Below are 139,376 nucleotides of genomic sequence, written 5' to 3' on the forward strand. Positions count from 1 at the left end.
CGTCCTCCTTCGACTACTCCTGGGCCAAGAGAACTAGAGAGGGGGAGGAAGGCTGGCCGAAGGCCCGAAGCCCACCAAGGCCCAGCATGAAGGCCTGCGGCCCAGTCATACCCCTCATGGAAGCTCTGGGGCAGCCCGGGTCCCTAGGGGAGGGAAGGGATGGAGAGATGGGAGAGTGAAGGCCTGGGGGCCCGACTGTCTCAAGGGGATGGATGAGCCCTCATCTGCTTAGCCTTAGAGGGTGAGGGGCAGGACGGGAGCTGACCCAGAGGAGGGGGTATCTGTCTCTGACGTTCTACGAGGCGTTGGAAGGCGTCCTAGTGTGGGATCTGGGGGAGTGCTCCAGGACACCCCACAAGGAGGCAATGGTGGGGGGGAGGGCTGGAGCCCCGAGAGGCCCCTCCAGCAGTCAGGGGAGTGAGGCCAGGAGAGCACGCAGCCACAACATGCAGTGCAGACACCTCCCTGTTCATGGGCTTTATTGCTGGTGCCTTAATTAACTGCATTACAGCTTCCTCCATCTTGCTGAGTTTTAATTAAATTAAATGAGAGGATTTCTTCCCTGCGGCCCAGACAGTGGCTGGTACGTGGTCCCAGCTGGTCTCCTCCCTCCTCCTGCGGCCCTGGGGGCCTAGCCTGCTGTGGGGGGGGAGCACGTACCCCACCTGCTCCTGCTCCTTCCATCCTGGTCAACAGCTGCCCACCCGGAACCGCTGGAAGGCTGGACGACAGCTGCCACTCCCTGAGCCCTCCCAGGATGAGGAGGACGTCCTCAGGGACAGGCAGGCCTGCCCCGAGGGCCTGGGGCTCAGAGACACAGGGCAAGCCCCTGCCCCGTGGCCACACTCCACACACTGGGAACAAGGGAAGAGGCCGGGCCCTTCTGCTGAAGCTAATCAGCAGGGATGCTGGGGCCTCCTCGCCGCTAGGCAGGGACCAAGATCCACTGACCATCATCCCTCCTGGAGATAAGAGTGGAGGCTGTGAAGGGCCGGAGGATGCGGGAGAATCCTGGATGCTGCTGACCACTCGAGGGTGATGCTACTGCTGCCATGGTCTGGTCAGGTCATTCAGACTGCAGGAGGGACACACATCTGGGGAAAGCTGGGGATGCCAACGCTTCTCTGGCCCGGGCCGGGGCATCCGACGCTTCTCTGGCCCAGGCCGGGGCATCCGACGCTTCTCTGGCCCGGGCCGGGGCATCCGACGCTTCTCTGGCCCGGGCCGGGGCATCCGACGCTTCTCTGGCCCGGGCCGGGGCATCCGACGCTTCTCTGGCCCGGGCCGGGGCATCCGACGCTTCTCTGGCCCGGGCCGGGGGTCCGACGCTTCTCTGGCCCGGGCCGGGGCATCCGACGCTTCTCTGGCCCGGGCCGGGGCATCCGACGCTTCTCTGGCCCGGGCCGGGGCATCCGACGCTTCTCTGGCCCGGGCCGGGGCATCCGACGCTTCTCTGGCCCGGGCCGGGGCATCCGACGCTTCTCTGGCCCGGGCCGGGGGTCCGACGCTTCTCTGGCCCGGGCCGGGGGTCCGACGCTTCTCTGGCCCGGGCCGGGGCATCCGACGCTTCTCTGGCCCGGGCCGGGGGTCCGACGCTTCTCTGGCCCGGGCCGGGGGTCCGACGCTTCTCTGGCCCGGGCCGGGGCATCCGACGCTTCTCTGGCCCGGGCCGGGGCATCCGACGCTTCTCTGGCCCGGGCCGGGGCATCCGACGCTTCTCTGGCCCGGGCCGGGGGTCCGACGCTTCTCTGGCCCGGGCCGGGGCATCCGACGCTTCTCTGGCCCGGGCCGGGGCATCCGACGCTTCTCTGGCCCGGGCCGGGGGTCCGACGCTTCTCTGGCCCAGCCATCCAGAGTGCAGGGGACAGGGCTCCATTGCACTGCCCGCTGAGTGAAGGTCCTGCTGCTGCTCCGTGCTTCCTATGGCCCAACAGACCCTGCGGGCCTGTGGGTCAGGGATGTGGCAGGCCACCCCCTTCCTCACTTCTAGCACGGAGACCATGGTTAAAACAAGGGAGCTGACGCTGACTCCTCCCAGGAACAGCAGCTCTGGTGCTCCCAGCAGCAGAGTCAGCAAAGGAGAAAGGGGTCAGGATGGCGGGGGGAGGGGGAGCACCCAACAAGTGCTCTAATGAACAAGGAAGAAGGTGAAGAGCAGCCCCGGCCATTCCCACAGAGAGCCAACGGCGCCCAGGCCCCAGCACTTCTCGCCCAGCCCGGGGCAGAGCCACCGCCCGGCCCCCCCGGCCCGGCACCGTGGAGGAACATACGCGACCTAAGGGAGTTTATGGTAGAGGCTGCCCAGTGCGGCCCCCCCAGAGCTGGCCCTGGGGACTCACGTACCTGAGCGGAGCTGCTTGATGCGGCCATTGCTCGCCGCTGGATCCACGGGCAAGAAGTCCTTGAACCAAGAGATCTCGGGGTCAGGGTTGCCCCCTGCAGCACAGAGCATGGTGGCTGTCCTGGCCTTCTCCACCACCTTCAGCTGGGGTCCCATGTCAATGGTGGGGAAGCCATGAGGCAGCTGATCCTCTGTGGGGACAAAGAGGAGAGAGGTTCATGAGCCTCCAGCCCTGTCTGCAGAGACTGCAAGGTGCCTCCTGCATGCAGACACTTAAGTGCCTGCTGTGTGCAGACCAGCATCTGGGAGCCTGGTCCCTGACCTAATGGAGCTCCATCCAGAGATGGGGGCGGGGAGATGATGCCGATGTGGCACAGGACCGGGTTCCACAGGACTTCTGAGAAAGCTCTTGTGGGGCCAGGCTGGCAAGGATGGCTCCTCAGAAAGGCAGAGAAGCTTGAAGTCTGACTGAAGAGGACCCAGCACCTCTGCCTCCGGCCCCCGACTCTTTCATCCAAAACCCCACTTGGAACCCCCAGAGCTTCAGAGGGGGAGGCAGAGAGCTTCCCTCCAACCTCTGCGTGGGCTCTAGACTAGGTGGGGCCAGTCTTCCATTTGGACCCTGGAAGGCCCGGCCTCTCTCTGTGGGCCCAGGCGGAGGCTATCACTGGCTTTACTAAGGCAGGTGTTCATGGGCTAGCCAGGCTGGCAGCCTCCAATCCCCAGCCTCGCCTCAGAGCCCTGGGGCTCCTCTCTCTCCCCTTCATGCCCCCACAGAATACAGAGCGGCTCCTTAGTTGGCCGCCCAGAGCTTCCAATCTGGCTCCGATCCAAGACAACACTCGTATTCCTGCCGCCTCAATAACTGGCACAAAAAAGTCCATCCTCAGCCTCACCCTGACAGAGCCCGAGGCGCCCCCACCCCTGATCCTTCCAGATTAACTACCTGTTCCAGTTGACCAGAATGTGCCCACCACAGCTCAAGCTGGACCCCCATCCCAGCCCTTCACCACTCAGCTCCTTCCTAAGCTTTAAAGACAATTTAACGTCCTGGCCTCCGTGCCATCGGACCCCGGACCCCGCACCCCGGCCCTCCACAGCGAGCACTGCCCATGGCCTCCCATCACACCCCAAGCACCCCGAGGTCAGCTCTCTAAACTGCAGCCCGTCTCCCAATGCCTGGCACAGGACCCTGCACTCGTGGGCAATCAGCAGGCAAACGGTCAGCCTCCGGGCTCCCCAGAGGGTTCCGGGAGTCCCTGAGACGCCGCGCTCCCACACATGGAAAGTTCCCTGGGAGCCGCACACCCCGAGAACGGAAGACGTGCAGACGGCCGGCATCAGCACTTCTTGGAGCCGAGAGCAGAGAGTCAGCGGGTCGATACCGCGATGGTGGCTGAATGCCGGCATTGATGAAGGAGTTAGCAAAACAGCCGCCAAGAGCCCCGGCCGCCTCGTCAGGAATTAACTGGCAGCAGCTCGGCCGGCCCGTCCTCATGGGGGCTTGGCCCGGATTCTTCTAGGGAGCCGGGTGCCGGGGGGGGGGGGGGGGTCTTCAGCTTCCTCATCTACGAACAGGAGACAACCTTCCTGCTGTCCCTGAGCTGCAGACACTGTCCCCGCTCACAGGCCGGGCCCACAGAGGCACCAGGAGAAGACAGAGGGCCCTGGCGTTGGGGGAGGGTGGGCCCCTGGCACTCGTGGCCTGCCTCTGTGTCTGGGAAGAGGCTTAGAGACTTCTGGGAAGCTCCTAAGGAGCAGCAAAAGGCCGAAAGGCAGGAGCAGGGCCAGGATGCCTCAGACTCTTCCACCTGGTCCTGTGACTTAGGTCCCGCCTGAAATGGGGCTCACAGCCCCCAGAACTCCCTGGTCTTCAGCTCCAACGTGGAAAGGGGGAGAAGGAGGGGGCTCCATGCTGGGGAGGGCCCTTCCCCCCACACTCTCCTCATGGGCTGTCAGGGAGAGGTGGCAGACCCACTGGCCGGGGATGTTGTGGGGAGTGGGGGGCAGGGGGCACTCTCAGCTGGAGACTGACTTTGGGATCATGGCGGCCTCAGCAGCTTGCACAGCACTGGGGGCTGCCAGCTAGCCCTGCACACAGCCTATGGGCCTGGCTCCCCACCAAGTTGGCGCCATTCCGGCCCCTCCCAACTGCTCCCTGCCAAGATCCTGCCCGGCTTGGCTGAGTCACAGCCCCCCGCCCAGGATGAGTGGGGAGCTCTGGGGGGGGGCAGAAGGCCCGAGGTTGCCACGCCATCTCGTCTGCCACCCTGGCACACAGAGAAAGACACTGAGAGGAGAGCGGCCTGAGATCATACACGGAGGATCTGAATGCAGAGCTCGATGACAGACCCAGAGTTCTGTCTGCCGCACTCGTGGACCTTGGGCTGGAGCCTCTCGGTTCCACTCTGCCAGGCTGGGCCTTCCTGGAGCGGGGGTGGCAGGGCCAGGGCCACAGACATCTCGACCTTCATTAACACCCCTAATGCTAACCGGGCAAAACCCGAACCCAGTGCCAAGGCTCGAGGCCCACGGGGAAGGACGTGCCTGAGGTCACACGCTGGCCCAAGAGACAGGATGTGGGCGCACACCAGGGCAAGCCCAGCCACAGGCACCGACTGGCCTCAGCCCCAGGCTGGGCGTGCGCTGATGTAACACTGACACCAAGGGAAAAACACGACCTCCACAAAGGGGGCGCCAGCCAGTGACCTCCAGGGGCTCGGAGGTTCTCGAGCGCGGCCCTCCTTGGGACAGCCTGCCTGGGGGCTCTCCCTCCTCAGGACCCCCTGGCGGCAGGGCACCCCCCGGGAGGTGTGCTCTGAGCCAGAACCAGAGGGGGCTGTTTCATCCCCACCGAGGCCGAGGCCAGCCCAGCTGCCTTCAAGTTCTTGCCAAAAGGCTGCCTCCTACAGGAAGCCCTCCTCACCCCCTCTGACTCCCAGTGTAAACCCCTGCCAGCCATTCTCCATTTATCCTGCACAGAGCTTAGAGCGGAAGACTTGGGAGCTCTGGGATTTAGCACAATGGCTGGCACGTAGTAGGTGCTTAATAAATGCTTACTGATGGGTCTGGCTTGCCAAGACTTGGACGCTTCCAGAGATGTCTTTAACTCTCTCCCAAGCAGGGAGGAGGGGATGAGGGGCCGGAGCCTGGTCTGGGCCACAGCACCTGAGCCCGAGGGAGGAGCGGGTCTGGGGACTCGATGTGGCACTACGCCGCTGCCCCCGTCTGCAGGGAGACACCAAGGCTCTTTCCAGCCTCAGTTTCCCCTCTGACTGCTCTGAATACGGCGTGTGATCCCGGACAGGGCCCTTCTCCCCACGAGGGCTGGGACCAATGACATCCCTCTGACTCCATGGGTGCCCTAGCCTGGAAGCACAGAGAGGGGCAGCCCGGCCCCCAGAAGCAGCTGGAGCCAAGGAGGCCCCAGGGGATGCCGGCCCGGAGGGAGCACAGCTTCTTCTCTGCTCAGCCCCCACTCAGTATTGCTAAATGGGGGGCATCCCTGAGACCCCGGGCTGGGTGGGGGACAGAGGGTGATGGGAGTCTCTCCAATCCATCTGGGGCAATCTGCCCCGGGCTGAGAGCCTGCGGCATCTCTGAGCTACATTCCCTGGTGCGTGCGCAGGGACCACGTCACCCAGGCAGGATGGCGTGTCCGGCTCCCAGCCCCAGGTCCCGGGTCACCTCTCCTTGTCTCAGACCCCTGGCCGGGACATCCCAGATGCCCGAGGGCACCGTCTGCGTCCCTTCTGTCTCCACCGGCCCAGGAGGGAGGGCCCGTGCACAGCAAGCCTAGGGCGAGCTTAGGGCTGGCTCAGCCACTTCCTTGTGAGAAGAACTGGGCCCAAGTCTCCTCCTCTGCTGACGAGGGCGGCTGCTACAGAACGTCTCTATCTAATTCTCCGGTCATTGTCCCTGGAGGAGCAGCTGTGGGGAGGGGGGCAGAAGGGAGAAGGAGCCCCGCCTTGGCCATCTACCCCAGAGCTCAGGCGGGCAGCCCTGCCGTGCAGCAAAGAGCTCATCTGCCCACCCGCTGCCCACCCGCTCTCCCTCGCAAAGCAGGCGCTGAGACCAGCCTAATTAAGCTGCTGGAGTGTGGGCACCATGGCGACGGGCATCACACACAGCGCAGGTCCCCTCCCCCTCCTTCAGGAGATGCCGAGTGAGCCACTAGGCTCAGGCAGCCCCAGTCTGCTCCCGAGGGAGGGTAGGGGCACAGGACCCTCGGCCCTGCCCGAGCAGGAATCCCAGCTGTATGCATCCCCCATACCTGGGCCACGTCATGCCACGGAGACCAGGAAAGGCAGAGGCCAGTGGCCACGTGGCTTGTGCAGAGCCTTCTGGGGGGAGGGGTGCTGAACCCTGGCAGGCGGAAGTACAAATGAGGAAACTGAGGACCAAGCGCTCGGAAACAGGCCAGAGGCTTGTCCCAGGACGGTAAAGCAGCGAGCAGCTCGGCGCTGGTAAGCAGGCCAAAAGCCAGCTGAGCTACTGACCAAGCCAGAGCCCTGTGGCCTCCTGCAGGGAGCACCGCAGGGCAACCCTGAGAGCAAGCCAGAGACTGTGGGACTGAGCCCCAAGACTCCCCTGCACCGTGGGGCCTCCTGGGCCGAGGAAAGCCCCAGGACACCCAAGGTTGGTGGGGGGAAAACAAGAGACAGACACAGAAACATTCTGGGCAGAGAAGAGTCAGCGACAGACAGAAACAGAGACAGAAATTGAGGCAGTTAAGAGACTAAGACAGCTGGATGGAGCAGCAGATAGTTTGGGAATCAAGAAGAGCTTAACACTTATTAGTCTCTGCCTCAGTGTCCACACTTGTTAAATGGGTATAATAATATCGCCTACCCCCCAGGCTAGTTGTAAAGACAACGGGAGACACTCCTCCGGCTCTCCGCAAGCTCAGGGCTCTTACCCGCTCTCACCCGCCACCTGTCCAGGTCACATGGTTACGAGGCGGCCGGGGAGATTCTCCCCCAGATTTCTGACTCCACGCTCAGCTCTGGCCAGTGAATCCTGAATCCTGGAGCCTGGGAGCCAGGCCAGCCCCGAGTTAAACCAGCCTCTCCCCAAGATCCCCGGCAGCTGCCAGCCCCTGCCTGGAGACCTTTGAGGACAGGAACCTCACTGCCTCCTGGGTACCTATCTCGCTGAACAACATTCAGGCTGAGAAAGTTTTGTTTTTGGCTGACATCCAGCTTTAAGAGGATTGTGTACTCCTGCCCTCCAGTGCCCAGCAAAGGAAAGCTGAGCCCTTCGGCCGCCTGCAGAAAGCCCCCCCTCCGCGTGTCCTCCTGTGCCGTGACCACGATCTTCTGCACTCTTCAGTCGGTCCCAACTCCCCAAACGGAGCACGCAGCTCCACATGGCATGAGCAGGCCGGTGGGCCGCCCCGGAGGCAGGTCCCAGGCCCGAGTCAGCCCCCGATGGCCGTGGGGCCAGCGCCCTCTGAGCCTGGGAGAGGAGGAGGGCTGCAGGAGAGCCCCGTGCCCGGGGCTTCGGAAGGGCCTCCCTCGGGGGTATTCCTAGCACATGGTGAGGAGGAGGAAGCAGCCCAACCCTGCCATCTGCTCTTGTAATTCAATCCTCTGGCAATTAGCTGCTGCTCTCAATCTCATTAAGACGCTGAGCCTCATAAACAGAACTCCCCAGCCGGCCAGGCCCTGCCTGTCCCACAGTCACATGGCCCCTGTTCATGCAAAATTCAGAATGAGGAGCTAGGATGGCAGCGGCCCAGGGCCCGGCCCAGCCACACCCAGCCCCTCATCTGTCCCGTAACCTCACAAACGGGAAACCGAGGCACAGAGCAAGAAGGGGAGGGGCCCACGGTCACACAGGGAGCTGGAAGAGCTGGGCCGGGACACCAGGGGTCGGGGAGTCGGGGCAGCCGTCTGCTCTGAGCTCAGGCCCATTCACAAGTTCTCAGAGGTCTCCTAGTTCTGCCGTTTACCTCGGTTTCCTCAACTGAAAAATGGGGATAACGGCAGCCCCGGCCCCTGTGGGCTGTGAGGATCAGAAGAGGCATCCGTGAACCCCGTGGCACAGGCTGCCTGGCACAGGGGGGCAGATGTAGATGCCAGCCACTGTCACCACCGGGGTTCCTGGCCACTCTCCTCACAAGCAGCAGACGGATGGAAGGTCACACAGAGCTGGGATTTGAACTCGGCTCCCTCTGGAGCAGGGGGTGGCGGAGACGGGGGCGGGTCCAGGGGATGAGATGGACACCGGGCAGCCGGGAAACGGTCCCATAGGGCATGAGGCCGAGCATCAGGCCGGCTGAGGGGCCAAAGCCTGGCCCGGAGGCTCACCCCCAGCCATCTGGCCTTTGGTTCAGACAGGGCCAGTCTAGACCACCCAGGTGCCCAGGAAGGCGGGTCTGGCCTCTGCCACGGCTGTCTTCCCATTCTTCTGCAGGCTCTCCAATGCCCAGCTCAGGCCCATGTGGTTACCATGGTGATGGGGGGAGGGGAGTAAGGAAAGAAAAGAGCAGGAGCTGTGTGAGGGGGAGGGGGCAGGCCTGCAGCCCTGGCTGGGGGCTGCCGCCTTGGGGGCTCGCCAGCCGGGCAGCCTCCTTTCTCCCTTGTCATCTCCACCGAGCAGCCCTCCCTGATTGCCCAAATGCATTGAACAAACCGTGGGCAGTGCACGGAGGCAGCTCCCTCCCCAGACACCTCAGGCAGGGGAGGCACAGTCAGGGCACAGGGAGCGGGGGCTGATGTGTGTAATCTCCAGCCCCAGAGGCCTGGCTTCCCCCAGGCAAGCAGATCTGGGGAAGATGGGAGCAGCGCGACCCCTTCCCGGCCCCCCCTTCCCAGGTCCGCCTGTGCCTGGCACCGGGAGCGGCCGTGGCCTCTCGCCCAGGCCCTGCCCGCCTCTGGAATCTCGGCGCTGCCCCCCACTTGGTCCAGCTGAGCCCCTCCTGCACTGGGGGAGGGGCCCCAGAGCTCTGCTGGCCGGCAGGAAGCAGTGGCAGGGGCCGGGGGACCCTCGGCACCTCCAGTCCGGCTCCTCCCTGGATGGAATCCCTGCCGAGGGGGCCGGGGCTCCCCAGTTGGAGCTCTCCGCCCCTCCCCCGGGGCCCTGGCAGATGGGGCACAGGGAGGAGGCTGAGCTCACACAAGCAAGCAGATGGAGCGTCTCCCAGCCAGACACCCCGGCAGAGCGGAGGCCGCCGCGGCGTCTGTCGGGGTGACCTCCTCACCCGCCTGTTTACCAGCCGCCAGAGCCGTGTGTGCGCACCCGCACCCACGCGCGCAGCCCCTGCGGGCTGGGCCCCCTCCCCCTCCCCGCCGGCACTCAGGCGGGCGGCGGCCCCTTCCTCACAGCATCAAACCTGGCATCTTAAAAGCCTATTTTGTTTTTTAATCTGGGAGCTGCCGGGATCAGTTGAAGATGAATGGGGGGGCTCTGCCGCAGCCCCCCCTCGCCTGCCTGCCGTTCAAGGCCTCCCGGCTGCCGCTGGCCGTGCCGGGGTGGGGGGTGTGAAGACAATCCTCTTTATGCTCTTCCCTGAGGTCTCCTGAGCTCTGGCCCCAGCCCCCATGAGTGACGCTGAGGCAAAGCCCCTGCCTGGTGGGAGGCCAACCTCCAGCCTGCCCCTCCCCGCCCGCTGTAAGATGTGACTTCTGAATTTGACCTCATTAGCATCCAGCCCACAGATTCTCTTTGGTCAGGTGAGCCTGGTCAGCGACCCACCATTACTGTGTAAGCACCTACTGTGCGCAAGAGCCTGGGCCCCAAAAGCTGCAACTACTCCAGAGACACCGAGGAGGGGGGAGGAGGGAGGCTGGGCCTCGGGCAAAGCCAGGGACACGGCCACCAAACGCCTCTGGAGGCCCGGGGCAGACTTCCGAACACTGGCCCCTTTCAGCCTTTTTGCTCAGACCTGGCTCCTCGCCTCCCCTTCTAGGGACGGCCCTGGGGACACCAACAAGGGCCTCCCCGGGATCCCGGGGCCACGCCAGGCCCTGGTCTGCTCGGCCACATCCGCTCCCTCCTCTGCGCTCTCGGCCCCTCCTTCTATCTCCCCCCGGCCCCTCTATTCCCTCCTGCCCCCACCCTAGCCCTCACAGCTCAGGATCGGAGATCCCGGCTCCAGGAGCCCCATGTGGAAGAGGCAGTCGGGGCCCCGGGGCCGTGAGGGGGGACGGCCGGCTGCCTGCCCCAGGGAGCCGAAGGCGCTCTCTGTCCCCGCCTTGTTTCAAGGGGCTGCCTGCTCAGGCCCAGACCAAATGAGACGCCCCCCCCCCCAGGACTGATGGGATGTGATCTCTCTGGTGGCTCAAGACAGGCCTGGGCAATGAGGAGATAAAGTCAGCTGGGGGGGAGGGAAAGGAGGAGGAGAGAGGGAAGAGGAGGGCGGAGAGGAGAAAGGGGGGAGAAGACAGGAAGAGAGAGGGAGAGAAAGGAGGGGGAGAGAGAGGGAAGGAGAAAGGGAGAGAGAAGAGAGGGGAAGAGCCCAGGCTGGCTCCGGGGGCTTGGGGAGCAGGCCGCCAGCATGGGAGGCTCCCCCACTGCCACCTGCCTAGTCCTTTCCTGGGGCTCGGTCAGTCCCCACGCGCCTCCAGCACCCAGTGAGAGGCAGGCTCTGAGCTAGCGCCCGAGGGGGGCATCCAAGGCCTGCTCTCAGGGACCTCGCCGTGGGCAAACCCACCAGAGGCACAGACTGACCGTTCTGCGGGAGAGCCCACCAGGCCCTTCGCAGGGAGTGAAGAAGCAAAGGCCGTGGGCACAGCTGGACCAGAACGGGCTGTGCTGGAGGAGAGCGACACAATCAGCGCCAGAGACCACGGGGGAGCCTGAGTTGTAGCTCAAGGGCGGATGGGAGCCACAGAGGTTTCTCGAGGGGGGTGGGAGCCCGGACGCGCCTGTTTTCGTTCTGCACTGGGGGAGGGGAAGAGCAGAGACGGGGCCCACCAGCAGGGGTCTGAGCTGAGGGCAGGAAGGGGCAGGAGCCATCCTCAGCTCTCTCTGCCAAGCCCGGGATCTTCCTCAGCTCCGAACTCCCCCCCATGCCCATGTCCAAGCCTCTGCCCAATCTTGCCATTTCCCCTCTCTGACGTCTCACATGTCAGCGCTGGAAGTCCGCGGGTCCTGGCTCAAACCCCACAACCTCGCCCTCTGGGGGACTCTGGATGAGTCCCTTCCCTTCTGCCTAACCTCAGTTTCCTCATCTGTATAATGGTCACGGCTGCCAAGAGGGGCAGGGCTGGCGCTGCTGGATGTCCCCTTCTTCCCATCTGGCAGCAGTCGGGTCCACCCCAGGCTCTCTCCTCTCTGCACCATCACCCTGGGAGAGCTGGGTCCAAAAGGATCTCCAGAGAGACCCGAGTGCGAATCCTGCCAGACGCTGACTAGCTGGCTGTGTGTAGGCTGTGCCTCTCGAGGCCTCAGCTTCCTCAGGGCCTACAGTTGGCAAGCAGCACAAAGGGGCGCTCAAAGCCTTCCTCACACCGCTCTCTCCCCCCGTCGGGGCGGCCTTCCTCCCGGCATCGGTCTCCCCCGATCCCCCGCTGAGCCCCACGTCCCACACGGCCCCCCCAATGCCCAGCACTGACTCTGGTTGGGGCTCCCCACGTCCACACCAATGAGCAGCTTGGACCCAAACCCAACCCCAAGCAGCCCAGTGTGTCACCGGGTGGAGGGGAGAGACTGACCCTCTGGCGGAGCCCCCCCCCCCCCCGGGGCAAAGCCATGCTGGGCACACCAGCCCCCAGACTTGTGCTGGGCTCAGAACCCTCGATGCCAAAGCAGAACGGCCCCCGGGACTCCACCTGAGGGCAGGCAAGGTCACGGCCGCCCTTTGTGCGATACCCAGACCCAGCAGCTGCTCAGGGCTGCCCGCTCTCTGCACGGAGCCTGCTGGGGGCAGGATCCCAGCAGCTCCGGGCCCTCCCTCTGAGACCGAGGGCCAGGGGGCGCCAGTCACAGAGAGGAGGCAGATGACCCCGGAGGGCAGCTCCCGAGGTCACCCCTGAGCTTTCTGTGGCTCTGGCTCCACCTACTCCTGCCCTGGCCAAAGTTTCCATAGCAACCTTGGGTGGCCGATGGGGATGGGGAAGAGGCGGGGCCAGGGCCAAGGCCTGCCAGCCTGTCAGATTGAACCAAGCCAAGCAGAGGAGGAGGCCTGGGCAGGTGGGCGGGAGGGAGCCAGAGGCACAAACAGAAGACAAGAGAGGAGAGGGGAGGAGGAGGAGGAGGAAGGAGAGGAGAGGGGAAAAAATGGAGGAGGAGGAGAAGAGGGACAAAAAGGGAGGGGCAAGGGGAGGGGGAAGAGGGGAAGGAAAGAAAGGAAAAAAGGGAGCGGGAGGGGCGTCCCTAACAGCTCCAGGAAGATCCCAGTTAGCAGGAGGCTGGAGGCCACAGAAGCAGCAGGCCCAAAGCCTGGGGGGGAGGGGGAGGGAACAGACGCTAACAGTCACTACAGGGCCCAGCACTTGGAACTTCAGAGCCCTCTATAAACCCCTCTCCTCATTAGACCCTCCCAGGAACTCCAGGAGTTGGTGCTGTTACTGCCCCCATTTCACACACGGGGAAACTAAGGCCCAGAAAGAAAGGAAATGAGCTGCCCAGCTGTACAGAGCATCTGAGACTGGATCTGAACTCAGTTCTTCCGGCTCTAGGTCAGGGCACAGCCACACAAGGGCAGAGGCTCAGCGAGGGAGGCTCAGCAGGTGGCAGTGGAGCCCTTTGGAGTAAGCTGTGCTGGACAGCTCCCAGGGGAGGCGGGGCTCCGGGGAGGAGGGGCTCCACCTGCTATCTGTCACCCAGATGCTTTCTTCCCTCCCAGTCTTTGCTTGGGCTGTTCCCTCTGCCTGGAATGCCCTCCCTCTGCCTCTGGGGAGTCCTCCAGGACGCCCCCCCCCCCCAGGCTGCAGACTGGCTCTGAGACACGGGCCTGGGCGGGGCAGATGACCCAGGGGGCACTAAGAAGCCCGGGGGCCTCAGGCCCTCCACTGCTCACAGTTTGTCCTGGCACTCAAGCCTTCCACGGTCTGGGGCCAAGGAGAGGGACGGGACTGCTCAGTCAGCAACGCGGACAGCCCCGGCCCCGGGAATTCAGTGGCTGAATCACAGATTAAAGGCCAGGGGAGCTCCAAGGCCGTCCAGACTCGCCCAGCCTTTTATGAGGCCACGGGACCTGTCCAAGGGCCCCGGCCAGCGAGCCCGGAGGCGGGACTTGACTCGTCCTGCTCTGTTTCCGAAGCCGTCTACACTGGCGGCCCCACTCCCGGGAAGCCGCTGCCCTCCTGTCGCGTTCAGTCTCCCCCGGCCCAGGACCAAACACAGACAAAGGCAGGCACAAGGTGGAGCCCGCTGCTCCCTCCTCCTCACGGAGAGCCCGCGAGGAGACAGCTGACCTCTGACCACTGTCCGGAGACCCCAGCCCCCTGACCGCCACACAGACACGGGCCCGGACGTAAGCCGCACGTACCGTCGAGCACGGTGAGCTTGGCGCTGATGTTGATCTCGCCCAGGCTGTTCGTGGCCGTGCACTCGTAGATGGCCTCGTCGCGGTGCACCCGCAGCGGCTGGATGCGGAGCACAGACCCAGCGCCGTCATCGAACTCGATCACCTGGAGGAGGGGGAACAGCGGGGGAGGGGCCGTCAGGGAGCCATGTCTGCAGGGCGGGGCCGGGCCCTGGCTGCAGGACCAGAGAAGGCCGGGAGACCTCACCCCTGCACGGAGGCAGTGGGGGGGGCACCTTCTTCCACCCTCTCGCCGATTCCCACAAACTCACGGCAAAGCCCAGCCCCGGACTCTGGCTGTGATCCACATTCCCTGCCCCCGACAGCCCCATCTGAGCTCCCTGCTGGACTTCCAGCTCCAAGTTCTGTGAGGGAGACCCTTTCTGGGTGCCCCCATCCCGGCCTTCTCTGACACTCACTGAGTCCCTGGACTAAGCCTGGCTTCAGGACCCTGCCCCTCCACCTATCCTCCCCCCCGCCCCCAGGCCCGTCCCCACTCTTTCTCCGGAGCTCTCGGGCCCCCAGCCCCGTATTCCACCACAGCCTGCAGCAGCCTCACCTCGAAGCGCTGGGAGCTGACCTTCTTGCCCTTTTTCATCCAGGTGATCCGGGGCTTGGGCTCGCCGGTGGCCTGGCACACGAAGGAGGCCACGCCCCCCGACAGCCCCGTCTGGTCCTCAGGGGCCTTCACGAACGTGGGCTTACCTGGAGCAGAGGGGGAGACGGGCGGTCACAGAGCGGAGCGGCCCCCGCCCCGCAGAGCTTCCCTCGCAGAGGGGGCGACAGGGCACGGGGAGGTTGGCGCGCGCCAAACCCAGCATGAGCAGCAACCGAGGCAAAGCTACTGCCCGAGCTGAGCCACGAAGGAAAGGAGGGCGCTTGGGGCCTGGGGGAGCACCCGGGCAGTTGCGGAGGGGGAGATCTCCAGGGTGCTTCCCCAAGGCCACCAGGCCGGAGCCTGGTCCGGAGCCCCGTGGCCCCCTGCGGGAGGGCACTCCCATCATGGATCCTTGACTGAGGAACCCCAGAATTCTCCCAGGCTCCCAGGCAGGCCTGGCTCAAGGAGAGAGGCCCAGCCCCCAGAAGTCAGCCCCTCAGCAATGGGGTCTGGGGGGGAGGGGAGGTGGGCACGTGATGCAGGTGCCAGGGAAAGAGGTGGAGCCCCACAGCAGGGCTTGGTCAGGGCCTCCCCTGGCTCCAGGCCCGCCCGGCCCCAGGAGCAGGCTCCTCCCCATCCTCAGGAGCACCTGTGTGCCCTTCAGGAGGGGGCAGGGCTGGGCAGGCTGCAGGACCAGAGAGTTGCTGGAGAGGCCCCACCCCCACTCCTTTCCCAGCCAGCCTCAGCCCACAAACCCGTCAGACCAGCAGCCAGGCCCCACCCCCACAGGCCAGACTGGGGGGAGGAGGGGAGAGAACAGCCTGCTGCTCTTCCCATGAGCACCTAGGGCTGGGTTCTGGGATCCGGAGCCAGAGGCAAGGAGCCAGCCCTCCCAACTCTGGGCTGCCTCAGTTTCCTCCAGCCTCCTCTGGGAGCCCAAGGCCTCAGCTCCCCAGTTCTGACATCAGAGCCCGGAGCTCGGGCCCTCCTCCCACCTAGACCCACGGGCCAAAGTCCTGCCGCCTCCTCAGCCCTGCCCACCCAACCGGAGGCCGCCGAGGCCAGAAGAGGAGCTCTGGGCCGCCCGGCCCCCCCAGGCCTCTCCGCTCCCTGTCCCGGTGCGCAGGCGGCCTCCCAGGGACCCCTCTGCTGCTGTCCCCCGCCCGGCCGCAGAGCCGAGCCCGGCACTCCGGGACCTCCGGGCCCTCCCTGATCGGCTCCACCGGCCTTCTTTCCCCAACCTGACGTACCCTTTCGGGGCCGCCCCCGGGGGCCCCTTCCTCGCTGCACACAAGCAGCTGCTTGTTGGGGATCCCGAGGGGAGAAGGGGACTTACTGTCTGCCTGGGTGCCGACCACAGCTGCGAGGAAGACGAGAGCCGGCAGCAGGGGGACCTTCGCTCCCCGAGGGGCGGCCTCCAGGGCCATGGCCGGGGCAAGCAGCAGACCTAGGGCAGAGAGAGGCACATGCAGTGAGACGGGGTGTCCTCGCCTCCTCAGACCCCTTGCAGAGACTGCCCGGGAGCTCTGGGCCCCAGGAAAGTCCTGGAGCCCGTGACACAGGAAGCAAGGGGAGGAGGGAAGGGAGCCTCCTCAGAGAGACTGGGGAGCCATCTTCAAGGGGCTGCTTCCCGTGAGGGGAGAATCAGCGCGGCTCCAGGAAAGAACCAGGAGCCCGAGGCCACTGAGAGCTGTCCTGGGGTATCTGGGGCTCACGCGGCGGCAGTGAGCTCCCTGTCGGGAGAGGTTCCTAGAAGGGGGAGATGGCCCCCTGGTCAAAGGGTCCTCCTGCAGCTGGGGTTAGGCGTTTGGAGGCCCCGCCTGTCATTGCCATCCAGGGGTCACCGGGAGGGGGCTCTGAGCTCCTGGCCCGCAGCACCGGCCCCTCCTGCAGCCCGGCTGTCCCCGGGTGAGCCCCCCTGCACAGGGCGTGCTCGACGCAGCTTGAATCCGGGCTCGGTGCCAGACGGAGGCTAGCCCAGGCTCCCCAGGACTTGTTCCCAACAAGTTGGTGGCAGAGAGCCCCAGCCCAGACACCCTCATCCCACCCAATTCCCATGACGGCACCCTCCGCCCCAGTGAAACCACCGGAGGCCACGTCTGCCAGGCTGAGGCAGCCGGCCCCCATCCCGGGGCCCGTCTGCCCCGTCCCTCTCTCCACACAGGCGCCACCTGGTCCTGCTGTCCTGCACAGGCCAGCTAGACGGTCCCACGAGAATCTCCATGCCTCAGTGCCCTCGTCTGTAAAATGGGGCTGATAACAGCCAGTACCTCCTGGGGGGCCCTTGTGAAGATGAAGCTCTTAAAGGGCCACCCAGATGTCAGCCATTCTCACTCCCCTCCTTGGCCCGGGTCAGAAGGAGGGAGCTCTGGCCGTCCCCAGAGCCTCTCCAGCCGGCCGCCTCTGCCTCAACTACCCACCCTCCCAAGGCCGGCTCCCGCCCCAGGTTCTCCTCTGCCCCACCCCCCCATACCCTGGGTGTATGTTCTGCCTGTATGGATCTGTCTCTTGTCCCTCTTCCCCTCATCCCAGGAAAATGCTAACTTTCTGAGGGAAGGGACCCCCAGTGCCCAGGATCCCAAGACTCCCCAAGGATCCCCTGGGCCCTGTGGGCAGCGAGCGGGGGCCCAGCCCAGGAGGGATGGGGAAATGCCAAAACCCCCTTTTGCAAGGAAGCCGTGCTGAGCTCCCTCGAGTCGAGGTCGGGCCACATCCCCCGGTCTTCTCCCCTGCATCCTGGAAGGTCGGGTCCAAGCGCCTGAGGCCGGCACTCCAGGACCCTCCGGTCCGGGCCCAGCCACACTTGTACGCAGCTCGCCCCCACGTCGTGGGTAAAGAGAACGGTGGGTCAGTGGGGGAAGGACCGGGCTGTTGCCCCTCGGCCCCCCCAGATGGAGAGCCAGCTGAGGGCAGGCTGGGGGCGCTCAGCAAAGATCCCAGGCCCTCGCCCCTCCACCTGCGCGCTGAACACGCTCGGGGACTCCCTGCCACACTTCCAGCTGGGGCTCGCAGCGGATGAATGAGCTCCAGACGCCCCGGCCTGTGGCCAATTGGAGCCTTAATTACTTCCTGAGGATGCTGGGCCAGCAGCCCGGCTTCTGCTTGGCGGCTGAAATGCACTTCCCGGCTCCCACTGCTCGGCCTCTTCCCTCTCATTAGGTCAGGCTGTTAATGCTCCCAGCTCTCCTCCCCCTCCCCTCCCCGCCCTCCCCGGCTCCATCCCAGCTCCTGGGCACAGGAGGCTCCTGCTCCTCAGAGTGAACCTCAGGGGACGTCTGCCCTCACCAGCCCACTCACCCCGGTGACAAACGGCACGCTCAGAGGCCGGGCCGGGCGCTTGCCAGCAATGGATCGATCTTTCTGCAGCCAGGCCGGGCGCCTGGAGAACATGATAATCCCAGAAACAGAGGCACCGAGGCAGAGGTAAACCGAGTCAGCCACCGAGAGGGTCAGGACCTCAGGTCAGAGATCCCGACAGGAACAGTCAGAGAGACAAGACAGAGCGACGGTGCCCAAGTTGGAAGGTCTAACCCGGACCTGAAGGACTCTCCGCCACAACAGAGCCGACCGGTGGCTGTCCAGCCTCTGCCGGGAGCCCTTCTCCAAGGAAAGGGGGCCCTCCCTGCTTCCCCTGCAGCCCCCTCACCCTGGAACCAGTCTAGAGCTCCTCTGCGTCGGCCCCCACACTCATTCCTCCCCCGTGGGACGACCTCAAGGAGACAGAAGCCTGCTTGTGTGCCCTCGGCCTTCTCTTCTCTGGGCCTTCTCCCCCGACCTCCCTGCCTCCTCTGGACAGTCTCCAAGTGAGTGATGTCCTCCCACCAAGGATGGTGGGGCTCCCGAGCAGACCCACCTCATCCCGTTAGCCCTTTGGGGCAGCTGCCCTGCCCTGCTAACTCATTCCGAGCTGACTGGCAGGCCACAAAGACCCTGGAGTCTTTTTCGGTTTGAGGTCCTGCCAGCACCTTTTGTCCCCCAGGGCTGGGGAGCTCCCATCGTGGTCTCAGCCCTCTGGGCCTCCACCTCCCCTCTGCAGAGAGAGAGGAGGCTCCAAGGTCCCTCCCAGCTCTAGATCAGGGTCCTGTGAACCCGGAGGGAGGAGGGCCTGGAGGGCTCAGCATGAGCCGCTGCCCAGGAGCCACGGCCACCCCCATCTCCCCGTCCCTGGCGGCTTCCACGGTCCCAAGTCAGCCAGGGAGCCCCCAGTGAGCGCGGCCCTTGGTCCTGGGTACAGGGGTAACGGGGAGAATGGAGGCCGAGGGAAGAAAAAGGACGGAAGGCAGGCCCAGGGGGCCTGGGGGGGGGGAGGGAGGAGGGACAGAAAGGGGAGGGGAGAGGGAAAAGGAGAAGTAGGAGGGGAAGGGGGAAAGGAGCAAAGGGAGGGGAAGGAGGGAGGGGGAAGGGGAAGGCTTCCTGAAGGAGACAGAAAAGGAGACTTCCAGGCAAGGGAGTCAATAGCAACGCACAACCTCCCTGGGCGCGCTGGCCCAGACGAGAGGCCAGTCTGGCTGGAGCTGGGAGCGTGTGAAGGGCAGCAGGCGAGGTCAGCCTGCAAGAGGAGGGCAGCAGCGGGGGAGGGGCCCCGAGGCCAGGTCTGAAGGGGAGGAAGGTCCGCACGTGTGATGGGGGCTGGACCCCATGGAGGGGGGGAGGTTGCTGTGGTGAAAGCGCTGGGATGGGGGGGCCTGAATCCTGGGCTGCTCCCCCCCCCCGCCTCGTGGAGCTGACAAAGCACTCCTCAGATCACTGGAGGAGAGGGGCCAGCCCCGGGCGCCTCTGGGTCCCCAAAGGCCGCTGCCCCCGGGTCCCCACGTGCCCCGTCACAGAACTGTGGCTTTAGGATTCGTGGGCACACACAGGCTTCCTGGGCACTTCAGAGAAGTCGTTCTCAAGGGCAGCCTCTAAGCCCCTTCACCGCCTCCATTCAAAATTTAATTTAATTTTGACCCCTTGTGTGATTTACATTCATCTCTGTTGAATTTAGTTTGATCAATTTCGACTCCAAAGAAGCAATCAATTGACACGCATTTATTAAGTGCCTGCTGTGTGCCAGCAGCTGTATTAGGAGCCCCTGCCTTTAATGGAGGAGACCACATGGACTTAAATGAGCATCTCCAAGCAAGACACCAAGGAGATGGAGGAGGGAGATAGGGAGGAGCTAAGTGCTAAGGAAATCCAAGCTGCAGGGATCCCCTCGAGGTAAGGAAGAAGAGCCAGGAGGCACCCCAGGCAGAGGAGGCCCAGAGGGAGGTCAGGAGAAGTCAGCCTCCGAGGGAGGCCGCAGCCAGCCTGGCAAATGCTTCAGAGGCCAAAGAAAGGATCCGGTTTTATCCCGGAGGCACTTGGAAGCCACTGGAGTGAATGTGGTCAGACTGGCAACTGGGGAGCAAAGTGAGGACCGACTGGAGAGAGGAGAGGCCAGAGGCGGGGAGGCCAGAGGCGGGGAGACCGAGCGGGAGGCCGGACCAAGAACCCAGGAGAGAATGGGACAAATGGAAGGAAGGGAAGGGATTGGAGAGATGCTGCATGGGTAAAGTCAAAGAGATCTAGAAATAGACCGGATGGGGAGTAACTGGGGAGTCAGAGCCCGGGGGGCCAGTGAGACCCCCGATGGAATGAGGAAGTTAGAAAGAGGGAAAGCTCAGAGGGGGGGATGGAGCCCAGCAGTGGCCATGCAGAGTTTAGGATGCCTGCCTGTGCCCGGGCTGAGATGGCAGGGGCGGCTGGTGGTGAGGGACTGGAGGGGGGAGGGAGGGTAGGGCTGGGCGAAGAGACCCGAGAACCGTTCCCCTGAGACACGGATCCCGCAGAGCTGGGAAGATCCTTGCGCACAGAACAAGGACCCCTAACCTTGCCCGTGCTTGGCCCACCCGGCAGGTGCTCTGGCGAAGCCTGGAGAGCCTTTCCCAGAACCGCACTTCTGAATAACTGAAGGAAATGCTGAATTTCAGTCAGAGATGAGAAAAAAATGTGTCCTATGTATTTTAAAAAAATCAACAGTGTCAAAGGCTGCCAGGAAGCAAAAAGAAATGAGGAGCGAGAAAAGGCCATTAGAGCTGACAACTGAAGAGAGTACTGATACTAAAGACGATGTAGATAATTCTGATGATGGAACAAAATTAACCCATCCTGGGAAGCCTCTGGATAGAGAAAAAAGTTGGTTTTTTTTTTTTTTTTTTTTAAACATAAAACTCTTGTCAGAAACTGACATCCAAAATATACAGAATCCCTAATCATTCTTCAATGGACAGTGGGCAAAGGATAAACACAGAGATTCTCTAAAGAACCACAAAAAAGAATGCTCCAAATCACTAATGATCATAGAAATCCAAATCAAGACAACCTGCAGCCTCGCATCCAAGCCTGCCAGTGACAGAAACGACAAACATGGCTGAAGTCAGCGTCAGACGGGCTGTGCAAAGGTAAGCACGCTCGTGCATTGTTGGTGGAGCTGCAAATTACTCCCACTGTCCTGGAGAATTGTTCGGAATCCGGCAAAGCAAGTTACTGAAACGTCTATTCCCTTTGAGTCAGAGATTCCACTTCCGTGCACAGACTCTGAAGCGATCCCTGACAAAAACAAAGGTCCCACAAGCACCACGAACACTCGGCGCCTCTCCCAGGAGCCAGGAACCGGCAAAGAACCGTGCCGGAGGCTGGGAGACGCACAAAGAACCAGGCCCGAGGCTGGGAGACGCAGGACGGGCCGAGGGCCCCGGACGAAAGGGAGTCTCGCTCTGCAGCAGGAACGATGGGCTGGATGGACAAGAGAAGCACCCACCAGAAGAATCACTTGAACCTGTGCAGAGCGAAGCAAGCAGAAGCCAGAAAGCAAAGAGCTCTGATGACATGAAAGGGAAACCTCCGCCGGGAAGGGCAGAAATGGCTGAATGATAACGACCAAGGCTCCGGAGGCAGGCCCCAGACGCGGGACAGAACGCGCTGTCTGCGTCCAAGAACCACCGAGGAGATGGAACCCAAAGCACACTCATGTCTTTTTTTTTTTACCTCCCTTGCTTTTCCCTTTTGCTCTGATGTTTCTCTCCCAACATGATTCATAAAAGGATGTGTATTAAAAGTAAATAAAAAAGGGGCCAAGCCCGGCCCAGAGGAGAGGGTGGAGACAATGCCTGAGGGAGGGGGCAGAGGGGGCGGGCGCAGGGAAGCTACTTCTGAAGAAGCCGGATTATTGGTCATGTCAGAGAAGGCGGCGAGCTCAGAGCAAGGGAGCGTCCCCTTCCCTAGGAGTTAGCAGGGAGAGACAGTCCAGGCCACCACCACACCAGGAGGGATGGAGAAGAGAGCAGGGATGGAGGTGGCAATGGGGGAGATGGCCAAGGGCAGCGGGTGTGGGGAGGGAGTGGGGCTGGGAAGGGTGAAGAGGGAGAGGAACCATGAGAAGGTCTGATTCAGTGCAGCTCACCCTGCACCTGGTACCTACTTAGTGCCCTAGAGGCAGAGCTTGGCCCTTGGGCCTGTGACACCCTGGCTGCCCTCCTCAGCAGCCCAACACTCTAAGAGCCACGTGGCACAGCCCCAGGACCAACGAGGGCAGAGCTGGAGCGCCGGTGGGCCCCGCCAGTCTCTCCCTCTTCAGCTCCTGCCTGGCCTCCCTGGCTCTCACAGCCAGCACATAGTAGGACTTTTACAAATGCTCGCTAAGTTGAAGCTTTCTCTTTGGCCCAGTCTGCGCCCTGACGGGGCCGCCTCCAGGCTTTCGGAGGGCACGAGAGGGGGCTCGGAAAAGGCAGGTAGGGGGTTAAGGAAGGCCCGAGTGCCCCAAGAAAGAGCCAAGAGCTCACCAGCTAAGGACAGGAGGTAGGATGAAGGCGAGGACTTAAGACCTGCTCTGGCGAGTCTGAGGAGCTGGGGGTGAAGGGAGGCCGGGGAAAGCGACTCTCCGGGGGTCCCACGGCTAGCCAGGAACCATCAGGCCATTCCCCCATTTGCAGAGGGAAAGGCAGACACAGCCAGGAAAGAGACTCGCCTGCCACCTCACGGGTTTCAGAGCCAGGAGCTTTTCCCCCCCACCCAGGTTGGCAGCAGGGAGTGGGAAGGGAGAAGGGGTGGGCGTCGGGGCCCCGCCCTCGGCCTTTGCCAGGGTTCCATGCTGTGCCCGCTGCTCTCTGCCCGGGCTCCATGCCCAGGGCCGATGGCACACTCCTGCAGCCACCCTAGTCAGGGCCCGTGAGCTGCTCGCTTCCGGCCTCACCTGGACCGCCGGGCCTGGGCATGCGGCTGCGCTCATGCCCCTCCATTACCAGGATTACGGCGCTGGGCCCAGAGAGGACTCGCACTGACGGACGTGCCCTTTCTCTCCCCTGGCATTTTAATAAAGTCCTTTCTCCGGCTGGAGCGGGAAGCCAGGGGGGCTCAGAGAACACGTGCGGGGCTCACGGCTCGCCTGGGGGAGGAACCAGCATGTTTTCTGCTCTCCACAAGGCCACCGTGTCATTATCCGGGAACACGGAGCTGTCAGTCCCTGGATGGGCCTGGGGAAGCAGCTGTACTGGCAGCAAGTGGGGGGGGGACGCTGCTCCCTCTCCCTCGATAACCCCACCTTCCATTCGCTGCAGGGACGCTTGTTGTCAGCCCCTGGGGGCCCCAAACTGCAGCAGCCAGACCCCCGGGCCACCCCCAAAACAAAGTCCAGGGATGGCGGCTCAGGGCCACAAACTCCGAGGAGCCCCTGCCTAGAGAGGAGCCCTCTGTAGCCGACGGTCACGGCCCCCCTTCTGGTGGGGAGGTCACCACCTGCCAAGGAGCCTGGCTGCACCCCAGGGCCCAGCCCCCACCTCGGCCACGAACCAAGACAACCTTCCTTCCTGCCACACCCAGCTCTACTCCCTTTTAAAGATCGGCCCTTCGGCCACCACTGCGCGCCAGGCCCCGGACCGGGCACGGAGGCGACAGCGGCACGAGCAGAACAGCCCGTCCTGGCGACGGGCACAAGAGGGACCCAGGCCAGCTACAAGAGGGCACGGGGAGCCAGCTCCGAAAGGGGGGAGAAGCCCAGGGGCAGAGGACGGCTCATTTCCCCCTCGCGGCCAGGCTTCTCTGCCCCGCGTCCCTCACACCCGGACACCCCATGGACATGTCCAAAGCACAACTTCTCTTCCCCCAGGCCCTCCCACCTGGCTGCTGAAGGTGGGGGGAAACAGGGGACTCTGCCCGCCTCAGTCTCTCCCCCCTCCGCTCAGCCATCAGAGAGACTTTCCTAAGCCTGGGTCTGACCGTGTCCCCGCCCTTCTCAGTCCTCTCCAGGATCAAACCCAGCTTTTCTGGCCTTCAAAGCCCTTCCTGACCGGCCCCTCCTCCACCCTGGCTGTTCCATCTCTTGGCTGCGCCCTCTGTCTCTTCTGCTGACTAGGGAGGTTTCTGGCTCCCTCACGTCCCTGCCCCTCCTCCCAGGGCCTTCCCTGCTAACTCTGCCCCGCGAGTCCTGACACAGCTGGCCGTGCCTTTGTTGGCTTGTGTTCTCCCCGCTGCACCGTAAGCTCTCTGAGGGGAACAGCTGCCTTTTGCCTCGCTGGGCATCCCCAGAACTCAGCACGGTGCCTGGCAAGGGGGTGCCATGTCTGGGAAGCAGCCACGGAGCTTCTGAGAGAGAACTGGGACCTCGGTCCGGGAGGGGAGGCTGGCACCCAGCTGGGACATGCCCAGTCGCAGAGTTTTATCTGCAACAAGAGGGAGCCAGTGCAGCTTCTTGAGCAAGGCAGGGAGGCTGGTGCTCTAGGACTCTCGGGCCTAGCAAGGGCCAAGCGAGGGATAAATCCCGGGCATGGAAGCAGCAGGGAGCGGCGGCGAGACTGCAGAGGCGGCTTTGGAACCCAGGGGGATGGTGGGAGGATGGTGAGTCCCCCAAGGGACCTGAAATCAGGAAACAGACGGCCTGGGGACAGGAAGCTGACTTTGGACACATTAAGATGTAGATGTTTATGAGACATCCAAAGGCAGCTGCGATGTGGGACTGGAGGTCGAGAGGTTAGGGCTGGATAAAGAGATCTGAGAATCTTCTGCTTGGACGTGACAGTTATACCAGCGAGGGCTGGGGAGGTGGAGGCGGCGGAGGGGAGGGGCCCGGACACCCAGGGAGCCTTCCGTCCTTCCTCCCAAAGCCCCTATGGCCCCTCTCTTCCCTCCCTCCCGAGCAGGGTAATCCCTGCCCCACAGCCCGCAGGCCCCGGACACTTGTGTCCCTGCTCAGGGGTTCACCCCTCATTCGTGCCCCCCGACTCTCCCTGGAGCACGAGCCCCCCTGCCCAGGCCATTCCCACAGTCCTCGGTCTCCCTCAGCCTCCTCCTTCCCCCCGTGACTTCTTCAGGCAGCAGCTGGATGGCGCCTGAGTTCCTGCTCACCAAGACCCAGCCGGGACATTGCGCCCTTGGGCTCCAGCGGGGAAGCCTGTGTGGCCCTTAGCCCGACTGCTCGCTCTCCGGCCCCAGGCCCTGGACAACAGGCCGGGCTCCTCTGCTGGCCTTCTCCAGCGCCCCGCCCCAACGCAGCCCCACGCCACGGCTTCCTACGTCCCCTCGTTTGTTTGGTTCTCTGGCCTGACTGGGCCAAGCACGAGTTCCGGCCGGCCCAGGCCTGCTGCCCGCCCCATTCACACGTGCTCCCTCCCACTCACCCCTTTATCCAAGGTGGACGCTTCGTTTCTGATATCGGGGTGGCAGAGCTCGACCGAGGGCATGGACAAGGCTGGCAGCGCCACCAGTATGAGCCTGGAGCGCCGAGGGCAATGTAAGGCCGCCCAGCCAGCGGGCACAAGAGAGGGAGAAGCAGGTGCTCCCTGACTTTTCCAGCAGCCAGGGCTTCCTCTGAGAGCCTGATCAAAGCCCATTCATTCCCCATTTGCCCCCAGATATGCAGAATCGATCTCCCCGGGTGCGACCCTGAGAATTCAAGCTTGCTCCCTGGGCCCCAAAAAATCTGGCTAATGGGGTACGTGGCCGGACTTCAGTTGGGGATCTCCGAGCCCAGGGCCGATGAGGGTAAAAGCTGACCTGAATCTGAAAATCATCAGGCAGTGTTCTCAACTCTGGCTCCTGGGAAAGTTCTAGAAGAGGAGGCAGTGACCAAGAGCTGCCGTGCAAGACCCCCATCTCCTTTTAAGACTGAGGGCCCGACCCTCTCCAACAATGAGATGAACCAAATCAGCTCCAGTAGAGCAGTAATGAACTGAAGCAGCTACACCCAGCGAAAGAACTCTGGGACATGACTATGAACCACTGCATGGAATTTCCAGTCCCTCTGTTTTTGTCCACCTGCATTTTGGATTTCCTTCACAGGCTAATTGTCCACTACTTCAAAGTTGGATTCTTTTTGTACAGCAAAATAACTGTTTGGTCATGCATACGTATATTTAATTTATACTCTATCATACTTAACATGTATTGGTCGACCTGCCATGGGGGGGGAGGGGAACAATTGGAACGAATGGTTTGGCAATTGTCAATGCTGAAAAATTACCCATGCATATGTCTGGTAAATAAAAACTATTAGATATGAAAAAAAAAGTAGTGAAGAAAAAAATAAAATAAATGTTATATGTATTCTGAAAAAGAAAAAGAAAAAAAAAGACTGAGGGCCCGAGTCAGGAGGGGAGGAAGGCTTGGTAAGACTCCTACAATTCCCAGGAACAACATGGAGACGTGCAGCCCCCAAAACAAGAGCAGGTGGATCTGGGCCATCGTTCTAAAGAACATCAGTCTGGGGAGAGTCCCCCAGCGGGGACCCCAAGGACTGGGCTTGGCCAGAGCTGGTTCCCATTTTTCTCAGTGACTCAGTGCCCCAGCGCGCGGGTGGCAGAATGTGCCAGCAAGGCAGAGTGCCGGCTGGGCTCCAGGAGGTTAGATGTAAAGTCAGAGGTCCAGCCCAAGGAATTAATGTCACAAGTACGGGGAGGGCGGGAGGCCTGGCCGGGCAGCCAAGTGCCCGAACGCAGGCTCAGGGAGTCACTGGGGGCAGGGAAGCGGGGTCTCGAGGAGAAGGGGCATCTCTGTCCTCTGTCCTGCAGGGTCGCGTCTGGCAGCCAGCGCTTGGGCCTGGGTGCCACCATTAAGGAGCTGGCATCCGGGTGGCCTGGCCAGGGCAGAGACTCCACAGGTGCCATGTGCATCCCTGGAAGGAGCGGGAGGGCTCAGCCTCCAAGTAAATGAGAGGCTGTATCAGGGGGAGGGATCGGCTGTTCTGCTTGTGCCCCTCCCCCGGCAGAACCGGGAGCAATGTGGGCCAGTCCCAACTCCCAGCAAGGCCCCTTCAGACTGGGTGCCATAGACCCGGAGCTTGGGTCACCCTGGGAGGTGATAGCTCTGGAGGCCCCCAAGCAGAGGAGGCTGGTAAGGGGCTATGGCGCCTGGGGCCTGGCAAAGGGCCTTCTGACCTACAAGGTCCCAGGCTCGAACATGGAGGCCCCGGGACTCTTCTCGGCAGAGGAATGATGGGAGCCCTGGGAAGTGACGAGGGGGAGAGCACGGAGGACGAAGAGAAGGCCCGAACTGCCTTGGGGACGCCCGGAGGAGCAGTGAAGGTGACTGAGGAGGAGGAAGCCCAGGAGAGCAGGGAAGGGAGGGAGGGAGGGCCAGGGAGGCTCAGACACTGTGGAGGGAGGAGACAAAGGCCCCACTTAAGAGATGACTGGGGCGGGTAATTAGAAGGGACAAGCTCCTTACACAGGGCATGGGCAGACCGGGCCGGGTCGGGTGGCAGAGTAAGGGCCCCGGCCCAGCTTTGCCAAGCCTGGTGGCCGGGATGGCCCGGGATGACAGCCTGGGAACAGCAGGTCGAGGAAGGTTTGCCCGGCCCGGGGTAGGAGAGCTGAGCGGGCCAAAGGCAGCAGGAAAAGAGGGGCTCAAGCCTGGAGAAGGTGGGGGCGGGCAGGGTCCAGAGCTCGGGGGGCACTTTGACTCAGAGCCTCCCCAAGATGAGAGCAAAGTGATTCTGGCAGGGGGTGGGTGTTAAGTGGAGAAAAAAGGGGCTCAAGCTGAACAGCCTCCCCAGCAGAGGCGGCAGCAGAGAGGAGGGGAAACGGTTCTGCGGATGGCCCCTGAGGTGGGAGACGGAGGCTGACGCCAGAAAAGGGCAGTGGGCCGCTCGGGGAGGGGCTGCGTTCCCCAGGCCCGCGGGCCTTCGAGCAGAGGCAGGTGGGGCTCCGGACGCAGGGTCCCTTCCACAAACCTGCCTTTCACCGGAGGTCTCCGGCCCGCTGCTGCCCAACCCCCTGCAGCAAACCTGCCTGACGGGCCCCCAGGGGATGGGAGAGCGCCCCCCCCCCCCCGGCGCCCCCTCATTACAGAACACCCTCTACTGCTTTCTGCCATCGGAATGGAAGCTCTTTGAGAGGAAGACCGCCTTTCTGCTTATTTGTTTCCCTAGCACTCAGCACAAAACCTGGCACACAGCAAGCGCTTCATAAACGCTCGCTGCCTGACAACGGCTCTCCACTCTACAGCCGCCACGCAGCCACAGATCCCCCTCGCCTCCGCCGGACCCAGGCTCCGCCAGCCTCCGGGGCTCCCCCCACAGCGGCTGCCGGGGCCGGCCGCACTCACCTGAGTCCCGAATCTGTCGCCTCTACTGCACTGACGCCTGCAAGGCCTGAGCTGGAGCCGGGGGTCCGTGGTTCATTCCTGCAGAGAGAGGAAAAGGCAGGGAAATTAGTGAAGGGAGACGGGTCCCCATCCCAGAGGAGGAGCCGGGGTCCCTGCAGTCCATCCCCCTTCCATGCCTGGCAGTGGGCACTTCCCCCTCCCGGGGCACCGGGAGGGCTCACACAGCAGGGGCTGCGGTGGGGGTCCAAGCTCCCGGGGCGTGGCTGCTGACTCTGAGGCCGGCCCCCTTAGGATGGCCGGCCGGACAGACTGGACAAACTGGCCGCCTCGGGGTCTCTCCCACTTAGCACCAGACGCCCCCCGCCCCGCGTCCGTTCTAAGAGGGCATGTCTCCCTGTGCCGGCCGTCAGTACAGAGCACCCCCCCAGACACCATCCCTCTCAGCCCGGGCCCGCTGCCCGCCAGCTACCAACAAGCCGGGCCGAGGCAGGTCTGGAGATGGGCGGCCCCCCGCTGACTGGGGACAGAGTTTCCACAGCTCAAGGACCACCCCCTGGCCCCAGAAAGGCCCAGTTACTCTTCCCCGACGTCACTGCCCAGAGCCCCGCTGCCCCTCGGTCACACTGACGGGCACTCAGCTTCCCTCCCAGCACCCCCGGGGGCCGCCATGCGTCCGTCTCTAGCCCACAGAGGGCGCCCTCCTGCCTTCAAGACTCACCCCCCCCCCCCCAGATCTCCAGACCCAGAAGCTGGTCCAGCCCCGGCCCCAGGCCGTCACACTGAAGGGCCCGGCTGGCAGGCAGCCCCCCTCCTCAGACCCCAGGTGCAGCATGTGGGCACCACCCCCTCCCCCCCAAACCTGGCCCTGGGTGCGGGTGTCCACACTGGCACAGAGGCCAAATCCAAGGAGGCTGAGGAGCCCGGCGGGGGGTCAAAGGTGAAAGGTTCGCATAAAGGTGAGGAGAGCAGCATTGAGCCTGTGAGATCTGCTGAGCCTCCAGGGAGGGGGCTCCAGGGACTTTATTCTCATTCTGGGAGGCCAAGGTCCAGCAGCTAGTAAAGGTCAGAGGTCAAGGCCAATGCAGCCTCCTTCTGTCTGCCACAGTGGGAGAGGAGGAGGGAGGTGGGAGCACCCGGCTGGAGGGCAGGAGTCACTGGGAGTCATTTGGGAGAGCGAGGTGGGAGCTGCAGCTTGGAGCGCCGAGCCTGGAGGCTGCACCAGGGAGCCCAGCATGGGTCAGACATGCTCCTCAGGAGAAGGAACCCCACCGAAATGCTGCCATTTTTTAAACTTTTAGTATATAGTAGGTGCTTAATAAATGCTTAAAGATGCATTGATTAAGGGAGGAAGGCTCAAGGCCAGCAGATCCCCAGCAACTACTGCATCAGTCCAGAGGGAGGTGATGAGGGGGAGGCCTTGGCCAAGCTTGGAAGCGGGGAGGGGGAAAACAGGGCGTAAGATGCCAGATCCCTTCCCCAGGCCCGAAGATGCAGGGTGCGGGGCAGAGACCGAGACCCAGCTTCCTGGACCCCCCCCCCCAGCCAGCACCGCCCCCCAGCCGCTCCACTCGCTTTTCCGAGATCAGGGTCCCAGAGCTCTGGCTGAGGAGCGTGTGAGACCCCCGGGGCAGAGCAGGGTGGGCTCCCCCAATGCCGACGTGGGGGCCACAGCAGCAGCAAGCGGGGAGCCTGAGAGCAAAAAGCGGGTTCCCAGAGGGATGGGGGGGATGCATGAGCGGGGCCTGGGAGGGACCCAGCGGGCTTGGAGGGGAGGGACAGGCCCCTGCAGCCGGAGAGGAGGCCCTAGGGAAGGGCAGGGGCACGGGGCAGCCTGGGTGGCTTCTGCCCCCACTGAGACCCTGCACTGGCACTGAAAGGGAAAAAAACCTGAAAAGCTTAAGGCAGAGAAGGCACTGGCTCATTCGGAAAAAGATCTGGGGGTTTCAGTGGACCCTGAGCCAAACCCAGAAGTGAGGGAGGGCCCTTCCCTCGCACCTGGGGGGCCAGGCTGGCTCCCCCCCAAGCTCCCTGAGCCCTAGAGCACCTCTGGGAGGGGCCTGAGGAGAGTAGCTCTCCAGCTCTAAGTCTCCACGGGAAGAGGGTCGCCTGCCTGCCGGGCTCGGAGAACAGGCCCTGGCGGGGGCCTGGGGGGGAGACAGCCCTGGACAGTGGGCTCCGGGGCCAGCCCAGCCCCACCGGGAGGCGCCCTCGGCTTCCTGAGCGCCGCCCGCCCGGTTCCAGCCCCCTCAGGCCCAGCCCCCCTGGCTGCAGCCCCAGCGCAGGTGCCGGTCCGGCCCCCTCCTCCCGAGGGTCAGGGTCGGGTCCGGCCCCCTCCCTTCCCGCAGCAGGGCCCACCCGGCTCCCCACCCGCCAGGAGCGCTGCTCCCGAGGGGGGGAAGAGGGGGCGGCAGGCTGGCCCTGGGCGGGAGGGGCCGCCCCTGCCCCTCCTCCCGCGACGCTCGCCCCAGCCCCCCACATTACCCGGGCCCTCCCCCCAGGTAGCCCGAGCCGGCGGGGCGGGGCAGGGGGCGGGGCCGGCCGGGCTGGAAAAGCCGGAGGGGCGGCATTCCTGCGCGAGGGCGCCGGGGGGGAGGGGGAGCCGAGGCACGGACTCCGAGAGACGCCCCCCCCCACCCGAGAGCGGGGGGCTCCTGCCCCCCCCACCCCGCACGTGCCCCGACCAGGGGGGAGGGCCTCGAGGATTTTGCCTCTCGCGGGCCCCGCCCGGGTCCCGGCCACGGGTACGGACACAGGGCCGGCGCGGACACGCGGAGGGGGGGGGATGTGGGGGGGGGGAGCTGGGCCGGAGCCCGGGGACGAGCTCGCGAGATGGGGCGCACAAGGAGGCGGGGGCCGGGTGACCGGTGCGGACCCCCCGTTTAGCTCCTCTCCTTCCTCCCCTCCCTCCTCCCCCCCTCCCCCCCACTCCCGTCAGCGGCCACGGCCACGGCCCCCACGGGGGGACACGGACGCGGGGTGCCGTACTCACCCGCGCTGCTGCTCCTGCTGCCGCGAGCCCCCGGGCCCCCGCTCTGCATGGCCGCCCCGCTCGGGCTCCTCGCGCCCCGGGCCCCGTGCCCGTCCACCCGCCGGTCCGGCCTCCGGAGCGCCAGCCCAGCCCAGCCCAGCCCGCGAGCCGAGCTGCCGCCACCGCCGCCGCCGCCGCCGCCTCCTCCTCGCCCGCGTGCCCGGCGGCCGTGCGCGCACCCGAGCGCCGTGCGCGCCCCCTCCCTGGCGCGCGCGCCCCCCTCGCCGGCGGAGGCCCGGGGAGCGGGGTCGGTACGCGCGGGGCTCCCCGCATGTGCGCACTGGGCGCGGGCAGCAAACTCTCCCGGCTCGCCTGACCCGCAGGGGGCGGGGGCCGGGTAGCCTTGGTTCGCAGCCCCCACCAGCCTCGCCCCAGGCTGCCGGCGGAGGAAAGGGAGGGGATCGGGCCGAGGAGCCCCCACCTGCCTCCCCGCGGCCGCCGAGCCCGCCGGGTCCGAGCGAGCCCCGGCCGCGGGCTTGCCCCGGGCGACCCCCCCTCGGCCTCGAGGGGTGCCCCCCCCGCAGCGCTCCCCGCCTTCCCCAGATGGGATCCGCCCCCGCTCTCCGGGCTCCCCGAAACCTCGCCAGGCCGGAGAAGCGGGGCTCGGCCTCCCCCGCCCCTCGCTCCCGCACTCGTGGAGGGGCGGGGTCCTCACCTGGGCCAGGTGTTCACCCTCCCCCCGGCGCGCCTCCGGCCCGAGCCCGGGCATCCTCCTGTGGTCCAAGGCTGAGGCTCCAGACAAAGAAAGCGGCGGCGGCGGCGCGGCCGGAGCTCGGCCCTGCCCTTAGTTACCCTCCGATCCGCGGCGGGCCAGACTTCTTCCCGGGAGAGCGCAGCAAAGATGCCCAGCCCTTTTGTCTCCCCAGCTCGGCCCCCTCCCCCCGCGCCTCTTCTGGTGGGGCGGTGCCCGCCCCCTCCCTCCAGTCGCTTGTTTGGGGAGCTCCCTGTGTGTCCACATGGGTCCCCGGAGGCAAGTCCCCGTTTCTCTTCCCCGGTGCCCGTCCCCTCCTGGGCCCTGGAACTCGAGGAAACAGAGTCCTCTTTGTCCTTCCGCCCCCCTTGCAATCGGTGCTCCCCAAAGCTGCAGACACCTAGATTTCCTCTCCACAGGTCCCCCGCGGATGCCCCTCCCCAGCAGAGAATCCGGAGAAAGATAGGATTTCCTCTGGTTGATTCCTCCAGCTTTGGAAGGATTAAAATAAATGATTAGCCAAGCAAAGAACATTTATTAAACACCTACTCTGCGCTGAGCACTGGGGGTGCAAAGACAAAAAAAGAAACCCTCCCCTTCCTCCCCCCCTCCCCCAGCTTGTTCTATCCCAGTCAGAATCGCCTGGGACCAAAAATCAACTCAAGGGAACTGATGGTGCGCTGGGGGGGCAGGGGGGGAAACACTAGCAGCTTGGGGTGAGGATGGGAGTGGAAAACCCTCCATCGGGACCGGACCGAACATGTTTGGGTGCTTGCTTCGTGCCGGGCCCTGTGCCAAGTAAGAGGCCACCAGGAAAGCAGGACCTGGCTTCAAGGAGCTTCCGTTCTCTTCCGAGAACTAAAAGGAAGCTGGAACCGCGGGGAGAGGGAGGAGGCTGAAAGGGAAAGTGGAGGCGAGGCCGGCCCTTGGAGTTTGTGGAATAGGAGTCTCCTTCTTCTAGAAAATCACTGTCGAGCAAAGCGGCGCTGAGGGTGGGGGGGGGGGGCCAGAGGAGAGGAGAGCCCGGGGACAAACTCTAGTGAGCTGCCACCGTGCCGCGGGGGATGAGCCAGAGGAGGCCCGGACCATTCTAGCTCCCTCCCAGAACCCCTCGCCTGGGCCGGGATGGAAGCCGGGACTGGGCCCAGAACTGAGACGTCCGGGGTAGAGAGAACTCCCGGGAGAGGAAAGCCCTTCTCTGCCCCTTCAAGAGACTTAGAGCTGCCTGGGGCATGGAATGGTGCGGGGGAGAGGAAGGGCGCCCTGGCCCTGAGCCCGGGCCTGGCTCTCCGGGTCCTTGGTCACGCCGCCCTTGGGGACTCAGAAATGAGCAGGTCCTTGCTTTTCAGGGAAGGCACAGGAGCACGTATGGGAGCCGCAAGGAACTTCCGGGTGTGTCTGGGGGGCACACTCCCCCCCCACTTGCCTGTTATCTCGTCCTCACATCCCGGCTGGGGGGGAGGGAGCCTTTTCCGGCCCCTCCAGGGCAGCTGCTTCCCCCATAGGCAGAATGCTCTCCCTTCTCCCCTTTGCTTTCTGGCTTCCTCCGAAACTCAGCTCCCGCCCATGGGAAGGGGACCCAGCCGCCCACTTTGTGCTTGGCTGTTCCGATGTTGCCTTCCATGGACTGGGAGCCACTGGCACTTTGCACCGCTCCTGGCACACAGTAGGTGCCTAATAAATGTTTATTGCCGACTGACTTAAGCCTAAGGTCACGAATAATTTCCCAGGGACGAAGCTGTTCCAGAGGAGGGACTGGCTGCAGCCGCAGAGCTCCAGTCCTCGAGGCATCCCCCAGCAGAGGCCTGGGGGAGGGGGGCGTGCTGGGTCGGCTCTGGCCGGCAGTCCGCATTCTCTTCCCGACAAGGGAGCCCCCGGGGGTTGGGAGCCCGGACGGGCCAGAGCTCGCAGCGGGGGTGGGTCCATTTGGGAACGATGGTTCTCTGGGTGAAGGGGACAGGATGGGGGTCTAGGCCCGAAGCCGCAGGGGAGAAGGGCCGAGCTCAGGGAGGGGCGCCGAGGGAGAAGGGGGCGGGGGGGGGGGGGATCCCCATGGGGTTTATTTCCGGTTAGGCTGAATCCTAAATTCGCAGGTGGAGCGCGGGCGCCCTCTCGTGTCCGCGGAGAGACCCCGACAGGGCCGGCCCAGGAGCAGGGGCTGGAGAGGCTGCAGCCGGGAGGAAGCCCCTCGGAGGCGCCGCCGGCTCGGGCACTGTAGGCGCCGCGTCGGATGGGGGGGGGGTCTCCACACATCCTTCCGCGCGCTTAGGGTGCAGGCGCAGCAGCTGCGGCGTGGGCAGCGTGGACTCTGCGCCCGGGAGGGAGGCTCTGGGCCGCCTCTCGGAGCTGGCGGGGGTAACGGGGAGAGGGGCTGCCCCCGGACCCCGGGAGAGCGCTCGCTGTGCGGCAGGACGTCGGCCTGGAGGCCCAGCCCCTCACCCCCCAGATGTGGGGCCGCGGGTGGAGGTCCGGCTCCCTGAGCTGGCTGGGGGGCTTAGTCAACTTCCTTACAACCCCCATCCCCAGCCTGCCCACGTCACCGCCGCGGGCTCCCAGTGGGGCTTCCAAGCGCTTCGCAAATTTCTTACCCTTAGAGGAATCCTGGGAAGTTCATGCTATTATTGTCCCCACTTGACCGAAAACGAAACTGAGGCAGAGCTCAAGCTCCGTGCTTGCGGCCCCAGACCCCCAGTCCCTCCCCGCTGCCTCCAGGCTGGGCTAGAACCCTAGCGCCAGCGCGTTCTTACCCAAAGTCCCCAGGCCCCTGGGGCAAGGCAGGAGCTGAACGGGGCCTAGGCCACGAAAGCCACTTCCACGCTGGGTGTTTCCAGCCGCAGACTGTACGAGTCTGGCTCCGATCGGGGAGCTCCTCGATATGGAACCCTGCCCAAAGGGCCATCAAAGCGTGCGCCCCTCAGGCAGCAGCGCCTCTCCTGGGCCTGGGTCCAAACCGATCACAAAGGAGGGAAGGGGCCCACGTGGGCTAACCGTGGCCAGGAGCTGGAAGCTCAGCGGAGGCCCCTCAGCTGGGGAATGGCTGAGAAAACTGTGGTCTATGAATATTAGGAATATTATTGCTCTGTAAGAAGTGACCAGCAGGATGGTTTCAGAGAGGTCGGGAGAGACTGACAGGAACTGATGCTGAGGGAAGTGAGCAGGACCAGGAGATCGTTGTTCACAACAACAAGATTATGGGACAATCATTTCTGCCGGTGAGGGTCTTTTCAACAATGAGGTGATTCAGGCCAGTTCAAAGGTCTAGTAGTGGACAGAGCCCAGAGGGAGGCTGGGAACTGAGTGCGGATCACAACATAGCATTTCCACCTTTTTGTTGTTTGCTTTTTGTTTTCTCACTTTTTTTCCCCTCTTTGATCTGATTATTCTCGGGCAGCATAATTGTGGAAAATATGTATAGAAGAATTGCACATTTAACATTAATCTATCTATCTATCTATCTATCTATCTATCTATCTATCTATCTATAATCTTATGGAGCTCCTGAGCCTCCTCTGTGAACTGGGGCAAAGGGTGGCTCCTCCTTTCCATATCCCCAGTGGCCCCTTTGCTGTGCCTGACGAAGGTCCCCAGGACTCTAATGAGAGGGATACAGTGCCTCCCCTCCCTGGGGGCTGAGAGAGCGGAGCTCCCAAGTTTAGAGATGTCATTTTCCTTTTCTCTACCTCCGGCTCTGGATCTCTCAGATCTTCTTCTTGGGTCCCCCCATACCCCAGCAGTGGCTTTGCTGCCTGGATGGCTCGTGACTTGGGGAGTGATTAGCCCCTGTGAAGTGTTTTAAGCTCTCCTTGTTTAGAGACCTCTCGCCAAGGATGTGCTCCTGGGAAGACAGAAATAGACAGGAACAAGGGGTGGTGGAGGAATGGAGGAGTCCTCCTCCATCACTCATAAACTCCATCCAGCCTATCTAGCCCCCAGGCTGAGACAGTCCCGTGGTAAGACCTCCCAGGGAACTGGCCAATTAGCTTTGATTTCTATTCATTTATTTATTTATTTTGCAAGGCAATCGGGGTTCAGTGACTTGGTCGTCACTTGCTAAGTCACACAGCCAGCAAGTGTTAAGTTTGAACTCAGGCCCTCCTGACTCCAAGGCTGGTGCTCTGCCCCTGTGCCATCGCTGCCCCTGAATTAGCTTATTTCTGTCCAGCCTTTTCCTTCCTGGTCCCCAGACCCGGGACTGGGCAGTCTCATGGTGTCCCTGGAGCCCATCTTTGTTGTCCCGGAGACAGAGTATGGAATGAGGGTGCAAGGGTGAGGTACGGGCAGCTCAGATGTCAAGGTTTGGGGAATTCTGGGATCTGAAAAACTGCAAGTTCTGGGGCCAAGGACGCAGAGCAGAAGAGTAGGAGAGAAGGGACGGCACCGCTGGGAAGACAAACTGGGCGCCTGAGCTCCTTTGGACTGCTACAAGAACCGGGTCGGCGGCAGCTTAGAAGAGCCGGTTTCGAGGCGACAATTGAACGTGCCCCCTCTTCCCTCCAAGCTTTGGCCCTTTAGGAGGCAGGATCCACGGGCTCATCCTGTGTCCGCCCAGAGTTGTGGAATAGCAGCTCTCAAGAACAAAGTTCTGAGGAAATAAGAGAAGTGATCCGGACCCAGCAGGGAACTCCAAGTCACCTTAGGTTATTAGCAGGTCTTCCAGGAGAAAAAGCCAGCGCAGAAAACAGAGTGACTAAGAAGGAGGCTGGCCCTCTCTGTAAGAGCTGAGGCATCTGGAGGGTCAAAAGCCACAGGGGACTGTAGCAACCCCGGGGGAAGCAGAGGTCGAAGCTGGGAACCAATCAACAGGCTCAAGCCGCCCTGGCCTCACTCTGCTCTTTGGACGATGAAGGACAAAAGCAAACATGACAGGAGTTAATGCCTAACGCGAGGAAGGAGATAGTGGCTGACCCGGCCCAGCCCGGCTGCACTCCGGCCTCTGTCCCAAGTGTCAGCAGTCAGGGCTCCCGGAAACATCAGGGAGACGGGCCAGAAAGGGCAAAAGTCCTCGTGTTCCCGAAAGAAAGAGGCGAGACTGGGAAGTCTGGGCCAAGGTACCGGATTCCTGGGAACTGGGGAGACGTTGCCAGAGACTGGGGAAAGGAGCGGTGATCATAAACTCGTCTTATTTCCTTTTTTGGAGGGGCTCATTAAACTGAAGACGAGAATGCTGTGGATGTAGCTTATTTAGATCTTAATAATAATAAACAATATTAATAATAATAGTTTTAAGAGCGTGAACATAGCATTTTAGGGTTTGCAAAACCCTTTACAAATGTTATCTCACTTGATTCTCACTACCACAATAGTGGCCGGCACTATTATTGACCCCATTTTACAGATGAGGAAACTGAGGCACAGGGAGGAGGCCCAGACTCAAACAGCTAGGGACCATTTTGAACTCAGGTTTTCCTGACTGCAGGCCCAGTGTTCTGTGTCCTCTGGCGCCACCTAGCTGCTCCTGGATAAAATCTCAGGAGAGATGGAGAGATGGAGAGAGATAATCCTTGTTCCTGAGGCCCAGATTCCTGGCTGCTTACAGAGGGAGACTCTTCCCCAGCTCGGCGCTTTCCGGGGCCTCTGCTTGGCCCGGGGCCGGACAGCCCTGCCCGTGACTGACTGAGGCGCAGCATCCTCTCCCCGTGGGGGGAAACGCTGAGCCGCGGCTTCCAAAAGTCTCTGGTCCAGAGCGGATGGCATCCGGGAGCGCCCGGGGAAAGTCCAGCGCCAGTTCCCAAGATCATCTTTACCAACCAAGCCGGGAGAGAAGTGGGGGAGGGCAGCTCCGCTGAGACCTGGACCCCGGCAGGAGAGTTAGCTCATGGGCACGCCTGGACTAGGCTGGAAGCTTCACAAGGGGAGGGGTTGTCCAAGAACAAGCGGCCTTCCTGTGGGTCAGACCACAACCCTCAGGGTATCGGCAGGTGGGGAACACCCACGGGCAGGGATTCGGAGCCTGCTTTAGCTCCCACCCACAATGTCTGGGGAGGGCTCGGTGGGAAAGGCGGGAGCTCACAATATAATCCAGCCCAAGTCTTAGGGCAGAGCCAGGCTCCCAGGGGCAAGGAAGCAGTGCATGGCCTTGGAGAAAACCGCCCAGGCTTTGCCTGAACTCCAGCTTCTCTTGGAGACAAAGGCCCACGTTGGTTTTTCCTGAGGCAATCGGGTTGAAGTGACCTGCCCAGGGTTACACAGATGGTAGTGTCTGAGATTTGAACTCGGGTCCTCCTGACTTCAGGGCCAGTGCTCTAGCCACTGTGCCACCCAGCTGCCCTCAGGCCCATGTTTCCACTGCAGTGCTCTCCCAGATTCATCTCCTCCATCACCTGTAGGTGCCAAGGGCTTGCACAAGGGACCCCTTTCCAACCCATCTCATCCTCACTCCCCATCTTTCCTTGTCTGGCGGCTGCTTCCCTGCTGCCTACAAACAGGTCTCATTTTTCCCCTCCTCAAACAGCCCCTGATCGATGCCCACCAGCGTGCGTCTCCACTCCTCCCCCTTGTGTGGCCAAGTGCCACAGGTAGCTTCCCTTCCTTTGACAACTTGGTTTCCAACCTTGTCATTTAAGCGCAGCTGCTCTCGCTGCTGACCGGCTCAATGGCCGTCACCAGTGCTTTTTCTCCACCTCCCCTTGCTGAGCCCTCGGCCTTCCGTGGCTCTGAGGACCCTCCAACACTCCCACCTCTCAGGGTCTTCATGACATGGCTCCCCTGTGACCTAGCTGCTGCTCAGTTACTGGGCCACACCACTGAGGGTGTCCCTCAAGGCTCCTTCAGCTTCCCCCTCCTCTTTTCTATTTGATCTCATTGGCTCCCATGCTTTCAGCGATCCTCTTCGTACAGATGACTCACATCAACATGTCCTGCCCTTTTCTCCCTCCTGAGCTCCAGATTCCAATCTCCCATTGGGGTCCGAATGGATCTAGAACTATGTCCTGTAGAATCCTAAACTCACCATGGCTAAGGCCTTCCTCTCTCCCAAACTCCCCTTCGCTGCTAAGGGCACCATCATTCCCCCAGTCACCCAGGCCTGCCCTACGTCCATCTTTCTCCTTGCAGCCAATCTATTGCCCGGGCCTGCCAATTCCCACATCCCTCGCGGAGGCTCCCTTCTCTCCTCCGCCGTCACTACCATGCTGGTTCTTCAGTGGCCAAAATGGTCTTTGGGAAGTGCAGGTCTGATCCTGTCCCTTCCGGGGTCCAGTCTGAGAGCCTGCGTGGCCTTCAAAGCCACTGCTTACACTCCCAGTGGGATCCCACACACCCTGGGATCCGATGACACGGGACTCTCTCTCACCTTTCTAGATTTGAGGGATTTCTCCTGCCTGGAACTCTCGCTCGTTTGCTTCCCAGCCTCCTCCAATCCCAGCTGAAATCCCAGTCTCTACAGTTGGGGGGTCCCTCCAAGCCAGTGGCCCCCCCCTCTCTTAGTGCCTCTATTACTCTTGAGGCAGCTTGTCTGCCTTGCTAGACTGTGAGCTTCCCGAGAGCACTCGATGCCTCTTTTGTGCGTCCTCAGCATTTAACAAGGGAGAAAGACCTTTGCCATGGGATAAGATCCTCTGCAGAGACTGTCCCCAGTAATCAAGCAAGATGACGGGCTGCTCCTGGGCTCAGAGGAGGCTGTCCTTGCCCTGTCTGGAGCTCCCTCCCTGTGGCAAAAAGGAGGGCCCCTAAGCCAGTCACCTGCAGCAGTGGCAGAAGGGCCCCAGGCCTGGGTGAGACCAGAGGTCTATGTGAGTCCCAGCAAGTGCGGCTCACTCCCTGGGGGAGGCTCCCTCCGAGGAGCTTCCCCAGAATGACTGACTGGACAGGGAGGTGTTGGCCACCGGCCCAGGACCAGAGAGGAAGGTGTACAGAATGCGGCCCTACTGGGTTGGGGGGAGCCCTGCCAGCCCTTCTGGGGCTGATGGGAAGGTAGCTAGTCAGCAATTCCATCTCAGAGGCAGAAGAGATCTACAAACAAGGTCCTGGGGGTTTAGACCTGCAAGCCAGGGAAGGAGAACCAGCCTGGAGGGCAATTAAGCATCCCCAAGGTCAGGGAGGCGGCTCTTCAGGGAGCCGAACCCTGGGAGACAACTGAGGCCCATGGGAGCCGACTTCTTCTCGGTCACAGCATTTTATTGGGAGTGTCCAAAACGAAACTTATCAAGGCAGAACATGAGACAAAGGTGGCAGGGTGAGGGTGGGGTGGGGGGTGAGGGAGATGTGACCATGTCTGGGATCATGCCAGGGCCTCCAGTAGAAGCTGCTGTCATGAGCAGGCCGGTCTCCCCCACCCTGGGACAGCCTCAGTGCCGTTGGGTGGCATCTGGGCCATCTTTCTCTGCCCACAAGGCCTGGCCCTCGGAGTCCCCGTTTGGGGAGCACCAGAGGAGTCCCCCACAGGAGTGCCAAGAGGTGGATCCCCATCTCATTTCTGGGGAAACAGCTTCAGAGGCCGAGGCCTGGCCAGGGCAGCCACAGTCACCACTGGGCCTGCCCCCCGCTCACAAGTGCTTTTCTCCCCAGCCACTGCTGCCGTTGGCAACAAACTCAGGAAAACTCTCCTGAAGGCCTGAAGGGCCAGCGCCTGCTGGGAGTACGGCAGGCCGGGCCGGGCCCAAGACCTCACCTGGGGCGAGCTAAAGACTGGTCTGGGGCCCTACGAGGACAGCAGCAGGGCTTGGGTCAATCTGTTTCCATTCCTTCTCTTCTCCCTCCCATGGTGCCCGGCCAAGAGTCAGGGAGGGCCCTCAGAGGCTGGCCTGGTCGCCTTCTGCCCCTGTGGGCTTGGCTGGGGGCTGACTAAGTCCAACCCCCCCGATTAGTGGGAGCCTGAAGGTCAGCAGAGGGTTCACCCAGCGCAGGAGCCCAGGGGTCACCAGGTGCAGGGGCCCCCTGGAGGGTGGCCCAGGGTGGTCAGCTCCAGGGAGGACTCCCCTCCTAGTGGTCAGTAGTCTGGGGAGCACAGCCCTTTTCTCAGAGGAGGCGAGTCCACAGTGTGAAGCAGGCGGTGTTAATGACAGACTCCAGGTGGTGGTAGGTGGAGACCAGCTGGGCGGGGGGGCTCTCGCTGTTCTGGGGCTGAACAGGGAACGGCTCTCGGAAAACCACGGTGAGTGACTGGGGAGACCAGAGTGCGGGTGAAACACAGCAGTGCCTGGGAGCCCGCCCCTCCCTCCGGGCCCCAACTACTCACTGTCTTTCCTGAGTGAGAATCCAGGAACACCAACACAAAACAGTCGGTGAATTTCTGGTTTAGCACCACCTGGGTGGAGGGAGGGCAAAGGTCACACTGGGCACCCCTCCCACCCCAGCCAAGCAGGGCTCCGCTCTCTGGCAGGAGAGCGTGGCCAGGAGCAGGCTCTACTATTCCCTGCGACCTTTCCTTGGATCCCCAGCTCCCCAGCCCTTCTCCTCTGGCCTCAGAACCCCTGTGTTCTTCCACTTTCTCCAGCTCCATTCCCTCTCCCCCAACTGCCAGTGTTCCCCAGGGCTCCTCCCTTGGTCCTCAGGGACCACTGTGTGGACATCCCCAGACTAGCTCCCTGACAGGTGTCCTGGGGATGGCTACAACCCTCCTTGGCAGGACCCTGGGCACCCACTGCCCTCCTTCAAATATGGAACAAGACCCGTGGGCACATTCCTCGCTCTGATCCCCGTGTCTCATCAGCTGTTATGCTGGTGACTCAGCCCCTGAGCTTGTGTTCCACTAGGACCGCTAAATCATTTCCTTCCAGCCCCATCTTCCTCATCTGGCAAGTTTGGGTCCCCACTGAGCACCGTGTGACCGGATCTGATCGCTTCTTGCCTTCTCTCTTAAAGCAGCACAGCAGCCTAGGGGCTGGGGTCTCTCCTCGAAGGCCCAGCAGGCCCTGCCCAGCCTCCCACTCCCTCGCCCACTCTCACTGCTCCTCTTCCTCTTGGTTGTGGTGATGACCTCCTCCAGGGTCCTAGTGGCCTTTTCTCTGTAATCCACTCCCCACTTCGCTCTGCCCATGTCTCTCCTTCAAGCATCTGCACTGGCTCCCTATTGCCCCAGGAGTAAGCTTCGCACTTCAAGCCCTCCCCATCTGTCTCCATGTCCATGTCACTTCCCCCCCCAGTCTCTGCCTGACCTCCCAGCTGTTCCCGGGAGTAAGATCTGCCCCCGAGGCTCCTCCTCGCCCCCTCTCAGAAGCCCTAGCTTCAGGAACCTCTCCCTGGGCCGAGCGCCATGCTCTATCTCCCCAGAGGAACCGGACCTGCCGCCAGGGCCAGGTCTGGGTCCAGGCTGCTGTGCCCAGAAGTCCAACTCTGCCTCTCGCCTGTGCTGGGCCCATGATGTCCCGGCTGAGGCCGATGAGATGCTGAGCCTGCCTTGGGTGGAGGTGCCAGGAGAGCCGCTTCCCCTGGGGGTCCCCGGCCACTCCCACCAGCCCCAGCCCAGACTGCACAGAACATGGCAGCTTATCGGCCCCGGGGACTGTGAGGGATCCCAAGGAGGGGCTCGGCCTTCGGGGGCTCCTCACCAAGTACTGCGTCCCCGAGTCTGGGCTCTGGAAGTGGCGGCAGCTCTGGGGGAAGCGGCTCAGAAGGACCTTGACGAGGCTCTGATACCAGGAGACCGTCATGGACAAGAAGCAGTCCTAGGAAAGGCCACCAGCTCAGGCCATGTTGGGTCGGCCGCCGCCCCAGGCCCCCCCGCGCCCACCCCGCCCGGGCCTCACCAGCTGGGGGTCGATGTCGCCAATGGACTTGGCGTGCACGGCGCCCAGCAGCTCCTCCAGCTCCGCCAGGGCCAGCCGGCCACCCAGCCGCAGCCGGTCAGCCCCCGGGGGCTCTAGCAGGAAGAGGCGCTTCCAGAGCGTGTCTCGGCGGCAGTGACTGCCGGCCTGCTGCACCAGCTGGGCCAGCAGCGTCCGGGCCACGGCCACCTCCGCAGCCAGAGGTGGGAACAAGGGGGCTGCTGACCCAGGCTCCAGGGTGACATTAGACCCCCGGGGTCCTCCCCCCACCTCGCTGGGGCCACCCCTTGACCCGCTGGGACCTTCTGGCTCGGGTGTGAGACGAGGCGACTTCCGGAAGCGGCGCATGTCGGCCGTGAGCCGGGGAAAGAGCTCCCGCTGGCTGGTGAGCACCACAAAGAACTGAAGGCTGGAGGCACGGACACAAAGGGCAGTGAGGTCCGGCCCAGGCCCCTGCCCCATAGGCCGGCCCCCTGGCCTCTGGCCCCAAGCCCCGGCTTACCGGAGCACGTGCCTCTCGGCCTCCCCCTGTTCCTCGAAAGGGGCAGCGCAGTGACAGACCAGCAGGGACACATCGAAGTCGTCCTGGTGGCGGAGGCCCTCCGAGTCCTGGTACACACCTGGGCTACAAAGATGGCTCCACGCTAGGCTCTCGCCTTCCCTGGTCAGGGGGAGGGAGGGGGGCCCAGCGTGACATCTCCAGGGGGCCCGGGCACTGCCCTCATGGGGGCAAGCCTCAGGGAGCGACCCGGGGCTTCAGGGGCCGGGCAGCCTCACCTGTTCCACACAGACACCAGGGCGTACTCGTTGTGCTCAGGGCCCCCCCCGGGGCGGGCCATGCGCAGCGGCTTCAAGTGGTAGGTGCTGGCGTGGTCGGCCACGTAGTTGTAGAGCTGGTGGGCGGCGATGAGCTGCGTGGGGAGCTCCATGGTCCCTGCGGAGCAGAGGGACCCAGGGGAGTGGGTGGCCATGGTCTGGGCCCCCACAGGGCGTGGCTCGAGCCCGGCCCCCCCTTACCCTGGTAGATGTGATTGCGGCCAAAGTTGGGGCCGTCGGGGTGGTGCGTGAGGAAGCAGCGCAGGAAGCTGGTGAGGTGGTAGCCCTGGCGCAGGGCCAGGTGGGAGCCCAGCACGTGCTGGTGCGCCAGCCGCAGGTGGAAGTCGTAACTGAAGGAGTGCACGTGCATCAGATCCCGGACCTTGTCACACTCCTCAGTGAAAAGCATGGAGAGCTGCAGGGAGACGGGGCGACGGTGAGCCTGCTGCCCTAGCTGTAAAGGGAGGGGCAGGGACGGCTCCCGGCTGGGCTTCTGTGGGAGGAGGGGGAAGAGTGCAGGCAAGGACGGGTAGGGGAGGCAGGAGAAGCTCATGGCAAGGGGTGGGAGAAGGAAACACAAAGGTGAGGGGGAGGTCTGACACACTGAGTGCTGCCCCTGCCCCAGACAATGACCGTATCCCCTGTCTGGGCCAGAAAACCTTGTCCCCCTCCGGGGTCTGGGGGGGGGCGGGAAGGAGGATGATGAGAGGGAACCCACCCTTGGACAGGGATTTGGAGAGTCGGAGGTTATCAGGCTGGGGAGGGAGAGGAGTCAGGGGCTGAGGAGCCAGCAGCCGCTCACACCCACAACTGACCCCAGGAGAGGCCCCTGGGAAAGGTCAGAGGGAGAAGAGCAGGTGCTCAGGGACACGGGGCCTCCAGGCCTGGGCAGCTCCGAGGCACGTCTCCCTCCCGACAGTCAGAAGAGACAGTAGCCACCCTGGGATGTGACCGGCCGGCTAAGAAAGTGGTCTGAGAATGGCCGCTGGCCTCCGGTCCCGAGTGCAGGGATAGCTGGGGCCAGCCGGGGCCGGAACAAAGGCCGGGCTCCCGCCTGGCTTCTTGCCTCAGGATCTAAGGCATGTTCTCCGCAGGGCAGCACCCAGGAAGGGCTTTTCTAGCTGTGGGAGCGTCTCCCTCATCCCTGGCCCTCATTCCGCCTTTGGAGGGTTACGGCTGAGCCAGGGAAGGGGGTCCGCTTGCTCTCCTCGGCCACGCCCTGGTTCCAGGACCTGGCAGGAATCAGAACTTCTCCCTCAGCCCGCCCACGCCTTCCATTGTACCTGGGAATTGACGGCCTGGCCCATGGGGATCCGCGAACACTCCAACGCGTACTGCTTCACACAGAAGTAGCAGCCCTGGGGGAGCCGAGGAGACAGGGGTGGAGGACTAGGATTACCACCCCTCCATGTCCTTCCCCAGTTTTCCAGTCTCGCTGCTTTCCAGGGCATATAACTCCTCTCATCTTCACCCTTCCCCTCCCCCCTCCAATCAGTCCAACTCTGAGGGGCTGTTTCTCCCCATCTGTCCCCTCCCCCCACTCACACAGCCGCGACCTTACTTCGGACCCCATCACCTCCTGTCTGACTTATCCCAGCCACACCCCCTATTTGTAGCTGTCAGTAATTTTCCAAGGCCCGGGTGGTGTGCCCAGGGGGTTCCCCTGTGGCACAAACTCTGGCCCAGCCAAAGGGGCTACTTCTGCTCCTGCAAACCAGTGGGGGGGGGGAGGGGTCCCACAAGGCTGGCCCCTGGGCACTCTCTCTGGTGTGCCCCTGACACAATGACTGGGACTCTGCACGGCCACGGCCACATACAGCCTCCACCCCGCTCCTGCCATCACCCACACTGCTGCCTCCTGAACACAGTGTCTGTCACTTAGTACAGAACATGGAGGCCACGAAGCTTTTGGGGCCCAGCTCCCTGCCATGCTAGCGACCTGGTGGTAGAGAAGAGGGCCGGGACTGTGCTTGCCTTATCCCTAATGCCAGCCTGTCCTGCACTGACAAAGGTGCCTATGGTGGAACAATTCTTTCTGTTCCCCTTTGGCTGAGGCACTTGGGGTGAGGTGACTTGCCCAGGGTCACACCGCTATAAGTATTAGGTGTCTGAGGCCGGGCTTGAACTCTGGTTCTCATCCACCATGCCATCGAGCTGCCCCTGAATACTTCTTCAGAGCAGAACTCTGGGCCCAGAGACACACGAGAAGTCATCCTGCTCTGAGCATCAGTAACGGCCACGCTCTTGGTCGGTGGAAGCTCTTTGGCTTTCCCGGGACCTCCAAGGCCTTGGCCCTTCAGCTCTTTCCCAGCCATCACTCCTGCTCCAGATAGTGAGAGTGAGTGATCACGGGGGACCTCAAGGTTTGCAAAGTGCTTTGCACAGGTGACCTCAATCAATCCTCAACCAGTTTGGGGAGATTGGGACTATTATCTCTATTTTACAGGTGAGGAAACAGAGGCAGAGTCTGAAGGGACTTGTCCAGGGTCACGCAGCTAGGAAGAATTTGAGGCAGGATCTAAAGTCAAGTCTTCCTGCTTCTAAGTCAGAGGCTCTATCCACCATGCCCTCTGGCTGCCCCAAGTGTGTTTCCACACAGAGAAAGGGTTATTTTTACCTCATTCTCTCCCCTGGCCTGTAGAAGGACCTTACAAACAGGCGTCTTGTCCCATGCAGCTGACTGTGGGCACCTCCTCCTCTCAGAAGCCTGCCCTGACTGCTGCCTGCCTCTCGATCCGTGGCCCCCTCTCAGACCCTGCGTCACTGCTCACTACCATCCGTAATTCCCTCCTCTTTCCTAGGCCTGTGCTAAGTGCTTGGGGCACAAGGACGGAGGGAAGAGAGCCTGGTGCCCATTTTCTTATATATAGCTGGGGGCTCACCTTAGAGGAAAGCCTCAGTCTTCTGTTTGAAGACCGGGACAAAGTCTGGCCCCCTGCTTGGTCCTAAGTAGACTGGGCCCAACACTCACCTGGAAAGCCAGTTCCATGAGCACAATGCCCCCGGGCAGAGCCCGCTGCAGGTGGTAGGTGGTAAGAGGTGAGCTGGCACTCTGAGGGAGGAAGAGCAAAAAGTGACACTCCAGGCTGGACCGCCCAAGTTATGTGGGGGTGGGGCAGGATGGGGGACACACTCACCTTTGGACTCCCATCCGTCTTGGTCTTGGGACAGGAGAAAGAGCCTCGCCCCTCGGTGCCCAGGACGGCCATGGCCCGGAGCCGGCTGGTGCTGGAAAGGAGCAGGGGGTAAGAGTGGCAGAGGTCGGGGAGGTACGTTAGACACCTGCTAATCTCATCGATGGACGGTGGGAATTTCAGAGCAGAGGGACAAGAGGCGAAGGAAGGTAGTACATAGGAGTCAGGCCATGTGCCTGGGAAGGGGCCTGCCCTCTTAATAGGGACTGCAGCTTTCAGGTCTGGGGGAAGGGTGGCTGCCTCTGGGCCTCTGAAACAGCAGGGCTGGTGAGGAGACTCTCGAGCAACTGAGTCCTCTCTACTCACTTTTTTTTTTTTTTAATTTATTTTTAAATTCATTTTTCCAAATTATCCCCTCCCTCCCTCCACTCCCTCCCCCCAATGGCAGGTAATCCCATACATTTTACATGTGTTACAATATAACCTAGATACAATATATGTGTGTAAATACCATTTTCTTGTTGCAAATTAATTATTAGCTTCCGAAGGTATAAGTAACCTGGGTAGATAGACAGTAGTGCTAACAATTTCCATTCACTTCCCAGTGTTCCTTCTCTGGGTGTAGTTGTTTCTGTCCATCATTGATCAACTGGAAGTGAGTTGGATCTTCTTTATGATGAAGATTTCCTCTACTCACTTGACGAGATCATAGGATTTCAGGTGGAAGTCCTGGCCCTTTTGGGCACGGAGTGGCCACATCCCTATCCCTGTGACTGATGTCCTGACCTCATCTCTATGCAAGCAGGAAAGGATGGCAACCGCCAAGAGTTGGCGAACAAGTGTTAGGAAGGGTCTAGACTTGGTCAAGATAACTAAGCTAGCAGAATAGAGGAAAGGCAGAACATTTCCCTAACTTTGGGCAAAGCTCTTATAAAGTTTCTCATGTGTCTTCTTGTGGAAAAGATGGTGAGAAATGAACTGGAAGATGATACAATTAGCTACATTGGGAACTGCTTGGATGGTCCAATGACTTGGATAAAGGCCCAGAGGAGAAGGTCTTTAAATGTGCCTCTGACAATGGTAGGAAGAAGAGTTAACATGAGGTATGACAAGAGTTCTATACAAAGAGAACATGGCAGGATGTGGGAAGAATTTATAACCAAACGAGAGAGATTATTATGAGACATAAAATGGTTAATTTTTAATATATTAAATTTTAAAAGTTTTGCACAAACAAAACCAAAGCAGCCAAAATTATAAGGAAAGCAGAAATCTGAGAAACAATTTTTACAGCAAGTATCTCTGATGGAGGCCTCATTTCTCAAATACATTGAGAACCAAGTCAAATTTCTAAGAATATAGGTCATTCCCCAACTGATAAAAAGTCAAAGGATATGAATGGGCAGTTTCCAGATTAAGAAATCAAAGCTATCTATAGTCATGTGAAAAATATCCTAAATCACTACGATTAGAGAAGTACAAATTAGAACAACTCATCCCTATCAGCTTGGCTAATATGATACAATGGGAAAATGACAAATGTTGGAGGGGATGTAGGGAAATTGGGACACTTATGTACTGCTGATGGAATTGGGAACCGAACCAACCATTCTGGAGGGCGATTTGGAACCTCTGCCTAAAAGGCCACAAAAATGTGCATAACCTTTGACCCAGGAATACCACTACTAGGTATATAGACCAAAAAGATTTTTCTTTTTAAAAAAGGGAAGGGACCTATTTGTACAAAAATATTTACAGCAGCTCTTTTTGTGACAAAGATTGGAAATTGAAGGGACGTCCATTAATAGGGGAATGGCTGGACAGGCTATGGTATACCATTATAATGGAATCCTATTGTAGCGACGAGGAAGATTTCAGAAAAACATGGGGAAAAAAAGGGAGAAAAACCTTGAAAGACTCACATGAACTGATGCAAAGTGAAATGAGCAGAACCAGAGAACACTGTAGACAGTAACAGCAATGTTGTATAAGGGTCAATTGTGAATGACTTAACTATTCTCAGCAATACAATGATCCAAGACAATTCCAAAAGACTCATGATGAAAAATGCTATCCACCTGCAAAGAAAGAACTTTAGGACTCTCAATGCAGATTGAGGTATCCCATTTTTTACTTTTTTAAAAGAAAGTTTAAAAAAGGACTCAGAGTTCATCAGTTGTTCCTCTAAAGGTCGACAGCGTCTGTCATCATGGGTTCTTTGGAATTGTCTTGGATCCTTGTCTTAAGAGTAGCAAAGTCTTTCACAATTAATCATTACACAATCTTGCTGTTAATTTGTACAATGTTCTCCTGGTTCTGTTCATTTCACTTTGCACCAGTTCATCTAAGTCTTTCCAGGCTGTTCTGAACCTTTTCTTCTCATTATTTCTTATGGCACAATACTATTCTGTCGTGATCATATACCCCAGTCATTATTCAAATGATGGGCAGTCCCTCGATTTCCAATCTATACCACCATACATGGAGCTGTTATGAATATTTCCTTTCAGTGATCTCTTTGGGATATAGATCTAATAGAGGTATTACTAGATCAAAAGTTATGCACCAAAAAATGTAAGTCCTTTGGGCATAGTTCTAAATTGTTTGCCAAAATGGCTGGACTCTATTTTTTTGTGTTTGTGGAGGGTTTTTTTGGTCTGCTTTTTTTTTCACAACATGACTAATATGGAAATGTTTTGCATGATTGTACACATAACCTGTATCAAATTCTGATCATCTCCAAGAGGGAAGAAGGAAGGAGAAGAAAGAAGAGGAGGGAGGGAGAGAATTTGGAACTCAAAATTTTAAAAATGTTAAAAATTGTTTTTATGTGTAATTGGAAAAAAATTTAAATATTGTTTTCTAAAAAAGAACATAAAAGCCAAGACATTAAACTGAATCTGAAACGAAAGAAATATCTTGCACTTGGATTCAAATAATCAACTTCCTAAGTATAAGATGATGAAGATATGCCAGAGTGTAATGTCTGAAAAGTTTGATGGGGCAGCTAGGTGGTGCAGTGGGTAGAGCACCAGACCTGAAGTCAAGAGGATCTGAGTTCAAATCTGGTCTCAGACACTTAATATTTCCTGGCTGTGTGACCCTGAGCAAATCACTTAAACCCAATTGCCTCAGCAAAACAAAAACAAAACAAAACAAAAAGAATCCAAGAATGTGGGTGGATTCCCACCTGATGACTTGCCTGGGCAGTGGTGTTTGAAAACTAAAAATAAGCCAACTGGTTTGTTTGTTCAAATAAATCATTGAAAAATATGGTTAAATATATATTTAAAATATTTAACATGTATTGGACTACCTGCCATCTAGGGGAGGGGGTGGGGGGGAAGGAGGGGAAAATTTGAAACAGAAAGTTTTGCAAGGGTCAATGTTGAAAAATAACCCATGCATGTGTTTTGTAAATAAAAAACTAATAAAAAAAGAAAAAGAAAAATATGGTTAAAAAAATAGAGAAATTTATTTTTATCCCCAAATAAATCAATGCTGTCTGGCTCTTGCTCCAGGGTTGAGCCATGAGCTGGACCCAGAACTAGAAAAAAAGATGCAGCACAAGCTTTCCCAAAAGGCCTGTGAGCCAAAAAAAAACCCAACCATGGAGACAGGGAATAAACAGTGGGTTTGAATCCCAGCTCTACTACCACCTCCCTGTGATCTGAGGGAATGTCATGTCCCTTTTTGGATCTGTTTCCTCCTCTATCAAACAAATGAGTTGGGCTAGAGGAGCCCAGGAGAACCAGATCTAGTACAGAGTTTTCCTTCCTTGGTGTGCTTTGTCCCAGCAGCAGTGGGCTTCAGATGCTAGCCTGAACCAAGCAAAGGGGCAAGAACTGCTGAGTGGGGCACAGAGAGGTCCCAGAGCCACGGGAAGAAAGCCTTTTAGGAGGGACTAAGTGGGCATGAATGGGGGGAGGCTAATAAAAAGGAGTACAGAAGTAGAAGGGGAGGGATAGCTAGGTGGCATAGTGGATAGAGCACCAGCCTTGAATTCAGGAGGACCCGAGTTCAAATCCGATCTCAGATACTTAACACTTCCTAGCTGTGTGACCCTGGGCAAGTCACTTAACCCCAGCCTCAAAAAAAAGAAGTAGAAGGGGAAAGGGATAAGAAAGGGGAGAAGGGTTGAAAAAAAGTGAAATGAAATGGGAGTCCCAGGCAGAGCTCAGGGACTGGGGGAGCCCAAGGCCTTCTTCTCAGTGAGAAGGCCCAGAGTCTCAAGAAGAGCCCATGGTGACTTTCTCTCTCGGCACTGAAGGTCTTAAGGCCTGGCCCTTAAGAACCAGACATAGATGGGACACAGAATGGGCAGGGCAGGAGGCCAAGGGGAAAACAAACCATGAATGGAGACAGCAGCTTCCTGTGATTGGGAGCAAAGAGCTGGGTCCCAAGATGGTCTGAGACCAGGGAGCTAGGAAGCCAGCAGACATGGTGAGAAGGTGGAGCACCACCTCACACTGGGGGACCGGGTGAACAATTAACATTCACAGAGTCCCTCAAACTTGAATTGTGCTGTGGACATTGACTTATATAAGACTTAGGATGGAGGAAGGTTTGCCCAGCTAAGCGAGAGCCTACCTGGGCCGGGGGGGGAGGGGGGAAGGGGGGAAATCTCACCTGCGCGTCGGTGAGGGGGGCCGCAGCTGCACCAGAATAAAGCCTGTGCTCTGTAGGTACTGGACATACTGCAGCAGGAAGGTTGAGCTCAGCTCCCAGAGCCACGGCTCCTCTCGGGCCCCAGGGGTGGGCGGTTCCCCAGCCTCCTGGCAGCAGGGACCCCCTGACTCATTAGAGCGATGGCGGCGCTGTGGGGAGGAAGGAGGTCACAGCTTCTGAGAGGCCCCAAGGACATCCTGTGCACTTCCTACACTGAGGCCCATCTCAGGACTCCCTCCTCAGGTACATGGGGAAGGGGGCAGGAATCACCTTTCCCTCGGTGGATGCCGTGGGCTCAGGGGGTCCGTGCTGCCAGGAGGCTGGGTCGAAGAGCAGAGCGGTGGCACAGTAGTGGACCAGGCGTGAGGACTGCTTCAGGGTTTCCAGCTCCCCAGCCTAGGGAGGAGTATAAAGGTCACTTGAGGCTTCCCATGAGGAGCTAGCCTTAGGGAGAGGGTGACTGTTGGGAAAATACCTAAGAGAGAATTTTTGTGGAAAGAGGCAGGCAGCTGTCCTATCCCATTATGGGCTGGACAATCCCCGCAATGTCCACACAAGGCCTGCCTCCCTTTTCGGGAAGCTTGTGGGTTTGCTCAGGGCACAAGGAAACAGAAAAGGCCTGGAGCCAGTATTCTGTTCAGTTAGGGGCTCAGGAGAAAGAAAAATACTGGGAGAAAACATCAGAAAAAAGGGCAGCAGGGGAATCATCTTTGACATCCATAGTACAGGGGAGCCATGAGATGAAGGCAAGGGATATTTGTCCCCAGAAGTACATGGAAGAAAGTAGAAAATAAGGAAGAAGAGGAGCTGTGTCTAGAGCCCACAAGAGAGAAGAAAGAGGGACTCAGAGACATCTTGGGTTTTACAAATGGGCAGAGCCCTTGGGTCTCTCACAGATGGGACCTCACCCCCACGCCCTGAGATGCTCACACTGATAGGCAGGTTGGATTGGGCCGACCTCTGCTGCCAGGTCACAAAGAGATTCTCCATTTTCATCTGACGCTCCAGCTCTGAGGGAAGAAGGAGAATTATCTGCTGCTTCTTTCATAAAAAAAAAATCACTAGATCTTGGAGGTGACAGGTGCCTCAGGGGCCGAGTGTTCCAACTTCTCCCTACCAGCGGCCGTGGGGAGCCCTCAATACCCAAAGGGGGCCCAATTCATCCTGGACATCAGCCACTCTTCAGCTTACAGGTACTACTGCCCCCTGAGACCACACAGAACAAGGCGGACACCTCTTCCATCTAATCTCCATATAGTTGTCACACAGGCCTAAGTAACCACGTGACTGACCCTGCTCAAGAAGCCTCAGTGAAATTAGAAACAGTAAACCAGCAAGGGGACTCTGCGCAGCTAAATAAAATGATAACAAAACTCATTTAGGTGATCAAAAGGTCTAAGGTCTCAAAGGAAATAGTGAAAAAAGCAGGACTAAAGGAAGAACCTCACTTCAAGAACTGACTTTAAATTATAAACAATACTCATTTTGTTTGCTAGTCCTGCACTGTCCCCACACCCCATCACCAATGGAAAAGCAGATCAGTGACACATATTGGCTAAACGAGAGTCACGGATGAAGCCGAAAATATAAAGTACTTGGAGAATGACTTCTTTGACATCAACAGCTGGCTGTTCAGTCAAGAAAGCAGGAAAGCAATCTGGCAGAAAATGGGCTGAGAACAACATCTTACAGCATACACTCTGACGAGTTCATGATGTAGATGACCTTTGAATGTTTTTAACAACTAGACAATAATAAGAAGAGGTGCCTTTCACAACCATAACAAACACGGAATAGATAAAATGAATCATTGATGACAGGAAGTTACTTAATATTTATCTCATGCGTATTTATTTATCTATACGCTGGGCATTTTCCAACCAGTAGAATATAAGCTATTGGATGGCAGGGACTATCGTATTCATCATTATGTATCCAGAGTCTAGCAAAGGGCCTTTTCGAGCAGATGCAAAACCATACTTCTGACTCCTTTCTGACAGACCTTTGCTGGCAAGGCGAAGCTTTTCGGGGCACCGTTCACATTTGCCACATCTTTCCTTCCGTAGCTGCAATTGCCGTCTGCAGCAATCTTTGAGCCCAAGAATATAAAATCTGACTGCTTCCATCTCTTCTCTCTGTCTGTGCCAGTAAGTCAGGGGACCAGTTGCCAAAATCTTAGGTGGGTTTTTTTTTTTTTTTAATGTTAAGCTTCATGCCAGCTTTTCACTCTTTTCATCCTCACCAAGATGCTTCTTTCTTCTTCTTCATTTTCTGCCATCACAGTGATATCATCTGCATCTCTGAGATGGCTGTTATTTTTTCTGGCAACTTTACACCAGCTTTTGAGTCATCTGGCCTGGCACTTTTCATAACATACTCTGCACACAAGATAAATAAATATATACAGCCTTGTCGAGCTTCTTTCCCAATCCTTAAACCCATTAACAGTTCTGTGTTCAGTTCTAAGTGTCATTTCTTGGCCCGCACACAGGTTCTGTAGGAGACTAGTCAGGTGATCTGGAACTCCCATCTTGCCACATTTGGCGGTGATCCACACCGTTGGTGATTTTAGTGTAGCCAACGATGCAGAAGTGGATGGCTGTTTTTTTGCGTTTTTCTGCTGCTCCCTTGCTTTCTCTGTAACCCAGTGAATGCTGGCAATTTGGTCTCGAGTTTTTCTGCCTCTGTAATACTTGGTTCACAAACTGCTGAAGCCCAGCTTGCAGAATCTTAATCTTGCAGTGTGCGAAATGAGCCCAGTTGTCCAGTAATTTGGACATGGCACCGCCCTCCTTTCAGATCGGGGTCTTTCCCAAGCCAAGGGCCACTGTTGAGGCTTCCAAATTTGTTGGTGTATCGCGTGCAGCATCGTCTTCCAGGATTTCAAACAGCTCAGCCGGGATTCCACCCCCTCCCCAGGCTCCCCGCTAGCAGCACTTCCCAGGGCTGCTTCCCTGGCTCTGAATCAGTAAGTACCTAAGGTGCCTTCTTCCTTGTCTCTGCACCCAGGTTCACAAGCTTGGCAACACTCCTTGCTCCCCTCTCACTCACCCATGCAGTCATCCATGCAGCCAATCTGTGGCCCAGCCTTGTTTTATCTCCAGAGCATCTTTTCCACAGTCACTTCCCTGAGCCCTCTTGCCTCTCAGAGGGGCTACTGCTGTGAAATCCACACTGGCCTCTCTGGCTCAACCATCGACCATTCAAATCTATCTTCCACAAGCTGCCGATGATTTCCCGAGGAGGATTCAATCACGCCACCCCCTAACTTGACAGGCTCAAGTGGTCCCTGTGGGCTCTGAGGGCAAACAGACACGAGCCGGTCCCAGCTAGCTCCCTGGCATTGTCACACGTGAATCTCCTTTGCCCACACTGTGACCGCTCGATTCAGCCTTCTCGCTGTGCTCCTTTCCCACTGCCATGCCTTGGCACTAGTCGTCCCTCCTGCCCAGAATGCCATCTCTCACATCCTTCTGCGGGAGGCCTTTCTTGGGCCTGGCCCCGCTCCACCAGCAGTGTTCCTTCCTCCTCAGCTCTTCCCCTCGCCATTCTCTGGGGAATATTGCTCCCCTTGACCCAGGGCTGGCCACCATGCCAGGCTGGATGCCCACTCTTCAATGCCAACCTCTCAGCAGAGCACACAAGTTTCCCTCCCTGTGTTTCTGGCCCAATCCAGAAACCCTCCTCTTGCTCTCAGACTCCATCTCCCTAGCCAACTGTGTGCTCGTCCCCCCAGCCGCTCCCTTCCCCAGGAAGCGTGGTGAGCTGGCCCTAATGCTCTCCAAGCGGGAGCGCCTTCTCGGTGCCAGGCCCTGAGCTAAGCACTGAAGAGGGAAGAAAGCTTTGTCGCCCCAGGCAGTCCTCTCCAGATTCCTCTGGCTGCACTGTCCGGGCCTCCATCAAGCACCAGAAACAGCCAGGCGGCTCTTCCCCGGCTCTCAGTCCTGGCCCTTGACCCCGACCCCTGGCCTCTGTCCAGCTCCATCACGCCTGTCCTGGCCTCCCCCAGTTCCTTCAAGCCCCAAACATAGCCCCACCTCTTCGTTCTGCAGTCTTGATCTCCAGGAACTGTTGTCCGTGATAAGTAACAGGGTCTGGGGGGCGGGGGGCCGGGCCGGGCCGGGCAGCAGCGATGTCCCTCAAGGCCTCGTCGAAGGGCATGGTTTCAGGGGCCAGGCCCGCCCCTCCCCGAGAGGAGCTGCTCAGTCGTTCCCTGCTTGGGGGGGGGCCGGGGCTCCGGATGAGGGCCTCAGCCTCCAGAGACGGGATCAGGAACGGATTGGGCTCCTGGAAAACGCCGGACTTAGACGCCAGACATCCCCTCCCAGTGTCCTGTCCCCCGCCCCCAGCTGTTCAGTTTGAAAGCAGGGATGGAGGATGTGGAGGAGTCACCTTGTCATCATGCCCAGGGCAGTCTAGGTGGCCATAGTGGTGGAAAAGGCCGAGCTTCTGGCTGAGCAGGCAGTGGACAAGGTGGGCCCGAGCATTCTGCCACTGTAAGAGGCGTCCCAGGGCACGGCTGAGGGCCCCTCCGAGGTCTGGGGCCCAGTTATAGGTGAGCAGCTGCAGCTGGAAGCACAAGTCAGGGGGCACAGGTCAGGGAGCACAGTTTGGGGGAGGCGAAGGTCGAGGGCGGGGCAGAGCTCAGCTTAACCGCCCCTTAGCGGGGTGCTCCTTACCTTGGTGTCTATAACCCGGAGAAGGAAGAGCCGCTGTCGGGGGGCATCCCGGCCAGAGCCTTCAACTCCAGGCTCGAAGCGCTGCATGGCTTTGGGGGCTGGGGATGGAGAATGAGTATTAGAGGCTGAGATGATGCCCTGGCCCGCTGTGAGGTTCTTGTTTGACCCACAGAGGGCATAGTCCTTCTCTACCGGCGCCCATCCCATCCCCCTCTGCCCCTGTCTCTCTGCTGACTCTGCGCCCCCACAATGCTCAGCCTGTTTTCTATGGGCCTGGGCCCCCGTCCCCCCTCCCCACAGACAACCCCGAGCCCTCACCCTGCTGCGTGGGCCTCCGCCACTGGGAGAAGTTCCTTCCCAAAAGCAGCAGATGACGCTCGGCTCCAGGACGGGGTGGGGGGTGCAGCTGAGCGATGGAGCAAGGGGTGAAGATGACAGGGTCTGGCCCCCTAGAGTCATAAGGAAGGGCACAAGCAGCTCTGAGGGTGGCCAAACAACACAACGGGACCCCAGGACCCCCTCTCATTGGGCAGAGATGTGGAGCCCTGGGCCTGAGGTCAGGAAGGCCTGAGCTCAAACCCAGCTTCACACCGTGAGGGGCTTCTCCAGGCATGTCATGTAACTGCTGACTGCCTCGGTTTCCTTACTTGTAAAATGGAGAACTACCCCCCAGGCTGCTGAGAAAACCAAATGAGGTGACACTGGTAAAAAGCACTTAGCCCGAGGCTGGAGAAGAGCGGGCACTTAACAGACAACTGTCAGTTTTCTCCCTTCCTCGTGCCCCCTGCCCCCGGCCCCCACTCACGGCTGCTGCTCAAACATGCGGACGCTGGTATCTCCTGCCAGCGAGGCCACGAGTGAGACGGTCTCAGTAAGAACGGAAGGGAGAAGGAACCGGGAAACCATGTGCGTGGAGCTTCCAGAAACAGAGGGACAGCCTGGAAGGCAGATGGGGAAAGGAAGCGCAAGCACAGGTCAGGGAGAGTGGCCAAGCAGGGGACAGAGCGGCCAGGGTTGGCCCTTCAAGGGGGAGGGGGGAGGGAGACACAGGGTGAGTTGCAGATGACTGCTGGGTCTGGGGGGGGTGGCATCAGAGACCCTGTCCTCACCGAGCTGAGCCATGAACTCCATCCAGCGCAGACCCACTCGTGCGAAGCCCGGATGGAGGATGCCGGCCTCACCTTCCTCCAGCTGCACAGCCCGGCGCCTGGAGAAGAGAAGCAGCCGCCACTGAGCCTCCCAATGGCCGGGCTGCGGGCTTTCCCGGGCCCCGGGGCTCTGCTCAGTCAAGCCTTCACCACACACCCCGAGGACTACACCTGGAGGGGGTTCTCGGGCCTCCATCACCCACCGCACCTCAGAGTCGCGTCTCCTTTTTGCCTTCAATAGCAAACTCTCCTTACTTCTCCCTCTCAAGGGGGGGGGACTGTTCGGGGCCCGTGAAAGGTTACCAAGGAGGCACTCACACGCTCAGGGGAGAAGACCCTCCCTACTGACGGGCGGTGCCCACGGAGTCTAAGCTGTTGTTCGCGGCAGAACATGAAGTCAAAGGCTGCAATCTGAGACTGGGGGGGCCTGTGGGCAGGAAGCTGCCAAGGGAGCCCTGGTGGGAGGGGGGCCCGGCCTAAAGTCGGAGCTGCTCCGTGGCTGGATCCTGCTAGCATCAAGTTGCCAGTCCCAGGCTCTCCAGCTCCTCCACATACCTGTGGCCCTGGGCACCCAGCTCGGGGGCTGCCGTCCGCTCCGGTCCCCCTGGGGGCCGAATACTCTCAGTTTTGTGGCGCCTCCGTCCCCGGGTCTCTTCTGACTTTTCCAGGACGATGTCATCTGTGGTCTTTGGGGAACCAAGGTCCCCACATTCAGCTTTACTCTGAAGAGAGTAACAGCCATGGGTGGTGAGGCAAGAGACGGCAGGAGGAGAGTGAGGAGACCCCTGCCCTGCCTCTTCTTTGCCCATTCCAGAGATGAAGCAAGACTGAGGATGCTGAAGGGACAGGGAAGAGAACGCACCATCCCCCCTCTGCTCCCCGGTCCTTACCAGCATATCCCAGAAGCTGCGCCGGCCCATTTTGCTTGGGGGAGTGACGGGCTCGCCTGGGCTCGGGGCTGGTGGGAAGGGGAGAGGGGAGGTGCCGGCCAGGTCCCCTGGACTCTTGGGCTCCAGTGAAGCACTCCTTGGGCTCCCTGGGGACAGCAGACAGGACAGCCTTCAGGCCTCTGCCCCTCCTCCGGGGTTGAAGCCGGTCCCAGGGAAGGCCCTACCTGGCAGGGTCTCTTCCACACACAGAGGGGCCGGCAGCAGCCGGAGCTCCATGACGGCATCGGCCAAGGCGTGCCGGGTGGCCCCGCGCAACTTCTCTTCCAACTGGAGGCGGCTGATGTTCCCCTTCTCCCATATGTCCAGCCGCAGCTGCAGGTCCCGGCCCTGACCTGGGGCAGAGAAGGTTGGGGCACTCAGCTGAAGCTGAGGCCATCCCGGGCCCTCCCCCCCGACCCCCACGGTCTTCTTGGGACCTACCTGCAGCAGCTCCGGCCGGTGGGGTGGGGCAGCAGCTGACCCTGGTAAGACTCTCAAACTCGGTCTCCTGCAGCAGGGCCAGGGGGCCGGGGGAAGCAGGGGGCCAGAGCCCCAGAGAGATGGGGGCCCCTGCCTCATCCATGAAGGACAGTGCAATGCAAGCAACGCCTACGCAGAAAGGGCCAAGTGGCTGGAGTCTCTAGAGGATGCCCTGCCCCCTTTCCCTCAGCCAACATCAGGGACCCTCCCCAGACAGCCCGCCCTCCCCAGCCCCCCAAGGCTGCCATCCAAGAGTGGGTACCTTTTCCCCCTGTGCCTTGGCCACCAGGCTTGTTGTAGAGATAAATATCGGAATCAGGAAGGCCACTGAGAGGGTGGAAAGGATGCTGGGGAAGAACAAAGCTCAAGATGAAATCGGGCTGACTCCTGGGAAGGCAGGTTCTAAGCCCCTTCCCCAGGGGTACTTACTCAGTGAAAAGATATCCTTCAAGTTCAAGAGAGAGAGAGAGGAAGGGCACTCAGGGAGCAGGAGGGCAAAGATCTACATGGAATGGAGTCTGGCTCCCCTTGCCCAGAGCCACAGGCCACTCCACACCGTCCTGCTCCTCCAGCTCCTCGGAGGGCTGGTCTCCAGGGCAGCGTCAGCTCCCTGGACAGGGCACATCTGGCTCACTTGTACTTTCACGTGCCCGGCACCCTGTCTGCTCAAAGGAACTGCCTAATTAGTGGATGTACCGGGGGAGGAACAGGACAAAGAAACTGGTGGGAGGCCACAAGGGAAGGTAGGAAAGGGAGCCGCACATCGCCAGGGCAGACAGAGGAAGGAGAGCAGTTTGAGAAGGCCTGGCCAAGGGCACCACAGAGTAGTGACCGGGGCTCTCCCTGACAAATGCAGGGCAGCATTTCCTGACTTGCCTTTGAGATAATTGAAAGGTAAAGGAACAAGTGAGACACAATGGCATCCTGGTAAGATTCTCCCTAACAGAGAAGAATGAGTAGAGATGGTGTGAACCCTGAGAAGAGATGGCTCCATCCATCCTAGGATGGAAGTCTGCCATGCACCCAATCTGGGGAGAAAGGTTGGGGACGGGCCCGGGGAGGAAGATGAAGGCCAGAAGGAAGGAAGGGAGATGCTGAACAAAGGAAATCTGAAAACACAAAGAAAAGCAAGCCCAAGAGCAAGAAAACCTAACAATGTTGGAAGAGACTGATGTTGCTGCATAGGGTTCTCAGCGGCCATGTTCAATTTTTAAAAGAAATGTCCAGAAGACAGAAGCAAGGCCGGGCCAGGGAGGAATCTACAGGGTGGACAGACAATGTGAGGAGAAAAACTAAAGCCAGAATGGGTGAGGCTGAAACCATGGACAAGAAAAAGGTTCCTTTGTAGTTCCCTTCAACAAAGAGGTGATTCAGGCCAGCCTTGTGATGGAGAGAGCTATCTGCACCCAGAGAGAGGACTGTGGAAACTGAATGTGGATCACAACAGAGCATCCTCACTCTTTTTGTTGTTGTTTGCTTGCTTTTTGTTTTCTTTTTTTATCTGATTTTTCTTGTACAGCATGTTATTTGTGAAAATATTTACAAAAGAACTGCGCATATTTAACATATATTGGATTACTTGCTCTCTGGGGTGGGAGTGGGGGAAAGGGAGGGAGTAAAAAATTTGGAACACAAAGTTTTGCAAGGGGGAATGTTGAAAATTATCATTGTATATATTTTGAAAAAAAAAAAAAACAAAAAACTTTAATTTAAAAAAAGAAAAAGAAAAAGGTTCCTCGGCTTGGGCCTTACTGGGGGAAGAAGCAGCTCTGAGAATGCATAAGGTTGGGAGGGACAATGAAGGCTAACCCTTTAGGGTGCTGGCCATTAATGGAGGTGGAATGAGAAAGGTCATGAGGGAGCTGCTGCCCAAAGGGAGGATATGGCAGGGAAAGCTCCCAGCTTTCTGGGGTGAACTTGGATGAACCCCACCCTGGGTCCTAAAAGAACTGGTAGGTATGGCTGCTGCTGCCAAGATGGGGGTGGTGCCCTGGAATACCAGGCTTGAGGTCACCTCCAGGGACAGGGCTGCTCAAGGAGAGGATGAGGGAAGGCCGTAGCTGTTGGTCACTCCCACTCTGGCCAAGCAGTGCCAATGAAGCACCACGGGCAGTCCTTGTGGAGAAGCTGGAGAGAGAGGGATCTGATAAGGCCATAAACTCTCGGGTAGTCATTTCTCCCTTTCATCAATGCTCTGGAGGAAGGCATCCATGGCAGGCACATCACACTGCTGTGACACAAAGCCAGAACAGTGAGCCCAGAAGGTAAAGGAGTCAGGGCCCAAAAGGATCTTGACAGTGAGGAAGAACACACTGAATCTTGCTGGATAAAGCTCATTAGAAATGGGTGCCACAGATTTAACCTATAACAGATTGTTTACTGTCCTGAGGAAAAGGGGGAAAATTTTACTTTTTTTTTTTTTTTTAATTTTAGAACAGTTTTACAAAAATGAATGTTGAAAACATGTATTTGAAAAAAATAAAACTATTTAAAAAAAAAAAAAAAAAAAAAAGGTGTGCCAGTGGGTGAACTCTATCAAATTGCTTGCCTTCTAAATGGGGTGGCAAAAAATTTGGAACTCAAAATTTGAACAAATGAATGTTAAAATTTGTTTTTACATGTAATTAAGGGGAAAAAAATATTTTTTTTTCTAAAAAGAAGTATGTGTCAAGTCTTACATTTGGCATCAAAAAAGTCCAGGACGGGGATGAGAGTGTGGTTAGAGAACATGGTCTGGAAAAAGGCCTTGGGGCTCAGTTCACGTCAGCAGGACAGTGAGGCAGTAAAAAGCCCTCACGAGTGCAGGGCCATGTTTCCAGAATAGAGAGGGGATTGCCCTGTTGCTCTGGATCTTGCTCAGAGGCTGCCTGGAGCCCTGTGGTCAGGTCAGATCCCAGAGCAGGAAGGACACCGATAAGCTGGCAGAGGGTGAGTGCGACGTGGTGTGCCAACCATAGAGAAGACTGCCTGGGACATGGGGGGCAGGGTTGGGGCACAAGCACTGTTTGCTATGCAAGAAAGGCCGCCTTGTGGAGAGCTATCCCTATGTGGAAGGGGCTGCCTCCGGAGGAGGTGGTTTCCCCTTCTTGGGAGCCGTGAGGCAGAAGCTGTACACTCCATTGTAGGGCCCTGGCAGAGGGTTCCTACTTGGTGCTGTGGAATCAGCAGCTGCTGAAGTACCATGTGCACCTGGGGTCCCCCTGGGGAGCAGACGGACACATACCAGAAGCCTGCCAGGCAGACAGCTGTCCCCTCACCTGGAAGTGGTGGCGACTGTTGCTGTCTGTATATTTGGGCGAGTGCAGGAAGATGAGCAGATTCTGTCGCAGGTACCAGGCCAAGGCCGGGAGCCAGGGCCGACAGGTGGGTGGCAGAACCAAGTGGATCACCTCTGAAGGAGGACTTCCTGGGGGCTGGATGAACTGAGAGAGCAGAGCTGGAGGTGAGCCTGGACAAGGATGGGCCTGAAGGGAGGATGTCATAGGGCCGGGGCAAGGACGAGGAAGCCCGGGGCAGTAGAAGGGGCCCACGGCCCCTTACCTCAACATCAGCAGGGGTGAGTTTGCAGTTGCGCACGAGCATGACAGTGATGATATCCAAGGTGGCCTCATCCAGGCGCCGCCGCAGGGCTCGCACCAACTCCTCTGTGATCTCAGGGCCTGTGGACACAACCCCCCCCCCCCAGAGCCAGGACCCATGAAAGACCTATACAATCAGGGCAAATTAAAATAAATTTAAAAAAAGAGAAGCCAAGGCTAGAAAAGCAGGATGAGCTGTCTGTCCAGGGCCTCCTCCTCAGATGGTTTTGAACCCTTCACATGAACTCTTTGCTTCATCCTCCCATCTCCTCTTAGATGTGGGCAGGGTGAGACCAAATAATCTTTAATCTTTCTTTCATGTCTACCTTTGGAGACTGAAGAGGTTCCCCTCAGGAGAATGTGAACTCCTTCCTCAAGGGTAATGGGGATGCCTTTTTATTTTGGTCTTGCCCCCTGAGAGCAGAGCTTAAAGTTTTGCACACTGCCCAGACTAAGACAGAATAGAAATTCTGTCTAAGAGGCACTAGAGAGCCACTGATGATTCTTGAGTAGGTGGAGTTTCACAGTCAGACCTGTGTCCTAGGGAGTATATTTTAGCAGCATGTAAAGCAGATTAGAGATTGGCCACAAAGAAGCCAATGAGAAAGCTTGGTGGAAAAAGGGTCCATGAGCACATTTCCACTTGATGTCAAGAAAAACTTGCTCACAATGAGAGTTGGTCCAAAGGGCACAACCTATGGCATGGTGAATCAAGCAGGGGCAGCCAATGGGAAGGAAAGGCGTATGATCAGATTACTGCTGTGATTCTTCCTGGCTGTGACACCCTATGGAAATGACTTAAGTTTTCTGAGTTTCAATCTCCTCCTTCTGAGCAAGGATATCCCCTCAGGTTGTGAGGCTCATCTAAGGTATAAAGCATCAAGGCATGAGCAGAGCTAGCCAGGGGCCAGGGGCCAGGGCAGGCTCCTTCCAAGAGTGGGCTTGGGGCCGGGGGGCTGCTGCAGACCCTCAGCATGGACAGAGGAGAGAACATGGAAGAAACCGGGAGGTGCAAGAGGGAAGACGGGCTCCAGACATGATAGAGAGAAGCAGTCCAGGAGTGGGGATAGTAGCCAGGCAGGGAGTGGCGCTTCCTGCTCAGCTCCACTCTCAGAGCCAGGAGTTCCTGACCAGGCCCCCAGGGTAAGGAGCTACCAGACTTTCTGAGACCTCCTACATGTTGACACAGAGCCAGGCATGCGACCTGCAGCTTCCAATCCCACCCTCCAGGCCTAGTCTCCACTGGCAGTATGTTGACAGTCCTGCAGATACTAAACATGGATACCATCCCCCTCCTCCCCTCGCTCTCTCTGCTTAAGGCCAAACACACACATGTGGACAGACTCCTAGTGGTCTGTCTTTCCTGACTTGGTCACTAGCAATGAAGACTGCCCCCTCACAAGTCCGTAGGCCTCACCTGCCTGCCCCACACCATGCACTAGGAGTTGAATGTGCCGGTCAACCTGACCCACAGGACGGGCTGTCTCCGAGCTCCGACTGGAAGCCACTTCCAATGGAGATCGAGGACCCTGTACAAGGAGAGGACAGGAGGATTGGGGGGGCGGTTAAGGAAGGAAGAGTCAGAGGCAAGGGGCTACAGGAGTAGTGGAGTTGGGACTCAGAGTAAGAGGGACGCTCTTGGTCAAGCTTAGAGAATGAATAAGTAGCAGTCAGCATGTGAACCCAGGTCTTCTGATTCCAAATCCAGCAGGCACCATTAGTATCCAATTTTACAAATGACAAAACTGAGATTCCAAGTTGTCAAGAGGCTTGTCAAGGGCCCTGCATTTCACATGTGGGGAGATTTCAACCCAAACTTGCCTGGCTCCAAGCTCAACTTCTCAGACAAGCAAACTGACCAGTAATGCTGGGGGGCAGGGGGAGGGACTTGCCGAGGCCTCCTCAGGGCAGATGGGTTCCTGGCTTCTGGAGAGGGCAAGGGAGGGGGGCAGAGCATCCCCATCGAGGAGCTTCTCACTGCACGATGTCTCCAGCAGTCTGCAAGGGGAAGACACTGGAGGTGAGTGTCCACACCACCAGCCAAGGCCATTCCCCTCACCTTGTGCTTGCTACCCCGCGGTAGCCTGCTCCCCACTGCTGCTCCTACCGGAGATAGTAGACTGCTCGAGTAGCTCGCTCTTGGTACACAAACATGTTCTTCCTATTCACCACTGAGAAGGCGTTGAGCACAGAACGAAGTGCCTGGATGGCTATGGGACAGCCAGGGCTCAGTGAGGCAGCCGGGACCCCACAAAAGAGGCTGAGAAAAAGTGAGGAACCAGCCGATTCCCCACCCCCAGCACTTTGATACCATACCCCTCCCCCCAACTGGGGGCCACCTGCCCAGGGATGTCCCTTGCCCCAGGTCTCCTACCCCGGGACACTCCCATGCTGGGTCCCATCTTGAGTCGTGAATGGACACGGATCACGGTTCCCCAAACAACATTGCAGGAGAAGTGTCCCGGCACAAACTGCATAGTGGCTGCCAGGTAGCCACGAGGGGGACAACTCTCATCGGCAGCATAATCTGTGGACGGTGAACACTTCCGATCAGAGCTATCCCTAGCTCATCCCCAACACACCTCCCAGCCCCATCCACAGAGCAGGTCTCAGATAGCGGAGCCTCTTACTTTCTGGGATGGTCAAGAATGTATTCCACATTCTGGGCTCAGTTTCTCAGTGTCACTTTGGTAACAGGACCCATTGGCAAGGGGAAGGGGATGTCCGGCTCTCACCATCACTGGACAGCAGAGCCTGCTATGGGAGGGGGGCCTCAAGCTTTCAGTGTCACTGGAACGTACAATCCAAATTTTTTGGGGGGGAGGGTATCTCAGACCCTCACTGACACTGGGCAGAAAGACAACTGATGAGGGAGATGGAACCTCAGGCCCTTACCGTCACTGGGCAGCAGGGTCCGCTGGCGGGGATGAAAGGGGGTCTCACTCCGCCACAGATCCTCTTCACTTTCAGCCACAAGCAGGGAGTTACAGACATGGCTGTCATGGAGGTCTTGAAGAAGAAGCCGCTGGAGAAGAGAAGTTGAAAAGTCAGAAAACTAAAAGGTCTTTCAATCAATCAGGCCCTATAGCCATGCAGCCAAAAAGGTGTTCAGGGAACAGTCTGGGGTCTTTGCCAGACCTCAACAGTATCCCAGCCCAGCCAGATGCAAATAGAAATTCCTTTTACAATATTCTCCACCTGACCTGATAGGTCAGTGAGTCAGGGTCCCTGGGGGAGAGCAGGCTTGGAGTCTGCAGAAAGGAAAGCTCACCTGCCTAAGTGAGCACACATGCACATGCAAACACACACACTTACCACCCCTCCTCCCCTCACCTGGTTGACTTCCCGGCAGATCTCCCCAACTTTCCTTGCTAAGAGCTGCTGTAGCTGCCGACACTCAGCACCCGGACCGCTCTCATCCCGACTGAGGCTCCTGGAAGGGGGGCAGATCCGTGGGCAATTAGGAGAAGTGCTGAACTGAGTCAGACAGATTGGCTAACGTGGGGAAGGAGCTCAGAGATGGACTTCACTAAGAGGAGTCATGGGGAAAAGCAGGATGGGCTCAGAAACTAACTGTGCCAACTAAAAAAACTGGTCAGTTCAAGCAATGTCATGAGCATGGGCCACAGGTTGGATCTGGGCTGGCCAGAGCAGAAGGGACCAGAGTCCCCTTGGCTACGGCCTCCAGCTGGCCTCTTCAAGACAAAGCAGTCACCGAGGGAACCACTCAGCTGAGATGAAACTGGATCCTTCTTTTCATTTGTGCTTACTCTGGGCCCACAAAGGACCCTTCCTTTCCTCAGAGTTTGCATTCGTTCACTCATGGGGACATACAAGAGCTGCCCGGAGCAAGACTATTCTCCCAACATTGGGACGGGGGGCGGGGGGGGAGAGGGAGGAAGGGAGGGGAGGTGTCACCACTGGCCTAGCAACAGGAACAATAGCTTCAGGACCTATTCTCACTGGGATGATGGAGAACCTATTGTGGGGGGGTGAGGGGGGGTCACAGGTACTCTCAGGAGTGATGGTTCAACACTGGAATGACACAAGGACCCACTGTGGTTATGGACATTCACTGAGGGGGGGAAGGATATGGATATTGACCAGGATGGGTTATGCGAGTTTATAAGGGTAACAAAACCGCAATAGGGTGATGCAGGGGCCCACTTAGGGCTATGGGCACTTGCCAGGGGGTGAGCAGCAATAACTAGAAACTATGTTGGGATCCCCAGATCTGCCCTCACCGTGCATGAGCATAAACTTCCACTCGATCCTGCATCACCCGGACAAGGAGCCAGAAGTCGGGCAGACGCGGTCCCGGGAGGGTAGGTGGAGGCTGCTGCTGCAGGGCTGACCTTGGGGCTATCTCTTGGCCTTGGGATTTGGTCAGCACAAGGCCTGAAGGTTCCTTTTCCCCTGGGGTCACTTTGGGTTCCTCATTCTCTGAGCCACTACTGCTGCCTCCATCATAGCCTAGGGACACAAGAGTTTGGTTGGCTGAACCCATGACCCCCTCAGGACCCTCCCTGCTTGTCCATGTTTGTTGCCGCGCCCCCATCACTGGTTTTTTGAACCTCCTGCTCCCCCTCAGTTAGACCCCGTACCCATAGCTCACCTAGCTGGTCAGAGTCCAAGCTGCCTTGGCTAGACACGACACTCTGTCCTCGGCTGGGCCCAGGATGGCTTCCTGGACAAGGGAGGGGAGAGCAGTGAGACCTTCATGGATCCCTCTCCTCAGCCCAAGAAGGATGTCTTGTGCAGATATGGACCATGAAAGGGTCTGAAGCTAGTGCAATGCCAGAGGACAGCTAGGTGCCCATCTTCCTTACCACAGGCTCCACGGGTCCCCACGGGGGTTACACTGGGCAAGGTACTCAGGGTGGAGCCCTCGATGTCATCAGGGGACCCAGGGACTTGGGGACTGATTGGTAGTGCCTGGGGGAGAGAGACAGAGCTCAGCAAGGTAGGCCCTCCGAGGCTCCAAGCCCCAAAGGCCCCAGGCACCCACCTCTGCATGGCCAGAGCGTGCTGCTGAGTCCTCACGGCTGAGCCAGGCCCAGGGGCTGGAAGGCTCCTCACAGGGGCTGGGGCTGACAGACACAAAGAAGCAGCCACTTTCAGGATTCTGGCAGAGGGAGTGGCCTGGAAGATGAAGGCGGCAGAATTCCTGGGTGGGACAGAGATGAGATGGAAGGGGGCTGGTTCAAGCCATGGGCAGGGTTGGGGGATATCCCCAGTGAAGAACAGGGATAAGACCAAAAGTGACAGAAGGGGTCTTGGGAAGGTCTGCATCACTGACTCTGCATTGGCCCCAACCTGCCGTCACTTCCCCTGCCCCTCCCCCCAAGGCCATCTGCAGAAGGCTCCCTCTTCTCCCCTCACCACGTCTTTTACTTCTGACGTCCATGCAGAGGTGGCCCTTCTGAGCCCTCCCTCTGTGGGATCTCTAGTTGCATGTTACCTTTCCCTTAGACGGTCCCACATTTCTGTCTTTCTCTGTACCCTCAGAGCATATAATATATACATATAATATATAATTGCACCTATTATTATATTATAAGCATATAATTGGTGCTTAACAAATGCTTGCTGCCTGACTTCGTTTATTTTTAAATAACAGCTTTTTAATTTTCACAAAACACGTAAACAGTTTTCAATGTTCATCCTTGCAAAACCTTATGGTGCAGAACTTTCTCCCTTCCTTCCCCTCTCCCCTCCATGACCCTGAATAGCAAATAATCCAACACGGGGTAAACAAGTGCAATTCCTCTAAACATATTTCCACAATTATCATGCTGCACAAGAAAAATCAGATCAAAAAGGAAAAAGTGAGAAAGGCAAAAAAAAAAAAAAAAAAAAAAAAAGCAAGCGAACAATAACAAAAAAGGGGAAAATCCTACCCTGTGACCCACAGGCTGACTGACCTCTTTAAATCGAGCCAGGGAGCGTTCCGGCCCAAAGACAAAGCTGAGAGGCAGAGTCTGTCTAAGGCAGGTTGAGCGTCCAGGGGAGGCGTGTATGTGGGCTGCTACTCGCTGAAGGGAGGGGCCGCTAGGGGCACCCCCCCGACGCAAGGCCCCCACCATCTCGTCCTCAAGCAGCCAGCGAATCTGGGGACAGAGCAGAAGAGGTGAGGGCAGCAATCGATGGTTCGGGGCGTGGAGGGGTCCCTCCATCAAATTATGCTGAGCAGAATGGGTATGAGAGGGGAGTTCTGCCTCAGCAGCCCCCTCAGCATCTCTGCTCCTGGGCCAGGACAAGAGTCTTACCTCACTCATGGTGGTCTCGATCGCCTGCCTATGGGGCAAGGGGAGGCTGGACAGCCCTGGCTGCCTGGAGAGAGGAGGAGGCCAGAATCAGCACGGATCAGAAAAGCCAGGGGTAGGGGGTCTGCGCCTCTGAGAATCATACCTCTCTATCTCTGGTGGGGGTAGTGAGGGTCCCAGGCTGTCATCGGAGCGCAGGGAAGAAGGTCGCCCAGGAGACCGAGGGAAAGAGGTGCTGCTTTCCGAGACAGACCTGGGGGAGAAGAAGCTACTGAGCTCTGACCGAGAGCCTGGAAGCTCCAGAAGCCCCAAGGACCTTCAGGCACGCCTGACCTGTGGTGCTGGGGGTCTGAGGCTGGAGGCAGCTCCACCTCCAGGGGCAGGGTCAGGATGAAGACGTCCAGGGTCACACTGAGGTCCTGCAGGGCCAGGTGACTGCCTGGAGGCGGGCTCTCCAGAGATGTCAAGACTTGTCCTGGAGGGTGAGCAAGCAAAAGGATTGAAAGCTCTGGAGGCCCAGGGCCCCCTTGGTGGGGGCCCCGCCACAGGTCACAGGGCTGGCAGAGAAGCTTACCCAGGCAGGTGGGCAGTGTATGCACAGGCACAGAGCTATGCTGTCCTCGGAGGCGCACGGAGCATGTGAGGTGCAGGAAGAGAGGGGGCAAGTCCGGGGCAGTCCCCTCAAGGCCAAGGGCAGCGTCATCCCCCAGAACACTAAAGGAGTCCTCATCCGGGTTCATGGTGTCCTCATCAGACAGCGACGTGGAGTCCGGGGGCTCCAGCTCAGGGTCCCTGCTGTCTCGATATTCCACCTCCAGCTCCGGGTCACTCTCTGTGGCGATGCAGCTGCCGGACACTTCTCCTGGGGACAGGGGGCAGGGTGCCCGAGGAAGAAGGTGCTAGGACACATACCCTCTGCCCAGCTGGTCCCCACCGAGCACTCACCTTCATCACCCATTGGCTCAGCCTCCGAGAGCTCCAGGTCACTGACCTTCCTGTCTAGGGCATCGCGAGCATTCTCATCCTGCTGGGAGAAAGTGCAGAAGGTGACTGGGGGCAGGGGGTGATGGTGGGCCCGGGGGGAAACGTGCAGACAGCAGGGGCAGGCCTCACCTCACGTTTGCTGGAAGGTGGGCAGTAGAAAAAATAGTGAGGGTTGGAGGGCACTGCTCGGAAGTGCAGGCGACTGATCTCCAAGAACTTCTCCTGCCAGGGAGGGGACACACAGGGATGAGGATCAGGCCGTGGCCATGGCCACCTGAGCTCCTGCCCCCAGCCCCGGGCCCCACCTGGATGATGCTGTGCAGCCGGTCGTGGGCCCCACCTGAGAGATGGCAGGCCTCCGAGAGCAGGAGTTCGGGCCCCGGAGCTCCAGGGCCGTGGGCGCGCTGGGTTTCGGCCTCGTTGTCGTCATCTGCCTCTGCACTGGGGTCAAGGAAGAGAGGCTAGATTGGGCGGCTCCTGCAGACAGGGGCCAGTCCTGCCCCAGGGCCCCAAGGCCGGCTCACCCTGCCCTGACTCCTCAACCTTCTCCTTTCCTTGCTCCTATCTGCCCAATCCTTCTGATCTCTTTGCTGCCCTTCTCCGCCCTCCGGACAATTCTCCCACAATCCTGAAGCTCAGACCCAATTATCCAGCCTGGCATCTTCAGCTGCCCCTTGGATGTCCAGAACTCAGTGACCCACAAATAATGCCACCTCAATGTGTCCTGCTCCCCTCTGTGCCCCTGGCCCCCTGGCACCACCTTCTGGTCACTAGAGAAAAGCTGCCTCTTGTTTCTACCACTGTACATCACGCTTGCATATGCCCCATTCCCTCCTCTGGGCCAGGACCCCTTCCTCTCCCCACCCAGGACTCCTATAATGGCTGCTGGGAGTGGGGGAGGGGAGCCTGGCTGTCTAGAGTCTTTCCCACTCTAGACCATTCTACTCTCACTTCCCAAAGGGATTTTCCTCAAGTGCAGGACTAACCATGACACTTCCCTACACAATTAACTCTTGTAGGGCAAATGTAAAATGCTGTTTGGCATTCCAAGCCCTAGTGACCCTGCCCCCCATGCTCCCCAGCTGGCTCTCTGCTCCAGCACAGCCTACAATCCAGGGACAAGGCCTCCTGCTGTTCCCCTCCCAGACCCCATATCTCCCGGCTCCCGGCCGTTCCTCTGGCTGTGCCCCCTGCCTGGGATGCCCTTCTTCATCATGCTCGCCTCCTGGGTTCCCCAGCTTCCTTCTCCAGGAAGCCTTCGGTGATTATCCCCCTCTTTATCCCGTGTTCTGAGCTGTCTGCATGTGATCACCTCCATTAGACTGTGAGCTCACTGTGTGTGTGGGGGGACAGTGTGCCCCCAGTACTCGCAGTGCTGGGCACAGAGGAAGCATGTAATAAATGCTTGTTGACTGCCCTCCCCCACGCCCCATGCCCAAGCAGGTGCTAGCCAGCATCAGGGTCCATGTCACTCATGACACAAGGAATTCCTAGTATTCCTATCCTGAGGAAACGTGACCTCCCCTACAAGCCCGATGGGCAACCTTTCCAAGGACTGTCTGAGCTGACTGACAGAGCACTTTGGGATTTCCAAAGCAGGATGTGTCAGCGATCTCAAAGCACCTTCTTAACTGGACAGGTGATAAGTGTTCTTATCACCTCCATTTTACAGACTGAGAGACTGAGGTTCAGGGAGGTTGTGTGGGTAGCACAGGATCACAGAGAGTTTCTGAGGCAGGCTTTCCTGACTTCAGGAAGTGACAGGGCCAACAGGCCACGCACGGGGCCGCCTCCCTGCCTGCTACTCTTCCTGGCCCTAGCCCTACTGCCTCATTCTCTACCTGCACCATGAGCTTCTGGCCTATGGGCCAGCACGTCTTTCCTCCCAGCCCAGCAGCCCCTTCAATCCCTGACAAATGACATCAGCAGCAAGGTTGGGATCCTCCCCCTAAATTCACCCCCTCCTTGATCTGGTGCTGAGCCCAAGTGAGTCCCAAGGGCCAGGCCTTCCTTTACAGCCCCTCCCTGATTCCCAGAGTCTCGAATGCAAAGTAGAAGCCATTGGCTCAAGAGGTCAACGTTCTCAGGGCCAGAAGGGCCTGGGAAGTCACTGAGCCCAACTCCATCACGAACAAGCTGGGAAGTGGCCTCCCTGAGGCTCTGCTGGAAGTCCCCCTGGAGCTCCTCCCATGACAGGACACGATTACGGATAAATACCCGAGCTAGAGCGGTCTCACCTCAGCTCCGAAGTCAGGCCTGCCCGGCCGCGAGGCTCAGGGCCTTCCTCAAGGCTGCAGCTTCCGGGCCCCTGGGGCAGCCCGTGTGCATGGCCACAAAGCGCCAGCAGGAACGGCGTGATGTCCACCTCCTGAAGCAGCTCCTCACAGGCGTCCACGGCCACCAGGAGGTCCTGGGAGCTCACAGCCTGGGCCTGTTGGAGGCTGCGGAACAGGCCTGCGGGGACACACGGGATGTCAAGGGGGCGCAGCCTCTACCCCGGGCGATGAGTATCCGGCGACCCCCACTGATGCCTACCAGGTGCTCACCTCGGACATAGCAACGCTGGGCGTGCTCCTGAAGCAGTGCGCAGTGGTCAGCCACTTCCTTAAACTTGGGGTCCAGCCAGGTGGACGTGGGGGAGGGGTGCTCAAGGAACTGAGAGCTGGAGGGTATGAGGGCAGGCCTCAGGAGATCCACACACCCTGTCCAGTTCCCCATAGGCTCCTGTCTGCCAACACTCCCGGTCCGTCCACCCATCTATCCCACCCATCTGTCCGTCCGTCCCTCCGGCTCCCCGGGGAGGGGTGGGAGCCACTCACGTGAGGGTGAGCTCTTGGGGAGCCCTGCAGGGCTGCGTGCTGACCACCTGCTCTCTCAGGGCTTCCAGCGAGCAGCTGTAGACAAAGACTGGGCAGCGGGAGCGTGGCCCCTCCACACCCTCAGGCTGGGAGGCCTGGCGCCCTGTAGGGGGCAGGGCGCGCTCTCCTGGATCCTGGGCTTTGTCTGTAAGGAACAGGGCAGAGGAATCATCCCTGGGCTTGCCCCGATCCCCACCCCATAGCTTTCACTCATTTCTGTGTCCATCAGACCCTTGAGCTTGCTTCAGCCTTTGGGAAGGATCAAGAACGGGGCCTGGGACAGATGCTGACGTCTCCATGTCCCGCAGTCCATGCCTGAGCCACACCAGGCCCTGCGCCCCTTCCCCGGCCCATGGGAGAAGCCTTACCACTGGCAGGGGTCACGCTGAGGGCGGGGATTGGCGACTTGGCGTCCTTCTGACCCACTCCTCCCAAATCCTCAGGAACGGCGCTCCACTCTCCCAGTGCAGGCCTTACGTCTTCCTGAAGAGGCCGGCCAAGACCACAAGCAACTAGTCGTTGGACATCTGGGAACGTGGTGAGAAAAGAACCAAAATGATGAAGAATCTGGCCCGAGGTCCCTGGGCGGGCTGGGCTGCAGCGGGAGAAGAGTGATTGGCCTGGCAGCCCCCCCCCCACCCCCAAGGGGCAAGAAGAGACATCAAAGGTTTCTGGGAAGGGGAGGCTCAGGAGTTCATGGCTGTGGCCTAAAGGAAGAGAACATTCTCCAGACAGAGAGAAGTCCTGATCCCTTAGATACCCCTAGGGCCTGGTGTGAGATGGAGCAGGAAGGCCCCCAGGGGTTCTGGGCCATGACCCCCAGGGACAGGGAGCTCAGCACCTCCCGGGTAGCACAGGGCACCGAGAGGAGCAGCCGATGGGGCTCCTGGAGTGACCGTACCCGTGAGGGAGCTCGGGAGGAAGGTGAGCAGCACGTGCTGGGGTGTCACAAGTCGGCCGTAGCAGCGCCACTGAGGGGGTGAGGTCTCCAGGGAAGGCTGTGGAAGGCCAAGGGAGCAGACCCTTAACGGAAGGAAGATGCCGCCCGTCCGCCCTCAGTGTGGCCCTTCTTGCTGCCCACATAAGCGCCGGCTCCCTCCACCCGGCCCCAAGGTTACTCACATCCTGACAGCTGCCCCCGCGGCCTTGGGGCTCCAGGGTCCCGGAGCCTCCCGAGGGATGCACCTCTGCAAGCGGGACAATGACTATGTTGGTGGAGGCCAGGCCAGTGCTTGAGTCAGAAGGGTGGCAAGGAGGGGACCTGCGGTCAAGCTGCTCTTACCTGGGCCCAGGGCCCCCCACTGGAACACCTGGCTCAGAAAGGTCTTCTGCTCCACAGCAGAGAGAGGGAGCTCTCGGTCACTCAGCTCCTGCCCCAAGCAGCGGTGCAGCAGGCCCAGCAGCGTCTCATTGGCAGGACAGTGGGCCTCCGGACCGGGGCCTTCAGCCTCTGCCCGGCACAGAATTTGCTCAGAACCCAGCCTCTGCCCCTGCCTGTCCTCTCCAGCACCCGCCTCCCGCCATAAGGCCCCTGAAGACCACCCCCCCATGGGACCCTCTCAGACTCTGCCCTGCATCCCCCTCTGCCCTCCCTTTGCCAGCCTGGAGGGTCCCAGCTGAGCCACCTCTACTGAGCAGGACAAAGGACGTCTGCATCCGCTGGCACCGCAGCAGCAGGTGCATCAGATCAAAGCGGAAGGGAATCTCGTGGACACAGGAGCCCCCGGCCAGGTCGCGTCCTGTGAGGGGATGGGGAGGCTTTGAGAGCTGGGCCCCACGTGGCCCCAGGAAGCCCCCTCCCAGCCCTGCTGAGCAGCACTGACCATCAGGAGCCCTGGGCTCAGGAGGCGGGGGGCTCCACTCCTTGCTCTGGCAGAGATGGCTCAGGTATTCAAAACTGAGCATGGAGCCCACGCAGGCAGCGTCCCTGGGGAAGAGCTGCAAGGAGGGGTCCGCAGAGGGTGGGTTCAGGGTGGGCCCCAACCACGCCCGAGGTCAGTGAAGGCGCTTGGGGGATGGAGCTCAGACTCACCGCGCGGGGAATCTCGGGGTAGGTCAGGCCGCGGAGATGTCGGCTGCCCTCGGGCCCGGGGCCCACGTGACCACACTGGGGCTCCACCCAGACCTCAGTGACCAGGTTCAGCTCAGAATCCCCCTCCAGGGCCTCCACTTCTGCATCATTATCGTCATCTGTGGAAAAGCTGCCCGGGGAGGCCCTCAGCACCATCAGGGGGTAGGCCCCAGGTACCCCCCGGCCCCTGACCCTTGGCCGGGCACCCCCAGCTACAGGTAGGTGTCAGCCTGGGGCCGGCCCTGGGTTCCAGGCTCACCTGTCCTTGGTGGAGGTGGAATGAGGAGGGAAGAGGAGATACTGGACGATGCACGTGGGGGTCTCGTTGCCTCCCGCCACTCCGGGGCCCTCGCTCTGTCAGCGGGGACAGGGATGTGAGAAGCACAAACCCAGTGCCTACTACCCCACTGCTGCCGGGAAGCCCTGCCAAGCCCGAATGCTGCACATGCCATCCTGTGCCCAAGGAGCAGGGAGCCTGCCCGGGCTGGAGGGTAAGAGTTGTGGCTGCGCCATTGGCCAATCCTGAGAGAAGGTGACTGCTAGGGCTCCTGGCAAATCCCTGAGCCCTGGACTTGGCAGTGAAGGAAAGGGGAGCGGGTCTGTAGGCACAAACAGGGCCTGCCTTGTGGCAGGAGTCATGTGTCCCTGGAGTCGTGTGTCCCAACCTAGCAACTGCACCAGGATGGCACCTCAGGATGGGATGGCAGGGCTTGGGCACTGGGCACCTTCTCTGCACATCAGTCATTTGTTACTATTCCACTAACAAACCCACTCTCAGTCAGCACCAAAGGATGAGGAAGGGGTACTTGAGATGAAGTCAGGCAAAGCTCCCAGGAAGGGGAATGGGGGCAGTGGGAGAGTGGGAAGGAGGGGTTGGGGGACGGAGGGTGGGGCATGGGATAGTGGAGGCTCTTCGGCTTGGGAAGAGAAGCTACCTGGATTGGAAGCTCCAAGACCATGGTGATGATCCCTTCCCCACTGGAGGCGAAATGGAAGCCTTCGGCCAGACGGACCCTGGAGCCACAAAGAGATTCCGTCAGAGGCGGGGAAGCCACGACATTGGGGGAAGCCCTCGCAAGCCCCCTGTCCCCGAGGGGCCTCCCCACACCACTTACTCTGTGAGCGTGGAGAGCAGCTGAGCAACGGCGCTGAGAGGCAGGACGGGGACCAGGGCAGGCTGCACAGTCCAGACCCATCGCTGATGATAGAGGTAGCGGGACAGGGAGGCCAGGCTGGAGGAGGCCGAGCGGCCAGACACCAGGGGCAGGGGTCCTGGAGGCTCCAGAGTCAGCATGAAGGGGGCACGGTAATCCAGCGGCAGCTTCTCATACCTGTGCATCAGGGGACCCATGAGCTCGCTCCCCAACCTCCCGATGCTTGTGGGCCCCCAGGTCTCCTCAGATGCACAGCCTCTGCCTCCCACACGAGGCTGCTGGTCTCCCTTCCCCTGCATCGAGGCTCCTATCTCCAGATGTCGGCCTCGGGGCCTTCAGTCTCCCCCTCAGACCTGGGGGACAGCATATAGTCTCCTCCTCACATTTCCCTCAAGTCCAATTCAGAACCCATTTCTTCGGCAGCTCTGCCACAGGAGGCAGCGCGCTTTCTGACTCTGAACGGATGTTTATGAGGAAAGAAGAAAAAAACTAGGATCTGAGAGAGGACCCATTAACTGGGCAAGGGCCGAACCAACAAGGGCTATGAATGTCACAGAATAAACCAGGAAAGGGGGAACTCCGAGGATCCTGGGGGGCCTGAACTGCTGCAGAACGCAGGAAGCTGACACAGGAGAACACAAGAAAGACAAAGCCTTTGGGAAAACTTGGGAGTCTGGGTAAAGCGCATCCCCCCGCTGAGAGGGGCGATGGGCTTGGGACGCAAAGGAGCCGGCCCCAGGGGACCTCCTCCTGCCCAGCTGGGCTTGCTCCAATAAGGATTTCCCCTCCTCTTTCTGTTTTGTAATAGGGGAAGGAGTCCAAAATAGGGGCCCATTGAAGCATTTTGAATTTTTCTCAGTGTTGCACACCATCCTCCTTCTGGGGTTCCAGTTCCTGGCTCACAGGCTCTTTCTTCCCGCCCCAAGCTCCGTCCCAATGCTGGGACTTCTCCATTCCAGCCACCATTCCCTCCACTGCCCAGCTGGCCAGTACCCACTCCTAGGACCTTCATTCCACTTCAGCCATAATGGGGACAACCCATTTCCTGTCTCCCCGCTCATAACCATTCTCCTTCCCTGGTGAGGAGTGCTGTGGTTCCTGTGCTCATTCTTGAGGTCATCTCCCTCCTCATCACAGTCTCATCCTCTCCCCAAATCCGGTCTCTGCTACCCTGATCTCCCCCATCCTCCAAATCTCTCCTTGGACCCTTTTGGGTCCCCACACCTCCTCTGCTAGCAAAGCTTGTCCGTTCTCCCCCGATGGCCCCTCTGCACTGGCCGGGCTGCCCCTTCTCCTAGCTGTCCACTTTGGCACCTTTCACCTGGACAAAGCCCTTGTCTCCCAGTTGCTCCCTCTGCCTGTCCTGAGCATCCTCCACAACTCCAAGTGATTTCCTCCATCCTAGGTCTGAGCGCGGCACTCTGCCGGAGCGCAGAAGGCTCCGGGTACTCCCTAAAGCCTCTAGAGCAAAGCCCTGTTGTGATCTATTCCCCTTCTCTCTTCTCCAACTGCTTACACATCACTCTCTGTCTTCTGCCTTTCTCTGAAGTCCCAGGGTGTTAGGGTTCTTACAAGGTGCTAAGTCGGTGGAATTGATAGAGACAATAGTTATCTAATTTAGGATGGTTCAGGATGATTGATCTGACCCTACAAGGAGATGTCATGGGCCAGAACTTGAAACAAGGTCCTGAGTGGAATTGAGGAGACAGTGGTTAAATCTAGTTTAGCAATGATTTAATCCTACAACAAATAATGGTTTCCTAGTGATGTAATGACTGGTGTATACTCAGTGTGGGCATAGAAGCAAGAAGCTCTCAGGGCCAAAAAGGACCTCGGGAGATTCAGAATCAGGATTCAGTCGAGGAGATTCACAAGTCGGGCAGAACGAAGGAAGACAGAGAAGTGGGGTCAGGCTGTCCTGTGGAGAACACTGAAACCAAGATCCCAGAAGGCCTCCAGAAAACTAGCCGAGCCCCAAGTGAAGGAGAGAAGATTTGGAAAGAGACAGTAAAGGACTTTAACTCCTGGCTGCATTTGGGATTATTGAACTGAACTGAAACGAAGGCTGCCTCCAGAAGCTCCCCAAGAAACCTGCTCCCAGAGAAGGATTACATTTTTAGAGAAGAGAACATTACACCAGTGCTTAGCCCAGTGCCTGGCACACAGCAGGAGTTCAATAAATGTTGACTGACCAACAGATCTTTGGGGACTCTGAAGAGAGAGGGAAAGAGAGAAGCCAGACTCTAAAGAGCAGAAAAGTGAGTCAGAGGAAAGGGAGCCCAGAAACATGGCGTTTTGTTCTCCAGGAAGTCGCCCAGCAAAGGTGAGAGCTGTGTGACGGAGCCGCTGGCAGGGGGGAATTGGCGTGTCTGCCCATTGCCCAGCAGTCAGTGATGGCCAGCCTCTCTGGGAGGAGGCCTGTGGGCCTGGCCAAAGGGAAGGGCCCCCTCCCCTTCCAAGGCTGCCCAGAGAGGAAGTGGAGGGGCTCAGAGTGGCAGAGACAGGTCAGCCAGAGGTGCCTCCATCAACAAGCAACCATCAATGCAAGCCCCTAGCAAGCCCAATCTCCTCTACACTGAGCACAGGGGGAGCTGGAAGCAAAAAGAAAAGGGCAGCTCCCCGTCCTCCAGGAGCTTCCATTCCATCAGGGAGGACCACGTGCACACATGGAGGGGAGAGACTCGAGGAGCACTCTGCCGAGGCCAGGAGGGCGGAGGGCTCCCTGGGGGGTGCCTTCCAGAGGAGGAGGTGGCGGGCCAGGCAAGGCAAAAAATGCCACAGGGCAAGGGGCAGAGGGGCAGCATGTGGGCGGTGGGGTCAAGACCCCAAAGGGGAAAGGTCAAGGCCCAAGCAATGGCAGAGAGTGGGAGAAAAGACAAGAAGGGCTGGAGATCTCCATGAGGCCAAATGGCCTAGATGGTCAACCTGGAAGCTGGGCACAGGCTGGCAGAAAGAGAAGGGTGGGCTGCCCAGGAAGGCGGTGACAGCAGCCGGAGGCTGCGGGGAACAAAGGGGATACTCAGCAAGATGGTCGGGCCCGGCAGCAGCGGGAGGCCGGAGCCCCAGAGCCCCAAGCACCGGCCTCCAGGAGAGAGGAGGGAAGGGCTCCCACGGTTCCTTTGCCCAGGACAAAGTGGGAGGACGTTTGGAAGAGAGTGGGGGAGAAGGGAAGGGTCAGAGGAATTCTAATAAGGGGGGGGTTGCTAATCAGGTGGTGACTGCAACCACAGTATCAGGACGGCCACTCACTCCTCAGCCACACCCAGAGCTTCCTCAGTTTTGACTCCTGACACCTGTCCAGTCCCCCAGACCTGCAGTTCGCCTTCCCCCCATCAGACCCCTCCCCTCAAACCCGCCTGACCTGATCAACAGCTTGTCCAAGGGCTTCTGCAGGACGATCAGGCAGGGCCGATCAGACAAGGTGGGCTGAGGCCCGAGGAGCGGGGGGGACTTGGAGGGGGAGCTGCCTGCCCCCAGGCCTTTCCGCTTCACCTTGGGGGTAGCTTCCTTGCTCTGCACCCGATGGGGGAAGCGCAGCTTCAGAATCTCCTCCCGCAGCTCGTCCACAATCTGGGGGCCCAAACCCAGGAACAGAGAAGGGTCACACTTTACCCCTCAGTGACACCCAGAGGATTAGGGAGTTCCGGTTCTGGGGCTGGCTGAAAGGTACCCTTCATTTTACAGATCAAGAAACTGAGGCCCAGGGAGAAGGAAGGCAGCAAAAGGGCTTAAGTGGCAGATCCAGGATGCAGCCCAACTCAGCTGCTTCCAGATCCTACAGGCAGCTCGTGCCCCCCTTGAACACATGGAACGGAGGGGACATCCATTCAGCCAAACTCTTTGTGGGGATGGAGAGGAAGCAGAGCTAGGGAGAGAGAGGCAAGGGCTCCATGTCTTTTCCCTCCCCCCCCTGGTCCCCTCCACCCATTCAGGAAAGGGGGGGAGGCACTGCTCTCCCAGGAGGGCTCCAAAGGGCGGGCTTATGATGAACTGCCCAGAGCTCGTGACCTCACCTTGTTGCGTAACTGGGCTGGTGTGCCAATGGGGAAGCCAAGTCTGAGCACCATGCACGGAGCTTTGGAGATGATCCGGACCATGTAGAAGGAGGAAGGGGGCAGGTCGGGGGTGCTGAGGAGACATGGAGTTGAGCAGGGGTCAGGTAAATACGGGATCAGTTAGGGGAAGGCAGGAGGGATCCGAAAGCTACATAGGAAAGTTTAGGGGTCAGTAGAAATGGAAGAGTGAGGCTGCAGCTGAGAGATAAAGGTGCTCTGCACAAAAGGGTCAGCAGGCAGCGCCCATGTAGCAAGGACCCTCCCCTCAGTGCCAGCTCTTAACCTCACAACAGTGCTCAGTCTGCCATGTACACAGAGACACAGATACACACACTCACACATACACACACGTGTACTGTCCTCCCCTCCACATGAATCCCTCCCCCATTCACTTGCTTATCTATTTGCTCTCAGTCACCTCTGGGGTATTTAAGAAAACCTGAGGCTTTACCTCTGAGACCGTCCCCTCCTCCAGCTACCCTGCAGTCTGACCTCCAGGTACCCTCACAACTATGAGCCCTCCCAGCAAAGATTTCCTCGTCGCCTGCTCTCGGCCCAATCTGACGCTTTTCCAGTCTTTTCTTTAGTGTCAGGCCGGCCTCCTCTGGGAAGCCTCGGGATCCAAGTGTGGCTGCTCCGATGTACTCCCCAGAGAAGGCCCCTTGCTTCCCTTGTCTCCCTCCTTTGACCTTTGCTCACATAGTCTTCCCCACCATGCTTCTCTCGAGTTTTCTCACAAATACACCATCTTGACGTTCCATCTTCTTCCAACACTCTTGCCGATCTGAGTCCGAATAAGGCACGCTCCATCTAGAACACAGTCCATGCCGGGTGTCCAATGCTACAGTCGGGTCCAGTTTCTCTCGTCATGTTAGGGTCTTGAGCGTTTGTAAACAGGCTCCTGAGGCCAAAGATTCTTTTCTTGGGACTTTGTCCCTCGTGTATCTCTGGGCTTCTCAGGCCTCTTCTTTCTCTATGTTTACTCTCCAGACTCTAACTCAGGGCAATAGACACGGGCAGGCTTCTCCCCTTCCACCTTTTTAGTTCAAAGCCCTTTTGATTTTCCAGATCCTTGGCAAATGCACCCTGCCAGCCTTGGCTAAATGCATTCCACTTCTGGCCATGAATATGTCATCGCCATATTTTAAACCCTGGTTCAACCACATCCCAATAGTGAGGAGAATCATCTTAGCCAGCTGCTCACCTTCTAAATTACTTCCCCTCTTTTTCGTCCCAATGCCTTCGATGAGTAGCAGTGATGGGAAGCCAACCTGTGCCCCCCAAATCTCCAGTTTCCTGCCTAAGGCTTTGTAATCATTGGCAGTGCCTTGTAGGTTTCTCCGGGAATTGTCACCTGTGCCCAAGTGAACCAGTGGGCTTGCGTGCTTATCAACTATATGGCTAAGTCTTAGGGGGGGGTCTCAGTTTTGAGCTGAGGAAAACAAAAAACCCTCTAACTGAAGAGCCTCCTTTCCGTTTTCTTTTTTCTCCTTACCAGCCTGGAACATGGAGAGGCTTCTCCGAGGCCCATGAGGTTCTCCTTCAGGAGGGAGATCTGTCTTCCTAGAGCCCAAGTCTTTAAGTCTTTTGACTAAGGCAGAACACTGTACCCCAGACACACGTCACTGCACAATTTCACCTACTGTCCAAGATGACTGAAATTCTGCAGGGAGCTAGGAGGCAAATGGGCAGAGTGGTAGAGAGATTTCATGCCCCCTGCTTCTCGGGACTGTGAAAACTCAGAGAAGCACGTTGCCAACCTTAATACACTCCTTTAATGCTGGCTGATATTGTTCCTTTGAATTACAACTCAATCTAAGCAACTGGTGAAAATTTTAAGACCAATTATGCATTTTAATAACTTGTCAGCCTTCCCCAGTTTCATTAGGACATGAGGCTTCCTCTGGGCCCAGCCGCTTTTACCTATCTGCCTCACCCACTGAATCACTGTCAATGTGCCTAACTATCCAATGGGCCTATTTAACTTCCCTTTCTTCCTGTACCTTGCCAACAGCCTTCTCCTTTTCACTCTTGAGTCTTCTGGCTTTACATTGTACATCCTCTTTAGTCTTCTTTAATCTCAGCCCTCTTTCAAGAGGTCAATTCTGGACCTGGGACAGCTCAACTTAAAATTTTATTCCGTTTCTCCTCTCCAGATGCAAAACCTGTCCTAATTCACTAGTTCACCATGTCTACAGGATGCTCTCCTTTTGAATTCCTGTTTAGTTCTTGTTAGTCTTTCTTTTCTGAAAAATTCAGATTTAGACTCCAAAATGTGGATTCAGAAGATCTAAATGTTTAAGTCTCCTGATATCTGCCTCCTTCCCACAGGCATGTACCCAATTTTATGTCCTTGGCTCCGGCCTCCATTGCTTTGAACACAAGGACACATGGACAGAAACACACACACAGACACTGCCCTCAACATACCTGTGCAGCAGCTTGACATATGAGTAACCCTCCACGAGCACGAAGCTACTCCAGTCCCGGAGAAGAGAAGTCAACGCCGAATGGGAGATGCGGCACTGGATGGTGCTGTAGCGTCCATTACTCCCTGGGGTGTGCAGGTGTTTGGGAACTGGCCTAGGAAGAGAGCCCAGGCCTTGACACCACTGGCATGGATGAAAGTGTTTAGGGCCCCCTCTCCTCTCACATCTCTGAGTGTCTTCTGACCATTTCCAATGGGATCTCCCTATAGACATCTCAAGACTGTGCCCAAAAGAGAAGTCATCAACTGTCCTCCCCCAACATCAGCCACTTGCTGTCTCTGTCAGACTCTTCTTCTCCCAGTCACTCAGACTCACAAACTGGGGGCCACCCCAATGCTCCCTGATGTCTCACAGCCAATCTGCCACCAAGTCTTGCAGATTCCACCTCCTCACCATCTCCCCCATCCGTCCCTTCTCTCCAGCCACACCCCAGTCACCTTGGGGTGGTCCCTCATCCCCTCCAGCCTCCCAGACCCATTCTTCACCCAGTTGCCATGATTTTCTAAACCTCGGGTCTGACCCGGCCACTCCTGCTCAAGGAACTCCCATTGCACTAAGGTTACTTAACCCTGAAAATCTTGCCCACCCTGGCTCTGGCCCATTTTGCTGACTGCCCAGGCCCCCCCACCGCACTGCCCTTACGTGTCATGCTCCAGAACCAGCACCAGCCGGTGCATGTGCAGCCAGCGCTGCCAGGAGTTGGCATCCATGGAGAGCACCGGCTTCCAGTAGGCAGCAAACTGTGAGTGAGAGGAGTCGGAGCCACTGTGCTGAAGGGAGAGCACCTGGGGGGGACAGAAATGGGTGGAAGCGACTAGCCTGAGGATCACCAGGACAGACCTGAGAGCTCTCTGCGGGGACAGGACTCAGAGACAGAAGAATCCCAGGATTTATGTTACTGGGACTTTTGTCAGGATTACCTTATTGAGAAGACTCACAACCCTGGTGGGGGAGGTCATTATTAACCCCGTTTCACAGACAAGGAACCTGAAGCAAATAGTAATTAAAATCACTTGCCCAGGTCTGAGGGCCTGGATTTCTACCCACGGCATCACCAGTTGTCTCTACACAGGCCCCAATTCCACTCTCATCCCCTTTCATCACCCCCACCCTGCAGACCCTCAGGTGGCAAGCACAAGGATGCTTCCCCAGGAGAAGCAACAGCTGAGATCCCTTCCCAAATTACCGGGAGAAAACAAAATGAACACAATTCTAAAATTTCACCCTTCTTTCCACCCCACCCCCACCACGGGAGTGACAAGACACTAACCACTTTGTCCTCACTTATGGATATATTTTATATGGCCTCAAAGCCAAAAGACCCAGAGGAGTCCTGGTGGCAAACACCTGACTACCAAAGCCAATACGCTGGGCACAGCCTTTGACCCAGGCGCCCCACTCTTGGGCCTGGGTACAGAAAAGCCCTTCTTGTGGAGATGCCCATCCACGGAGGAATGACCAGATCAGTTGTGGTACAGGAATATCACTGGAAGAAAAGGGTCCCTGTGAAAACCCCAGAGAAGCACCGCGTCAGCGCCAGGCTTCGTACTAGATCCCAGGGAGCACACAGCTGCTGGCCGCTCTAGGTGGAGGCATGGAAAGGCAGCCAGCTGTGAGTGAGGAGTCGGAACCCCTGGGCCGGGCATATTTCAAAAGCACATACAAATGGAAGGCAAGGAAGCCTTAGAGGGAAAGCCCTATAATGCCCCAATGTCTCCTCTGAGCTTACATCCTTTTTGAGCAGAGTGGGAAAAAATGTCCTGTAGATATCTCAAACTCATCATGTTTGGCAAGCAGAACTGGCTAGCCTTTCACCCAGGTTCCCCTCCAGATAGCTTTAAATAATACCTCAAAACAAATTTTGGAGCAGCGCTATCAACCAAAGGATGGGGGGAAATGATTTTATAACGCAGGTCAGCAGGAAAGGGATGTAGCACCGGGGAGAAAGTAGAACACAGTCCAGCATAGGTAACACTTTGCAAGCCAGCAGGCTCTGGGGGCAACTGAACTAGCAGTAGTAGCTTCTGAGGCTCTGAGCTCACAGACAGCAAGGGGGTCGGATGGCTGATGAGGAGATTACAGGATCCCTTCACTAACACCAGGTGCAGGGCTCCAGGGCATCCTCCATATTCTGATCTGGGTCATACATAGTCCTGAGTGTGTCTATGGGTGACATTCTCGCCAGTGTCCCAAGGTGAGGAGCACTAGCACACCACAGCTTGCAGAAGCAAGAGAACAGGGAACTGGTCACAGTTCCATGGCAGAAAAGATCATACAAAAACATACAGACCAGCAAAGTGGTACACACATCCCTCCTTATATCACATCATCTTGGAAGAACTGAAAACTTACAGTCCCCAGAACTAGCACTGAAAGTAGCTTCACAAAAAACCTTAGAGCTTGGGACAGTGCCCTTTATACCAACTAAAGTTAAAAGTCAAGAAATAGAAAAGAAAAATAAGCAAACAACAAAAATAGAATCTGGCCATAGAAAGTTAGTAACAGGGAAAATCAAAACACAAATTCAGAAGAGAACAAAGTTAGTCAGAGGCAAAACTGTTTCACACAAATCCTCAAAGAAAAATATGAACTGCCTTAAATTCAAAGACAATGCTAAAAGAGCTCCAAAAGGATTTTTGAAATCAAATAAGAAAGGAAAAGGAAAAACTGGGAAAAGAGTGAGAAAATTATGAAAAAAGAATCAACATCCAAAGAAAATCCCAATAGGCTTTAGCCAGAAAAATAACTATGGAGAATGAATGTAAATCAACACATGCTATTTTCACTTCTTTTTTCTTTCTTTTTAAATCTTTCTCATGGTTTTTTCTTTTGCTCTGATTTTTCTCTCCCAGCATGATGCATAAAGCAATGTGTATTAAAAATAAATAAATTGGAAAAAAAATCAACAGTTTGGTAAAAGAGGTGCCAAAAAAAATACTGCATGTATATATATGAAAATATAAATGCTGGGGGGAAAAACAAAAACAAAAAAACATCTTAAAAAACAAAATAGAGAAAGGCTTGGAGAGACTTGCATGAACTGATGCTGAGTGAAATGAGCAGAACCAGGAGATCACTATACACTTCAACAACAATACTGTATGAGGATGTATTCTGATGGAAGTGGATATCTTCAACATAAAGAAGATCCAACTCACTTCCAGCTGATCAATAATGGACAGAAACAACCACACCCAGAGAAGGAACAGTGGGAAGTGAATGTAAATTGTTAGCACTACTGTCTATCTACCCAGGTTACTTATACCTTCGGAATCTAATACTTAACGTGCAACAAGAAAATTGGATTTACACACATATATTGTATCTAGGTTATACTGTAACACATGTAAAATGTATGGGATTGCCTGTCATCTAGGGGAGGGAGGGGAAAATCTGGAAAAATGAATACCAGGGATAATGTTAAAAAAAAATTACTCATGCATATATACTGCCAAAAAAATTTATAATTATAAAATTAATAATAAAAAAAAGATTAGGGATGGGGAAGGAACCAATTTATTTTTTTTAATTAACATATTTAACTCCAATTACACATTAAAACACGTTTAAAGTTTTGAATTTAAAATTTTAAATTTCATTTCTCTCTCCTCATCCTTCTCCCCACCCTGAGATAGTAAGCAATCAGATATAGGTTATACATATGCAATCATGTAAAACATTGGCAGGGACCAATTTAAAGCTAGATGATTGGTATTAATCTCACAAATGAGGATTTATAAGTTAGAACAAGGGGTTTTAGAATCTGATCAGTGTCCTTTAAATCAACTGTTCTCAAACTTTTGTTCTCTCTATTAAAAATTATTGAGCATCTGTCAAAAAAAAATCAAAATAGGTCAAATAATAAAAAGGCACCCCCCCAAAAAAAAAAGAGAATTGGCCAAATGGAAAAATGTGTACAAAATTCACTGAAGAAAAGAATACCTTAAAAAGTATAATTGGCTAAATGAAAAAAGAAATACAAAAGCTCACTAAAGAAAATAACTCCTAAAAAATTAGAATTGAGCAAGTGGAAATTAATGACTCCATGGGACATCAACAAGTAATAAAACAGGGGCAGCTAGGTGGCGCAGTGGATAGAGCACCAGCCTTGAATTCAGGAGGACCTTGAGTTCAAATCTCAGACACTTAACACTTCCTAGCTGTGTAACCCTGGGCAAGTCACTTAACCCCAGCCTCAGGAAAAACAAACAAACAAACAAAAACAAGTAATAAAACAAAATCAAAGGAATGAAAACATAGGGAAAAAAATATGAAATGCCTCACTGGAAAAACAATTGACCTGGAAAATAGATCCAACAGGCATAATTTTTAAATTATTGGACTAACATGGTTAAAAAAAAAAAAAAGATGCTGGACATCACCTTTCAAGAAATTATCATGGAAAATTGCCCTGATACTCTAGAACCAAGGATAACATAGAAATTAAAAGAATCCACTGATCCTCTCTTTCAGGAGGAATGTTACTCCCAGGAATGTTACAGTCAAATTCCAGAGCTCCCAGATCAAGAAGAAAATACTGTCTGCAGTCAAAAAAGAAAACAGTTCGATTATCATGAAGACACAGTCAGAATAACACAAGATTTGGCAAGTTAAGGAGCTAGGATTAAAATCAAGAATCACCTCCCAGCAAAACTGAGCATAATTCTTCAGGCGGGGAAAATGGACATTCAATAAAATAGGAAATTTCCAAGAATTCCTGATGAAAAGAGCAAAGCTGAATAGAAAATTTAACTTTCAAATACAAGACTCAATAGAAGCATAAAAAAGCAAATAGGAAAGAGAATTAATAAGGGATTCAATAAAGTAAAATTGTTTACATTCTTACTTAGGATGATGATACTTGTAACTCCTAACTACCCTGATAATAAGAAAGTTCTTAGGAGTATACATAGGCAAAGGAATGGATATGAATTGAATGTGATGGAATGAAAACTATAAAAATAAAATTAAGAGGTGAGAAGGGGAAAGGAAAAGACAGAATGAGGTAAATAATTTTACATAAAAGAGGTGTGAAAGAGCTTTTACAGTGGAGAGAAGATGGGGGAGGTTGTAGGAGCACTTGAACCTTGGAACTGGCTCAGAGAGGAAAATAACATACATTCATTTTGGTACAAAATCTGTCTTCCCGTGTAGGAAAGAGGGGAAAGGGATAAGAGAAGGGGGAGAAAGTGATAGAAGGGAGGGCAGATTAGGGAATGTACTAATCAGAAGTAAAACACTTTTAAAAGGGAGAATAAAAGGAGTAGGATAAACAAAGGGGAAATAGTAACTGCATGTTAGACTTAGTTATCACTGTACAATATTGCTGTTACTGTGTACAGTGTTCTCCTGGTTCTGCATAGTATTTTATTTTTAAAATATATCACAACTTGTTCAATTCCCCATTTCAAAAGATATCCCCTCATTTTTTCTTTCTTTTTTTTTTTTACACCACAAAAAGCTACTATAAATATCCTACATGTTTCCTACATATTTTCACAATGATCCAAGACATTTCCAAAAGAGTTGTAATGAATATATAGAGAACTGACCCTAATTTATAGGAAACCAAACCATTCTCCAATTAATAAATGGTCAAGGGACATGAACAGACAATTCTCAGATGATGAAATTGAAACTATTTCCACTCATATGAAAGTGTTCCAAATCACTACTGATCAGAGAAATGCAAATTAAGACAACTCTGAGATACCACTACACACCTGTCAGATTGGCTAAGATGACAGGAACAAATAAGGATGAATGTTGGAGGGGATGTGGGAAAACTGGGCTACAGATGCATTGTTGGTGGAGTTGTGAAAGAATCCAGCCATTCTGGAGAGCAATTTGGAACTATGCCCAAAAAGTTATCAAACTGTGCATACCCTTTGACCCAGCATTGCTGTTATTAGGATTATATCCCAAAGAAATACTAAAGAGCGGAAAGGGACCTGTATGTGCCAAAATGTTTGTGGCAGCTCTTTTTGTTGTAGCTAGAAACTGGAAGTTGAATGGATGTCCATCAATTGGAGAATGGTTGGGTAAATGATGATATATGAAGGTTATGGAATATTATTGCTCTGTAAGAAATGACCAGCAGGAGGAATACAGAGAGGCTTGGAGAGACTTACATCAACTGTTGCTGAGTGAAATGAGCAGAACCAGAAGATCACTGTACACTTCAACAACAATACTGTATGAGGATGTATTCTGATGGAAGTGGAAATCTTCAACATAAAGAAGATCCAACTCACTTCCAGTTGATCAATGATGGACAGAAATAACTATACCCAGAGAAGGAACACTGGGAAGTGAATGTAAATTGTTAGCACTACTGTCTATCGACCCAGGTTACTTATACCTTCGGAAGCTAATAATTAATGTGCAACAAAAAAATGGTATTTACACACATATATTGTATCTAGGTTATATTGTAACACATGTAAAATGTATGGGATTGCCTGTCATCTAGGGGAGGGAGTGGATAATTTGGAAAAATGAATAAAAAAAATAAAATAAAAAACAAAACAAAACAAAAACAAAACAAAAAAAAACAAAAACAAAAAACAAGAGTGGTAATGAAAACTGTTATCTCCCTGCGGAGGAAAAACTGATAGAATCTGAATGCAGATCAAAATATACTTTCTTTTTCTTTTTTACTTTTCTTTTCTTTTCTTGGGAGAGGAAGTTTGGCCTGTCTTCTTTCAAAATGCAACTAATGTGGAAATGTGTTTTGTATAACCACATGTATAACATCAAATCAATTACCTTTTTATGAAGAGGACAGGGAGAAAGAGACGGTAGGAGACAATTTAGAACTCAAAATTTTTAAAAATGAATGTTAAAAATTGTTTTTACTTATATTTAGGAAAAAAGAAAATATTAAATAAAGAAAAGTACTACCATCCTTTCAAAATCCCTTGGCATTTATCTTGGACTCTCACCCCTCAGATCCAATCAGTTGCCAAAACTTGATCTTTCTCGATCCCTTCACCAATCACACTACTAACCATAATCTTTGTTCAGAGTCTCCTCACCTCTTGCCTCGTAATTCATTTCCCTGACTTATCTTTCCCCACTCCAGGCTCCCTCCACACTATTGCCAAAGAAGCCCAGACCTTTGTCACTCCCCTACAAAACGAACCCCAGTGGCTCCCTCCTGTCTCTAGAAGCAACATGAACTGCTTAGGTTGGCCTTTCAGTCCCTTCACAGCCTTGCCCTGACTTGTCGTGCCAGCCTCGTTACGCCCGACTGCCTCCTTGACATGACCCTGTGATCCAGTCCAACTGGCTTTCTCCATGTTCCTCCCATACGGCCGTCTCCCTTCCTTTGCCCCGGATGATCCCCGTCCTTGAAATGCACAGCCTCCTCACCTCTGCTTCCCTCTCTTTCTTTCTGGACCCATCTACCTTACCCATACCCTGCCAAGGGCAATCACGCCTTGATTGTCTCCACTGCCAGGTGTCCTTTCTTCCGAATTAACTCTCTATTATATGCTGTATATACTGATGTATAGTGTCTACAATCACCAAGCAAAGGGATTGCTTTACTTACTGTCATTGTGCCCTCAGCACAAAGTGGGTACTTAATAATATTGATGGATCTTTCAGGGCCATTGCTCAATAAGCCAAAGTCCAGATGTGGCAGCTCCTTGGTCCTATTTTTTATAGAAACCTTTGCAGATTTTCCTCTTTTGGTGTCACCCTGACATGACCTCAGAATGACTATGCTTAATTGTGCCTCTTGCCAAGCTTTCTTGAAACTGGTTTTTTTTTTTTTTTTTTTTTTTGGCCCCACACTGCCTTCATGGGATTTTATGAAACACCACTGATCCAACGTCCTTCCCAGAAGATTCTCTGAGTTGGGACTGCCTGCTACTACCGTTCTCTCTCACATTAGCAAGAGTTCTTTTGGTCTTTGTTATAGCCAATTGCTTCACATTGACCAAAATTCTACATAAAACTGTTATACTTAGGGGGAATGTCCTCTCTTCAGTTCATTTTCCATTTTTTAGTGTTAATAACCTCATTTCTATAGGTCAGATTGGAGTTGTTTTACTTGTGTACCTCACTTTTCATTTTTCTTATTCTAGTTTCGTATTAATTTATAAGGGCCGCTAGTTGGAGCAGTGGATATAGAGCTGGGTCTGGAGTCAGGAAGACCTGAATTCAAATATGACCTCAGACACTTCCTAGTTGTGTGACCCTGGAAAAGTCACTTAACTCTGTTTGCCTTGGTTTCCTCATCTGTAAATGGAGCTGAAGAAAGAAATGGCTAATCATTCCAGTACATTTGCCAAGACAACCCCATACAGAGTCATGAACAATCAGACACAATTGAAATGTCTAACCAATTAATTTTTAACTCTGCTCTAACAAATCAGTTATCCATCTACACACACACACACACACACACACACACACACACACACACACACACACACACACACACACACACAAAAAAAACACAACAACCCAGATTCAGCAATGACTCAAGTCAGAAATTATGTGGGAGCTCATCTGACAAAATACAACCAATTTCATGGTATTATTTGGTATTGTTTTCACAGATTGAAATAGAATAAATTTAGTTCCTTTCACATCCAGTGTTTACGTCTTCTTTTTTCCTTCCTTCTTTCTTTCTTTTTGCTCAGGCAATTCGGGTTAAATGACTTCCTAGCTAGAAGTGTTAGTGTCTGAGGTCACATTTGCACTCAAGTCTTCCTGACTTCAAGTACTTTATCCACTGTGCCACCTAGCTGCCCCTGCATCTTTTTTCAAAGAAATTTTCACCCCATTTGGATGGGAGACTACTATTCTCTCATTCATTGTTGATGAACCACATTTTCTGCCATTTCTTCTTGTCTTCATCTATACTGACCTTTGTATTGAAGTTATCAAAGGGCACATAGTTCTTCACAAACATTCTCTGACCTCTTCATCCTCTGCAACAGATGTTGATGTAAACACAAACAATCTTCCTGGTGGCCTTTTCACAATAGTTTTAATATATAATGCAACAGAAGATGACTAAGTATGCCCCGAAAATGCTTCTTGCTTTCGTAGGCCCAAAAAAAACGCAGCTCCACCAAGAGCTATTTGACTTTGCAACCTGCGATCTTGTTTTATGCTTTAATTATGGTCAGGATTGAGAACATTCAGTTCTTCCAGGGTTCAGTCTCCTTGTTTGCCCTCCAACAAGGACCTACCTCACAGTCATGGCTATGTTACAGCTTAGAGATGGTCTGAGTACACTGGAATGACTGTTTCACAGTGGCCATGGCCAAATGACTCACCTCCAGGTGGCTGGCCTACTGATGATGTCTCCCTGTATTAGCCTGGAGGAGCTGAGGAAAGCAGCCAGAGGCCAATATAAATGAATATAATATTTAAAGGGCAATTACACCCTAATTAGTTGTAACGACTGCCTTGGTTCCACAGATCCAACAATGAAACACACCTTCTTCCACCCTGGAGAGCCAAAAGGGATACTGAATATGCAGTGTGGTCCATGCTCAGGTGTGGACACTTTAGCTGCTGGTTTTGTATAACAATTTTGCTTCATTACAATAAGATGGCGAGGGTGAGGCCGAGGGGAAATGAGTATCATGTAAAAAATAGGATGTACCCACAACTTCCTGAGGCTGCTCCTTCCACTCTAGATAACTCCAGTGTTTATGTAATTTTTCTTGATATTCATCCTAACTTTGGTTTATTTGAAGCTCCCCACCACCACTCCACCATGACTCCCGGTTCTGATGTCAGGAGCCAAGCAGACAAAGTCTAGATCTTCCTCCAAAGGATAGCTATAAGTACTTGAGAACTAAATCTCCTGAGTTCTCCTTCAAATAACCCACACACAGCAGAGACATTTGCCGTCCTAGCTATCTGTAGTACCCAGGACATCATTCTCCGCGTGGGCTCTGATCTCCTTATCTCTGGAAGGCAGGCCACTCTATGCAATGCTAGATTCAATTCACTTTTGTAGCAGCCACATGATGCTGCTGAATCCCTCAGATCCTTTCTCAGGTATAGTTGCCTGCCCATTATTTCCCCATATTCTCTTTAGGAAGTTGATTTTTTGAACCCAAAGGTAAGATAAAACATAATTTCCCTCTTCTGATTTTCCAACTTTTTAGATTCAATCCAAGGTTTCTGCCTATTAAGACCTTTTTGGATCTGTTTTAGCATTTGATAAGCATGCCACATAAAGCCTTTTCTAAATCACTGATGTTACAGAACAAGGAGTCAAATCCAGATCTCAGAGACATTCCACTAATGCCTTCCTTCAAAATTCTTAAGACCTGAGCAATGCTACATGAGATCTTTCCTCTCCTGGTACATCTTATGTGCCAGGGCTTGGCAAGAAGTGTCTGAGTTGGCTATTTTCTATTTCCTTATGTGTTCATACTGGTTTTTGTAGCACAAAGTAAGTTTATGGACAAACTTCTTTTTGCTTTTGCATCTCCAGTGGAGACTCTAGGTCCTGGCACACAGTAGGTGCTTACTCAATGCTTGAATCTCTACCACTGAATCACGAATGACTACTCTAAGCCTGGACATTTAGTCAGCTCTGAACCCATCCCATCATACTGTTTTGAAAATGAAGGAAAAAATTTTCCAAAGCCATAGGAAATTCTACCCACCAGCACTCCCTGATTTTCCTCCAGTGACTCTGTCATGGCTGGTGTAGACTGCTGCTAGCACCCGGGAAAGATGACTTTTCCCAACCCTGTCACTAAACAAAGCTCACAATGGATTCCAGAATTTTAGCTAAGAATCAAAGGCAAGGTGGCCACCCCAGAGATTCCACACTTTTTTTCTTTCCTGATATGTGTTCTTCACCCTTTTGCTGCCCTTTTCCTGATTCCCATGATAGGGCTCAGCCATCCCCACAAGATGTCATTCTCCTGGGCCAGGTGACTTGAATACCTCCAAGGCAGCTCCAAGTTTGGATCCTAGTGCTCTGAAGCACCCTCTCCATCAGTTACTGTCTTCTTGGCCCTAATAGCCATCCAAGTCCGTCCTTCCTTGAGCTCCTTCCTTCCCCCAAGGGAGCTAAACATGCTCCTTTTGTCAAGCTTTGTTTCCCTCAACGGCCTTGGCTCATCCCGAGTGCTGACTTTACTTTCATGTTATCAAGGTCCTTTGCACACAGTGAGCACAATAAGCTCATTCATCCTTTGGCATAGTCATCCTTTGTTACCTGCCCTTACTCCCCTTTCTGTGCATTGTAGGGGGAAAGCTGGGCATCCACACCCGATCTTCCCTGCTGGAATTGTTTCCCTTTGTGTCCTCAGACTCTGCTCTTTTAGTATCTTTCTTGTTCCTGGACTGACATCCTCTGAACCATTTTGCTCCATGGGATCCTACCCATCATTTCACTGAACCCATTGCAATCTGCTCTCCCCAATTTACATGCACCTCTCCTATATCACAAACTCTAGAAAAGCGCAATTACTTACTCCCAAAGTCCTCATCATTTCAATTCCTGGCAAGGAATCAGATCGGCTGAACATTGGGCTTGGAGTAGGCCTGATCTGAGTTTGAAGCCTGCATCAGGTGAATCCCTGGGCAAGTCAATCCACCTCCATCAACCTCAGTTTCCTTATCTGTAACAGGGGAATAATAACAGCACCTACCTCCCAGGATGGTCATGAGGATCTAATAACATCTATAACACACTTTGCAAACCTTAGAGTACTATGTAAATGTTTGCTGTTATTATCAGCTATTGACCAAAGCAAAATTCCTAATTCTTGTTTTTTTGATTTTTGAAAGAGGAAATCACTGAGGCAAGCCATTCATGCATCCACAAATACTTAACAAGTGCCTGCAGTGTGCCGGCACCAGGCTCAGCAAAAAGGAAGCGAAGACAAAAAACTATCCTTTCTCCAATCTTGAGCTTTGGAACAGCTTGAGAGGCAGGACAGAAGATCGCTTACAAGGATTTGGTCTCTAAGAGATGTCAACAATTAACAGATGGCACACATAAGACCAAAGCCATTTCCCAAATGGTAAACGGTCAAAGGATATGATGAACAATCATTTCTCTAGAGAAGAATTGCAAACTGCTCCCAATCACTTAAAAGGATGATCCAAATCACTAATGGTAAGAGACATGAAAATCAAAACAACCCCGAGGCTTTGGTTCATACCCAGTAAACTGGCAAAGATGACACAAAACGGGGAAAGTCAGGCTGGAAGAGATGCAGGAAGAAAGGCATAGTGGGGCACTCTTGGTGGAGCTGTGAGAATCTGTTTGGCCGTTTTGGAAAGCAATCTGAAATCATGCAAACAAAACGATCCCAAACTTTCACTACTGGGCTTCTGTCCCAAGAATAAATAGAGAATTCTCAGAGATGCCAAAGTCTTTACAGCAGCACTTTTTGTGATGGTAAAGAAGTAGATGCTCATCATTGAGGAATGGCTAAATTCATGGTTGCACATACAGAAAGCAGAGTCAAGAAACAACAGACTGTAACGATGATGCCATAAAATGGAAAGAACCAGCTACCACGTCAAAGTGAATGTGGCAGAGAGCAAGTGTGGCTTGAAGGAAAAGAGACATGAGAAAAGACTCTAGAGAGTTGGGGCCACAAGTGTGGTACATGTACATATTTGCGAGACTGTTAACATGCTGGTTAGGTATGCTAATGTTTTCTTTTTCTTTTTGTCATTAAAAATATTATTTGTATGGCAGGAGAGTGCCATGCAAAAAAAAAAAAAAAAAAAAAAAAAAAAAAAAAAACAGACATCAATAAAAACATTTCAAAATTTAAAAAAGGGGAGAGAGCAAGTACCTTAAGTCTACTTCACTTGGGGAATCTCCCTCTACTTCTCCTGCATTTCCCTTAAAACTCAGACCAGGTATTGCTTCTTACATAAAGCCCTTCTAGATCCCCCAGAAACAAGGGGAAAAAATCCCAACAACTCTGCTATTGAGAAGTAGCCTCAGAGCTGGAAGGAGCTGGGTTCAAGTGCCACCTCTGGCCTGCTAGATGAGGGACCCCATGGTTTTCTGAGAAAAAGTTGCCAAGACCACGACAACTTTCCTCATCTGGGAGTTCCATGTGCCAAGGACATCAGTTCCTGTCTCTGTTCCTCCACATGTCCATGTTGTTTTGCTAGACGGTATGCCCTATGTTAAGCGGGACCTGGCATGTAGCAGGAACCCAATGCCCACTGGCTGCGGTCTTCTACACCATCTTTTTTCTGAGGTATCTTAAGCTGGGCCCTGGGCAAAGCAAGTCCTGCCAAGAATCACATCATGGCTGAATTGCAGGCCCGGCCTTGAAGTCTCAGGATATCTGACAAGAGTCTGGGGCAAAGACCAAACGAGACGGTGAAAGGCCCTGCAGACGTGTCCCATAAATGCTGCTGAGAAACACACCCACAGCCCCTTCAGGGCCAAGGGGAAGTGACAACCCCCCCCCCCCCCGCAACTGGAGATAGAGAATGAGTTGAGGAAGGGATGGGGGAAAAGGCCCTCGTGTCCTTTGCCCAGGGCAGGGCTGCCCAGAAAACTGCGGCCGGGAGGCACCCTTTGTGCTGGCACTGGAAGCCAGCTCACAGTCAACAGTGTCCCATCCCAACCCAATGGCTCCTGTCCCCACTCTGGCCGAGGATACAGGTCTCTTCAGGGAGACAGGGGCCTCCTATTTCTGGTCCCTTCCAGGAGCATCTATGACGTGGGGGATCCCCTGGCCCTGAACTTCTTTATTGTATCCATGGCTGGCCTGCCTGATTGTGAAAACCTCCTGGGAACTCCACAACTGCGACCCCAACCTAGCACAGGCTCCAATCTGGGTAAGGGAGAGGGGGAGGCACAAGAAAGCCTCGGTAGGGTCCCAGCTATGTCAAGTCTGCCTATGAACAGGTGTGAGGGGCACATCCAGCAAGCTTGGGGCCTGAAACCCCTTCTCTCTGCCCAGGCCCCCATCCCTTTTTCCCTGACTCCTGCCACAGCCTCCTGACTGGCCCCTGACTCTGAGCTCTCCCCTCTCCAATCCTTCCTTCACTCACATCCCCAGCCCTCCCCTCCTCAAAAACTGTCTATGTCTCTCTCATCTGGCCTAGGATCTCAGAGGCCACAGGACAAAGCCACAAACCCCAGGCTAGCTCTGCACCCAGCACTCCCAATGACATCCCCTAGAACCTGACAACCTGAGCCTGTCTGCAGGTTCTGAGTGGCCGTCCTCCACCTTTCAGAAGGCCCCAATGCTGGGGCAGAGAGTGCTCTCCACCTGCCTCCCCTAGGCCCCAACCAAGCAGGAAGAAGGGGCCCAGCCCCCTCCCTGGGACTGTCTCAAATTCAGCCCCCATCCTGGATTCCACCCCCTTTCTCCTGGTGCAGGCCACTTTTTACATCCTCCTTCCAGATAGAACCAGACCAGACAGGCCCAGCTGGTACCGCCATGCCTTCCCCAGCCAGGCTCCGGCCCAACTGCCCTCTCAGAGCTCTGCTTCCAAATAGGCAGGACCAGCAGGGGGCGCCCCCTTCCCTGGAGCCTGGCAGGAACCACCTGCTCCCTGGGCCCTGCCTTGCCCTGAGCCCTTGGTGCACCCCCTTCCTCCAGGGAGAAGCCACGGATTTACAATCCACGTGCTCCAAGCCCTGGCTGCATCAGCTCCTCGGCAGAAAACAAAGTCTGGTCTAGCCCTGGGCCCCTGGCCCAGCCACAGCTGACTGCTAATGAGGATTTGCTGAATGGGACCCAGTGACGTAACCTTGGAGCTCTGGAGCTGTGCCCATCCTGCCTTCTCCCGTCGGCCTGGAGTCTAGCAGAGCTCAGGGCCCAGGCTGGGGCAAACTCCCTCTTCTGGAGGCCTCTTTGCTAGTTCTTGGTTTCTCACCCAAATCTCTTTCCCAAAAATTTCCCAGAAATGACAATCTTGTCTAGGCTGCCCTAAGTGGAAAGCGATTTTCCCAGCAGGTGGGGCTTGGGGGGGGGGAGGGCTGGCGGCGTTTCCCTGGGATGGGCCAAGAGCAGCCATCCCACAAGGCCCTGTGCTTGGATTTTAGAGGGATCCGGAGAGCTCCCAACGACTCAGAGCTGACCTCACTTGGCTAATGGGCATTTTGAAGCTCCCTGGTGGGTCCTTTAGTCGGGGTCCCCTCAGTTTTAGGAGGCACACAACTCAGAACAAGGAGCATCCTCCGGGTCTAGTACTAGTGGGGGCCACATGCTAGCCTAGGGAAGGGCTAAGGACCGGGAGGGCTCAGGCCCAGGGACAAGGCCTCAGAGGGACCCAGGAAAGAAGAAAGAGTGGCAACGATAACTTACGGGGGTGGTGGAGCCAGGCGGGATATAGAAGAGGGGAACCCCACTCTTGGTGCTGTCAGGAAGGGTGAAATGCTCTGGGACGGAGGAGAAAGCCTGCAGGTGCGCCAGCATCTGGTCTGTCTGGTTAATGCTACAACGGGAGCAAAAGAGTGAGCCATTTTCCCCCCAAACCACAGACAGGGTGCCTCGCTACATGTGCCGCAGGAGGGGTGCCTGGAGGCCAAGTACCGCCCTGACCTCACCCTGACACCCCCAGTCTCTCTCCCCCCAAGAAGCAAGCTTGACTGCCCCTGCAGAGCCATGCCCAGATAGACCTTGAGGTTACTTTGTTTGACTGGAACAGCTCCCCTCAAAGATCCCCAGGAAGTCTTAGCTGCCACATCCAATGGTCTTTTCTCCACCCTTGCTCTCTTTAACCTCTGTGAACTCTGACCTCACTGGTCACTCTCTCCAGGTTTTCAGACCACCCCCACCCCATTCTCCCCCTCCCTCTCTGACCACTCCTTCTCCATCCCCTTTGCTGGATCCTCCCCAGATCCTGCCCTCTAACCTTGGGGGTCCCTCTGCCCTCGGCCCCCTCCTCTTCTCTTTCTGTACTACTTCGCCCAGAGATCCCATCAGCTCCTGGGCATCGAGCGGCCATCTCTATGCTGGTGACTCTCAAATCTACGTCTCCTGCCCCAGCTCTGCTGACCTTTGCTCTTGCCAACTGCCTTTCAGAAATCTCAGACTAGATGTCCAGAGAACATTGACACTTGCACGTCCCAAACATCTGCCTCCTCTTACCACCGAGAGCCAGAACCAGGCTCCTAACCGCCCGGCTCAGTACCTCAGAGCCTCCTGACCCCCCCCCCCCCATCCCCAAGCTCGGCTGAGCTGTTGCCAAAGCCTGAGGTTTCTCCTCCAATGGCCCCCTTCCCTCCTCTGATGCAGCCCTTCCTCCCCTCGCAGACACGTAGACTCCTGCAACAGACCGAGACCTCAGGACCCCCTTTACTGCAATCTCTGCTGCTGAATGAGCTCCCTAAAGTGCAGGGCCATGCACCCCCCCCCCACCCCAGGGTTCCCTTCTAATGTGAAATGTTCTATTTAGCATTCATGGCCCTGCACAGCCCAGCCCCTTCACACCCTTCCCCCTCTTTTCTTTACTCTCCCACATATACACCAGTCTCCTCATTACCCCTCTACCTCCCAGCCCCAGCCCTGGCTATACCTCCCCACCTCCTTCATCGCCTCCCCGGAAAGCTTTTCCCAGCCCTTTCGACTCTAGCCTTGGGCTCTTTTCCACACAGCCTGGAGAGCCTGGTCTGGCCCCCCCCTCAGACTGCCCGCTGTCACCTCTGAATCCCTTGGTGCAGAGCCAGCACACGGCAGCGCAGCACCTCGAGTGTTCTAGACTGCTTGAGTACCGATCAGTAATGGGCAGCTGTTAGACGGAGGGTTGGGCCGGGGAGCCCAGGGGCCGCCCGGAGCTCACCTCTGCAGAGTGTTCCAGAAGCGGCGGATAACGTGGGTGCGGTACAGGGAGCGGATGGGCTGCCGCAGGGCGCAGGACACGTCATGCAGGATGTCGTAGCCTCCCTCCATGGTCACCTCCACCCAAGTTCCTCGAGAACCCGCACAGTCCAAGGGCCAGGGGGCTAGGGCCACATACTCGATCCTCATGTTGTGTTTCCACAGTAGCACCAGCTTCACTTCCAAGTGGGAGCCCCCTTTGGGGAGCGGAGCATAATCAGGGGCAAGGACCGGGGGCTCCCCAAGCCCCAGCTCGGGCCTGAAGCCCTTCCCTGACCCACACCGCCCCCGTGTGGCAGGACTCCCACCTTTGGTGAGGGTGACCTCACGGACACTGTAGCCCTCCCTCAGTCGCACAGACACAGTGCTGACCAGGTCAGCGGGCACCTCCTTCTCCGCGTGCTTCTTCCGTCGCAGCGCCAGGGCGGGGTTGGTGCTCGCTGACACCAGATGTTCATTAAACAGACGGTGCTGGGAGCCTGGGGAAGGGATAGGGCAGGGAGTCAGGGCTGGGGCTTCCCCCGAGCCATCCCCTCCCCCCAAGCCTTGCCTGTGCCCCCCTCACCACAATAATATTCGGGGTTCAGGGCATCTCCACTGTGCAGGAAGGAGTAGAGGAGAAATGCTCGGTGGTACACAGAGAGCCCCAGGTTGCCAGGCTCAGGTTCAGGACACGTGGAGAGGTAGGAACCAAAGGTGGCCATGGCCATGAACTTCATTAGCTCCACATTAGGCACATGACCAAAGCTGCAGTCATAGGAGTACACTCCCCCTACCTGGGAGAAGCAGGAGTCAAGCTTTAGGGGGAAACCTGAGGGCAAGGGCCACGAAACCCACCCCAAACCCCCACCGATGGAGTAGGATGCTTTGGGAAGTGTCGATCCTGAGGCTGGAAGCCACTTGCAGAGAATGATGCCCACAGAGGGGAGCGAGCTCCAGGAGTGCTGGCTGGCAGGAGCGCCTTCAATCTCCTGAGCCAGGTCAACCCTGCCCGCCTCTGCCAGCCCCCCAACCACTTACCTGCACAAAGGAACATGCCACGGTGCCGCTTCGGAGCTGATTCAACAGTGTCTCACAAACTGCGACGTCCGGAACGCTGGTCACTCCATCAGTGATCACAATAATACCTGGGGAGGGGGGTAAGGAATCCTAGTCTTGGTCATGGCTTTTGTGTAACTTCTTACTGAGAACGTGCTTGCAGTTATCTGATGGAGTGTCAGGAAATATCGGAAGGGAAAGGCACCTCCCGGTGCACTGATTGATAAGTTTTCCTTATTGCTGACCTATGTTTGCTTTGGAAACCTGATCAGTTCTGAGTAAGTGCAGTCATCCTAGAAGAATGAAGAGGTGGTCTCCATGCTGGGCCTCTCAACATGGAGCTCCCTGCACCCAGAGGCTGCCTTGGCTCAAGAGTCACACATCAAATGAGAACAATTAGCATAGTGCCACCCTTGTTCTCAGCCTATAAAAACCCCTTAGTGGAAGGGGATTCTGAGAATCTCATCCTCGAAGGGAAGCCTTGCTTGGGATTTTTTCCTACTCCAAGAGAGCCTAAACGGCCATGACTGGTGTTTCTCTCAACCAAGAAATTCAGAGGTTGGTGCTTCCTTGGAGTCATTATGACAGGTTGTATATTATGTTACCTTGATAGTCACAGCAGCCACTGTATTTGTTAGTTGTGTCTTACTTTTATGCTATAAGTTTCCTCCTTCCTTTTTTTTCCCCCCTGAGGCTGTGGTCAAGTGACTTGCCCAGGGTCACACAGCTAGGAAGTGTTAAATGTCTGAGACCAGATTTGAACTCGGGTCCTCCTGAATTCAAGGCTGGTGCTCTATCCACTGCACCACCCAGCTGCCCCAGTTTCCTCCTTCCTTATGTCTTGTTTGAATTCTGAGCAGGAACACGCTTGTATCCACCCCCCTTTAAATCTGTGCCAGTTGAATGTGAATTCTGAACCTAGATTAATCTTATGAGGAGACATCAGAGTTAGGCCCCTCGAGTGGCGGGGTCGAGGCCCCCAGCTGAGCAGCAGAGCCCCTGAGCCCAGAGCAGCCCACTGACCCACAAGCCTTTACTGCTGTCTCCAGGCTATGCCCCACAGGCAGGAAGACGCTTCCACCACATCTCCAGTCCCATCCTTTGGCATCCCACCTCCTCCAATGCCCACTAACCAGCACTGGAGTTAGACGGCAGAAGCTGAAGAGCTAGAATGCCTTGGCGGATCATACTGACGAGGCCGATGTCAGCTGTCACCATGGAAACCCCTGTTGAGCCAGGTGGCCGGTCCTGGCTCAAATGGGATGCATCCACCTAAGCCCAGGCCACCAAGAGACAATGTTACCGTTCTTGCCTTTTGTCTGGCAGCCCAGTCCCACCTGACCAAGCCCACAATCCAGAGTCGTCTCCCCACCCCCATTCATGTGGGCACTATGCGGGCACAGACGGGCCTGGCCTGTGGTAATGTGCCTGACTTGTACCCTAGGGCCACAGGAACCCTGTCTGTGCCCCAGAGGCACACAATTGGCCAGCCATACCCACATACCTGGCTGCGGGGCTCATACTGTTGCTGAAGGGTGGCAGCCACCTTGTTCTCAAAGACACAGAGTTGGGCATACACCTGCTGCAGGAAGGTCTCTCGCCGAGAAGGCTCCAAGAGATAGCCCTGAACCAACACCTGACAGAAAGGAAGGGGACTCAGAAAGGCCTTAGGACAACACGTGCATCGCCTGGAAATCCTCCCCCTTGAGAACAGCTATCACTAAACACATGTAGCTCTGTCTGCTGCTCCTCCTAGGACGGGGAAGTCCAGGCTTCCCATCTCTCCCCCACACTGCTTGCCTTCCTCTGGACTCTCCCCAGCTCATGCGTGTCCTTACTGAAATGGAACCCAAAAGACACCAGAATAGCCTCCAGGACAGCAAAGTAGTGGCTGTGGTCTGAGTATTTGATCTCAACTGAGGAACAGCTAAATTCAAATCTGGCCTCGGATGCTTCCTAGCTTTCTAACCCATTTTCCTGTCCTCACCTATAAAACAGGGATCATAATGGCCTCGGCCTCTGCCTCCAGGGTGGTTGTGAGGATCAAATGAGATTTGTAAAAGAGCACATGCTACATGTTCTATAATGCTCAAATGCTTCTTTTTTGGGGGGGGAGAAAAGGGTGTTGTAAAGAGACAGGAAGGAAGTAGAGGGAATGCTCAGAAACCTGGACTGGAATTCCCTTCCTGACATTTAATAGCATCAGATGATCCTGAAGGGACCATAAGCAAGTATCTTCACCACTCTAAGCCTCATTTTCCCCAGGTAAAATGGGGACAACAAAGCTCAGAACCCATCACTCACAAGGTGGCAGTAAGTCTCAAGAGATTGCCCATGCTAATGTGTAATCCAAGTCATTTATTCCAGTCACTCTTGTGTGTGCTGTGTGCTGGGGTCCCTAGAACTGAGATATCTGCCCTTCCTCACTCCTCACCTAGGAACTTGGATTTATGTTGGGCACAGATACAATGAAAGTCAAGCTTATCACACAGTTAAGTTGTGCAAAATAAATCCTTTTATTCTGAACTTGGCCCCAAATACAATGAGTCTTTGGACATACAAAGGAGAAGGACAAAAGGATTGTCAGTGAAACTGTGACTCTCTCTAAAGACTCCGGTATAGACTTTCCATCTCCCCATTATGCCATAACTCTTGGAGGACAAGAACTGTGGGACTGGGTCCTAGTCCCCAGTGTCTGACATCCAGAAGGTCCTTGGTAAATGCCTGTGGAGTGACTGCCAACAAAAGGCAAAGGATTTGAAAGAAAAAAGCAGGTCTGGGAAGTGAGCAGCTGATTAAGAAGATAATGGGATTTCAATTCACTACTCCAGGCCAAGGATAGAGAACACTTAAAAGGCCAGTCCTTATCAATCCAGGCAAAAGGGTTTTAAAATGAAAAGGAAAGAGGGAGGAAAGGGGCCATCTTTTTCTATCCACCAACCAAAATATTGATAATCAAGGTGATGGTGAGCTATCTACAGAAAATCTAAAATAAATAATGTTGCAGGATTCTGGTTTTTGATCCACTTTGCTTTCTACTTGTCTTATGACAAGTTCATGCTATTCATAGTCAGTTATGATTACTACCTGCGTATTTACGTTCATCCTATTCTTCTCCCTGTTTGTTCTTTCCTTTCACTCTTTCCCTTCTCACCAGTGTTTTGCTTCTGTCTAACACCTTCCCTTGATCTATCCTTCCTTCTGTTAGTACCCTTCCCTTCCTGCCTTATTGAATCTCCTCCCCCCGATTCCCTATTGGGTAAAACAGATTCTTACTAATGAGATTAAGATTCAAACAAAGTCCACCTTCCCATCTTCACCTTCACCATAATAGGTCTTTCATGCCTCTACATGAAATTATTTGTACTATTCTATTTCTTCCTTCTACACCCAGCATATTCCTTCCTTTTTTCTTAATTTTTAAAATATTTTTCACTCAGATTCACCTTATACCCATACCTCTATGTATATTCCTACTAGCTAGACCTATTAGCAGTATATTTTTAAGAATTTTAAGCATCATTTTTCTACGTAGAGATATAGTTTGGCTCTACTGAATTCCTCATTTCCTTTTCCTTTGTTTTACCTCTATGTATTCCTCTTGGGACTTGATGTTGGAGGTCAAAATTTTAGTTTAGCTCTGGCCTTCTCCTTATGAAAGCTTGAAACCCTATTTTCCCCCTTTTCCCCCCTTAATGTATAATGCTTAATTTTGCCAGTAGTTTGAGTTCCTTTGACTTCTGGAATATCATATTCCAAGACCCCTGATCCTTTAATGTTTTAGCTGCCAAGTCCTGTGTAATCCTGATTGTGGCTCTCTGATATTTGAGTGGTTTCTGACCTTTTGCAGTATTTTTTCCAAGACCTGATAGGTCTGTGAAATTTGGCTATGATTTTTTTTGGAGTTTTTATTTAGGGATGATGGGTAAACTTTTTTCAATGCCTAATTTGCCCTCAGGTTCTTGATAATTTCTTGGAAGATGCTGTCCAGATCCTCCTTTTGATTATAGCCTTCAAATAGCCCAAAGACTCTGGAGTTGTCTCTCCTAATCTAATTTTATATCTCATTTTCCAGAATGTCAATTCTGGTTTTTAAGCAGTTGATTTCTTTTTCCAAACTGTTGACTTTTTCATAATTCTCTTAAATGACTCATTTCTTTTCCCAATTTTTCTTCTGTTATAAGATTTTCAAACTCCTTTTTGAGCTCTTCCGTGAGTTCTTTCTAGGCTTGAGACCATTTTCCATTTATTTTAGGGGTTTTATTCATAAGAGTTTTGATGTTGTCATCCTCTTTGGAATTTGTGTCTTGATTTTCCAAGCTTTCCCGCTCCCAGCTCTTGGCTGCTGTGCCCCCACAATGGATCTCCTCTGGGCCCAGGTCCGGCCCTGCTCTTGGGGCTCTCCATCTCCATATGACCGTGTCTGCTCAGGCTCCGCTGGGCATCTCCCTTCTGGGAAGCGTGGCTCGCCCCTCAGGCGGCCTCTTCTCCGCTCCCTATTTGCTGTCCTCGATGGCCTCGCCGGCTCCTCTGCACAGACAACCCCAGGTTCCATCTCTTTTGGGTTCCAGACCCGGGTCCCACCTGCATGCTCTTGAGTGTGATCTGTGTCGCTGCCACCACCGGCCATTCTCGCTGATTCTCCCGGGCCACCAGCCTCTCCTACTTGGTCACTCACACCCTCAACAGTCCTCGACTCCCTAAGGCCCACCAGTAGCCAGGCTGTGTCGATGCCCCCTCGGCATTCCCCACGTACATCTCCCCCCCACCCCAGCCCCTGCCACCGGCCCCTCACGGGCACAACATGTGCGTAGTGAACCTGGCATTCACCAGTCTCCCCTTTGGGTTCCCTCTCCATTCACCCTCCCCCACCTTGGTCAAGGCTCAGCACACTGTCAGCCCTGGAGCTTCCCCCATGGCAAGTGCTTCGAAGCCCATCTCAGGCTGGTCTGGCCCCCCCCCAAACTATCCCCTGGAAGCCTTCGCCACCCACTTTCCACCTCCAGGTCTTTGCCCAGGCTGTGATAGAAGTTCTCCCAGGGCAGTCGCAAGGAGGGCTCACTCTCTTACTGGATCAGAACCAGTCCATCAGGCAGAGGGTAATCCGGTTCAGATCCAGCCGGGTCAAACCCTCCGGCCCTCAGACTGCCCTCTTCCGAAGGAGTCACAGCGGGGATGCCCAGCCTGGAGGGGATGGTCCCGGCAGCGAGGGGACCGTGGCACTCTGGAGGGCTTCTCACCCCGGGACGTGCCCCAGGCCCTCGGAGGGCACATGCGCCCGCGTACCTGGTGGGACTGCAGGCCAATGATGGACGAGTACGCCTGGATGGTGACGTAGATCTCAGGCTGAAAGGTGACAGCGGAGCCGGGGACTCGGAAGGGCCTGAGCAGTCCCTCCAGGCACCGGGACAAGGCCCGGAATACCTCGTCAAAGAGGATCTCTCCCGTGGAGTCGTCCTGGGGAAGGGAAAGTCACAGGAGTGGGGGCAGGGACTGTCAATGCTCGGGGGAGGGTGACTGACAGGGCATATCGTGGGGGGGGGGGGGAAAGGGAGGGGGCTGCCAGTGACAGGAGGGGGCAGGGCGCATCCGTGGGGGGGGGGAACAGGGAGGGGGCTGCCAGTGACAGGAGGGGGCAGGGCGCATCTGTGTGTGTGTGTGGGGAAACAGGGAGGGGGCTGCCAGTGACAGGAGGGGGCAGGGCACATCTGTGGGGGGGGGGGGAAACAGGGAGGGGGCTGCCAGTGACAGGAGGGGGCAGGGCGCATCCGTGTGTGTGTGGGGGGGGGGGACAGGGAGGGGGCTGCCAGTGACAGGAGGGGGCAGGGCGCATCTGTGTGTGTGTGTGGGGGGGGGGAAACAGGGAGGGGGCTGCCAGTGACAGGAGGGGGCAGGGCGCATCCGTGTGTGTGTGGGGGGGGGGGGGGGGGGAAACAGGGAGGGGGCTGCCAGTGACAGGAGGGGGCAGGGCGCATCTGTGTGTGTGTGGGGGGAAACAGGGAGGGGGCTGCCAGTGACAGGAGGGGGCAGGGCACATCTGTGTGTGTGTGTGGGGAAACAGGGAGGGGGCTGCCAGTGACAGGAGGGGGCAGGGCGCATCTGTGTGTGTGTGTGGGGAAACAGGGAGGGGGCTGCCAGTGACAGGAGGGGGCAGGGCACATCTGTGTGGGGGGGGAAACAGGGAGGGGGCTGCCAGTGACAGGAGGGGGCAGGGCGCATCCGTGGGGGGGGGGAACAGGGAGGGGGCTGCCAGTGACAGGAGGGGGCAGGGCGCATCCGTGTGTGTGTGGGGGGGGGGGGGAAAACAGGGAGGGGGCTGCCAGTGACAGGAGGGGGCAGGGTGCATCCGTGTGGGGGGGGGGGGGGTTGCCGTCTGTGCCTATGGAGGGAGGGGCGGGGCAGCCGTGCCCCGGGGGCAGGACTGGGAGAGGCGGCTCACCACAATGCCCGTAGAGGGGCTCAGGTCTAGCTCGATGACGAAGCGGTAGCGCCATGCCAGGAAGGTGACGCGCGTGGACGGCACCAGCAGCAGGGCCCGGCCCGGGGGCGCCAGGGGCTCATCGGGCTGCCAGCCCGGGGGAAGGACGCTGAGCACGGCCAGCTCAGGCTCGGAGCGCTGCTGCAGAGGTCAGGGTCGGGGGTCAGGGGGCACCGCGGGGGCCGCCCCACCCCCCCTCGCTGGGTCCCCAGCCCCCCCCCACTCACCAACTCCTCCGGGGAGGCGGCGCGCACGGCCTGGCGGAGGTGGCTCAGGAACCAGGCCAGGCGCACGTTGCGGGAGATGCGGTGGCCCTTGCGCATGAGCAGGAACACCTGCGCGGCCTCTTCTACCTGCAAGGGAGGCTGAGCCCTCAGAGAGCGCCCCAGCCCCGGGGGACGGCGCCAGAGGGTCCGGCTTGGGGACTGACCGCCCGACTGAAGAAGGAGCCGGCGCGGGGCCTGCTCCCCGAGCGAGAGCCCAGGGGTCCGGAGTGCCGAGGCCGCTCAGGCCGGACCCTGCAGCCCGCCGCCGAGCTCGGGCCTCCAGGCACCCTCTCCAGACCGTCCCCCCAGACCCTTACCTCGGCCGGTTCCGCCGCCATGGTTGTCAGATTCCGGCGGTGACCTCTGACCCGTCGCGACCCGGAAACGCTCGCCCGCCGCGCCGGAAACTTCTGTGCGAAGTCGCAGGGTTAGATGGCAGTGTTTCCGGAAGCGGAAGCTAGGAGGCGGTTCCCCGGGGACGTCCAATTGCTGTTGCCTTTTCTATTGACCGAGCCGACAAGATGCAGGTAAGGGCTGAACAGGGGGGCGCGGGGGGAGGCCTAGAGTCCAAGGCTACGGGGCGTGGAGGCGGGGAGGGCGCTGCATGGGGAGCCCGTGGAGGCCAGGCCCGACTTACGGCGCCGGAGCGGACTTGGGGGCCCCCTCCGGGCGCCGTTTGGGGTTAGTGCATGTGACAGTGAGCGGAGCAGCTGATTGGGCCCCGACGTGCGGACCCGTAAGGAAACTGAGGCCCTGGAAAGGCCGTGCTGGGGGCCGGCTGTCACCACAGTGGAACTCCCCAAAGATGTGCGAGGGAGGGTGAAGAATTGCGGGAGCTGGTGCTGGAACGCTGCGGGAGGTGGGGCTCGGGCTGGGGGGAGGGGGGCTGCGGGAAATGGGGCTGGGGGGAGGGGGGCTGCGGGAAATGGGGCTGGTGCTGGGGGGCTGCGGGAGGTGGCTCGGGCTGTGGGGGCTGCGGAAGGTGGAGCTCGGGCTGGGGGGGCTGCGGGAGGCGGAGCTCGGGCTGAGGGGGCTGCGGGAGACGGGACTCAGACTGGGGGGGCTGCGGGAGGCGGAGCTCGGGCTGGGGGGGCTGCGGGAGGCGGAGCTCGGGCTGGGGGGGCTGCGGGAGGCGGAGCTCGGGCTGGGGGGGCTGCGGGAGGCGGAGCTCGGGCTGGGGGGGCTGCGGGAGGCGGAGCTCGGGCTGGGAGGACTGCAGGAGGCGGGGCTCGAGATAGGAGGACTGCGGGAGCTGGTGCTGGTACTGGGGGGCTGCGGAAGTTGGGGCTCCGGTTAGGGGGCTGCAGGAGGTGGGGCTGGAAAGTTTGCCGGAGCTCGGAAGGAAGGCCTCGGAGACAGGAGATGCGTCACTGAGGCTGACCTGGACCTCTGGGTGAAGGCCCCCGTGAGGAGCCTGGAGAAGAAGGCCCGGGCCTCCCCTGTTGGGGTGTGAAGGGGGAGAGGCTCCACGGAGTGGCACTGATGGGAATCTCCATGGGGAGGACGGAGGAGCACCAGGGGTCCCCCCCTCCAGCTTATCAGCGCAGGAGCCCAGGGCGTTTTGTGCTTGGTCACTGGGGGGGGAGGGCAGGGATCTGCCACTGAGCAGGAGCCAGCCCGGTGGGGGAGGGACTCCAGGGTCAGGGGCAGTGGGCAGAGGTGGCTGCCCCCTCCAGGGGAGATAAGGAGGCTGGGGCAGGCCTTGGGAGGAATGAGGCGCTTGTGATAAGCTAACGGAAGGCAGGCCGGGGAGCAGCCCCAGTCTCCGGGTTGGCCCTCAGCCGAGGTGGGACGCTCTGCCCAGGCACCAGCCTCTCAGTGAGAGCGCCTGGCCAGCAAAGACAGGCAGGACGTGGAGCCCATCCCGCCTTTGGCCAAAGCCCCGTTTCTGCCCGGGGCACACGCCCTGCTCAAGGGTCCTCAGGGGCCCCTTTTATGCCAAAAGGCCTGAAGCGTGACCCCGGTGCAAGAGAGGCGGAGTCCTTTTAAGCCGGGGCAGCCAAGATCGGTCACATAAACTCCAAGTTGGGGGAGGGGGCAGAGACCCTTCTTCCCTTCTTGTGTCCGGCCTTTGTGCAGTGGTCCTCCCCAGGCTAGGGACTCTGGGCTCTGCTCTAGCACATGTCCATCAGGACACCAACAGTGTTCCAAAGGAGGGGCATCCTTCAGGGACGTTTCCTCTGCCCCCCAGGGATTTTCAGGCCCCTCTTTGGACACCAGGTGTCCCCTGGCTCTGAGTCCGGAGCTGCGTCAGGTGCGCCCCCAGCCACCTTAGGCTGACCAGCTGGTCCCTGTCTTTGCAGAGAGAAGAGAAGCAGCTGGAGGCCTCGGTGGACGCGCTGCTGAATCAGGTGGCGGATCTGAAAAGCTCCTTGGGAAGCTTCATTTGCAAGCTGGAGAACGAGTACGACCGGCTCACCTGGTACGGACAGGGGGACGGGCGGGCGGGTAGAACCAGCCCGGAGCCCAGCAGGAGGCAGGCGCGCCGCTGCTGAGCCCAGGGGAGCTCCTCAGTCACGTGGCTTGTCCCCAGCTGCCGGGCCTGGGACCCTCCAGCTGCCGAAGGTGTCGGGGCGACCGAGAGCGCCTCTGGTGCTGCTCGGGCTGCAGAGGGCTCGTGTCCAGACAAGGGGGTGTGGGATCGCGGAGTGCACGACCCCCGAACACGCCTTCCCCCTCGTTCCCATCCTCTTCTGAGCCTTCGTGTTTTGAGTGCTACGGGAAGGCTGGTCCCACTGGGTTTCCATGGACAAGTGGAGGCTTGCCTAGACCTCGAGGAGGGTTTTTGGAGATGGCTTGGCCCGGACAGGGCTTCTCTCCCAGGAGGCGGTGGCTGCGGGCCAGGCTCTCGATTGAGAGCCTTTTCTTTCCCTACGGCTGGGTCAGGAGGGCCCCGCCTCAGCCCCAGATTGCGCATCTATCTGGAGTGGGCCTCGAAGGGTCCTTGCAGTTCTGAATCCTAGGGCTACATCTGGAGTTCTGTCTGGAGGATTGTTGGGAGGCTCCTGCTTCCCTGAGGGTCCCAGGGGTCAGAGCCTGCCTTTTTAGACAGACCCCATTCCCTTCTCTACCCCAACTAGGCCCTCAGTTCTGGACAGCTTTGCTTTGCTCTCGGGGCAGCTGAATACCCTCAACAAGGTCCTCAAGCACGAGAAGACCCCATTGCTCCGGAACCAGGTTATCATTCCTCTGGTGCTGTCCCCAGACCGCGATGAGGAGCTCACGGTGAGAGGAGGGGACTGGGTAGAGGGACAGGGGTCTCAGCGGTCCAGCTCTGACCATGAGCAGCATGTCACCTCCAACTTCCATGCAGACTCCCCCTTCCCTGCCGCCAGCTTCTCTGGCCCCCCTTTCCCCACTCAGCTGGTGGCATTTGCCCTGGGGCCCTTTTTGAAAGCCAGCCTGGGGTGTGGATGGGCTAGGGGTCCAGGTGCCGCTTTCTAAGGAGACAGTCAATGCAGCGTGCCCTTTGTGCTTATGACAGAGGCAGACGGAGGGACGGGTTCCTGTCTTCAGTCATGAGGTGGTCCCTGACCACCTGAGAACCAAACCAGACCCAGAGGTGGAGGAGCAGGAGAAGCAGCTGACCACAGATGCAGCTCGCATCGGCACCGATGCTGCCCAGGTAACGACAGAACTTCTATGGAGGTGGGTTCCTGCTCTGGGGGGGTCCCAGGGAGCTACGGGGACAGTGTCAGACCTGGCCGGGCTCACCTCACTGCACCTGGATGTTTTATAGAAACAAATTCAGACCCTGAATAAAATGTGCTCAAACCTACTGGAGAAAATCAGCAAAGAAGAGCGAGAATCAGAAAGCGGAGGTAAGTGCTTCTCTTCTCTCTGCACAGACAGGGACCAGCAGGAACTGATCACCACGGGGGAGAAAGGGAGGGAACTGCTGTGACACGGAACGGGGAGGGGTAGATGGCATGGTGGGGGTGTGACAGCAAAGCCAGGAGACAAGGAAGGAAAAGGATAGGGATGGAGGAGAGTGGCCGTGGATTGATTGTGAAACCAAAGGGATGAGGGAAAGACCCTCGTGGGAGCAGCCCCAGGAGCCTGAGCTGCGGGGCTCTTCCCATATCAGAGTGGCTGAAGCTTCCTTGGGCTCTTGGACCCACTGCTCAGGTCCCTGTCTTCCTTTCCTAGGTCTCCGTCAGAATAAGCAGACCTTCAACCCCACAGACACCAACGCTCTGGTGGCTGCAGTTGCCTTTGGGAAGGGTCTGTCCAACTGGAGACCTCCTGGCAGCAGTGGCCCTGGTCAGCCAGGCCAGCCTGGGGCGGGGGCCCTCCTGTCCGGAGCATCGAGCATGCAGCAAGTTCAGATGACAGGCGCGCCCAGTCAGCAGCAGAGCACCCTGCTCAGTGGAGTGCAGATGGCACAAACTGGCCAACCAGGTAAGGTGCTGTGGGAGTGCCGCTCAGGAGCCTGGCCCGGAGGAGCCCAGGCAGCCTTCAGGAAAGCTTGGTCTTGGCGTTCAAGGCTCAGAGTTGGGAGCTCTGTGTTCAGTCTGGGCCCCAGCTTAGGGAGTAGATGCCCAGGAAGACAGGGAGTGCAGCTTGACCGCGTTTGGTTTTTAGCTGATGCTCTGGTCGTTTGATGGCTCATTCCTCTCTTTGCCCCGCTGCCCCATCTGACAAGGTCTCCTAAAACCCAGGAGGGCAACTACATGACAGCAGGGGTCGTGTTCTGTACCCAGAGTCCCCCAGGTCATGAGGACAGTGTGTGGGCCCCGGGGCTCAGAGTGGGGCTGGTTGTCACACTGAGGACACAGCTTTCTTGCCACCTTGTCATCCTGACTCAGCAGCATCGGCCCCACGGCTCAGCAGTGTTCTCTGACCTTCTTGGAACAAAAGTTTAGTGTGACCATGTCTTGGGGCTTGCTTGGGGACCCTAAGCCCACATCCTGTCACCGACAGCCTAGATGGGGACCTTTTCCTATAGTCATTCTCCATAGATTTGTCCCCGGAATGCACAGTTTGGGGCCTTTCTCTAGAGAGCCTTGGCTTTACATCTTGCCTAGCCAGCTATATGACCACGTGCCAGTCCCCTGTAAGATCTCGGGCTGCCTCAAGGACCTCAGGAGATCACCCTGTGTGGGTCCATGTTGCTGCTTAAGCTGCTGCTGCATTGGTCGGAGTGATTCCAAATTATTTTCTCAGCCTCTTCAGTAGTGAATTTGTGGGGGCCCCTTCCTTTATGAAAGATGTATTAGAAAGAGCCATGCTCCAGAGGAAGGTAGCTAGTGTGGGAGGGGCCTTGAGGCACAGCACAGGAGCTGGGAGGGGGCAGGACTGGAGAATTGGGCCGTCATGTGACACAGATAGAGGGTGGGACCAGGAGCACTGTGGAAGTTTAGGTTTGGCATCAGGAAAAACCTGCTAATTTCTAATGAAAACTGCCCCAGTGACCAGGGATGAGGGCAGGAGGTTGGTAAAATTCTTGGAGCTGTTCAAGCAGAGGCCAGCAAGCCCTTTTGAGGGAGATGTAAAAAGGGGTCTCCTTGTGGCTGTGGCCCAGATCAGAGGGATCTTCCAGCTCTCAAATTGTCTGGGAAACATATTGCCCCCTTTACTCGGCTTTCTTGTCTTGGGGGATAACTGGTGGTATGCAGCCCAGCTGCTTCGGACACCTGAAACATGCCCAGGAGACCTCCAGGGTCAGGGGTCAGGACCTCTGCCCCCAGGAGTCACCCATGGAGTAGTCTGGGCAGCATTGTAGTGTCAGAGAGAGGACTCTGGAACTTTGATAACTCTTGAGGCCGGCTCCTTGCTCACTGGGTTTTGCAGCCTTCGTGTGAATCATTGATGGAGCAAAGAGCCCAGGGAGGCCTGGCACCGGGGACTTGCTCAATTGACTTGCAGCCATTCACTGATTCTGGGTCAATCCCATGTTAGATCAGCAAGAGGCCCTTTGAGGCTTGGGGTCAGGAAAGCTGGAGCACTAACCTGGTCCCCATCATTCCAAGCTGGGTGAGCCTGGACAGGGCGCCTTTTCCATATTGGGCCTCTGTGTCCTCAGGTCCAAAATGTGTGCCCTCTGCCAATGGCCGGGGAGAGGAGAGGATCGGTGTGGGCTGGTCGGAAGCTCACCCGCTAACGAGGAGGCAGTGCCTGCAGGAGGTCCTGGGCAGGTCCTACAGAAAGGTGCCAGGAGCCTTCCGGTCCCAGGCAAAGCCCATGGACCCCTCACACTTTTGGGTTCCTCCCAGCTCCAGTCCAGGAGCCTGTACAGGAGGCCATTGCTCACCTGTATTTTCCACAGGATAATGAGGCACTTAGTCAAATGATTTGCTAAAATCTAGGTAACTATGTCTAGGGCCTTCTCTGTCCCACCACTTAAATATCCCTCTGAAAAAGGAAATGAGGTTCATCTGGCATGACCTGTTCTTGATTAGGGCAAGCCGGCTCTTCCTAATCCCCAATTCCTCTTGCAGATGCTCACTGTCTCCTTAGTGACTCTGTCTGGAATTTCTCCAGAAATCTGTCCAGTTCACTGGCCTCCCTGAGCTGTTCTCTTCCCTTTTTTGAAAATTAGGGCATTTGCCTTTTCTCATTCCTTCAGTATCTCTCTCCACGAGTATCACTGACAATCTCTCAGCAGTCACACCTGCCTGGTTTTTCAGGACTCGGCAATTTGGTGCAAGTGAGCTTGGTCACTTAAATTCATCCAAGGTGCCTCAGGATCTTCAATGTTGGCTTTTGTTGTTTAGAACTGGACAAACTCGGTATAAGTGGACGTTTCCATATTTAAAAAAGAGGAAAAGACTTGTCTGTGAAATCAAGACTGTTGTGTAAGGCTTTTGGTTTTTAAAATGCAACAAATTTACTGCGTGTGTTCCAAAGCTGGCCTTATCTGTTCTTTTCTATTCATTTTATAATATCTCATTGATGCCCTTTTCTTCTTTGGGGGAGTATCATTATTACTCAAAAGCTTCCTCCTCTTGTAACAAACTGAGTCAAGCAGAGCAGATCTTATCCGTTGGCTATTGTCTCCTTTATCTTGAATCAGAAGTGGGGCAGCAGGTTTCATCAACAGGCCTCTCTAATTGTGGTCAGTCATTATGTTGACCATAATATTTTGGTCTTTCAAAGTACTTTTTCTTGGAAATGTTGTCAAAACTGTGTAATTTTGTTCTTCCCATGCTGCTCCCTTCTCTCTGCATCCCTTCACAGTCAGCATGCATTTAGGTGTGCGAGGCATTGTGCTAAGCTCTGCAGGTAAAAAGAAAGGCAAAAACCAGTCTCTGCTTTCCAGAAACTCATGGGGCAGATAACAGAGATGACTGTGAACGTACAACCTGTATCCAGGGGAAATAGAATAAAGGCCATGGGAAGGGAGGGCACAAGCAGCTGGGGGCAGGGGAACGACAACTAGGAATGGTCTCTTATCGAAGGTGAGATTTGGTCTGAGTCTTGAAAGAGGCCAAGAGGTGGAAATGAGAAGGAAGAGCATTCCAGGCATGGGGCACAGCCCGGGCAAAGGCCTGGAGATGGGAGATGGAGTATTATGTTTGAGATCTAGCCAGGAGGCCATTCTAGCTGGATGTTGGATGATAAGAGTGTTAGAAGACTGGATGCATTTGGAGCTTTTTCTGGATCCATCCCTTTATCCTTTCTTATGGCACAATCTTTGTTCTCTCTCTAGACTGTTCTCAGGAGGTGGACACTTCCTTGTTTCTAGCTCTTTGCTGCCACAGATGGTTGCTATGAATGTTTGTCCATCGGCTCCTTTTCCACATACTTTGGTGTCCCTAGCTATGGGCTTGGGAGGGGGATCAATGAAACTGGTCTGGATGGATTTCACAGCCCCCTCTCCCCCACATATCTATGTGCTTATAGAATTTGCAAGAGCCCCTTTTCTGACTTTGCTTTTCTCATACCCCGGCTGTCTGGGTTTGGGCATCCCTGGCCCCGTTCACATTCTTGTGCTCTCCCCGGTGCCATTGTCTGCCCGCCTACTCCAGCCCCTCCCACATTCACCATTCAGGTCATACTGCAGGTCAGGCTGTGGAACCATCCCCGCTTTGGATGTTGCCAGCTGCATTTCTTCTTTGATCGTTGCTACTCATATCTTTTGCCCACTCACTTGCCAGGGACTGGCTCTTTTGTTTACATATTGGTGCCAATTCCCTGTTTCAGACATTTCCCAGTTGGCAGGCTCCCATCTTCTCCAACATCCCTGCGGCCTTGTGTCTGGCCCTTTTGAAATCTGGGCATCCCAGGCTGAAGCTGTGCCTGGGGCCCCGAGCCCCCTTCTCTGTCACCGACTGCTATGGACTGAGTGGAGTGGTCCCTGCTTTTTTTAGGTCACCTCCACAGTCCGCCACTCATTCCATCCTGCGGGCGTTCTGTGCACGGCACACCCCTGGGCAAGGTTATCAGCCCAGGCGAGAAGGCATGTTTTCTTTCTGCCCGTGATGGCGTGGCACCAGCTGTGGCGTTTTTCCCAGCAGCAGAGAAGAGCATGTCTTGCCTATTCATTCTCAGTGTCTTTCCTCTTCACTCACTTCACTTCAGACCAAGACACAAACCCAGCCTGAGGACGTGCGGCCGGGCAAATCCAGGAGGATAACTCCCAGAGCACTGCTGGAGCTGGGGTTCCTTCAGGCCAGGGCCTGAGAATCTGGGATCTGCCCAGTTCCTAGTTGTCCTGTGATAATCCCCCTCTCCCCCAAGGGCAGGGCCACAGGCCTCGGGGATTGACTGTAAGTGAGCCCTCCTGCCACAGGTGGTGGCTGGCAGCCAAGGACCAGCCCCTCCCTTGATAAGCTCATGCTGATACAGTTTCTGCTAGGAAAGATGGCCCAGCCAGCCTTGTGGTCTGTGTGTGAGGGTGTTGGAGATAATGTGGGAACGCATGAACCTTCTACCCCCTGGGCCTGCTCACCCCGCTGCTGCTTCTTCTCCCTTTAGGTAAAATGCCAAGTGGTATCAAAACAAACATCAAGTCGGCTTCGATGCACCCCTACCAGCGGTGAGTTGCCCGCCGGCCACAGACACTGCCCCTGCCTCTCCTGAATGCCTGAGCCTGCTTCTGAGGTGACAGCCCCTCGCCAGTTGGAGTCCTCACCAGCCAGACCTCATTCCAGGACCTTCCTCTCTTAAGTCACTTGACTCCTCAGGCCACACTCTGGCTCTGGGGAACAGCTGTGTCCAGCTTGGAAGCTAGCTTTGGCCCCACAAATCGACTCGGGGACCCTCAAGGTCTGTTCAGTTCTGGCCTTTGGGTCCCTTTCCCTTAAGGCTCTGGGGTTCTGAAGGCTTCCTTGGACAGAGGCAGTTGTTGCATCGCTAAGAAAGGGGTGGGAGCTCCCAATTTTAGTCTGGGGGTTGATGAAACAGGCCGGTGTGAGGAATAGTGCTGTCCCAGCATGGAAGAAAGAAAAGCTTCCTTTTCTGCTTGCTGGTGTGGGATCTGTGCCTGGGGAGGGAGAGGTCTAAGGGATCTTCCCCCACCTCTCCTTACCTACTCAGGAACAGTACTCCGTGGGGAGGCCACAGGTCCAGCTGCCAACTCTTTGTGTTTTCCCTTCACTTCTCCAAAGCCCTTCTGGGCAGGCAGCTGATATCACAGGAATCCCTTACTAGTCCCTCATGGATCCTCTGAATAAAAAAGGCTTTAAAGTGACTCCCAGGTCAGTGTTTTATTGTATTCAGCCTGGTCTCCATAGATCTCCACAAGGCCTAGAGTAATAATAATAATTATAATAGCATTACCAAGCTCTTCAAGCATCATTTCCCTTCATCTTCACAGATTTGGACAGTATCCACTTTTTTTTTTTAATATTTTAATAGTTTTTATTTACCAGATATATGCATGGGTAATTTTACAACATTGACAATTGCCAAACCTTTTGTTCTAATTTTTCCCCTCCTTTCTCCATCCCCCCCCTCCAGATGGCAGGTTGACCAATACATGTTAAATATGTTTTTTTTGTTTTTTTCCCCTGAGGCTGGGGTTAAATGACTTGCCCAGGGTCACACAGCTAGGAAGTGTTAAGTGTCAGATCAAATTTGAACTCGGGTCCTCCTGAATTCAAGGCTGGTGCTCTATCCACTGCACCACCTAGCTGTCCCTAAATATGTTAAAGTATAAATTAAATACAATATATGTATACATGTCCAAACAGTTGTTTTGCTGTACCAAAAGAATCAGACTTTGAAATAGTGTACAATTAGCCTGTGAAGGAAATCAGAAATTCAGGCAGACAAATAGAGGGATTGGGAATTCTATGTAGTGGTTCATAGTTGTCTCCCAGAGTTCTTTCATTGGGTGTAGCTAGTTCAATTCATTACTGCGCTATTGGAACTGATTTGGTTCATCTCATTGTTGAAAATGGCCACATCCATCAGAATTGATCATCATATAGTATTGTTGTTGAAGTAGTATCCATGTTTTTCAGATGGCAGACCTTGCCAGAGTCACAGAGCTAATAAGTGTCTTTCTGATTCCAGGTCCTGAGCTCTGTCCACTGCAGCACCTGGCTGCCTAGGCCAACCTACCAGCCGCCTTTGGGTTCTTAGCTTTCCTCTGGGCAGCCTGCAGCTTCTCTCCTGTCTTCCCTCCCAGCCATGGGCTTCCCAGCACAACTCTAGGCCCAGCTGAGCTCCCATACTCCCCTAGTTTTGGCATTTGCAAGCCTTTTCCAGCCCCTCATCCCAGCATTGTCCTGGGCAGTTTAGCCACTGCCTTCCCCCTCTCCCATTTGGAGAAATGTTTCTCCAGGTCTGGCAACCTTGGAGCCCTGCCCACTCCATCCACCTTCTGTTGTTGAGATGGGGGAAACACTCCCCAGAATGCTGTGAAGGATCTGAGATGGTCTCTACACTGGCCCTCCTCCAGGGCTCGCGGAGCTCCCAGGACACAATGAGGCCCTTCACCTTTCCTAGGCTTGGCTTATTCTTGTGAAATGGAAGGTTCCTGGCCCCTGGAGACCAGCCTCGGGGTGTCAGAACCCTTAAATGAAAAGGCTTAAGTTAGGTGAGCACGTGCTTCCGGGAACACAGCCCGCTATCTTTTTTTGTTTTTTTTCTGAGAAAGCAATTGGGGTTAAGTGACCCGGCCAGAGTCACATAGCTAAGAAGTGTTAAGTGTCTGAGCCAGAGATAACCTGCTGTCTTTTTTTTTTTTTTTTTTTTTTTTTTTTTTTTTTTATATATATAATTATAACTTTTTTTTTTTTGACAGAAGGCAAGTTTTTACCTGGGTAAAGTTTTTGCCTGGGTAAGTTTTTACAACATTATCCCTTCCTTGCACTCACTTCTGTTCTGAATTTTTCCCTTCCCTCCCCAGATGGTAGATAATCTTATACATGTTAAATATGTTATAGTATATCCTAGATACAATATATGTGTGCAGAACCGAATTTTTTTGTTGCACAGAAAGAATTGGATTCAGAAGGTAAAAATAACTTGGGAAGAAAAACAAAAGTACAAACAGTTACACTCATTTCCCAGTGTTCCTTCTCTAGCTGCAGCAGATTCTGTCCATCATTGATCAACTGGAGCTGAATTAGATCTTCTCTTTGTCAAAGATATCTATTTCCATCAGAATACATCCTCATACAGTATCGTTGTTGAAGTATATAATGATCTCCTGGTCCTGATCATTTCACTCACCATCAGTTTCTGTAAGTCTCTCCAAGCCTCTCTGAATTCATCCATTTCTTACAGAGGAATAATATTCCATAACATTCATATACCATAATTTACCCAACCATTCTCCAATTGATGGATATCCATTCGTTTTCCAGTTTCTAGCCACTACCAAAAGGGCTGCCACAAACATTTAACATGCTATTCTTTAAGAGAAGAAAGCATGGGGCGGCTAGGTAGTATAGTGGATGGAGCCCTAGCCCTGAAGTCAGGAAGACCTGAGTTCAAATTTAGCCTCAGACACTTAACACTTCCTGACTGTGTGACCCTGGGCAAGTCACTTAACCCCAATTGTCTCAGCAAAAAAGTAAATTTTAAAAAAGAAGAAGAGAAGAAATCACCCCCTCAGAAAGGTGCCTGCTAAAGAAAAACGCATGTCTGGCATCCTGGGCACTCCTAGGGCTATGCAGCCTCTAGGGGAGACACTGTGAAGATAAACTGGGGAGGTGCCCTGGCCCTTCAAGAGGGAGTCTTGTAGCCTTCCTTTTCCTGGAAGGGGCCAGAAAGCAGCCCTGGGGCAGAGATTAGGTTTCTCCTGGGGTCTTTGGGTGAGCTCAGGGCTGCTGCTTCCTGCATCCTCCCCAGGCCTGAGCTCTGTGAGCACCTGCCTCTGACTGTATCAGTGGGCACAGCTCCTATTACCCAAGCTTTCTAGCTTTCTCAGGGTTGCCCTATGTCCCAGCTTCCTCCCAAGCCCCAGATGCTGCCCTTACCTAGCTGGCTCACCCCCCTCCTCCTTCAGCCTGATAGGGTGGCTGCCAGGCCTTGGTCACAGAAGGGGCCTCCGCCCCGCCTCCGAAATGCTCCGCACCAGCTCCAGCCGGGCCCTTTGCCTGCCACCCCCACTGCCCCCTGGCAGCTGGAAACAAGCCCCCCATTGTGTAGCAGCCTGGCTGAGAACAATCCTCCATGGACAGTGACCTCTCTGTGCCTTGGAGGCAGCCGGGACCCGTGTGAGTCAAGGCCTCCAAACACCCACCCCAGGCACCAAGGAAAGCGGCTCCGGTCTCTGGGCCTTCTCTGCAGCATCGCTCTCCCCACTGGGCCTGGGGTCTGCTGCCCCCCACTCAGCTAAGCCTGGGGCTCCCAGCAGCAGTGCCCAGCAGGGATGTGGGTGTCAGGCCAGGCCAGCCGTGTGGGGGCTGCTGGGAGCAGCCTTCCCGGGATAGGAAGATTCTGCAGTGGTCCTGGGGGTGGGGGGCTTCAGTGCTTTCTAGTACCCTGAGACCCCGGGAGGTCCCAGCTGCCATTTTCTTCAGGGGCCACATCGGACTTCTCTGGCCTGGCTCACAGAGGCACAGTCATGGGCTTCTTTCAAGTTTGGCTGAGTGCTCATGGGCCCGCCTCCCCAATTGACCAAGCGAGCTCCGGTGAGAACGCCAGCAGCGCAGGCCACGCCAGTGGGAGGCAGAGGAGGGACGCTCCCGGGGCACATGGCAGTCCTCCCTGGAAGCTGCCCTGGAACGGTGGTCACGGGAGCCCCAGTTGCACGGCTCTGGCGCTGGATTCAGATTCCGCGGGCATTTCTCAAAGACCTGCTGAGGGCCTTGGAATCCAGCCACAGGAGAGCAGCTCCAAGGGCTGGAATGCAGCCAGCCTGGAAAAATGGGGAGGTTGGGGGCGGCGCCGGCATCCCAAGGGCTGCTTTGTGGAGGAGGGGTCACACCTGTTCTGCTTGGCCCCAGCACAGGAACAGTGGGAGAAAGTTAACAGGGCACAAAGGTAGGTACCAGAGGTTAGGAAAGACCTTGGCACCTCGATGGTTGCCCCAGACTGCTTTGGAAGATAGTGAGCTCCTCATCACTGGAGCTGTACAAGCAGAGGAGAGCCACACCAGGATCCCTTTCAACAAAAAGCCCACCGTGAAAAAAAAATGGCAGCTTGGATGCTGCTTTTGGAGCAGAGAGTGAGGAGAAAGGGAAATTGCTTTTCTTTCTTGGGGCATTTGTGTGCGATTAGAATGCTGGACCTGGAGCCAGAAAACCCAAGTTCAAATCCAGCCTTAGACACTAGCTGCGAGGTCCTGGGCAGACTCTGTGCGCCTCAGTTTCCTGTTAGAGATAATAGGAGCACTATAATACCAGCATTAGATAATACTAGCACCATCTCCCAGGGTAAAAGTACTGGGAATCGGGTGCCTAGAGAGGCTCAGAGTAAACATTAATGGTCACTTACTATTCAGTGAAATTTCAATGAATTCAATTCATAAGGGTCTCAAGAAGGCCTCCAAAATCCAGAGAGTGCTTTGAGGCAAAAGGTTAGAAAATCCTCAAGAATCATGGGAGACAACAGTCAATATACATCCAAGTGATTGTCTTCTAAGAACAGACCGTATCACTCCCCCTATTCAATAGGCTCCAATGAGCTCACCCCCAGAGTCAAAGATAAAAATCCCTGGTTTGGCATTCAAAGCCCTTCCTGACCAACCCCTCCACCCCCCCCCCCCCCGTCCCCTTTCCAGTTTCCTCAGCTCCTTCCACGCTCCTCGAGAGCTCTAGGCTGGCACGACGCCAGCCTTCTGGCACTCCACCGCCCCATTGGGGCACTTTTGCTGGCTCCAACACTCTCCCCTCATCATCTCTGCCTCCTGACTTCATTTAAGCCTCAGAATCCCACTCTGCAACAAGGCTTTCCCAATCTCCCTTAAGGCGAGGGCCTTCCCTCAGAGGTTGTACAACCTCCAATTGATCGGCCACTTCTTAGAGTACGCGAGTGTGAGGTCTGTGAGGATCTGGGATGCTCTCTGTGCCCAGGACACAGGAGGCATTTGTTATCCTTTGGACAATAACATGGAGGAGGCCGTGAAAGGCAAGGGTGTTGGGAGGAAGGGAGGACTGTGCAAAGTCACCAATGTCACATTTTCCTTCAGGGCCATCAGGGCCCACGGCTAGAGAGAGCAGCTGGACAGGGCCCCAACTTTTTCAGCTAAGGTCTGAATGTTCACTGACTGACTGGTTCAGGAGTAAGACATGAGAGAGGCCAAAGGCTTGGCAGTAACACAGGAGCCTCACGCCAATACAGAACAGACACTTTGACAAAAGAGCCAGGAAGTGCTGGACTTGGCCGAGTGTTGAATAAATCACACACACACACACACACACACACACAAATGAAATTTCCACTGTAGCAAGCTTCCCTTTGAACTTGTTCTCTCTCCCTTTTACTCATTCTTTTTAGGTAATCAGAGTTAAGAGACTCCCTTAGGATGACCACATTTGAATTCAGATCCTCCCAATTCTAAGGCTCTGAGGGGAAAGGGAATAAGTTCCAGTTTTAGTTGTGTTGAGTTCAAGATACTTATAACCCATCCTCTCGGGATGTCCAGTAGGCAGGCAGAGGAGGCGCCCCACTTTGTGGAGTTCACCTTAATGGAGGCAAGAGCATCTCTGGGAGAACACTTTGTTCCTGCTCTAGGAAGGCCCCTTGACCCTCACTGCTGTGCCAGAACGTAGCATCAGTGCGAATGTCCAAGGTGTTTACCCCTCTATGGAACCTGTAGTCCCTTTTCTGGTCAGATACAGCGGGACCTGTAGTGTCTTTTTCCTCTTGGGTGACCTACCTGCTTTCCACCTTATCATACATCGCCCATTATATATTAGCCAGGATGGCCTTATTCTCCATAGTGAGACTCCAGCCCCTGTCTGCTAGCACCTTTTCCCCAGGCCCGGACTTTGCACCTGCCCATCTCTGTATAGAAACCCTAGAGATCAGCCTATCTTAGTAGTTAAAAAGTCCCCGGTGCTTTTCTCCACCAACCCTGCCTGGAACTGACAGTTGGAAGGAAGAGCAAGACTCTCAAGAGACAAGACTGGTGCAAACTCAGGATTCTAGAAGCTTGAGAGCCTCCAATGTCCATCCATGCAAACCGCTGCATGGCCCTGGCATCTGTGAGAACTCTCGTTGGGCCCTGAACAAAGGGAGAACCTCTTCTTCTCTCCATCCCAGAGGGAGAAAAGAGTGGAAATCTCTCACGAGACAAGAAGCACATACAAACCTTGTGAGGGAGTTGCAAGTGGAGCCTCTGGGGACAAATGCCAGGGACAGAACTCTTCGTCAGGAACAGATTTCAGATCTTGTCATGTCCACCTCCACAACATTTCTTACACCTGTTCCCTTCTCTCTGCCCACTCAGCCACCACCTCTCCCACCCCTCAGCACCTCTCACCTGGACTATTGCAACAGTGTACCAAGCAAGCTTCCTGGGTCAAGTCTCATTGCCTCTTCCCAAGAGAGTCGCTGCAATGTGACTGTTGAACACAGCAGTGAAATGATGGACTGTGTGTCTGGTGGGCTCTTATTAGCCAACATCTCATTCAGACTGCTGTGCTCCTCATTATGTGAGGTATGATCTGCTGACGGGCCTCTGAGGGATGGTTCACCTCCCACACTGAAATTACAAGTATTGCCCCTCTTTTTAAGAATCTCCTTTCCTAAGTAGCAAAAACTTCTAAACTGTAAGAATCTTTTGGGATTTCATAAGAATTGTTAAGACTTGCTTTCTTCTATAGCCACTCATATGAAAGGGTTCCAAATCACTACTGATCAGAGAAATGCAAATTAAGACAACTCTGAGATATCACTACACACCTGTCAGATTGGCTAAGATGACAGGAACAAATAATGATGAATGTTGGAGGGGATGTGGGAAAACTGGGACACTGATGCATTGTTGGTGGAGTTGTGAAAGAATCTGACTATTCTGGAGAGCAATTTGGAACTATGCCCAAAAAGTTGTCAAACTGTGCATACCCTTTGACCCAGCAGTGCTGTTATTGGGCTTATATCCCAAAGAAATACTAAAGAAGGGAAAGGGACCTGTATGTGCCAAAATGTTTGTAGCAGCTCTTTTCATTGTGGCTAGAAACTGGAAGGTGAATGGATGTCCATCAGTTGGAGAATGGTTGGCTAAATTGTGGTATATGAAGGTTATGGAATATTATTGCTCGGTAAGAAATGACCAGCAGGAGGAATACAGAGAGGCTTGGAGAGACTTACATCAACTGATGCTGAGTGAAATGAGCAGAACCAGAAGATCATTGTATATTTCAACAACAATACTGTATGAAGATGTATTCTGATGGAAGTGGATATCTCCAACATAAAGAAGATCCAACTCACTTCCAGTTGATCAATGATGGGCAGAAACAACTACACCCAGAGAAGGAACACTGGGAAGTGAATGTAAAATATTAGCACTACTGTCTATCTACCCAGGTCACTTATACCTTCAGAATCCAATACTTAATGTGCAACATGAAAGTGGTATTTACACACATATATTGTATCTAGGTTATACTGTAACACATGTAAAATGTATGGGATTGCCTGTCATCTAGAGGAGGGAGTAGAGGGAGGGAGGGGAAAATCTGGAAAAATGAATACAAGGGATAATGTTATTTAAAAAAATTACTCATGCATATATGCTGTCAAAAATGTATAATTATAAAATTAATTTTAAAAAATGAGTTGGGGAATGACTGAATAATTTTTTGTATATGAATGTTATGGAATATTGTTGTTTTCTAAGAAATGATCAGCATTTCAGAGAGGCCTGGAGAGACTTACATGAACTGATGCTGAGTGAAGTGAGTAGAACCAGGAAATCATTGTACAGGACACAGCAATGATCAGTTCTGATGGGTGTGGTTTTCTACAGGGAGGTGACGCGAAGAGAGCCATCTGCCTCCAGAGACAGGACTGAGTGTGGATCACAACATAGTATTTTCACTTTATGTTGTTGTTTGCTTGTATTTTGTTTTCTTTCTCATTTTTTCCCTTTCTGATCTGATTTTTCTTGTGCAGTGTGATGATTGTGGAAGTATATGTGGAAGAATTGCATATGTTTAGCATGTATTTGATTGCTTGCCATCTGGAGGAAGTGTTGCGGGGAAGAGAGGGGAAAAGGATTTGGAGCAAAGTTTTGCAGGATGTTGAGGACTGTCTATGTGTATTTTAAAAATAAAAAGCTTTGGGGCAGCTAGGTGGCGCAGTGGATAGAGCACTGAAGTCAGGAGGGCCTGAGTTCAAATGTGATCTCAGACACTTAACACTTCCTAGCTGGTGACCCTGGGCAGGTCACTTAACCCCAAATGTCTCAGCAAAAAAACAAAAACAAAGCCCTGCCAGGCCCAGACACTTACTAGCTGATTGACCCTGGGCAAGTCACTGAACCCTATTTGCCTCAGTTTCGTCATTGGTAAAGTCAGCTATTTCAGTGTCTTTGCCAAGAAGACCCCCACGGGGTCACAGCTGAACCACCACCACCACCACCATGCTCCTTTCCCTATCCTGAATCTTTCTGACCTCAAGTGGAAGATTTCACATGTTTCCTAATGAATTTCATTTTCCTACATGCAGTCCAGTGCTCTCTCCAGGCTACCATGATTCTTTTGGAATCCAGACTCTATTACTTATCACGTGCTAGCTAATCTGCTTCTCTCCCAACATGGTGTCATCTACAAACATGATAAAAATGGTCCAAGTAACACAGAACCAAAGAGAAATCCCTGGAACACACCTCTGAAGCCCTCTAGCTGCCAGAGAACCATTAACAATTAATGAATATCCAGCCAATTCTGAATCCACGTCATGGTTTTATCTCATCTCTATCTATTTTTTCCATAAGAAGAGTATGAAATGCTTTACCAATACTTTGCTAAAAATCAAAATAAACTCTACCTACAACATTGCGCTCACATGTCTGTGAAGCAATCCTGTTCGCAAAGGAAAGGAACTGAGTGTGTTAGCACGGGTTCTGTACGAAGCCAGGCAGACTCTTTGGAAATCCCTGCTTCCTTCACTAGAAGTTTGCCTACAGCTAGATCACTTAATGATCTGCTCCAGAATTTTCTGAAGAATCCAGTTCAAACTCACTTACCTCTAGTTTGCATACCCTCTTCTCTAGCTTTTTTTGAAAATTGCAACCATATTTCCCTCTTACCGATCTCGCAGCACCACACCTCCCAATTTCCATGTCCCTCAGATGTCTCTGGCAGTGTCTCAGCAGCCACAGCTGTCATTTCCCTTGCCAGGTGGCAACCCAATGCTCTCTTAGCATCCTCTTAGTTATCGCGGGCATCAGTCATTTTTGTTTTGTTGTTTTCCTTTTTTCAACCTTCATTTTTTTCAATGTTGGGTCCCAAATTCTCTCTCTTCCCCCCCTTCCCTACCCATTGAGAAGGCAAGCAAGATGCTATCAATTATACATATAAAGCTATGAAAAACATATTTCCATGTTAGCCATGTTTAATAAAGTAAAATAAAAGCAAGAAACATTAAGAAAATGAAAAAAAATCTGCTTCATAAGGAACTTGGAGTTCAATAGTTCTATTTCTAGAGGCAAATGGTCATTTCCAATATAAACGGCATTTACCTTTGTGGCGAAAACAGAGACAAAATAGCAATCAGGTGGTTCTAATCTCTGCTTTCAATTAGCATCATCATCTCATTGACCCCTTCTCTGGTCCTTCTCTTTTCCCCAGGATTTCTTTAATAATAATAATTAAAAAAAAAAAAAAAGCAAGATTTTTTTTGGTTTGTTTGTTAGACTTCCTCTCCAGTTTCAGCCTTAACAAAGGGTCAGGAATGCTAAATTTCTGACCCATTGTTAAGAATTGTACCACTTATATCTTCAACACAGAGAAGAGCTAATCCAATTCTAATTGATCAATGATGGACAGAATCAGCTTCACCCAGAGAAGGAACACTGGGAAATGAGTGTAAATTGTTTGCATTTTTTGTTTTTCTCCCCAGTTATTTATACCTGCTGAATCCAATTCTTCCTTTGCAACAACAACAACAACAAAATTTGGTTCTGCACATATATATTGTATCTAGGATATAATATAACATATTTAATATGTATGGGAATGCCTGCCATCTACGGAAGGAAGAACAAGGGATAATGTTGTAAAAAATTACCTATGCATATGTACTGTCAAAAAATGTTATAATTATAAAATTAATTTTAAAAATTAAAAAAAAAAAAAAAAGAATTGTACCACTTTCTCACATCCATCTTGGATTATCTTGTCTTGCTTTTGTCTTTTTTAAATTCTGAGTTGGCCAGGGAGTTCCCTGCGCATCCACATCAGTCTCTTCAAATAATTTTTGTTTCTTCCTATCATGTAGTTCCTTAACATCTTTTACTCTAATTCTTGTCCAGAAGTCTCCAACTGATCCTCCCTGTGCCTCTTGATGGACTTCTGTGTGATGATCATTTCTAATTGTTGAGAAACCTTTGTGTTCCTTATTCCATTTAGCAACACTGGTAGAATGTTAGTGTTTAAAGGTAGATCTTTGCTTTCATGGAAAGCTTGGAGTCACTGAAGAGATTTTGCAATTTGCAGAGTAATCCAGCTTACTTGCCTCCACCTGAGTAATTCTGGGCCTGGCTTGTTTTCTGTCTGCATTGTCTGCCCAGGATGTGTGTGCTGCCAGATAAAATCTCCCAGGGTTTACATCCTTTAGGTGCAACTTGAAATCCACACAACCCAAAAGGCAATACCCACTAGGTCTATATCCCAAGGAGATCAAAGAAAGAGGGAAAAGGATTCATATGTACAAAATTTTGATAGCAGCTAATTTTACGGTGGCAAAAAAACTAATCATATGCCCATCAACTGGGAAATGGTTTAATAAATTAGAGTATATGAAGTAGAGACATGCTGTAATATATAATGAAGGGGAAAGTTTCAGAAAAACCTGGGAAGACTGGTTTGAACTGATGCAGAGTGAAATGGGCAAAAACAGGAGAATATTTTACAGAGTAAACAATAATATTGTAGCCAACTGTGAAAGATTCAGTAACTGATGAACACAGTAACAAACCACAATTCCAAAGACTCATGATGAAACAAGCTATCCACCTCCACACCAACAACTGATGGATTCAGAGTGCAGATGGAAACATAATTTCTTTTTCCCTTTCTTTCCCTTCCCTTTCTCCCTCCCTTCCTTCTTTTTTCTTTCTCTCTGCAGGAAATCATTTTGCATGGCTATAACTGTTAAGAATAGGTTTGTTTTTCTTGCCTTCTCATTGTAGGAGTCAGGAGGGAGGAGATAGAGAATTTGGAACTAAAAAAAAAAGAGGATATAAAAGTTTCTGTGCTTTCAAAGAAAAAGAAAAAAAAATCTAGGCAGTAGAAGATCTTCATCCACTTGGTCTATTCCATGTGGATGGTAAAATCAGACTTAACTTTGAGTGTTTACAGATCTGTTCCAGGAGGCCCTGCAAGTTTCTGGGGTTCTCCAATTAGTGGAGTGCTGTTCACAGACAGGAACACCTAGACAACTTCACAGTCCACTGGAAGGGAATCCCCTGCATGACTTGGACTCTGAGCTAGATCTTCTATTACAGATGAACATACATTTAGTAAACATGGAACTCCCTATCTGACGTCCCATCTATTATCATTAGAGGGTTCCTGAACATATTATGTCTGATGTTGCACTCACTCTTTACATTGTTGAGTATCAGTTGGCCAATAAAAATTTTATTATAATGTAACTACTATTTATGATTTTTTAAATAATGTAACTACTATTAACTACCTACACAGACCTTGTGCTAAGCACTGAGGCTATAAAGAAAGGCAAAGGACAGTCTCTGCCTTTGGGGACTTCATAATCTAATGGAAGATCTGCTTATTTGAATTTCTTCTCCTTACCAAAGATAGTCTGAATCATATATGTAGGGGAAAGTAAATCCATAGGTCAAAAAGATCAATTATTACTGATATTACTGATACTTATTGTACTATGGATTATATTATTTGAAAATTTCTCCCACACTTTTGGTATTTTCCCTTCCACATACCCCTGGGTCTCTCAAGGATTTCACAATTGTGTCACCTCTAAGATGGATCTCCTCTGTTTATACTTGGCCCAATCCAGCTACTTTTCCTACCTTTGTTCTTTTTACTGTCATTTCCACTTCCCCTTAAAGCATTTGTAGGACTATGAGGTCATGGTCCAATGGTAGTGATTCCCTTGCTTTTTTGCAGATCTTATCCATGTTTTTTTTGTTTGTTTTTTTTTGTTTGTTTGTTTGTTTTTTTTTCCTGTTTGAGGTCTTTTCCCACTTTCATCTTTGAATGTTAACTTTAGGAAAGGTTGGATCTCTTGCCAAGTTTTCTTTCTAAAAAAATTTTTTTTAGTAATGGCTTTTTTTCAAAACACATGCAAAGATAGTTTTTAACATTCACCCTTGCAAAATTTTATGTTCCAAATTTTTCTCCCTCCCTTCTCCCACTCCCTCCCCTAGATAGCAAGTAATTTAATATAGATTAAAAATGTGCAATTCTTCTAAACATATTGCTACATTTATCATGCTGCACATGAAAAATCAGGTCAAAAAAGGAAAAAATAAGAAAAAAAGCAAACAACAAAAAAAAGGTGAAAATACTATATTGTGCTCCATACTCAGTCTCCACAGCCCTTTCTCTGGATGCAGATGACTCTCTCTATCACAAGTCTATTGGAATTGACCTGAATCACCTTCTTGTTGCGAACAGCCAAGACCATCACAGTTGATCATTACATAATTGCCTAGCTTTCCTTAAACTGATTTTGCCGTGGACTGTTTCTCTCCATGTTACGAAATGATACTTTTCCTAATCATCCATTATCCGTCTTTGTAAGATTTAATAGACAAGTTTACAGCCTAACCTGACATTGCCTTTGGCGGCTTTCTCTGTTGGGTGAGTCAGAGGTTTTGTTGCTGAAGGCCTTTTGAGACATTTATCTCCTTGTTGTAATAATGGATTTATACTAGTTAAACTTCTCTATAAAATTATTACAGTCAATACTGTTGTCTTTTCTGCTCTCCATTTCCCATTAAGGTAGTTCAGTATTGAATTGTTTCAAGTGTATACCATCCTCTCTTGCTCGTTGTTCTTTGATGCAAATGAGCATATTTCTTAATAAGTAATGTTTCACTCCCCTTCTGCCCCTTTACTGTCCTATTTCTTTTAAATGAGGTCTACCTGCCAGAAGCTATTGTCTAAACATTAATTTCTTTCTTTTTTAATGGACCTCTCTCTCTCTTTCTCTTTCTCTCTCTCTCTCTCTCTCCTACTCGTCTCTCTCTCTCTCTCTCTCTCCTCTCTTCAACTATTTTATTTTTTCCATTTACATGTAAAGATACTTTTCAACATATTACTTTTCATAAGATTGATTTCCATTTTTTTCCCTCTCCCCCTAGTTTCCTCCCCAAGACTAGTCATGAGTTTCAGAAGCAGGTTCAGTTTCCACCCTGTCATAAGGACCCCTGTTTCCTCTCTGAACTGTGGCAGTTGTTCTTCAAACTTTGAAGCCACAGGTGATACCACCAACTTTTTTCTTGCACTTCTTTTCCTCTTGTGAATTTGCTAGTCTTCTTTTACTTTAGTTACCAGTTAGAATGCCTGCCTTTAGTGGAATGGAGGAGGTAGGGAGAAGATGTACAGAGTCAGTTTTTTCCAGTTCTTCGTACTTTTTTTTTTTTTTTTTAGTGAAAATGAGATTGTCATTATTGATCAGACATGCAAATTAAGACAACTCTGAGAAACCACCTCTCAGATTGGCTAAGATGACAGGAAAAGATGATGAGGAATGTTGGAGGGAATGCAGGAAAACTGGGACACTAATACATTATGAATATGAATGAATCCAGCCATTCTGGAGAGCAATATGGAACTATGTTCAAAAAGTTATTAAACTGTGCATACTCTTTGACCCAGCAGCGTTACTACTGAGCTTATATCCCAAAGAGATCTTAAAGAAGGGAAAGGGACCTGTATGTGTCAGCCCTCTTTGTAGTGGCCAGAAACTAGATGCCCATCAATTGGAGAATGGCTGAATAAATTGTGGTATATGAATATTAGGGAATATTATTGTTCTATAAGAAACGACCAACGGGATGATTTCAGAAAGGCCTGGAGAGACTGACATGAATCTGATGCTGAGTAAAATACGCAGAACCAGGAGATCGTTGTACACAGCAACAACAAGAACATACAATGATCAACTCTAATGGAAGTGGCCATCTTCAACAATGAGATGATTCAGGACAGTTCCAATTTCTCAGTGACGAGGAGTCATCTACACCCAGGGAGAACCATGGGAACTGATTGTGGAGCACAACATAGCATTCTCATTGTCTCTGTTGCATTGTGTTTTCTTTCTCAGTTTTTCTTTTTCTTCCTTCTTGATCTAATTTTTCTTGTGCAACAAGATAACTGTGTAAATATGTATGCACATATTGGATGTAACATGTATTTCAACATATTTCACATGTATTGGATTGCTTGCCATCTGGGGGAAGGGGTGGGGGAAAAGGATGGGACAATTTGGAACAGAGGGTTTTGCAAGGATCAGTATTGGAAATTTTACCCATGCATATGTTTTGTAAATAAAAAGCTTTAATTAAATAAATAAATAATGAGATGGTAAGATGCATTTTCACAACCTGATGATGAAATATGAAGAAGCTTGTCAGACAGGCTAGTGTGATTGTAGACCATCAGCTGCCACCCCACAGGAGCTTCTAGTGAGTGATGACTGAAAGGATTAACTAATGCCTGAGGCCTATTGGTTTTTCTTCTTGGGCCTTTTATGGAGTACAGCATGGGGTGGCAGGAGATGTGTCTCTCCTTGTCCCAGGAGCCATGATACTTGAATTTAACCTGAGAGGGGAATTCAAGGATTTGCTTTGTGGACTCCCATCCTCCAAATGATGCTCAGTGGATTCTGAATGTGAGAGTTCCAAAAGCCTGACTGTGCAGTTGAGTTGAGTGAGTTGATGTGAGCATTTGAGGTTTGGGTCTGGGAACTGGGACATGACAATGTGAGAAATGACCAAGAGGGAGCCACCAACTTATCATCTGATACTTCTTAGATGATCTCTTACCTTCCAGGGCTTAATTTTCTTCTATCTTAGGGAACTGTTTGCTCCTCAAAACTTCCCTTTAACAATGCACTTAGGAATCAGATATATTTGAAATACATTTGTTCTTGTTGAGTTCTTACTTTTGTGCCTGATTCTCTGTGACACCATTTGGGTTTTCTTGGCAAAGATACTGAAGTGGTTTGCCATTTCCATCTCTAGCTCATTTTACAGATGAGGAAACTGAGGCAAACAGGGTTAAGTGACTTGCCCAGGGTCACATAGTTTCTAAATGTTTGAAGTCAGATCTGAATTCAAGCCCTTCAGACTCTAGGACTTACCAGTCTATCCACTGCCTCTAGCTGCCTTTGAAACACATCTTCATTGGTTTATCAAAAATTGACTTGGAGGATTCCTTGACCATTATATAGTCTATCAGCCTCAAAATCACACATTAATAAATATATAATAATAATAATTAACATAAGGAATCTGGGGATTTAAACATGCTCTATCAAAAGATTCCTAGAAAGTTCTAGAAATTATCTGAGGGCAAATTTTGCATTAAAGTAACAAATCAAGAATAGTATTTCTATAATCGAAATGGAAACTGTGTCAAAAGTACATTTGTTAGCAGTAATTATCAAAATAATTTGGTACTGCTTAAGAAATATAGTGGTGGATCAGTGGAATAGATTTTTTTAATTAAAGCTTTTAATTTTCAAAATATATATAGATAATTTTTGACATTCACCCCTACAAAATCCTGTGGACTAATTTTTTCCCTCCCTTTCCCCTCCCCCTTCTCCAGTCACCAAGTGATCCAATATATGTTAAACATCTGCACTTCCTCTATACCTATTTCCATGCTGCACAAGAAAAATCAGATCAAAAGGGGAGAAAAATGAGAAAGAAAAAAAAATGCAAGCAAACAGCAAAAAAAGTGAAAAAAAACTATTTTGTGGTCCACACTCAGTTCCCACAGTCCTCTCTGGATGCAGATGGCTTTCTTCATCATAAGACTATTGGAACTGGTCTGAATCACCTCATTATTGATGAGAGCCATGTCCACCAAAATTGCTCATCATGTAATCTTGGTATTGCCATGTACAATGATCTCTTGGTTCTGCTCATTTCACTCAGCATCAGTTCATGTAAGTCTCTCCAGGCCTCTCTGAAATCAGCCTGCTTCTCATTTTTTATAGAACAATAATATTCCATAACATTAATATACCCTAACTTATTCAGCCATTCTCCAACTGATGGCCATTCACTCAAGTTTTCATTTTCTTGCCACTACAAAAAGGGCTGCCACAAACATTTCTGTGCATGTGGGTCCCTTTCCCTCCTTTAAGATCTCTTTGGGGATATAAGCCCAGTAGAAACACTGTTGGGTCAAAGGGTATATATGCACAGTTTGATATTCCTTTGGGCATAGTTCCAAATTGCTCTCCAGAATGGTTGAATCAGTTCACAATTCAGTGGAATAAAATAAACACACAATACACAGTAGCAATCTAGTGTTTGATAAACCCAAAGATCCAAGCTTTTGGGTCAAAAACTTGCTATTTGACAAAAATTACTGGAGAAACTTAGTTTGGCAGGAACTAGCCACAGACCAATATCTCACACGTATATACAAAGATAAGGTGAAAATGGATATATGATTTAGAAATTTTTTTCCTTTGAATAATATTTTATTTTTCCCAATTATGTGCAAAAACAAATTTTAACATTCATTTTTTAAAAATTGAGTTCTAAATATTCTACTTCGGTCCTTCTCCTTCCTCCTCATTGAGAAGGCAAGAAATTTGATATAGGTTATACATGTACAATCATGCAAAACATATTTCTATGTCAGTCATATTGTGAAAGAAACACAGATCAAAAGAAAACTCCACCTATGAAAAATGTGAAAATAGTCTTCTTTGATCTGTATTCAGACTCGTTCAATTTTTTGTCTGGAGGTGAATAGCATATTTCATCATGTGTCCCTCAGAATTGTCTTAGATCATTGTATTGATCAAAGAAACTAAGTCTTTCACAGTTGATCATCATTATAATATTGTTGTCACTGTGTACAATGTTCTCCTGGTTTTGCTCATTTCACTTTGCATTAATTCATGTAAGTCTTTTCAGGTTTTTCTGAGAGCATCCTGCTCATCATTTCTCATGGCATGGTAGTATTTCATCACTATCATATGCCATAATTGTTTTGCCATTCTCCAATTGATGGACATATCTTTGATTTATCTTTGCCAATACATGATTTAGACATAAAGTGTGATATTCCAAGCAAATCTGGAACATATACAAAGTTTAACCCATCAGGTCTATAGATAATGGAAGAACTGATGACCAAATAAGAGATAGGCTCACAAGAAGTAAAATGGATAATTTTGACCATATGAAATTAAAAGGTTTTGCACAAACAAAACCAATACAGCCAAAATTAGAAAAAGAGCTAGAAACTTGGAGAAGCGGTCTTCAAGTTTCTCTTATAAATGTCTTATTTCTAAAATATGGAACTATAAAATTTATAAAAATAAGAGGAATTCCCCAAATGATAAATGGTCAAAGAATAAGAGCAGGCAATTTTGAGAAAGAGAAATCAAAGATTTTATAGCCATATTATAAAAATGCCCTAAATCACCATTGATTAAAGAAATGCACATTAAAATAATTCTGAGGTATCACCTCACACTTATCAGATTGGCTAACCTGACAGAAAATGGAAATGACAAATGCCAAGGGAATGTGGAAAAGCAGGGACATTAATGTATGGTTGGTGGAGATATGAACTAGTCCAACCATTCCAGAAAACAATTTGGAACTATGCCCAAAGGGCTATAAAAATGTCTATACCCTTAGACCCAGCAATAAATGACTAAGTCTATATCCCAAAGAGATGAAAGAAAAAGTGAAAAGATTTATATTTACAAAAAGAATTACAACATATAAATTAAAATAAATTAATTAAAATATAATTTAAACAATAAAATAATGTATAATATTTTGTGATGCAAATAACTAAAAATTGAGGGGATGCTTGTTGGGAAATGGCTGAACAAGTTATGGTATACAATTGTGTCATAAGAAACGATCAGCAGGATTCTTTCAGAAAAACCTGGAAAGATTCACATGAATTGATGCAAAGTGATGTGAGCAGGACCAGGAGATCATTGGACACAGTAACAGCAATATTATGATGATCAACTGTGAAAGTCTTGGCCACTCTGATAAATATCATGATCCAAGGCACTTCCAAAGGACTCATGATGAAAAATATTGTCTTTGTATACATATGTTGTATTTAACTTATACTTTAACATATTTAACATGTATTGGTCAAGTTACCATCTGGGGAAGAGATGGGGGAAGGAGGGGAAAATTTGGAACAGAAGGTTTTGCAACTGTCAATGCTGAAAAATTACCCAGGCATATATCTTGTAAATAAAAAGCTATAATAAAATTTAAAAAAATAATAATGGGGGGGGGGAAGACTGAATATGGATTAAAACATAGTGTTTTCACCTTTAAAAAAAGAAAAGAAAAGAAAAGAAAAATGTTGTCTATCTCTAGAGAGAAAGTTGAATTCTGAATGCAACATACTTGTTTTCATTTTCTTTATTTTCTTGCTCTCTGCCCTGTCCCTTTTCCTCCTACCCCCCTTCAACATAGCTAATATGGAAATAGAACTGTCTAGGTTGTGCAGTAGATAGAATGCCAGCCCTGGAGTCAAGGGAACCCAATTTCCAATCTGGCCTCAGACAATTACTAGCTATGTGATCATGGGCAAGTCACTTAACTCTGTTGCCTCAGTTTGCTCATCTATAAAATGAGGTAGAGAAGGAAATGGCAAATGACTCCATTATCTTTGCCAAAAAAAAAAAAAACCCAAATGACTAAACAACAACAATATGAAAATGTTTCGCACAACTTCATATTTATAATTGATATCATATTGCTTGCCTTCTTAATGGTTGGGAGAGGAACTGAAGGGAAGGAGAGAACTTGGAACTCAAGATTATTTTTAAAAGAACATTAAAAATAAATTTTAAATAGTTTTAAATACATTTGTTATGCAGCTAGGTGGCACAGTGGATAGAGCACCATCCTTGAATTCAGGAGGACCCAAGTTCAAATCTGATCTCAGACACTTAACACTTCCTAGCTGTGTGACCCTGGGCAAGTCACTTAACCCCACCCTCAGGAAAACAAATAAATAAATAAATAAATGTATTTGTTATTCTGACAGTCAGAGGTGTATCGTTTCAAGGATTTCAGGTATGAGAAAGATATTGTAAATCACAAAGATAGTAAATGATTATAAGAGGCCTAATTGTACCTGGTCATATATCACATTTTTTTAATGTAGCACTGATTCTAGGGCTGCCATCCCAACTCATCTGCACACTGAGAAGTCAGAGCCTCCTTAGAAGCAGCTGAGTTGAATGGACAGAGCCCTGATCTTGAAGTCAGAAAAACCTTAGTTCAAATCTAGCCTCAGACACATAATAATTGTATGAATCATTTAATCTCTGCTTGTCCCAGTTGCATCAACTATAAAATAGATCTAATGGCACTTTCCTCCCAGGATTGTTGGATCAAAAGATATATTTGTGAAAGTGCTTAGAATAGTGCACATAGTAGGTACTATATAAATATTTATTTCCTTTCTTTCCTTAGAGAATTAGTCCTAAAGGACTGGAGGGGAGGATTTTGTAATTTCAAATGCTATAGCTCATAAGCCCCAACATGTGTGCTTTCCCTTCTCATTATCAGTTTCTATAGTTAGTTAGCTAGACTTAAATTAGCTTTTTTAAAGGGTAGTGTAGTAAGAACAAGTAGTATAAACCATTCCTCTCCCAAAGATCTGTAACATCTTCCTCTGCAAATATACACCAGAGTCTAAAAGCCAGAGGAGTCTAGGACATAAAAAACAATAAGTAGCCCTTGAAAGTTGCTGGATGAACTTGAGTATTATTGCCCAATATTTGTCACATCTTGTGAGTTATCTAAAAAATAGCAGATTAGTTCAGAATCCAAAGGTTCAAGCATCTAGTAATATAGAAAAGAAGGGAAACATCTTGAGGACTCCAGCAAAAAAATTCTTTTGGGACCTGAGTTAGTTATCCTTTTAACATGAGCCTGATCTGTTATTAATTTTTTTTATGTCCTGTACTCCTCTGGCTTCTAATAAAACCTATGGACCCCTTCTCAAAATCAGGTTTTTAAATGCATAACATAAAGTACATAATATTGCAAAGAAAACCAATTATAATGAAATATAATCATAAAAAAAAGAAGAAAGGACCCAGGTTAAACACCCTTGATCTAGACTCGGCAATATTATTATTAGGTCTGTATTCCAAAGAGATCAAAGAAAAAGGAAAAGGCCTATATGTACAAAAATATTTGTAACATCTTTTTTTGTAGCGGCAAAGAACTAGAAATTGAGAAGATCCCGATCAACTGGAGAATAACGGAACAAGTGGTGGTATATGCTTGTGATAGAATGTCGTGTTTTAAGAAATGACAAACAGGCTGGTTTCAGAAAAGCCTGAAAAGACATATATGAACTGACACAAAGTGAAGTAAGAAGAACCAAAAGAATATTGTACACAGTAACAGCAATATTTTAATGACTATCAATTGTGAAAAACTTAGCTCCTCTGATCAATATAGTGATCCAAGACAAGTTTAAAGAACTCATCATGAAATATGCTCTCCATCTTCAGAGAAAGAATTGATAAATTCTGAGTACAGACTGAAGCATTTTTTTTTTACTTCTTTATATTTCTCTCCTTATTTTTTTGAAATTGGATTAACATGAAAATATGTTTTTCATGACTTCACATATGTAATGGGTATCATATTGCTTGTTCTCAGTGAGTAGGGGAAGAGCAGGGGGAATGGATAAAATTTGGAGCCCCAGATTTAAAAATAAATGTTTAAAACGGAAAAAAAAAATCCTTCATCTAAACTTATGATTGACTGAGTCAATATAGAGAGATATACTTCAGAACATAGAGCCTTGTCAGTCACTCACTTTAAGTGCAGTGGGGTAATTTGACTAGTATCTTCTGATATGCTGTTGAAATTGTCTAAATGTGTTTCAGAAGTAGGACATAAATACATATCTCTGAAATCTGGCCCATTCCTCTCCCAAGAATAGTTTCTATCTTAAGGAGAGAAGAAGTGTGGTTGGATCCTCACCTCTCTCCAAGGAGAATATTAGACTAGATTCAATATTAGACCAGATATTTCTGATAAAAATCGGATTCAAAACAAAACACTGTTTCACAAAAGATCATCACAAATATCAAAATAATAAATAAACTCATTAATCTAAGCAAAATGCAAAGAGAAATTGGAGATATTATGTAGATTAGAATAGACCAGACAAACCACAGGAGAATATGAACTCTTCATCAAGAATCAAGATAGCATAGCTCAAAGCCTGAAATGGGCTCCATTATTGCCTAAAGGTAATCTCCAAAGATTTCTGGGAAGGAAGCTGGGAATCAGGGACATATGAAGGAACTAGCTTCTCCTTCAAGTGTGTAGTTTTCCAGGTCTTTCCCCCCATGTGTCTCTTGAGTATGAAACCTCTCCCTGAAATAGCTTTGGTACTAACTCCACCCCTAAGACTGGCCCACACCATTCCATCAGCATTCTTTCCACCAGTTTGGTATCTTTTGCATTTGTAATGGCAAACATAAGGCTCCAGGTTTGGAAATCTGGATTCTATTTGCAACCTCCACTAACATTAGCACAAAGACCATTGGCTTAAAACTACAAGCACTTGAAGTTTAAAAATCAGAAACCTAGAAAATTCAACTAATCATGAAAAGCTTAAATTTTAATTTCCCTTGAAGTTGACATTTTACTTTTCTGCATCTACACAAAGAACCCCAATTCTGTCTTGAGTGTGGCTCTCATGTTTATCCTTTCTTCTCCTTTTACTTCTGTATTAGTCTTCTATTTCCCAACTTCTGGCAAGGATCAAGTTTACCCTTGCCCACCTAGATCCTCCCTTTCCTCACTGAAGGCCCACTTCTATTATTTATATATATATATATATATATATATATATATATATATATATATATATATTTTTTTTTTAAGGAATACTTCCTTGTCTTTCATCACCTGGAGTATGGAGAGCTATTGCTCAAGTCCATTGAGCTTTTTTTTTTTAGCCTGTACTTGAAAAATAGAGGGGACACTTGACTGTGGCAGAAGGACAAACTACACACAAGGCAGATTCTTGTGAAATTTGTGTTGCTTTCTATGGCATTTGGAATAGCCCTTAACCCAGTTAGCCAATCAGAAAAAAATTAAGATCATGTGCTAGTCACCCTTCTAGGACCTAGAGATACAAATCTTCAATTTTCTATTTTACTAGAAGGATACAATATGTTCACAGAATTACATATTATATCATATTTAACATATACTTTAACATATTTAACATGTATGTGGCTCAGAAATGGTGAGGGGGTCACCATTAAAAAAAAAAAAAAGGCTGGAGAGATCTCTAGGAGCAAAACAAAAGTTTATTGTAAGTTCTCTGGACAATCAAGCATCCCACACATTGAATGGGCAATCAAAGGGAGGAGGTACCTTTTAGGACAGATTTGGCACTTTAATAGTCCCTAACACAAATACCCCTCCCACTACTGACTCTCATTCTCATTGGCTGAGGGTCTTACATTCTAAACTCAGGAACTACCCAAGAAATTGAACTTGACTGATAAGTACATAGTTGCCCATATTTGATTGAAATAGGGAGAAAATGATGTCATGGGAGTATAGCAGGAAGGGGAGACTTAAGCATGCTTAAAGACTTTCGGCCTACTCCAATTCTGAAGTAGATGAAGCCTTACTCCATTTTCACAACTGTCTTGAAAGATCTCATCTCATCTCATCTCATCTCATTCACATGTATTGGACTATCTGCCATCTGGGGCAGGAGGTGGGGGAAAGGAGGGGAAAAATTGGAACAGAAGGCTTTGCAAGGGTCAGCGTTGAAAAATTACTTATGCATATGTTCTATTAATAAAAAGCTATAATAATAATTTTAAAAAGAAGAAGAAGAAGAAGAAGAAGAAGAAGAAGAAGAAGAAGAAGAAGAAGAAGAAGAAGAAGAAGAAGAAGAAGAAGAAGAAGAAGAAGAAGAAGAAGAAGTACATATGAGATAGGCAGCTAGATGGCCCAGTGATTGGAGCTCTGGGCATGGAGTCATTTAGATTGATCTTCCTAAATTCAGATCTGGCTTCAGACACTTACTAGCTTTCTCACCTATCAGATGATCTCGAGAAGGAATTGGTTCTCTGCCAAGTACCTCTGCCAAGAAAACTCCAAATAAGATCCAGAACAGTCAAAAGTGATTGGAAACTACATAACTGAACTACTATACTGAACTACAGTATGTGTGAGATACGTACAGATGGATAATAGCTAGTAGATGAACTTATAATATATTGAATAATTATAGCTAGCATTTGAAATTTTGTATAACACTGTATAAATATTCCTCACAACAACTCTGGGAAGTTGAAGC

General features: G+C 53.8%; 3 protein-coding genes across 16 annotated transcripts in view; 1 reads left to right on the forward strand and 2 right to left on the reverse strand.

The window, feature by feature from the left end:
• PTPRF (protein tyrosine phosphatase receptor type F) overlaps positions 1 to 31,111 on the reverse strand; it is an 81,361-nt gene extending 50,250 nt beyond the window's left edge. For all 10 annotated transcript variants that reach the window (XM_074266178.1, XM_074266174.1, XM_074266177.1 and 7 more), the window contains exons 1-6: positions 30,956 to 31,111; positions 27,967 to 28,044; positions 15,749 to 15,859; positions 14,374 to 14,519; positions 13,779 to 13,920; positions 2,344 to 2,532 (exon numbers count right to left, since the gene is read on the reverse strand). In XM_074266178.1, the coding sequence (XP_074122279.1) occupies positions 2,344 to 2,532; positions 13,779 to 13,920; positions 14,374 to 14,519; positions 15,749 to 15,839 (568 nt within the window). In that variant the 5' untranslated portion in view covers positions 15,840 to 15,859; positions 27,967 to 28,044; positions 30,956 to 31,111. The remainder of the gene's footprint in view (positions 1 to 2,343; positions 2,533 to 13,778; positions 13,921 to 14,373; positions 14,520 to 15,748; positions 15,860 to 27,966; positions 28,045 to 30,955) is intronic.
• An 8,668-nt stretch (positions 31,112 to 39,779) lies between these two features.
• Positions 39,780 to 106,657, reverse strand: SZT2 (SZT2 subunit of KICSTOR complex). 5 transcript variants are annotated; one of them, XM_074266182.1, is made up of 72 exons: positions 106,599 to 106,657; positions 106,243 to 106,368; positions 105,977 to 106,153; positions 104,824 to 104,994; positions 101,042 to 101,173; positions 100,671 to 100,809; positions 99,520 to 99,626; positions 99,065 to 99,275; positions 98,808 to 98,978; positions 98,462 to 98,696; positions 96,985 to 97,114; positions 82,340 to 82,482; positions 81,639 to 81,791; positions 79,167 to 79,281; positions 78,515 to 78,723; positions 75,115 to 75,330; positions 74,935 to 75,013; positions 74,259 to 74,353; positions 73,961 to 74,129; positions 73,752 to 73,866; positions 73,554 to 73,667; positions 73,211 to 73,378; positions 73,051 to 73,115; positions 72,830 to 72,926; positions 72,297 to 72,455; positions 71,890 to 72,073; positions 71,617 to 71,732; positions 71,308 to 71,524; positions 69,376 to 69,511; positions 69,200 to 69,292; positions 69,032 to 69,113; positions 68,661 to 68,948; positions 68,420 to 68,561; positions 68,232 to 68,339; positions 68,090 to 68,153; positions 67,745 to 67,930; positions 66,829 to 66,987; positions 66,650 to 66,755; positions 66,436 to 66,507; positions 66,065 to 66,293; positions 65,154 to 65,253; positions 64,716 to 64,845; positions 64,195 to 64,347; positions 63,928 to 64,030; positions 63,713 to 63,818; positions 63,238 to 63,349; positions 61,783 to 61,901; positions 61,500 to 61,664; positions 58,505 to 58,589; positions 58,204 to 58,371; positions 57,948 to 58,115; positions 57,724 to 57,869; positions 57,389 to 57,555; positions 56,795 to 56,892; positions 56,491 to 56,623; positions 56,004 to 56,134; positions 55,686 to 55,783; positions 55,399 to 55,575; positions 55,044 to 55,293; positions 51,937 to 52,016; positions 51,277 to 51,402; positions 50,968 to 51,155; positions 46,342 to 46,432; positions 46,176 to 46,256; positions 44,488 to 44,562; positions 43,406 to 43,619; positions 43,166 to 43,322; positions 42,891 to 43,013; positions 42,371 to 42,797; positions 42,173 to 42,289; positions 40,861 to 40,929; positions 39,780 to 40,784 (listed from the first exon to the last, which is right to left on the reverse strand). In XM_074266182.1, the coding sequence occupies exons 1-72, from the start codon at positions 106,617 to 106,619 to the stop codon at positions 40,641 to 40,643; spliced, it is 10,200 nt and encodes a 3,399-aa protein (XP_074122283.1). In that variant the 5' UTR covers positions 106,620 to 106,657; the 3' UTR covers positions 39,780 to 40,640. The 5 variants fall into 5 exon arrangements, with proteins under 5 accessions (XP_074122283.1, XP_074122282.1, XP_074122280.1 ...); XM_074266181.1 differs by having other exon boundaries at positions 69,032 to 69,110; positions 105,977 to 106,156; XM_074266179.1 differs by having other exon boundaries at positions 105,977 to 106,156.
• On the forward strand, positions 106,338 to 115,915 carry MED8 (mediator complex subunit 8). Its single transcript, XM_074266185.1, has 7 exons — positions 106,338 to 106,808; positions 108,585 to 108,703; positions 109,362 to 109,506; positions 109,766 to 109,906; positions 110,021 to 110,102; positions 110,431 to 110,682; positions 115,201 to 115,915. The coding sequence occupies exons 1-7, from the start codon at positions 106,803 to 106,805 to the stop codon at positions 115,263 to 115,265; spliced, it is 810 nt and encodes a 269-aa protein (XP_074122286.1). The 5' UTR covers positions 106,338 to 106,802; the 3' UTR covers positions 115,266 to 115,915.
• Positions 115,916 to 139,376: the final 23,461 nt, after the last annotated feature.

This window comes from Sminthopsis crassicaudata, chromosome 4 (genome assembly GCF_048593235.1).
Source record: "Sminthopsis crassicaudata isolate SCR6 chromosome 4, ASM4859323v1, whole genome shotgun sequence".
In the NCBI taxonomy this organism is placed as follows: Eukaryota; Metazoa; Chordata; class Mammalia; order Dasyuromorphia; family Dasyuridae; genus Sminthopsis; species Sminthopsis crassicaudata.

Bases quoted from the DNA above. Each gene is read 5' to 3' on its own strand.
- SZT2 (XM_074266179.1), bottom strand. From the start codon at position 106,619: ATGGCGGCGGAACCGGCCGAG. The intron at 66,294-66,435 runs GTGAGCTATGGG...TTGTGTCCCTAG, and splicing joins CTTGGACTCTGACCAGCTAG to GCTATGATGGAGGCAGCAGT. The intron at 58,590-61,499 runs GTGAGGGGACAG...GTTCTTCCCCAG, and splicing joins ACAGTCGCCACCACTTCCAG to CATCCTTTCCACCCTCTCAG.
- MED8 (XM_074266185.1), top strand. The intron at 108,704-109,361 runs GTACGGACAGGG...TACCCCAACTAG, and splicing joins GAGTACGACCGGCTCACCTG to GCCCTCAGTTCTGGACAGCT. The intron at 109,507-109,765 runs GTGAGAGGAGGG...TGCTTATGACAG, and splicing joins ACCGCGATGAGGAGCTCACG to AGGCAGACGGAGGGACGGGT.